Below are 107453 nucleotides of genomic sequence, written 5' to 3' on the forward strand. Positions count from 1 at the left end.
AGGGCTGGGACTGGGACGCCTGGCCTCTTCCAGTGCACACAGAGGGGACACCTCGGGCAGGAGAGAGGAGAGGGGTCCTGGGAGGAGGCCTAATCCTGCAGTTCCCCTCCTGGACCCCCAACTCCATCCCCAACATTAGGGGAGGATGGGCCTCCAGTTAAGCTTCCTGAGGGATGGGCAGGCTTGGGCCCCCCATGCCTTCAAGCACCTCTGGCCTGGGGTGACAGGTGACAGCCCCCCCCAGGCTCAGCTTCCACAGAGGGGGCTGGATTAAGTGTCTCCCGCGCTCCATTGAGCAGAAGCCTCTGGGGAGATGTTTCTGGAGAAAGGAGGCCTCCGAAGGAGAAAGCAGGGAACAACTGAGGAGGGATCAGGGCCTAGGAGGGAGCACTGCTGGCTTAGGAGAAAACAACAATGGTAACAATGGTGACCACCACGGAGCTGCTCACTCCCCGCGCAGCTCGGAGAGGCGAGTGCTACACAGACAGGTTGAGCAACTTGTCTTAGGTGATACAGCCAGTAAGCTGACAGAGCTGGGAGAACAAGAGGTCCCTCTTTGGACCATGGAGGCCAATGCCTTGACTATACAGGTGAGGAGTCAGCTCTCTCCGGGAAGAAGCCCACACAAGGTGCCTACAGTTCCTTCTCCAGAGCTGGGGATGGGGGACAGAGTGTCGGATCAAGGCAGCCACACCGCCTGGCATCTGTGGATCAGCCCTGAGTTGGCTCTCTGAGTTCCAGGGCTTTGTCTGGGCTACTGGAGACAAGAAAGACCCCAGGAGGTTCCCAGGGCCTGGGTGGACTTAACAGTAGCAAGTCAGGCCATTCCCCGAGGGTGCTGGCTTTCCTCTACAGGGGCCAGGAGGGGTGTCACTGGTGAGGAGACAAGACCTAAGCGGTAGAAATGCAGCAGGAGGAATGACTTTGAATATCACAGAAGAAAATATCTAGAGGTGTTTGAACTACACTGCTGGCCAGCAGTCCAAAGGCAAAGAGCTTTCTGCAAAAAGTTATCCATCAAGTCCCTGTGTGTAAAAGACAAAAGTTAGAGACACCCCCAACATTCAACAGCAGCGGAGGGCTTAAATAACTCCTGGTTGCCCACTCAGCCATTCAAAGAGATGGTGACAAGCCCCTCTCAACGTGGAAAAATGCTTATTGTAAAAAGTAAGAGCTAAATGCTATACTGTGATTTTTCTGAGTACAAACATGCTTATTGGAAAGAAACGGGAAAAATAGAAACCTGAGTAAAGTTTTAACAGTGGTGTGGGATGATGGGTGGAGTAGAGTTCAAACACAGTTAAATTATTTTTGAAAGACTATAATGTAAAGATTAACAAACAGTTCAAAAACAAGCGTCATGGCAAAGAGACAAAGCATTGGTTTTCTGGTTACTTGGTAACATCCAAACGACAGGATCCACGGGCCCCAGGCCCTCACAGGGCCAAGGACACCGTAGATGCTCGCCGCCGACAGTGTGTGGCATGACCCCAGCAGGATCAGGAAGTCGAGGTGCAGTCCAAGCCCTGCAGGGAGGCTGGCTGGTGATCACGCAGGACGACGGGCTATGATAACACCGCTTGGGGACAACCTGAACCCGGGTGGATGGAGCACAGAGGATGGGGCCCGGCTGGACTCCTCGCTCACAGGGAGGGGTGCAGGGCCAGCCCTGTTGTGGTCTCTCTTTTTTCTGCGCCTGCTGCGTCTCCTGCCATAGCAGTGAGCGACCTGCACTGGGTGAGACCTAGAGCTGGAACAGGACACCAAGGCCTTGAGAAGCCCTTCCTGGAAGAAAGCGAACATCCCATCTGTGTGCCCCACCCCGAGCGAGCACTGGTGTACCCCAGGTAACATGCGACGCAGCTGGGGTCCCCGGAGCGGGACCCCTTCCCCTTCCTCTCTTTGCTGCATTTTCTCATAGGGAGTGGGGAGCTAAGTCAACCCCGGGAGGGGCCCAGTGGCCGAGAGAATGGCGTGCAGCAGGTGCTGCAGGAGGGAAGGTGCCAGGTAGAGGGGAGAGGAATGGAGGGCCCTCAGAGCTGGATCTAGAAGGGTCCCGGGGGCCCCGGGCTGTGCTCAGACCCCCACTCAGGGAGAGCACTCTGGGCTGGGTGTGCTGCTGGCAGCGGAGGTTCTGAGGGGGCAGGGATGGGTGAGGCCCAAGGTGGCTTCAGACCCCTGAAGGTCCATCCGGTGGGGGGCTACACTTGTCCTGCCCGAACGCTGCGAGCGGGGGCCCCTAGGAGCTGGGACTCTACACCGAGAGGCCGGGGTTTGAATCCCGGCTCTGCTGCCTCCTAGCTCTGTGGCCTTGAGCAAGTTATTTTAACCTCTCTGTGCCTCAGTTTCTCCAAATATAAAATGGCACTAATAAAAGTAATCCCTCTTATTGGGCTGTTTTGAGGATTAAATGAATCAGCATTGCACCAGCACGGGGCAAGGACTGTCAACACTGCCTGTTTGTCCAATAAAAATATAAACTAGTGGCCAGGGCGGCTCACAGGGGACCGGGCCTCCCCACCAGTGACAGTGACAAAGTGGTGGAGCACTCGGCTGCAGAGGTGCCCTCCACCTTGGTGGCAGGGTAGTCGTTGGGCCCCCCTCACCCCCCCAACTTGGCACACAAGGAGCTAGGTGGGCAGAGTTAATGAAAGATCGTAGTTGAGTCCAAATTGTCAACAGACCTCCATTAGTGGCTACAGGAGTATTGGGTGTGGCTCGGGGACTGATAAACACACCAAGGGGCCCCTGGCCAGCCTCCAGTGACGACAAGGCTGATGAGGGAGGCCTCCAGGGGGCAGAAGGGAGGGGCCCGGAATGCAGGCAGTAGGGGGTTGACAGAGACAGCGAGGGCTTGGAGGCCTCAGGAGCAATGAGGGCTTTCTCAGTCACTAGGTCTTTTTGGACTTTATTTCAGCTCAATTCCATTAAATAAACATTTTAAAGCAACGGGATATGCTCAGCCAAATGGGGGACGCAAAGAGAATGAACACAGAACCTTTGTCTCAAGGAGCTCACAGCTGACTTGGAGGAAGAGAACACCATCAATCCCACCACCCACCAGGCACCGGCAGCTCCCACACCAGCACCAGGAACTCTCGGCACCACCTCACACACTTATAACAGCCCCAGGATGGGCACAGAGAAGCTGAGAGGTTAAGCAGGCCAACTAAGGTAACGCAGCTTGTGAAGGGTAGTGGCATCTATGTCTGACTTTGGGGTCTGTGCCCTCAGCAACACATGTATTGTCTCCACTGGAACCTGTGAAAATAAAGGCAGGAACACATGGTATGTGTTAGGGAAGAGCCCCGAGCCTCAGTTTATTCATCTGTGAAATGGGCATAATGACCTCTAGTTTCCTGAGTGACAGGGGATACTGTATGTGACAGGTTCTACTGCTTTTATGGGGGCCCAGAATAGGCAGTAACAGGAGCTGCCCTTGAAGGGTAGAAACCAAGTGCTATGAGGCAGGCAGCAGGGCAGGAGGAACAGCATGAGCAAAAGCCTGGAGGCGGGACATGTAACTGTTCCAGTTTCAAGCGGAGAGGAAGCAGGAGGTTTCAGGGCTGAGATGAGAAGCTGCTCAGCTCCTTTATCTTTCTTCTTCCCTCTGCACCCCTGGGGCAAGTTCTGCTGGCCTCCGTTTGCACTTTCTCCCTTCCAGCTCCTCCTCAGCCCACATAGTCTGGCTTCTGCTCATATCACTCACCGGAAACACTCTTGCCAAGGTCCTCGGTGCCAGCCTATAGCCAGCCCGATGGCCATCCTTGGGTCTTATCTTCCCTCCTCACCGTCCTAGGCATGCTCCTGACCTCCTCCTCGAAACACTATCTCGGGGCTATATCAACATGTAGACATGCACTCTTGGGTTTACTTCCCTCCCTGCTGGACTCTTCCCCTCTGTCTCCTTTGCTGGCTCCATCCCCTGCGCGACCTGGATGTTGCTGTGGCTGGTCCTGGACCTATTTCTCCAACACATTCTCACCAGGAGACTCATCCTTTCTTGAGGCTTACCCACTGCCTCCATGCGGATGTCCAGGCCACAATCTCTAGCTCAGCGTCCGCCCTGAGCACTGGACCCCTGTACCAATCTGCCTGCTGGACACCTTGCCTGCATGTGCTCCAGGCAGTCTGAACTCAAAATGAACCTAGAAGGACTCATTGCATTCCCCCAATTGCTGCTGCCCCTTCTGGTCCCCTCTGCCAGTAGTTGGTGTCACTGATGCAGGTTGCCCAAGTCAGACCCTGGGAGTCATCCCCACAGAGCTCCTGAGATGCCTTCTAGACTGCCCCACTGCACTCTGACCCCGCTGCCAGAGAGGCCCATGTAAAATGCCAAACAGCCCACGTCACCCCATGTTCAGAAGCCTTTAAAGGCTCTCCATTATGTTGGGGATAAGACCTACACTTCACTGCATGCCACTCTTGTCCCAACCTCTTCACTGCAAACCTTCCCACTGTCCCCAGGTCTCATGCTCCAGCCAGACTCAAATCATGGAGCAGATTTACCTTCCTTCACCTTAATCCTCCCAATCCTGACAGTCCCTAGGGCTCAGCTTGAAAGTCACCTCCTCCAGGAAACCTTCCTGCTGCCCCAGGATGAGTTAGGACCCCTCTTCTGTGTTCCCATAGCAGATGTGCACAACTGCTCTTTTCCTATGTCACACTGATGCTTTCTCTCCTCACTCCCACCCTGAGTTCATAGAGTTCGCAAGGAACTGTCCTTGTGCTTTGTTTTTCTAGTGCTGAGAAGTATTTGCTGAAATCAAAGGATCTGGGAAGAGTCTTAGAAACAGACCTTGGGGGTGTTCTTTGAGGGAAATGGGTTACCCTATGTGTAGACACTGAAAGGAAGCAGCTAGAGTATTAACTACAATTCTTAGCCGCCTTCTAATGGGTGACCACGTGACCCAGTTTGGGCCAACAAGGCTTAAGGAAATGTAGCTGAGCGTGCACAGGAGAGATTTGCTTCCCTGATGTGCTTACGGCCCCTTCCTGTTTTCTGTCTTCCACTTCCTCCCTGGAATTAGGAGAGGAGGCTGGCGGTGTAGCAGCCATCTTGTGACGATGAGCCAGCCATAAGTACGGGAGTCACACACTAAGGAATCTTGAAGGGACCTAGGTCATGACCCCTGGACTACCTACTAGTGGCTTCTTATTATGAAAGAAAAATAAATCTCATTGAGGCCCCAACTTCAGCTGGGTCTCCATTACATTTAGCTGCACTCCCCCATAGAAAAGGCAGTTGATGGCAGATAACCATCTGTGGGCATTTCTGAATAGACCTTTCCTTTAAAGAAGATGCTAGTCGTGACAGTGGGCAGAGGCAAGATTAATGGATCAGGACAAGGTGAGGGTTGGAGAGGCTGACCCTGCCTAGGATTCTGTCAGAGGACCACGGCAAGGACTCACTCAAGGTTTGAGGAAGAGGCTCCAGTCATGGCGGCCCTAATGTGACCATGACCTTGGCCTGGGCCTCTCTGGTCTCTGCTTGGTTTCACTTGTGAAATGAGGCTGCTGGAATAGATAGCTTTTCAAAGGGCATAGTGCTGCAAGTCTGGGCTTTGGAGTCAGGAAAGCAGGGTTCAGGTTCCAGCTTCATCGCTTACTAGGTGTATGACTTCCAGTCACTCTTTTTGGTTGACCTCATCATCATCTGTAAAATCCAGATTGTGACAGTGCTGATAACTGTTGGGCTAATGCTGGGGTTCTGTGGCATCGTGCCTGGGGGTGCCAGCAGGATGCCTGGCGCAATCCACCATGGCTGCTACAGCCCAGCGCCCAGCACACATTGAGTGCTCTGTGGGGAAGGCCGTTCTTGTGTTGCAAGTTCTCTAAGACGGCTTACTGGTGACCAGAGTTTCATGCCTACTCTGGATCTGGGGCTGCTGCAGGGCTCTGGAAAGCCTCTCTGATGCCCCTCGATCTGTGGGTGAGTAAAGTGGCCCAAGGCCACCCACTGTCCAATGGCTTTTCCTCTCCAGCACTGTGTGTTGTTGTGCCCAGGGCCCTAGGCCACAGGTAGAAAGGAGAAGCCCCTGGACATCGGACAGCCCAGACCAGGCCCAGAAAGGCATCAGGCCTTGGGTAGAAGTAAGAAACCTACATGGTCCGTCTGTCCTGTGGCCCCTGTCTTAGCCGAATCTTCCTGGGAGTTGAGGGGCATCTTTTTCCTGGGAATAGCTGGGAGTGGGGATGTGAGGGTGGGGGCTTGAAGAGGATGGTTCTGCAGAGAACTACAGAAATTAGGGAGTTAGAAAAATACCCCTAGAACTGGATTCCTTACTGCAGCTGCTCTGGGCAGACCCTTCTTACCCTTCTCGTGAAAGTGTCACCTTCTTTCTCTTTTCTGCACTACCTCTCCTGGTGGAAAAGATCTTGGGGAAAAAAAAAGTAAGCGTCTGTTCTATTCCAGCCCTGAAAAGGAGATCAGTGGGTGCATCCCATTTGTCCACCACCCGCCCCCCCTCCCCTCAACACTCCAGGCCAGGCGCAGCCATGCTGACACTCGACAGCACCTCCAGTTTACCTTGGCTCCCGTCCAGAGAGTCCAGGCCCAGCCCGGGGCGGCCCCCACCTCTCCACCTTTGTTACCAGGCCCCTCTGCAGCGCAAAGAGCAGTTTAAATATAAATCAGTCCTGGACGCAAACAGAGCCTCGGCAAGTCTCAGAGCCATCACCGGAACTGAGAGCCCAGGTTTTCGGCGAGTGCAAACAAGCAGAGACCGACTCCGTAAACCTCCCTGAGCGCGTCGGGAGGGGCGCGGAGGCTCCGCTTCCCTTCACAAGCGTCGGCGCCTCTCCGACCCCCCTGGCTCCCGCTGGCCCCCCCCGGCGACCCTCGCTCCTCCGCCAGTCTCCTCCGGCCCCCGCAGCCCTGCCGATCCCTTCTCGGGGCCCCTGCAGCCTGCGGGCCAGCGGCATTCACCCCGCCCCGTCAGCGCCCCGGGCGCCCCCCCACTCCGCAGCCTCCCGCCCCCTCCCTCAGACCTCCCCCTCCCGGGGCCCGCCACCTCCCGCCCCCTCTCGCCCCCACCCTCCAGCGGGCGGGACCTTCTCCCGGGGCGATCGAGCCTCGCGGGTCCCTGCAGGGCTGCGGGCGCGGAGACAACACCGGCCGGAACGAGGTCAAGCGCAGCTGGCCACCGCGTCACACCTGTCTGAGGGGGCGGCGGCGGGGCGGGGGCTCGCAGCGCCTTTGACACCCGAGGGAAAGAGGGAGGAGGGAGCGCGCGTTTCATCATCGGCGGCGGCGGCGGCCACTTATAAAACTTCTGGGCGCGCACCCTCGCGCTCAGTCTCCTCCGGCCGCGCCGCGTGCCTCCTCCGGCCACCAACGCCGCACCCGCCACCCGCCGGCCGCCCGCCGCAGCCCAGGCGTCCCGGCCCCGCTCGCCCGGCCTCCCACCCCGGGCCCCGCGCTGCAGCCACCATGGGGCTCCTACCCGAGCCCGGCGCGCGCCAGGGCAGCGGCGCCTCTGCGGGCCGAGCCGGCCGCTGTCCCCGCTCTATCTTCAGCAACGTTAAGGTGAGCGGAGAACCCGGGACGTCCTGGCCCGAGCCGCGCCGGGCGCACCTTCGGCGGGGTCCCGGCGTCGGTGCTGCGGGCGCTCGGGAGGCGCTGGGGGGGCGGGCTCCCTCCCTCGCCGTCTATCCGTCGGTGTCGCGCTCCGGGACGCATCCCCGCGGGCCCCGCGCCGCCGGCGAGGGGGCACCTGGCCAGGGAAACGCGTGCTGGGCGTGTGTGCGTGTGTGCATGTGTTTGCGCGAGTATGTGCTCGCGCGCGTGCTCACACGCCCTCGTCAGGGTAGGAAACAGGGCGATGAAAGTACTTGCTATTGGGCCAACTCTATTCAGATAGTCCTGGCACTAGCCGAGGGAATTGTTCTGTTCTTTGAAAAAGAACATCTCCGGGGCACCTTTTTGGGCTCCTGTGGGCAGTTACTTCGTTAAGGAAGTGGGCTTGGAGTTGCCCGTGTCTTGCGCCTGGTAGGGGACAGGCTGGGGTCCCTCTGAGATGAAGATCAGAGCGCATCTCATCCTGGGTGGCTGGCAGAAGGGCTGTTCTCTGCTAGGCTTTCGTCTTCCCCAAGGGCGGCAGCGCGTGAGCTCTGCTACCTGAACGGGCTGCTGCCTGCAATGCTGAGAATTCCCCCGAGGCTGGCAACCAACACTGCAGCTCTTGGACCAGCTTTCCTGGTCCGGAACTGGCCCCAGGAAAGCAGAGGCTTTTGCAGTCTATTCCGTAAAGTCTAGGCAGGTGCCTGGCAAGTTATGGGGAGTAGGTGAAGGGGTGTAGGCAGTAGTGTGGTGAGGACGCTTTCCCCCCCAGGGGGTCAGGAATGCTTTCCACCCCCTCACAGGTCCAAGAGGACTGGAATGGTTGAATCCACACTCGGGCTTTTTTGCCTCTTCTGGCACGGCAGAAGCAACTGAGGAATGCATCTCCTGTGGTGAGGATGTGGGAGGTTGTAAAGCCCAGGTCTCGGCTCCTTGGGGTCAGGGTGGGAATTATGGTGCAGAGAGGTTGTTTCCGGCAATCACACAATCAGATGGGGCTAGGTAATGCCTCCAGTGGCGCAATTAAGGGGAACCCAGAACATACCAATGGAGGATGGGGGTCTCTGTGGGCCAGTTATGTGTGTCCAACAGAAAAGGATCTGGAGGTCACAGTGGAGCCCATCTATGTACTTACTCATATTGTTAGCAGTAGAGCTGGGCTCCCCACTCCTGCTTCTGCTCTTTCCCCACACCACACTAAATAAAGGTTGAATTGATTCCATGGTTGGACATAGAAATTTTGAGATAGTTTAAAATAATCCTCAAATCTCCTCACCTTTGGCCAGACCCTGATGAGAACACTGTGTGTGGTTTTGATTCCATCATTTAAAAGAGTTTAGAGAAGTTTCAGCAGAGAATTGTGGAAAATTTGGGGTTTATAAATTAGGAATTGGGAGGAAAGGGCAGGGGCAACGGTTGGGTGGTCTGAAAAGAGAGAGGCCCAGGAGGGAGCCAGGGTGGGGGCAACTCTCTCTGTTTTCACCACTCTTAGGGTTGGGAGCAGGAGGGACAGCTGACAGCGAGGGTAACCCCAAACGAGATTGATCCATTTAGACCCGCCATGAGTCCCTAAAATAAATGAGTTTATGGCAGCAGTTTCTTTGAAGATCTATAAAAATAAGATAATTTATCACGTGCTGATGATTTAGCCACACGTGCCTGAGGCCTGGACCCAGGCCAACTGGCCTCTGGAAGGCTCATACCAGTTAAGAGTCTTTCTGAACTCTAAAAACCAGATTCCTTTAATCATTGCCTCCGTTGATCCACAGTAATTCTAAGACCAGAGTTAGGAGCAACTTCCACTTAGCTTCACTTAACCGCCTGAAACCAGGTAGGAGATTGAATATCTCAAGGCAAATCTGGGGGCTGGAATTCCATTAGTTAAACTCCCTGAATTCGTTTCTTCCAGGGGGTAGGGCTGGCTTCTGGGGGCTTTGCTATTTGATGAGAGATTTCCTTCTCCCAATGAGAGGTTTGGTGGGTGCCATGCACCCTCCCAGGGGGGTATGGACTGCACATGTCGTGACATGTGTGACATGGGAGGAACACAGGACACCCAACCTGAGGACCCATCATTTTTCTAGGTTCCTCATTGTTGGGACAGACTAACCAATAGGCTTTATGACATTCCTGCAAAACGCCATATACCATATGGTTTAGGGAAAGGGGATGAAGCCAGGGGACTCAGATCCAAGCCCCATGCCATCCCCTTACTAACGAGGTAACACAGGGGAGCACTCCTGAGCCTCGGAGTCCTCATGTGAAAAAAAACTGGGTAATATGAACAATTCCCTCCTCCCGGAGGCAGGGTGGAGGAGGCCTTCGTAAGGATTATGTGGAATGAGGCAGAGGAAATGGCTTTGTAAACCATGCTGGGCTTTCTGGGATTGGCATCACTGTGAGCTCTGTTCTCGCCTCAACAAACAAGACTGTGAATTCGAACGTCATTTAAGGATCGATTATTCCACCAATTACGACTCATTCTATGAGACATAGTTAATAGTTAAGAAAACCTACAGTTAATAATAATATCCAAAAATAGCAATAGTAGCAAACAACAACAGATCTGTCTGAATTTACTGGGAACTATGGAAATATCTTACCCATATGCAGTCCTCATTACAGCTCTGTCAACGGGATGCTGTTACTGTCCCCATTAATGATGAGGAAAACAAGACTTAGTGAGGCTGGTCCTTTGGGCTTGGGTACATAGCCAGAAAGTGTGGAGTGTAGAGGAACCAGGAACGTGAGCCTCCAAGTCAGAACCCCTAACCCCTGAGCGCCCGGCCCGCTCTGTCGCACGGCACTGGTCAGCTCAGCGTTAGCGCGTGGAGATTCCTCAGATGTGCTTGTTCTGAGCGGTCAGGGCTTTCTCCAGGCCCTGGTGACACACACATCCCAGCCGTGACCAGGGGCCACTGCCATGGCTGCAGCACAGATCTGCGTAAGCGCTAACAGGCTCAGACCCTTTCGTTCCTCCTGATCTCATCGCAAGAGCCTGGTGACTCTCAGGCTCAGGGTGAGTTTTTGGTACTTCCTTCTGCAGGAGTCAATACAATCGTATTTAATCTAGAGACAGTCTCAATTGCCTCTGGGTTACAGCATTCTTAAGAACTAGAGGACCTGCTCGCCAGTCGTTGTCAGAGGGAGCAGTTCGGCATCCAGAACTCCAAAGCTCTAAATTAAAAACAGGTTCATTCAACAATTACGGGGCAGGGGTGGGAGAGTTAGTGGGGAGCCTTTTGGCTAACTTATCCTGGCAGCCTCAAAGAGATCAGTTTCTTCTGAAAATGAAACTTTTGGGGCCAAACTGAGGTTGTCTTATAGAAGGAGTGGTCGATTGGTAATTGCTGCCCAAATTTTGGGAACTTAAATGCACCCAGGGCCCCAGTGTAGGGTAATAATGGATATCCAGTCAGTGGGGACGGAAGGCTGGGGAAGAACAGTGGGAAGAAAGGGATAGACAAATCTCACAGCTTGGCCTGGGTGGCTCTGGTGGCCTGTGACCTGTGACCTGGGAGGGAGGCCCCCAGATGAGGGAGAGGTGCTTTGTCCTGGACTGTGTCCATAACGTCCTGAGGCCTCTGACCCCCAATCATGGGGCAGCAGCTTGGGCTTAACTTCTCAGTTTCCAGAGGAAAGTGCTATAGCCCAGCAACCTGCAATCCATGCTTGGGGAGACACTCTGAAGAGAATCCCCTGGGCCAAAGAATTCCTTCATCAACCTGGTGGATTAAGATATGCTCCTCCCTCCCCAGCGTGTATTTCTCTGACATTGGGGACAGCATATATTATGATCTCCAGGGTGTCTGTCCCCTGAGAGACCCACCTTGCCCTGCTTGTGTGTGTGTGTGTGTGTGTGTGTTGGGGAGGCAGTTTTGGGGGATGGTTTGGGGGGTGGGGAGGGAGAACTATGGGAATGGGTGGGGTGGGGGTCAAAGGTCACTTAGACCCTTTCCTCCTGTAACTACGCTCAAAGCCCTTCCTAGCTTTCCTCGTGTCTCCTGGTGATGAATTCGTGACCTGTGCTGCCACAGAACAAGTGGAAGAGGGATTTATTTTGAAATAATTATAGATTCATAGGAAAAACAGTGCTGAGAGGTCCTGTGTTTACCCAGTTCCTCCCAAGGATTTCACCTTACATAATTACAGTGTAATACCAAAAGCAGGAAATTGACATTGCCATGATGTGTGAGTATAGTTCCGGGCCATTCGATCGTGTGTACAGATTCAGGGAGCCGCCACCCCACTGCTTCAAGACAGAACTATCCCATCTCCGCAAAGGTCTCCTTCCGACTCCTATCCCTGATATGTTCTCTAGCGCTGTAATTTTGTCATTTTGAGAACATTATATAAATGGAGTCATGCAATATGTGTGTGACCTTTTGAGACTGGCTTTTTTCATTAAGCATAATGCTCTTGAGATCGACGCAAGCTGTTCCATGTATCAATAGTTTGTTCCTTTTTATTGCTGAGTACTATTCCATGGCATGGATGTATCGTGATTTGTCCAGCCTTTCACCTATTGAAGGACCTTTGGGTTGTTTCCTGTTTGGGGCTATTACAAATAAAGCTGCTATGAACAATCATGTATAGGTTTTTGTGTGGACATAAACTCTCATTTCTCTGGGGTAAATGCCCAGGAGTGCATTTGCTAGGTCATATGGTAGTTGCACGTTGATTTTTAAAAGAAACTGCCAAACTGTTTTCCAGAGTGGCCATAACATTTTACATTTGCCCCAGCAAGGTATGAGAAATTCAGTTTCTCTCCATCCTGGCCAGCATTTGGTGTTGTTACTGCTTTTTATTTTAGCTATCCTTTTTTTTTTTTTAAGAATTCCACCCCTACAGAAAGGCACTGCCCCTGGTGAAAATAAACCAGAGGACCCCATTTTTATGCAACAATAGAATGTAAACACCGGCAGGAACCTCCTCCAGATGAAGAAATGGGCCCAGGAGGGGAGGTGACCTATGCAAGGTCACAGGGAACTGGAAGTAGAGTATTTTAACTATTCGAATTGGTGTGTAGTGAGATCTTATCATGGTCTTAATTTGCATTTCCCTAATGGCTGGTGATGTTGAACATCTTTTCATGTGCTCATTTGCCATGTGTATATGCTCTTCACTGAAATATCTGTTCATATATTTTGTCCATTTTTCTTTTCCTTTCTTTCTTTCTCTCTCTCTCTCTCTCTCTCTCTCTCTTTCTTTCTTCCTTCCTTTCTTTATTATTTTTGGCTGCGTTGGGTCTTTGTTGCTACGCTCAGGCTTTCTCTAGGTGCGGTGAGCTGGGGCTATTCTTCATTGCGGTGCTCAGGCTTCTCCTTGCGATGGCTTCTCTTGTTGTGGAGTACGGGCTCTAGGCACACAGGCTTCAGTAGTTGTGGCATGTGGGCTCAGTTGTTGTGGCTCACGGGCTTAGTTGCTCCATGGCATGTGGGTTCTTCCCGGACCAGGGATCGAACCCATGTCCCCTGCACTGGCAGGCGGATTCTTAACCACTGCGCCACCAGGGAAGTCCCTCCATTTTCTAATTGGATTTTTAAATTGTTGTTTTGAGAGTTCTTTATATAGGTGAGATACAAGTCCTTTGTTGGGCATGTGGTTTGCAAATATTTTCTCCCAGTCTATAGCTTATGTTTTCATCCTCTTAACAGAATCTTTCACAGAGAAAAAGGTCTTGATTGTGATAAAGTCCAATTTATCAATTTTTAATTTTCTCTATCCTGCTTTTAGTGTCATGTCTAAAAACTCTTCACCAAATCCTAACTCCTGAAGGAGAAATCCTCTGTTTTCTTCTAAAAGTTTTATAATTTTACATTTAAATCTATGATCCATTTTGAGTTAATTTTTGTAGAGATGTGAGGTTTAGGTCAAGGTTCATTGTTTTGCCTGTGGTTATGCAATTGTTCCTGCACCATTTGTTGACAAGACTCTCCTTTCTCTATTGAATTGCCTTTGTATCTTTGTTGAAGATCAGTTGGCCATACTTGTGTGGGTCCATTCTGGGTTTTCTATCATGCTTCATTGATGTATGTGTATATCTCTCTGCCAATACCACAATGTCTTGATTACTGTAGCTAAACAGCAAGTCTTGATATCAGGTAAAACTTGATTTTCATTCTGCAATGGAATGATTACCAAACCTTATAACCCATTCAGTTTCTCTTCTACTTTGCCTTTTAAGAAGATTTAAGGACAGATTTAAAGCTTGCTTTTAGTAGGTGGATGGGATCTTACATATTTACATGTTTCCAGCTTTTCTTCTGGCCTTAGCTGAATGGTTGTCTTTTCCCTTGAATTTGATTTTTCAGTCTATGTTCTTAAGCTTTTTCTATTCGTAATGACAGCCTTGCAAGGGAGGTATCAGCATCTCCATTTCATACTTGAAATCGAGGCACATCCAAGACCACATATCCAGTCAATGGCAAAGCAGGAATTCCCACCAGGGTCATCTCACTCCCAGCCCCTTTCTTCCCACGGCCCCAGAATGCCTCTCAGTTCTGGATTCTTTCATCCGTGAACCTTGGGGCCTGAGCTCAGTGATCTCTGAGGTCCTTTCAGGTTCTCAGATTCCCATCTCATGCTAAGTTGCTGATTGAGATGAGACCAGGAGCAGGGCCAGCTGGGTCTGAGCTTTGCCAGGAGACCTGCTCTGAAACCTGGCAAAAGAGGAGGGTGCGGCTGGCCGGGTTGTCTGCGATCAATCCCAGCTCTCTTGGTTTCGTGGACCTTGATTCCCTGGGATGGATTAAGTTTGATCGGGGTGAAGGATGAACCCAAGGCCAGGAGTCTCAGACTACACTGTGCACTGGATGGAGGGGATGGTCCTATCCAGTGAGCAGCCCTCTCCCAGAGCTGTCTTCCCAGCCTCGTTGCCTTGTTGGGTGGAGACGCTGTGGAGGCTGTGGCTTGGGGAGAGGGCACCAGCCAGCGCAGTAACCCCAGGACTTGTGACCTGTGGGACACTCAGTCTGGTCAGCATTGGCACTGACCCCCACAGGGCTGACCGCTGCCTCTATAAATATGGGCAAACGAACCCTTTCTTTATCATTTAGTGTGCACCAAGTCCTGTAGGAACCTGAGAGTCCTGATGACAAGTTTTATTGTGTTTACCCAAACATCAGCCATACCCATTTATGTTCTGAAGGGTGCTCCATCCAACACCCTTGAGAGATGCTGGCCTAGAGCACAGAAGGCCTCAGTTAAAATGCAGAGGGCACCAGGGAGGGTATAGCAAGCTAGTGGTTGTCAATCTGCCCACCAAGATGCCCTGAATTCTAGAAGGGAGTGACCGGTCTCCACAACGGAGCAGGGCAAGGGGATGAAGGGTGGTGTCTGGAAATGTGGTTTAACTAATCATGAATATTACATTTCTGTAGTATTTTATGTTTCATCCTAGAATCAAGTGTATTTTATATTTTCCTCCACAATATATCTACATGCTTCCAAATAATATGTTGTATTTCCCCCCAAATCCTGGAGTAAGACTGATGCTCCAGGAAGCTATGCCATGTCTAGCTCACGTCTCCCAGATGTGACCCCAGCTGGAGTTTGGGAAACAACACAGCAAGCCTCAAGTCAGAATTAGTTTTTCTAACCCAGCCAGCTTGTTGGGCATAGAGGGAACCTAGGAAATGTAAGTGGGACAGGTGTGGGGTGTGAATAGCAGACAGTTCCTGGGCTGAGCCTGTGGGACACCCCAGGAGAGGAGCCGGCTAGAGAACACGGTGAGGCCCCTGCTGGCTTGGGGAAAGGGGACAGTGGCAGAGGGGAGGGGGAGGACGGCAGGCTGCCAGAGCCACACTTGTCCTGCCCGACTGGCTGCCAGAGAGATTTCAGGATGGAATTAAACTGACCACATTCTCAGTCTGTTTTACATGTCCTTCCTGCCTGTGCTCCAGGCCCTTCTGAAATTGTGCTGCTTTGCCTTTAATTCACAGTGCATTTGAGGGAAGTGGTGGGGAGCTGAGTGTGGATGCCGGAGCCTGGGCCTCACTCACTCGTGAGCCTTTACTGCGTGTTTACAGTGGGAGGCTCTTCCCCAGGCTTCGCTGTTTGCACTCAGCTCACGAAGAGACCCCCACGTTTCCAAGAAACAATGGCCTGTAGGGCCCTGCTTCTCAATGTGACCTACTGCCTCCATCTGCGCAGGACCGAGGGGGTTCCTGGGACACAGGACTTTCAGTTTTAAAACTGAAACTGTCTGGGCAGATTGGGATAAGTTGGTCACCCCACTGCCATTTTACAAGAATGGACTTCCACCCACTGACTGTGGGGCAGGGGAGGTGCCCATGGAGAGCCAGGGATGGTGCCCAGCAATGGAAATAAGCCTCAAGGACTCATGGCAGGAAGGAACTGGAGGCTTCCAGGGAGAAACCAAGCGGCAGGGCCCACTTATGCCTCTTGTTTGTACATGGAAGTCCTCCCGCCTGGCCCTGTTGTGATTTGTGCAGCATTTTTAACCTCTTACTGTATAGAATCCATACAAGTAATGATAAAACTGAGCTATAGAAACATGGTGCCCCTCACTTATAGAATTACTGAATTTCAGAATTGTATATCCCCCAGAGTGAAGCTAGCAGAGCCCCCTCTTCCTGGCCACTCTCCTCATTGTTTCTGGTAGAAAGCAGTCTCCCCTCTCCCACAAGTCCCTCTAACTAGGTTGAAACAGAAAGCCACGTGTCCTGGGCTACCCTCCTCTAAAAGCCGGGCCAGGCTCTGAAGGTGGGTGTTGCTGAGGGGCACGTGCGGCCCTCCGACTCTTGTTGTCCCAGATCACAAAGGTTTCCTTGCTGGTTCTGGTTATCGCTCACGAGGGGACCTCAGGCTTTAGGGAGGCTGGTGGGCCCAGGGTTTCCTGGAACCAGAAGAGACCTTCCCATGATGGGGACCCTCCCAGTTTGTTATGCTCTCAGGAGCCCAAGGCCTGCTCCCGCCCCGGCTCTCACACTGTTCCTTCTTATCCCCGTCTTTCTCTCTTCTCACCCCAGCTCTCGCTTCTCCCTCACTTGGGAGCTTTCATGGAGAGTCCAGCAAGAGCCCTGGACAGGTCACTGGGTCCACCCTCCGGCCTCCAGCTGGGCGACATCTCTCTGGAGCAAGTAGACAAGGGGCTCGCTGGGACCAGAGTCCCTGACTTGATCATCAAGGGGCCTGACAGAGACCCTTACGGAGGGCATCCGGCCTAATGCAGCGGGAACGTTCCTGTGGACCCCCGCCTGTGCCCCAGGCTGTAACACCCACATCCCACCCACGCAGACTGGCCGAGCCCAAGCGAGGTAGGACCGGCCTTGTCTAGCAGACTGTCTCCAGCCCTGGACCTTGTCACTGACTTGGAAAGTGAGCCTCAGGGCCTTGTGGCTCCCGCTTCATTTCCACACTGCCCTAGCTGTCAGGAGGCTGCCCTCCTGGGCTCCCTGCCGCGCCAGACTCCTCCCTCCGTGTCCCGGGAAAGCGCAGGCCCACTGAGTCATCATGTGAATTTAATACATAAACACGTACAGTTAACAAGGAGCGGGGACAGGCGTTAGTCAAGCCTGTATTGGTTTACCTTAAAGTCACAAATATTTAGAATTCCCACCCTCAGCACCAACACATTTTTAGCCGCAATTATGATTTTCTGAGCTATCATCACAAAGACGGACACGTTTTATTAGGCCACATCTGTGTGATAAAGCATAAGGGGACGTGTGGATATTTAGTTGTGAACGCAAATGCTTTGTTGGGGGGCACCCATGTGTGCCACATTTAGTGAAATAACAAGGGCAGGTCCTTTCAGAAACGCTCTCTGTGCCACAAGGTGCATGTTGTCCACGTTGTGTAGTGGAGGAAGGTGGCAGGCAGCCTGTGGAAACTGCCACCTCACACAGTGACAGAGCTGCAATTCGGGCACTCTGTCTTAAGACCCTGTCCTCTGTGGCTGCTCTCCATTTCCCACCACAAACCCCAACCAGCCCAGCCAGGGCTCTGCTACTTCCGTCCCCATACTGACAGACACAGCAGGGCTGCTTATTCCTATTTATTGTTTCATTTTCCTGAACCAAATCTGACACTGGTGGCCTGGAACGTCCTTCTTCCTCAGTCTTCCTCTCTTGTGGCACATTGTCTCACTGACAGCACACAAGCGTTGAGACCAGGGACCCCGCGTGGGGTGGGGACAGAGACCAAGTGGCTTAGAAACCCTTCCTGAACAAATAAATGGAAACCCAGTCTGCTGAACAACATTTTATCATGTAACTCATCTGTTCAGAAACTTGTAATGAGGAAAACGACTCGCATAGCTAGTTATTGGCAAGGCAATAAATAAATCATGGGACATCCATCTATGAGATATTTACAAGACACGTTTTAAAGTTTTATTGCGAATAGTTTCAACTTGAGGGAAGGGTTCGTTCTATAATGTTAAGTAGAGGCGGCAGGATGGACAACTGTATGAAGAGATGATCAAGATTTTTAAAAGTCACGAGACTTAAAGAGGGTATACCTAAACAGAGATAGTGCTCTGAGTGGGATCCTATAACTCGTTTTTTCTTCTTTGTGACGTTCTATGTTTTCCATATTTCTACAATAAACATGTCCTGCATTTATAATTAGAAAAAACTACCAATTAAAAGCCCTGAAGTCTGCGGTGACCACCCGGACACCCACCTTTGCCTGGTGCCACGAGATCTGTCGTTGTGGTCTATGAAATGAGACAAAAGGTGGGAGGAGGCTGGTCTCCAGGTCCCTGAGGATGCACCAGAGATGCGGCCAGGAGGGCAGCCAGGGGACGGGGTTGTCTATAAGGACCATTCCTGTGCCCATCACTGTTGTCACTGCGTTTTTACATCTATTATTTCATTTGAGTCTTATGGCTCCTCAGTGATGGAGGTGAAGTCAGATAACAATGCTTTAACGCTTAAATAGAGGCAAAACTATGGAACATTTTCTTTTCTGGGAAGATTGAGAAGTGTTTCTGTCCAGGAAGGCCTCTCTGCTCTTCTGTTGCCCCACTCCCAAGGACTGGCTCAGAGCTTGGGAATCCAGCCCTAAGGGTTGGCCAGACATCTTAGGGGAGTGAGTGTACCTGATCAGCTCCGTGCCATGTAGGAAGAATGGGCCTCAGGGGGAGGTGGTGAGGACAGAGTCTGGGACAGGATCTGCTAAGGGCTGTCTGGGGTCTGGTCCTGAGCCTGGAGTTTTATACTTGGGAGGATGTGGTGACATCCCTGGGTTGGCTTTCACACAGTCATTTTGGTGAGCCTTGAGTCAGTTGGTGACCCACTGTTTGCAAGGCAGGACTCTGCTGATGTCATAAACAGCAGGGGTTTCAGAACTCTGAGGCTAGGAATGGTGTAAGGACAGCTGCCTGAGATGCATTCATTTGTTCATTTATTCATGCAACACGTAACTATTGATCACCTACCATCAACCATTGGAGGTACAGTGATGAACAAAACAGAGTGCGCCATGCCCTCATGAGAGATGTAAACAGTGGGCAGATGCACAAATAGATGCAAAGTTATAAGATGTGTCAAATAAGAGGGGAAAGAACTGAGTTTTGTGAGGGAGGAGAAGGTAGAAACAGAACTGGGTTCTGCTCAATACATCTGAGACTGCAGACTCTGAACTCTAACATGCCACCTTCTTGCTTCTGCTGTTTAGCCTCTGCATGGGGAATACAACCATGAATCAGGCAAGGTCCCTGTCTTCCAAAGGCTCTGGTTAGTTGGGATAAGATGGGTCATAAAGAACTATAGTGAATTGTAGTTTTCATCCATATGACAGGTTTACAAAACATGGGACCCTCCTACTACAAATACCTAGAGTTGCTGCATAAAATAGAACACCATCAAATATTTAAATGCAGAGCTGAACTTGGAAGAAAGAAAGTGAAATCTTCAGGAGCAAGAAATGATGAATGAGTTGGACACCCAAACAATGACTGTACCAGCAGGGGTTGAGGGGAAGCTGTGTGTAAAGAAACCCTCAAGAAACTCCTGTTGCAGATTGGGTATTAGTAATCATACAGGCACCGAAGATGACATGGGGAGCTGGCACGAAGACTCATACATGAAACTGGGTCCCTTGCTGAGAAAGGAACCCGTAAAACTTTGCCCACCACCCTGTTAGAGGTAAGAGGTATATCTCTAACAGGACCTCTGGGTAAAATAATTCCGCTGAGAAATCAAAACACCAAGTCCATGCCACATGGACTTGGAAGCAGAATGTATACTATCCACACGGTATGGGAATCTCTAAGCAAATAAATTAGGATAAGAAATTCATTCCGGGCTGGTGACGATTCTTTGCCATCTGGTAGACACAAGAGCAAAACCACTCTGGAGGGATACTTCTACAGTCCAGACCAACTGGAATCCCCAAGAGAAGACAATGGCCGTGGAAGAGGAGCTTAGGGTAAACAGTTATACAGGAAATGACCCATCATAAGCCACAGGCAGTACATATATTCAGTGAGGAAGATTAGCACCTCAAGATTTTAAGATAATGGAACATTTTGAAAGAGACTATAAAAATACATTGAAATGTTTAAAGAAGTGTAAGAAGAAATAGAAAACACCAGGAAAGAACAAACGCTGTGAAAAAGGAACAGGCAGGGGGCTTCCTTCGGTGGCGCAGTGGTTGAGAATCTGCCTGCCAATGCAGGGGACACGGGTTCGAGCCCTGGTCTGGGAGGATCCCACATGCCGCGGAGCAACTGGGCCCGTGAGCCACAATTGCTGAGCCTGCGTGTCTGGAGCCTGTGCTCCGCAACAAGAGAGGCCGCGATAGTGAGAGGCCCGCGCATCGCGATGAAGAGTGGACCCCACTTGCCGCAACTAGAGAAAGCCCTCGCACAGAAACGAAGACCCAACGCAGCCAAAAATAAATAAATAAATAAAATTAAAAAAAAAAAAAAGAGTCAATTTGTATTTGTAACCTAAAATTAAAAAAAAAAAAAAAAAAAATGGAACAGGCAGATTTGAGAAACAAATGGGAATTCTATACATACAGAAAGTAAAAATTCAGCGAATGGTTAAATAGCAGATTAGGTACAGTGATTGGTTAATTAACAGATTAGATAATTTCCCAATTTGAAGTCCTTAACTTAATGACATCTGCACTAAATGATAATTAGTAAGTGGAAGATAGGGTTGAAGAAGTCACCTGAATGCAGCACAGAGGAATAAAGAAGTAGAAACTGTGACACTTCACAGAGGAGAAACCTGGCAAGCACTGCCTTGGCCAAGTGACCAAGGTTAGCATTATCAGTGATAAGTCATCTTGAAAATATGTACCCTTTAACTAATGTGGTGAGAAGGGCGATTTACCTCTGTGGCCTTCCTCCCCCAAAAAACATAACCCCAGTCTAACCATGAGAAAATCATGGACGAACCCAAACTGGGGAGCGTTCTACAAAATACCTGACCAGTACTTCTCCAAACAAGGAATGTCTGAATGTCTGAGAACTGTCACAGCCAAGAGGAGCCTAAGGAGACCTGGTAACCAAATGTGATATGGTGTCCTGGATGGGATCCTGGGCAGAAAAAGAGAAAAGCTAATGAGATTTGAATAAAGTATAGTTTCGTGAGTAAAAAAACAAAACAAAAACAAAAGAAGTGGAAACTGTAAAAGGCAAGTTAAGAGACATGAAAACAGTAAAAATAAAGTCCAATATAAGTCTGAAATGAGTCCCCAAGAAGAGAAAAGAATGAATAGGTGATAGTCAATACTGAAAAAATGACAGAGAATTTCCAGAATTAATAAGACATATGGTACCTCAAAATAAAAAAGCACAGTAAGTTCTGACAGGAATTTACAAAAAAGTACACCTATACATATCATACTGGAACTGCAGAACAGTAAAGACAGAAAAACTTTAAGAGCTACTAGAGCAACATTATAGATTACGCATAAGACTCAATAATTAGACCAATAACAGTCTTCTCAAAATAAATAGATATACTAGAAAATAATGGAATACGTTTCAATATGCTGAAAGAAAATTACCACCAAATTCAAATGTTATAACTAAATGATAATTCAAGAGGACAAATAGAGATTTTCAAACAAAGGCAGAGAATTTACTAATCGTGAGTCCTACTAAAATAAACTACGAAAGGATGAAATTCATAAAGCAAGAAATCAAACACAGAAAAAGATGATACAGAATGGTAGTAATTATTGATTGTGAATAGACAAAAATAATAATGATTTATGGAGGGCAGAAAAGATGGAAGTAGAATAAGACATACCAATAATATGAAGAATTGGCAGGGAAATTTGGAGTTAAAATCTTAAGTCCTTCAGAGGCAAAGAATATACAAATCAATTTTCACTGCAAAGTAAAGGAGCTGTTACAGTGGAGGATTACTGGACTGAATGTCAATACTATGACATAGTATGAGTGTGTTTCATGTTTGGTAATTGCAATCATTGTTGCTTTTGTTGTGGTCATCCATGTACAATGCTTGGTGTCAGTCGATTTACCTCTTGTAAAAATAAAATACAGTGTGTGTGTGTGGAAAAAAAAAAAAAAAAGTCCTTGGCTTGCTTGGGAGGAGAATGGAATAATTAATTAACTTTAGTCTTTCTTAAGTCAAACATTAAGTTAAAATGTATGGGTAATTATTCAGTGTAAAGACATTGAATGCATACCTTCCAAAGCAGAAGACTGTAAAAAGTAGAAACCTAATCAACCAAAAGAGGGCTGGAAAAGAGGAGAATAAAAGGCAAACAAAAACAAACAAACAAAAAACATTATGGTAAATAGGAGCACAATAAAATGAGGTGGACATAAATCTAGGTTTATCAGAAAATGGAGTACTTTCACCATTTCAAAGCTAGAGACAGACTGCCTAAAAGAGAGAGAGAGAGAGAGAGAATCTAGTTTCATGCTCTTTAAAAGAAAATGTTGAAAATCAAAGGACAAAAGAAGATATATCAGGAAAATACCAACTAAAGAAGGAAGATTTATCTACTTTAATAACAGAAAATAGTGTTTCAGGCAAAAAGAATGACGGATTGTGAGATGTCTGCAATGTCTAAAACTGACTAGGATATGTGGAACCTAGAAAAATGGTACAGATGAACCAGTTTTCAGGGCAGAAATAGAGACACAGCGGTAGAGAACAAATGTATGGACACCAAGGGGGGAAAGTGGCAGGGCGGGGGTGTGGTGGGATGAACTGGGAGATTGGGATTGACATATATACACTAATATGTATAAAATAGATAACTAATAAGAACCTGCTGTATAAAAAATAGATAAAATAAAATTCAAAAAAAATAAAATTAAATTAAACTGACTAGGGACTAATATCTAGACTATACAAAGATCTCCTGCTAACCAACAAGAAAAAGACAAGAAACACAATAGAAAAATGTGTGAAGGATTTGGGCAGGTGGCCTGGAGTGCCAGCTGGCCCCATCTCCTCTCTCCTCTTCTCTTAATTCCCCTCATCATTGTCTTCCATTGTAAACCTCTATCCTCTTCATGGCTGAGTCATGGTCAGCAACCAGCTTACTTGCTGCCCTTCATTTAGTTCCAACCTGAAAAACTACTGGGGCAGGACTCTCATTGGTTCAGCTGGGTCACGTGCCCTGAGGCAAGGTGGGGTCTCTGGAGGCTTCTCATAGTTGAATAGGTACCCTATTCTAAATAAGGGGGAGTGCTGTTCTCAGGAGGGGGGCTGAACAGACAAGACTGTTGAGACTTCCTGTGGAAAGTTGGAGAACAGACCCCAGGAGACGTCAAAAAAGGGGAGGTGTGGTTCTGCCGAGGGAAAAGAAGCGGCCTGAGTGAGGGCATTGAAGTGGGGGAAGATGGGGAGGGTTGATATGAACCAGGGATTGTATTAGTGTACTACTGCTGCTGTAACAAATCACCATAAGCCTAGTGGCTTAAAACAACATGGATTTACTCTCCTACAGTTCTGGAAGACAGAAGACCTAAAATCAAGGTGTTGGTAGGGCTGTGTTCCTTCTGAAGGTTTTAGTGAAGAATCTGTTTCCTTGCCTTTCCTAGTTTCTAGAGGCCACCAACATTCCTCGCCTTTTGGCCCCTTCCTGCATCCTCAAAGTTGGGAGTTCAGCATCTTGAAATCTCTCCTTTTCATCTTTTATTCTGACTCTGACCCTCCTGCCTCCCTCTTATAAGGACCCCTGTGATTACACTGGACTCTTTCAGATAATCCAGGATAACCTCCCTATGCTAAGAATCTTAGTTCAATCATATCAGCCAAGTTCTTCTTGCCATGTAAGGCAACGTATTCACAGGTTCTGATATCAGTACACAGGCATTGGGGAGGCCATTATTTTCTCTACTGTAGGGTTTAATCAAACCAGAGCCAATAGAAGATACAAACACACACACATGTATGTGTGTGTGTGTGTGTGTGTGTGTGTGTGTGTGTGTATATATATGCATTAAGAGATTAATTTCAAGGAATTGGCTTATACAGTTGTGGGGGCTGAATAAGCAAATACAAAATTCACAGGGCAGGCAGTCAGGAAAGGATGATCACAGGCATTGGGCCAAAGCTCTTATTCAGGGGAATCAATCCCTCTCTCTCTCTCTCTCTCTCTCTCTTTTTCTCTCCACCCTGCTTTTAAGGCCTTCTGATTAATTGAATCAGGCCCACCCAGATTATCAGATTATCTAAAATAATCTTCCTTAAAATTATATATTTTAATTACAGCTGCAAACTCCCTTCATAGCCAACACCTAGATTAGTGTTTGATTGAATAACTGGGGACTGTAGCATGGCCAAATTGACAAGTCAAAAGCACTGTCACAGGTCAAAGGGCAGTGACATTCAGGACAAGTATGGGACAGAATGTCCCGCAGGAAGGAGAGGTGAGCACCCCTGGGCAATAGACCTGCAGAAGGAGGGGCGTGGGGGGGGGACCAGAGGGGCTTTGCTGACGTCACTGATGGGAGGAAGCTGTGCTTAGGGGCGAGCTTCCACAAGGAGGCTTGCAATGGGGCATTCCATCCTCTTCTTCCCACAGTTTGAAAATTCCACAATCGGGCTGTGCTTCCCTCCCCTACTCAGAGCAGATGCCCAGCATATCACCAGCGTCTCAATGACCCTTCCTACGCTGCCCACCAGTATTTGTTCTGTGACCTGCTGCTGAGGTCACAGCCCCCTGGGCTGCAGACATGAATCTCCCGCAGTGTTGGAAAGGTGGTTGAGCTCACGTCTGCTCCTCCCAGGGCTGCGGCTGGTAGGCGTCCAGTATTTGCTCAGCTAATCTTTCCCTATCTAAAGATGCTTATTGATGATTTCATTCAGGAGTCTTGAAACCTGCCAGGAGAGAGTCCAGCCAAACAGACCAGGTGTGGAAGATGAAATCACATTCCCTTGTACTTGCTGTCAAGAGCTCCACGCGAGGCAGTTCAAAGGAGTTGGGAGGTGGATGGAAGTTCCTAGTCAGAGCTAATTGTGGGGCGCTCTCGGCCCACATGACAGCGTGGACAGGGCCTCACTGTGCGAGCAGACCCCGTACCCAGATGGGCAGATGGCCAAGGGGAGGGCAGAGACATCAAGGGTGTGTCTCAGTTTTACCTGCATTCCTTTGTAAAGGGTTTACACAGACGTTGGGCCTTGTCTCCAGGAAGGAAGTGCCCAGAAGTAAGGATTTGGGTTAGAGTTTGGGGGACCTACTCGAGTCTGAGGCAGTGGTTCCCAAAGTGTGGTCCCTGTACCAGCAGCCTCAGCGTCACGTGCGAGCTGGTTAGAAATGTGAATTCTTGTGCCCTACCCCAGATCTACTGAATCCAAAGCTGGAGGTGGGGCACGCTGCTTTAACAAACCCTCTAGGCGACTCTGATGCACCCTAAAGGTCGAGAATCTCTGCTCTAAGGCAAGGCACATATCAGAGCACTGATTCACAGGCAGAGGGCACTGAGGTGGCTGTGATATTCTTGTCCCCAAGGTATTCGTTTAAGTGATTGATGGGAAGTAATCGTATTAAACTGAAATGGTCCCCAGGGAGCACGAGTCTCTCCAGTGGAGAGGAACTGATGGGAGGAACTTAGGGGAGCATTCTAGACGGGCCAGTGACGGCCTCCCAGAGCTCCCTGTGGAGAGAGGAAGGGGGGTGGGGTGGAGCAGAGCCTTCTCGGCCTTGAGGAGCACGGCGGCCACACGCTGGACTTCAGAGAATCTCCTGGGGAGCTCAGGGCACACAGGCGTGCTGTACTAGGCTGAGTTCCATTTTGCTCTCTTTTTTCCCACAGGTAGTTTGGAAATGGCAAATGTTCTCGGAGGCCGAGGTCAGGGGCATTGTAACTAATGATATTTATAGCTTAAAGCTTACTGTAGGTAAACAGGGAATTTGAGGAATTGGTTTGCTTTCCCCTTGCTCCCACTCCTGCCCTCATTTCCTGTGTTTAGACTGGCCATTTCACGGCACAGAGAAGACCTTGACAGCCTAACGACCCCTCCCTGCAGCAGTGGAGATCCCTGTGGCCCACTCCCCTGCTCGCTCCCTGGGGCCCTGGGCAGCGGGGGTGGGAGGGAGCAACGGAATGTGTGGGTACCAGGAAAGGATGTTCAGTTGCTTTCATCTAAACGTGGCTTTGTGATGGGAAGGAGGCTAGCATGCCTCACTTGGCCCCCTGCCTTGACCTTTCCGTGTAACAGTTTCCTTTCCTCTCTCAGGCCAAACCTGGGACCTGAGGAAACTTTTCCAAGAAAGGCTTTGGGCATTTTCTGTAGTGCTGACTGAAATCCTCTCCTGTCAGCTGAGGGCTGGATCCCACCCAGTTTCTTCTACCTTCCCCTCTCCAGGCCCCGCAACTGTTTCTCCCTCTTCCCTGCTCCTTGCTGATCTGAAGAGTGGAGTGGGAAGGAAGGCAGACATGGCGGAAGGCAATGGGAACACCTTGGGAGGCACATAGGGAAGTCCAGGAGGTGAGGCCATGGAAGGAGCAGCCCTCAGCCCAGAAAAGTCCAGAAATAAGTTGAAGTGATGGAGAGAGTAGAGCTGGAATAGAGGCTCCTTGGGACAAAGATGTCCCAGGCCACTGTGCTGGCCGGGGGTGACTACAGAAGACCAAGTAGATGCCCTGACCACCCTCATCCTGATGCAGCCTTCAGTGACAAAGCTGCCCACCCCTGGAGAAGGGGACCAGATGGGCAGACTTCTACCCATTTAAAGACTAGGCAAAAGACTGGACTTGGACCAAATCATATTAGAAATCAAATAGCCTCTGTCAGGCGCCAGATCCTTTATCTTTCAAGTCAGAATTCACATGTCCCAGAGAGCCTCATCAAAAGCCCCTTTGTCCTCCTGATTCTTCTGCAAATTTAGCAAGTGAAGTTCTGTTAGGAGATATCCTTGGGGCTCCTTGCAGGCAACCTGTCCATTTTACAGACGGTGACTTGCAGCTGTGTGAAGTCTAACAAGGCATGAGGCTCTGACCTCTGGGAGAAGGAGCAAAAGGTAACAGAGATAATAGGACAAGACATCTTCCCACAACTGCGGTCTTGCTCAAAGAGTGCCAACATAAAGCCCTAGGGGGATTTATTTCAAGACCCCAAATAGTAGCTACTGAGTCACCATTTTAATGTAGTGATTAGTCCTTGGATTCTGTTTGGTCCTGAGGGGATCTTCTCCTTTCTTCTTGGGGTGTGGGGTTAAAGAGCTGTCAGAAGTGAGGGCATCTTTCCCTAGAGGTACCTGCCGGCTAGCCTGAAACCAGGGATGGCTCCCTGGATGTCCACTTGGGTCTTCCCCTGCCCCACAGCCCCCCTCTGCCTCCCACCATTCACCCTGCTCCGCATTGTCTTTTGAGCTCCTTGCTTCCCTTTCCTTGGTCTTCAGATGCCCACTCACCATCCCCCACTTCTCCTTAGTCATCAGGTCATGACCTTCTCCTCTGATGATGTCCCTGCTGACTGCCACCCCCTGACTAGAGGCTTCTTCGCCCTTGTCCCAAGATCTTTCATTGGTCTCCCTGCCTCTACTCTGTTACAGCTTAACCTTTCTAAAAATGTTTGACATGCATTATCCCTGCTCAGAAGTCGTTGGTGATGGCCAGAGAGAGAGAAAATTCTGTGGCTCCTCTCGGGTACCAATCCTCTTACTTGACTTGGTTTTCTGCTCTCACTTAGCCAGAACTTTCTCAGACGAACCAGATCATTTCCTGACCCCTAATCACGCTTGTGTTTTTCTACTCTTCATTTTGCCTCCTGGGCCTGGGATGGCCCCTTTTTTCCATTCCACTTTCTGATGTTCTCCTCGTCCTCAAAGACCTAAGTCCAACCTCACTTTCTCCAGGGACCTCTCCCTCACCCTCGTGTGTCCTGAGCCCCTTTGGCATCTGCCATATTGCCTTGAGAGTAGTTGCCACTACTGTGTACATATACCCCATCTTATTAACAAACTGCCCCAGAGGAGTCTAGCCCTGCTTGGTCTCCCCTGGAATATGCTTGGCCCATAATGATATTCAATAAATATTTGCTTACCACATTACTTCAAATGTTCCTTCTGGGCAAAATTAGCAATAATGTACCCCCTGCCACACACACACACACACACACACACACACAGCCCCCAATAAGATCTGTCAAAGCTGGCAGGCCACGGGAACTGTAAACTGTGCTTGCACCTTTGCCAGAGGGAGGTGCCATTTCAGTCTTCATAGGGAGACACAGCCTCCAGTGAAGGATGTCTTGACTTGTGCATGTTTTGAAGTAAATGAGGGTCTTCGGGAGCGGATGCCCGAATCACTGCTCTGGAATCACGAGTGTGATGGCGTCGGAGAGAGGGGTCCACAGGTCCCTGTGGGGGTATGAGTCAGCAGCGGAGTAGCCTGAATAAGGGACCGGGAAGGCTTCCTGGGGAAGCGATGTTCAAACAGCGCTTGATGGGGGAGTCAGGCCAGCAAGGAGGCAAGGGAAGGGGCAGGAGAATGTTCTAGGCATAGGGCAGCATGCACAAGGAGTTGTAACCTGGATGAAGAGGGCTGAGTTCAAGTTCAGTGTGACGGGGCTGCTGCACAGCCCTGCAAGGCGAGGAGGCCTCTTTCAGGTACACATGTTGCGGGCTCAGGTTTAGAGCAAGTGTGGAAAAGTCAATCAATCTGGAGTTCTGTCTTTCACAAGGTCTAAAAAAATAGGTGGGTAGACATTCTCTGGCCTGTGGAGAAATGCCTGCAGACTGACTCTGCTACCTGGGAGAATTTGCCATCAGCCGAGAAGGCAGAGCACCCTACAGGACAGCTTCGAAGGGAAGGAAGGAAGCAGTCTCAGCTTGTGGAGAGAAGGAAGGCCCCTCCACTCCACACGGGCTTCCTGTAACTACTTGGCTCCCACAGAGGAGAGGTCTGTGTTGGGGGAAAATCCTCATGGAACGTGAGCAGTCAGGCCCCCCCAGGTGTGGATAGAAGGCAGAAGAGCCTGGGAATGAGAGGGGGGCACCCAGGGCAGGGGAGTGGAGCCCAGAGGCAATCAAATCAAGGGTAGGAGAGAGTGAGGCAGGAAATGGGTGACCAGCGCAGGAGGCTACGGCTGTCTTGCTGTTTGTCCACAGAAGACAATGATGGGTAATAGCGGACTTAAGAAAATAGCTGGGTGAATTTGGAGGGACTCGAACAATTGAAAAATAAGGCAACCTGCTTCCTCAGTCAGCTGGAGAGCAGGTGAGCGCAGACTCTCTCCGAAGCTGGAGGAGGAAGGGTGGTGGGGCCGGGAGAGGTGAACCAGGTTTCTAGTAGGGTCAGCTGGGGACATCTGGGCCAGAGGGACAGGATTCTGTCACTGAACTGAGGGAAGAGGACCAAGGGAGTTGCAGGTGTGCCTCTAGTGACTGCCAGAAATCCTTGGCTTTTAGCCACATCACTCCATTCTGTGCCTCCAGTGTTCTGTGTCTCTGTTCCCAAACTTGCTCTTCTTATAAGGACACCCGCCTTTGGATTAAGGCCCAGCCTAATCCAGTATAACCTCACCGTAACTTGATTATATCTGCAAAGGCCCTATTTCCAATTAATATCATATTCACAGCTACCAGGGGTTAGGCCTTTGACATATCTTTTTGGAGGACCCAGTTCAGCCCATAATACCCAACAAAGAGGCTGGGGACAGCACAGGTGACAGGGAATGTCCTTAGCAGAGGCAGAGGGAGTAGGATGGAGAGAGAGGTGAGATCAGTCATGAGGATCATAACGGAGATGCTGGGGGACCACCTGGGGGGTTGGAGGGGAGAGGGGCTTGTGAGAGGGTGAAGTGGAGGCCCACAGGGCATGGTGGCGACAGATATTCTGGTTTCCTTGCCAGAGTCATCTGCAGGAGGTGCAGCCCTTTGGGTCAACATCCTTGGTATTTTGACTGTCACCGGTCAGTGGGGAGCCGGGACCACCAGGTTCCACGCCCCTCCAGGGATCTCCCGGAGGGCAGGTGGTGGGATCTGGATTTGTGCTCAGCACTTAGGGAGGACACGTCATCCTCTTGAGGCATCTGATGGGATAGAGAGGTTTGAATGTTGGACAGTCTTTTCCTCCTGCCACCCTTCCACCTGCCGCCAGAAAAGCAGAGGGACGGCATGCCCACGAAGTGTAGGGATTGTCCTGTGTAGGGACCATCCGCTGGGAACATCTTATCCTGGCTGCCGGGGGCCTCTCCTCTTGGCACGGAGTTTTCAGGGAGCTGCCGTGGCTTTTGCAGTGATGGGGGTGGGGGGTGGGGTCTTGGAAGGAAGCAGGCATCTGTGAGAACAGCCGTGGTTATGAACGTTGGGTCCCCGCAGGCAGAGGACTGCCGGGATGAGCAGGCTGGGGTATGGGAAAGCTTCCAGGCAGGAGAGCGTCGCTGCCACTGACAGCCTATCGCAGGGGAGTCCCCGCCTCTGCGAGCGCAGGCGGCGGCGGGACACGCCTTCTGCGTCCGTGCGGCTCCGGAATGCCGCCGCTTCGGGAGGCGCTCTGACACCAGAGCAGCCAGCGAGAGCGCCAGTGGGACGAGGAGCAGTCCCAGCGTCGTGGCGTCCACGCACGCCTGTGCCTTGGCCTCTCTTGGTGGGCGGCGGGCCCACCCTCGTCTCAGGCGTCTTCTGCCTTTGACTCTGTTACAGGTTCTCGAAGCTGGGTTCCCAGACCTCCACAGTGGCTTTGCTGGGGCTGGACGTGCTGTGGTTTATCAGGAACTCGGCAGCCTCTGAGGGGGTGGGCACAAGCTGCCGGGCAGCGCTTGCCTGGGCGAGGGCTCCTTTCTTGTCCCAGCGGGGCACCCACTGTTCCCGATGGAACCTCAGACTCCCCGCCGGGCAGCCTTGGGGGGACACCCAGACACAACCTCCCTCACTGCTCAGTATGTCTCCAGTCTCTTTCCTCCTAAAAAACCTGGCAGGGCCAAGAGGTGAACACGAGTCCAGGGGTTCATTTCTCCAAATGGAGATGTTTGGGAGCTCTGACGTGCCTCTGGCTCTGGGTGTCACCCTGGTGACGGTGAAAGAATTTACAAGGGTTTGCTAAGTAATTGATTTACCTCCTTGGGAGATAAATGGGCACAGTAGCAGGGGAAAAAAAAGAAAAAAAGACCTATTTCTTCAAGGAATTCATGATCCACATTGATAATTTTACATCCACTTACTTATGGCTTACAGGTGTCTATGTAACCGGTGGTGTCATTCCCTGAAATTCATTCTTTCCCATTGATTTGTTCATCGCCAGATATTTGCTGAGTGGACTGCCTCTTCCTCATAAAGTAGCAGCAGTGCTTCTGTGGTCATTTTCCTCCTCTGCCCAGCTGGCTGGCAACAGCTATGCTCTGTGTGCCAGGATTGCCACAGGGCACCAAACACTTAACGTGGTTGTAACTGCAATCTGGGCTCAGGGCCATGAAGTAACAATGGAGAATGTGTAACAGGAGGGACATTCTTTGCCATCATATAGATAGGTGAGTAGAAGCTAAGCAAGGGAGGGGGTGGGAATGAAGAGCCCCTCCCTCCATAGAGAGAATGGGCCCCACCACCAAAGGCTCTGAGGCAACACATCGTCTCACATGGGCCATGAGTTTCCCAACCAGCTACAAATTTCAACTGCCTGTTACCCCAGACCGAATGTAGGTAGCTTAGTACCCGAGGAGAGACCATAGTGGTGGGAAGCTCAGCGAGGCCGGAGGTGGATGGGAGCTGGAACAGGGAGGGCCCTGTAGGCTGGGGTGTTCTGCTTGATTTTGATCTGAGCTGGTGGGAATCCATTGGGGGGTTTTTTCACAGTGTCATGACAGGCTCTGGTCTCCATCTTCAGAAGATCACGCTGACACACTATATGATTGTATTTCTGTAAAATACAAAACTGACAAACTAACCTGTGCTGCTAGAGGCCAGGAGAGTCGCTACCCCGGGGGGGGGGGGGGGTGACCGAGAGGGCACTAGAGGACGTCTGGGAAGCTGGAAATGTTCTGTTTCTCTGTCTGAGTGCTGGTCCCTCACGTGTCCTCGGCATGTGACATTTTTATCAAGCTGTACCCTTGTGACTTGTGCCTTTTTTTGGTGAATGTTATACTTAAATAAAGTTTCTTAAAAGATCACTCTGGCTGCTGGTTAAAGAATAGATTGGAAGCAGGAAGGAGTGGGCTTGGGGAAAGGGTAGGAACCTGTGGTAGTGGCCAGATGGTGTCTGGACGGGAGGTGGCAGTGGAGGTGGAGATGCGGCGTGGGCTGGAGCCTTGGTTTGGAGGTCGAAGCACCAGGGCGAGAACTGGAACCCAGAGGAGGCAGCGCCGGCTAACGATACTCGATAGTCGTTTGGGGCGTGAATTTCAGATACTGATGACTGGGAGTAAAGTTGAACTGCGTGGGAAGCAGGGGGTTGAGGTGGGAGGTTCACATGGAGACTCCAGCACACCGCCGAGGATGACCTCTGGGGTGGACGAGTAGGACCCCCAGGGTGAGTGTGTGCAGAGATGGGCAAGGGGGCTGAGGACAGAACCTCGGGTGAGGCGGCAGGAAAGAGCTCCCACAAGAATTTCTAAGGAGAAACACTTAGAGAGCCTGCAAGAGCTCGGGGGTGGCGATGACATCACAGATGGTGAGGGGCAACAGGAGTGTCAGATGCCGCAGGACTTGGGTAAAGCCGTCGTTGGAGAGCCCACTGGATTTGGCAGTTAGGTAACCGGCAATCTTGGTGAAAACAACGTCAGTGATGCCTTCTTTGCCCAAACTCTCATGCGCTTGGGCTGCTGGGTGGAGCAGAACGAGGGTGTGACATGGCTTCAGTCCGTTACTACAATTTACCAACTGTGTGACATGAGAACTTTGTAAGCTTCCCTGAATCTCAGTTTCCTCATCCATAAACCAACAGAATCATATTTGCCTCTCAGGGTGGTATGAGGATTCACTTTATGCAGGAGATATTTATTGAACATTTGTTACGTGCCAGATAGGCAGCCAGATGCAGAAGATACAGGGTGACCAACAAACAGGAAGACCGAAGTTAATCTTTAAACAAACAAGATGAGTGAGGAAAATAGCCCCTCAGTGCTTCCCTGTGGCCATGAGCCAGGCTTCTTGGGCAGTGGGGGTCCCTCCTTCCTGGCTGGCTTCCCAGGGATCAGCTCCCAGGGTCCTGGGCTCTTCTGATGCCACGTACCCACACCCCACTTTCTCTCTCTGAAAAACTAAATTCCCCTTCCTTGAGGGCAGGAAGGGAAGAGCTCAATCTGCAAACCCTTCAGGGAGGTGAGGAAAAATATTAACATCCCATCCTGTTACACAAAGAATAGGAAGAATATAAAATAGGTGAAGTTTCTATATTAATACAGTTTGAATGTTCTTTTCCTGCCATGAATGGATTCAAAGCAGTTTCCCTAATGGCTCCTTACTTCACCTAACAAACTGATCTTGTGCCAACTTCCAGAGAAGACAAATGGCACTTGATTTCTGTGAAGGAAAGCTTTTCCGACTTAAAAAAAAAATGTGACTTTGGAAATTTCTGAAGAAGAATTTGGACACATATTTACATAAATGTCAATGATAATTTTGTTTCAAAGTTTCTATTTTTATGGGAAACTTTGAGCACCATGCTTCTAGCTAATCTGATAAATTCATCTAGTCTCATGCGCTTATGTTTCATCTCTTCCAGAATTTTTTTTTCATCTATGATTTCTAAAGCCCACACTGCAGGTCCTGGTCACCTCAGGCGGTCTCTCGCCCTTTGCTCTTTCATCTTCCCTCACAAATGCCACCAGGTCAACCCAGCCATCTGCCTTCTTCATCCCTGGGGCTGAGCTTCAGACACGTACCACCGGGAGAAACAAAGCAAAACAACCACAGCCAAAAGTGTGTGAGGATCACTGGTGTTAGGAGCTAGGAAGCTCGTCCGCCTTGCTTTTCCGTGGCCGTGTCGCTTCCAACAAGGCTGCTGCCGTGGAAATCCATGAGTTTCTTTACATATAGTGCTCATCTTTATACCTCCAAGGGCCCTTAGGACTCGGTCTTATCAAAGGCCTTTCCTAGCTCACAATAACAACAAAAACCACAGAATTATGCGGATTGGGACTTCCATTGTCCAGTTAAATTTTCTCTTACCTAGAGGCCTTCAGGTGAGATTTTTTTCTAAGCTGAGTGGACTAATCTAAAAAATGGCCAAAAGATCCCGGTCTAACCCAATTCCTTGGCGACCTGGCTCCTAGAGGTACTTGGCCAGCCCCACCCCACCCCCCAGGAGTATGAACGGTGGGATAGGCCACTTCAGCACCGTGGTCCTCTGGGCCTGTTGTGGTTTCTGGTGGCCTCCTGGCCTCCACTGAGGCTCCAGTCCTCCCTGGAGCAGCTCCCACAGACCTCAGAGGAGAACCTGCCGGACAGGAAGGTCACGGTGTGGACAGTAGAGGCTGGCTCGGGGGCCCCAGAAAGAACACTTGCACTGAGCAGAGGTACTGTCGGGGCCCTGGCTCAGCTGGCCTCCCTTCCCAGGCAGGATCCTGGTCCCAGCTCTCCAGCCTGGCCACTGCCCTCTTAGGGAACAAGGAAGCTGTGAGGAAAATCTGTGTTTTTCTGTGATTGTTCTGATTTTTATACTTCCAAGAGTCCCCAGGACTGTGTCTTATCAAAGCCTTTTTCTAGTTCATGATAACACGAATGATACTAAAGATACCTTCTATTCCTGCTACTGTGACTACCACCACCTTGGACCCTAGGCTAGCTATTTTGAATCTCTGAACTTTATCTTTTTTCCAGCATTCTTGCTACACAGGAACATACTTGATTTCCTGAATCACTTCTTGAAAGAGACATTCCCCTTTGGGGCCACTGGGCCATGGTTTGGATCCAAACTCACACCCTGCTGAAGGTACAGGAGGGGTGAGGAGGCCGAAGACCTTTACTCCAGGACACACCTTTGCTTTGCTTCCTTCTTCTTTTGGCAGAATGGGGGAAGGAGCCCCTCTCCCCTCCAGCTCTGAGGGGCCTCAGAGGAGCCAACCCACAGACCCTCCTCCCCTTTCAGATGCTGCCTCTCTGAGATCATTGGGAAACAGCCGGGAATCACCGTTTCTGAGTTTCCTTCTCTGTCCCCATTGCATTAGGGCCTCTTGAGCCCTGAGCCTCACCTCCCAGGTCTTACCCATTTGGTGAACTTCCAACCAGGACTGAGCATGGGATATGAGAATAGAGACACTAAAAACATAGAAATATTTAAGTGGCGATGGGGAGACACCCCAAGCAAGCACCACTCTCCAGCCTTCTGTTGGAGACACGCCAACCATTTTGGAAGATTCTAGTCAAATCATGAGGTGTCAGGATGCATGAGTGTCCTGGGGGTGGGGGAGGGAAGGTTGTGGAGAAGGGCCTGGCTACACTTTTTGGTTTGACCACTTAGTCCACTGACAAGTACATACTTCTTTCTTTTCCCATTGAAAAAGTGGGGACAGAATTATTAATTTGTGTACTGGACTCCTCATCAGGAGGTAGATTGGGTTCATAATTCAAGATGGAAGGCTCATCACGTTTGTCTCCCCTCATCTCCAACACTCTCATTAGGATAAGAGCAATGAATTCAAAAATGGTAAAGACCAGTAACAGAAAAAAGAAAGGGAGAGGGATTATGAGTGGATGAAACGGTCCAATGGCTTCAGCAAGATGTAAGTGTTGATGGATGGAACAGAGCGGGGGAGGGCGGACTCTTAAGTGCGTGGGTGGGGCCGGCAGCGGGGGAGCCCCTGGACCTGGGATTCGGCACAGCCATGGGGAGCAGCGCATTCAGAGTGGGCAGGCGTGGCAGAGGGCAGAGACGACACGTGAAGCTGAACCCGAGGGGCTAGTACCGAGCAGCCCTTTACCCCGGGGAAAGCACAGGCGGCCTTCTCTCCATGAACCAAGGGACAGTCAGCTGGTGCGGGTGCGTCCCCAGGGCAGAAGCCCTGCTCCTGGCTCCCAGCTTGCTTGCCACACAGTGAAGTGATTCAATAAGGATGCAAATACTGATAGAACTATTAAAAGTTGGGGGAAATAGGGAGAGGGGTGGGACCTGAATAAGTGAGCTAAATGCTCTTCTATCATGGCACACAGTCAAAAGTGATAAATCAAGAAATTGCAGAACAAGCATATTATTTTGAGATGTGTGGATGTAATCAACAGAAACACGAAAAACAGAGGTGATTGATTGTCCCTGTACTGCAGTACTGGCGGTGGGTTCGAGCTGGGCTCAGGGCTGGCCTTGTCATTCTAAGCCCTTCCATATTACTTAATTTTTTTAAACATGCGCATTGATTCAAAATAAAAGAAAAATATGAAAAAGTGAAAATAAGTGTAAGTGGATTTATGATTGTAGGAGGGATCCCAGCTGACCGTGAAAAAGAGCTTCTGAAAGCCAGTGTGGCTCAAAGCCAGCTGGGTTATCACCATGGCTGGGCAGCTCTGGTGCTGCCCAAGAGACATGTGAGCCTCCAGCTATTCCTGCCTCTGGGCTGCAGTCCACTCCAGCCCAGAGAGGAGGAACCGCATGGACTCTGGGGCCAGATTTTGACCCGTGGAAGCTGGAGGAGCTAAAGCAAGCGGCACTTCGGAGCCTCGGCGCTCACTCAGGAGAACTGCAAGCAGCCCTCAGCGCTCCTCTGAGCCCTCCCTGCACTGCCGGGCAGGGTGAGATGAAGGTTTCCCTGAGCTCTTCTCTTTCATCTCTCTCTCCTTCCCTCCCGTTTCTTCCTTCCTTCCTCCCTCCTCTCCCTTCCGCCCTCCCTCCTCTCCCTTCCTCCCTCCCCTCCTTCCTTCCTTCCGAGGAATAGTTCCATTTAGACTGCTGACATCTGCTGTTTATGGATCTGAGCATTGTTCCAAACTGGGGGTTCACAGCCGATGTCCCAGTCCAGCCCCATCTCATGCTCCTGAATGGCTTTCTTCCCACTCCTGGGCTCCCTAAGTGTATTAAACTATCTCAGAGACATCACATCCTAGCGGACCTAAGGCACCAGCTGAATTTTCTAGAGTTTTGCCTTTATCAGGATGCGTGTGGATGAAATCAGAGTTGGTTGACAGCAGAGCCAGTGGTTAAACAGGTAATAACCCTGTGGGGTCCACATTTCAGAACTTCTCCCAGTGTCCCTGTAACTATTAATTAGCTGCCTCAGATCATAGTTCTTATGTCTAGTTTGGAAAAGAGGGTCATGAACGTGTAGAGCAGAGGAAACCACGGCTAGGCAGGACTTTGATCCTTTCTGAATCATCCTGTGCTGTGAGGGTTTCACTCTTTGTCCTAATGGTTTATCCTTATGGTCTGATTACTTACTTATTTACTTACTTAGAGCTCTGAAGCTTGGCTGGGGCCTGGGGCCCCACTCTGGACCTTCACTTGGCATCTCAGCATCTTTTCAACCTTTCTTAGCTCTCTGGCAAAGGTGGTAAAAAGAGTCCTCATTGTTAAAGAAAGATCTTCATGACCACTCCAATCTCCCTGCTTCCTTCCTCGTCAAACTTCCTCTTCATGTTTGTTAAGATTGGAAAAAGAATAGAGCTGTGAACATGAACAGTTAGAAGTTTTAGAGCTTCCCGCCCGCCACACCCTACAAGAATGTTGTTCCCCCTGCATTAACTTTCCCTTCGAGCTTTCTTCTACAAGATGTGCCTAAAGACATGTATAGTTTTAACACACACATACACACACAGGAAAACCTAGATGTTTACATTAGCACACACACACATAGATATTTACATGGGTTTTGATGGTTTCAAAGTGAACCCCTTAAATAAACAGATCTATTCCAATGACATTGCCCATGCTCATAGTATTTTTTAAAAACTGTTTGCGGAATTCCCTTCAAAGGCTCAGAGCGTTATTTTGAATACCTTCCTGGTTGCAGATCTTTTTAAAACGATCCTTAAATCAACTTTATTAAGGTATGGTTTACATATAATAAAGTGCACAGATTTTAAATGATTGATGAGTTTTGACAAATGCATACACCTGTGTAAATACCACCACAATCAAAATATAAAATATTTCTACCACCCCAGAAAGTCTCTTCAAACATAAATGCAAATCTTTAACTTTTTAATTTGAGTTTAGAAATATCCAAAAATGATTTCGAGCTGAGCCAAGTGAGTAAGTGGGGCAGCTGAGCTGACTAATGATGTTTTGTACCTTGTAAACTTTGTGGCTTGTAGACTGATTAAAAGCAATGCTGAAGGGGAAATTTATGATTGAGGACAGATCATTGGAACAAATCTGCAGTTTCCCGAACGGCTACTCTGATGGATACATATTCTGGAAGAGGGTTCATCAGTTAGACTATTTAAAGACATATTCATTCACTTGACAGTGAATGAGCCCCATTTAAGGACTAGGCATTGTTCCAGACAACGGGGATGTGGCATCTTAAAAACACACATCATTTTTCCTCTGCGGAGTCTGCATTTTGGTGGGGGTAGATGTCCATAAGTGAGAAGTCAAATGCATGATGTAACTTTAGGAAGCAATAAATGCTATGAAAAAGGAAAAAAGTAGAGTGAGGAGACAGAAAATGCTGGTGTGCTATTTTTAGAAAGATAATACAGCCCATGTAATATATCTTTATTTTCTTTTCCTTTTGTGAAGAAATCTCAAGACCCAGATTCTACCATAAGCTACTTTCAAAAGGGACATGGAATCTTGCCCTAAGCTATATTCTGCAGAATGCTAGAATCTGTTTTATATATATACACGGGGTTACATGGCTAAAGAAGCTATGGCGAAAGTTGGGTAAAACAAAGCTAAGAGGGTCTTTACTGAAGGTTTTCTTAGAGGCTTTAATACGCTAATGTGAATTGTAAATATTCGCAAGGGAGGATTATAGCATGCAAAGTTTTCCAAACTTTTTTCTCCTTTCCAATCCTTTCAACTTGGAGCATCTCAAGCAAGTGGTGATCTGCCTAAGACACTGTGGGAAATTCTATCCTAGAGTTTTCATGCCACAGGAGACATGAAAGCAACAGAAAGGTTCAATTATTTGGGCAAGAGGAGGGAGTGGAGGAAGCCTGGGCTTATTACATATCCCTCCAGAATGTGGAGCACTCTCTGTGGGCCAGGCAGGGCGCCAGGCCTTTAAACACAGACTCTCTCGTGCAAGCCTCACAAGGCAGCAGGAACAGGTATTATCACAGCTTCCATTTACTAGTGCGGAAACTGCTGTCAGAAGGTCAAATACGTGGCCGAAGGTCTTGCCATTCCTTACAGTCAGGATGTGAACTTCGGCTTGTTTGACTCCCAAACCCAAACTATCAAATTCCACAACACTATGTTGTCTAAATGGTGGTGGCAGGGGGTGGGTTGCAACCCAATGAGCGCACCTTCCCTTCTCCCACCAATCCACCTGCTTATCCTCATAAGCCCCATGTTCTCGCGGGGGCTGGAGTTCTACGTCCATGCATGGTGTCCTGCATGGTGTCGAGTGTTTGCTGCTCCATGTCATGCTGGCCATGGAGCGGGTACTTGGTAAGTTTGAGCAGCCTGGGTCCTGTCCACATAAGCTCAGTAGGTGGGACCAGATGGCTGTGACCCTGAGCGGCTCAGGCCAGAAAGCTCTGCTGGAATCACCCATCCACTTCTTTCTCTTTACCTGGCATCTCCTGCCGGGGCATCCATAAGGCACCCCGACCTGACAGCACTGCAGTGGCTGAAAGCTGGCGGTGCGGTTGGCTCTTTGGGGGAGTGTGTGGGATGAGGAAGGCACCCGCTGGCTCTAGGTGGAGTCTTCCACTTCATATCTGAAGGGATTTTTGTATTTACGGGAAAAAGCAAAGGCTTATCTTTCAGGAAAAGATCTGAGACAGATTTTTTCCCCACTATCTTCACCTTCCTCTCGTGAGACTGCTAGGAAACTGAGTAGAGATTAGTCACTCCTGTTAATTCATTACTAATTTGGTTAGAGGGAGACCAGTCTTTTCTGAGCTTTATGCTCAGAACCTCGGGTGTTCCAAACCTGAACTCAATGTCCACCCTCTCCATCTACACTCCTCCTCGTGGGCCCCCGTCTCACACACAGCCTTGCCCCGTTCCTGGCCCTCAGGCTGGAAACACTGCCCCTTTTCTTCCACCTGGGATCAGTGACAGCTTTGTCAACTCAACCTCTGCAGGAGCCTCTGATCAGCCCCTGCCCACCTACCCACTGCCCTGGACATTGGTTCAGCCCTCACTGTCTCTCCCCCAGGCTGTTATGACAGCCCTCATCCTCTGCTGGATGTCGCCCTAAATTCCAGCCATGTGCCAAGGCATCAAGATACCTCTTCGCAGAAGTCAGCATCAGGTGCTGGGATTTTCAGAAGCTACCTTGAACTAGACACATGCCTGAGCCCCGTGCTGGGCAAGGGGGCCACCGAAGGGTTATCCAGACAAAGGCGGGGAAGATGATTTTGTGCAGATTGTGAGCAAAGATGCAGACAATGGGTGTGTGCTGTGGGGTAGTGTGACCTTGATGAAGTTTGAAGGACAAGGTGTTCTAGCTCTAGTGCTGCATAACAAAGCAGCCCTAAATTTAGTGCTTAAAACAGTGGCAACATTTAGTTTGCTCACGGATCTGCCATCTGTAGAAGGTTTGGTGGGGATAGCTCACTTTTGCTCCACTTGGCATTGAAGGCTGGAATCCTCTGAAGGCTCTCTCAGTAACATGTCTGGCTGCTGATGCTGGCTGCAGGCTGAAACTTTAACTGGAATTGTTGGCTGGAACACCACCATGTGGACCCCCCGTGAGTAGGGAAGACGGGGCTTCCTTATAGTGTGATGTCTGGGGTCTAAGGGTCCCAAGAGAGAAAGAGCTGGGGGATTCACTATCAACTTTCGGGACTTGGCCCCGGGAGTCACAGAGCATCACTTCTTCCTTCTCTTCCTTAGAAGCAAATACCTAAGATTGGCCCATATTGAAAGGGAGGGAACACAGAGCCCGCTTCTTGATGAACGAATGTCATTGTCCCATTGTTAGAGGTGTATGTGGGACAGGAGATATTAGTGTAGCCATCTTCGTGAAACATGATCTGCCACGGCAGGGTGTGGAGCCAAAGAGGCAGGCAGGGTCTAGGACCTGTAGCATCTTGGATATCACACCATGAGCATTGGTTTTTATCTTGTAGGAAGTGGGGAGCCAGTGAGAGGTATTAATTTGGGAGTAACCTGCTCACATTGGTGTTTGATAAAGCTCTTTCTGGAGTGGTGGGATGGAAGGTTTGAGGGGACGGACAGGAGATCTATGAGAGGCTGTTGAAGGAATCTAGGGGAGAGGGGAGAGGGCCTGAGGCAAGGCATAATCTGGAGATGAAGTGCCGGTCAAATACAAGAGACGCCAAGGTGAAATCACAGGGCTTAGCAGTGGCACCAAATGCCAGGGGGTGAGGAACAGGCATCTAGGAGGATTCCCGGTTTCTGGCTTAGGGAACTGAGTGAAGGTGATGGGGAATGAATGAAAAACTGGAGAGGTTTGTGGGGGAGGACCCTGAGCCCTATTTGGGAAGCGATTAGTCTGAGGGGTCTGAGAATGTCCACGTGGACACGTCCAGCACACAGTGAGATGGACTTGAGTGTAAAAGCTCTGGGGGAAGTTCTGGAGGAGGGTCTGAGATGTGGGCACCACAAATGGGGTTTCCAATGAATGTGTGCAGAAAGGGTGCCGTGTGCAGAGAAGGGGACTACAGACAGAGTTTGGGGGCGCATTAGCCTTTAGGGGACGGTCAGAAGAAGAGGATCTGGCAAAGCATCCAAGACCAAATTGCCTCTGTCCTGGATGTGGCAGGCACTGTGGGCTTAGTGTCAGGCACTTGAGATGCCTGCCGTGGACCGGTTCTGGGCCTGCCTCTCACACAATGGAGCAGCCATGGCCAGTTCCCGCCCTCGCAGGCCCTTGGTTTCCCCAACTCTGGGGCGCTAGGATTCCCCCTCTCTCCCTCTCTGGACTTCTGTTTCCCCATTTGTAAGAGAGACTAGATCATTTTCCAGGGTACCTTTATCACAGAAAATTAAGAATTCTAGTATATGAAATGAAGCAAAGCGGAGCCTCCCTAGGGGGGCAGGGGTGGAGGGCTGCCCCTGACTCCAGGTGGACCCGCTTCCTTCTGCCACTGATGAGGAGTGAGGAGGCCCCGCGGGCTCCGGGGTCGGGGGGCAGCAGTTCGGACAGGTGTCTGCTTTCGTGGCGTGATGACCTCCTTAGATTTGGATGCACGGGCAGGCAGCTAGGGCTGCACCCTGGCCCCACAAAGGCCCTGCCTTGACAGGTAGGAGAGGGGAAGTCAGCTGTGATCCCACAGCCTGGAGCGGGGCCCCTGTGGAGGGGCTGGCTTGGCTTTACAAGGAAACGGAAATGAAGGTGGAGCCCCAGTTGCTCTCCTGAGATGCCAGCCCTTCAATTAAGGGAAGAGCTTTGGCAGACTACGAAACATAATGGCACCCCACCCTTCCCTGGAGGAAGAGTGAATGTCCAGAAGGGGCAATTCCAGGGAGCTCAGGATGTGGGGCTCTGGGCTCTGAGCTCTGAGCCTGCTCTCAGCCCAACAGCCGAGGACCCAGGAGAGCTCGGCCTGCAGCCGACTCCAGATACCACAAGCCCTCTCCACCCTCCCCATCAACCACATTTACTTGTCACATTTACTCATACCCACAGGACAAGGCATATGGGGCAGGGTGGGATGCCTTCCCCAGGCCCTCGTCATCCACTCAGGAGAGGAGCCAGCACAATCGCAAACACCCCATATAAGAGGTGGTAACAAGCTTGGCTAGTGTTTCCATTCAAATGGGCTAGTATGAAAGCCCATCCCGGAGCCTCACTGGGGTATGAGAGGTGGGCCTGGGAGGATGGGTGTTGATGGAGGGAGGGGAATGGAGGGCAGGTCAAGAGGAGCGGGAGCAGTGTGACCCCTGGCTTGTTTGTGCCCCTGGGAGTGACATGAATGTGGCCCTCAGCCCTCACAGGACACAGGAGGGAGGGCAGAGCTGTCAGAGAACAATTCCAGGTGCTGAATGCCCTGGGCCATGGCTGATGAGTTAGGCCTTTCCCTCAGGGATGCTTCTCCAACCCTGTGGTTTTCCTGCCATTGATGATAATGTGACAAGAATGGCAGGAATGATGGGAATGGTTCACATGTGTTGACTAAGGCTATGGGTGAAACTGGTCTGAGGATGATGACATTTCACCCTAGGACCACCTGATGGAGAAAGTGTTCCCAACTGACAGCGGAGCAGGGCCAGGCTGCTGGGCCTCTGTGCCTCAGAATGGAGGGCCAAGGTGGGTGGTCAGGGCTCACCGTCCAGAGGCCTCACCGTCCAGGTCTCCTCCCCAGGTGTTCGTGCTGTGCCATGGCCTGCTGCAGCTCTGCCAGCTCCTGTACAGCGCCTACTTCAAGAGCAGCCTCACCACCATTGAGAAGCGCTTTGGCCTCTCCAGTTCTTCCTCAGGTCTCATTTCCAGCTTGAATGAGGTAAGCAGGATGCTCTAGTCCATCAGATCCCACTTGGGCACCACCCTGATCACGGGATCTGGGAGGGGGCTCGGGAGGAGCAGAAGAACGGGGCGGGGGGTGCGGGGTTGGACCCGTGGGGGATGGAGACAGCCAGCTACATTTCCCAAGGCTGCCCTGCACCAGGCACTGAGCTGAGAGCCTCTGGAGGCACCTGACCTCCTCACAGCAGCCCTGCGAGCAGGTGCTCTGCTCCTCCCCGCTGACAGCTGAGGGCACCAGGGCTCAGGTAGGGCAGCAGCTTGTGCCAGGTGTGCAGGGCTGCTGCCTCCAAACTGTGTGCCTCTAATTGAGTTCTGTGACCACCCACGAGGTTATGTGGCCTCTGCTCATCCCCAGTCCAGGGGAAGATGAGCCCCAGGCACGCAGCTAGGGAAGCAGCCCCAGGCTGGCAGCTCCTGTCTTAGGAGGGCAACAGGAGCCAGAGCTGCTCAGTGGCCCTGGCTCCCAGGCAAGGTCAGAGGTCTATGACCTCCCAGCCACATGGAGTTTACACTGTCCCTCACTGATGGCACATCAAAGTTAGAGGAAGATAGGGTGGGCCAAGAGGCCAGGGTGAGAGGTCAGAGGGCAGGGTCAGCTAGGAGTCACTGGAAGCCAGGGAGAAAGGGGCAGGGGAGGCAGCAAGCCCCTGCACCGTGGCTGCAGCATCGTCGGCTCCAGGTGAGGAGATGGGCCCCTGGGCCTGGCTCCTGTCTTTTCTTTCCACAAGGCCCACTGTTCTGGGATGGAGGCCATGGCCTCCCCCTCCCAGGAGCCCAGACGCAATTAGATCTTCCCTTGACATAGTGAAATTCAGGCCAACAACCGACCCAGTAGAGTCTGGGCTCCCCAGACAGCTTCTGGGATGGGCTGAAAAGAAGGTGGGAAGCGTTACAACGTCCCCCAACCCCCACCTTCCAGTCTCCCCATCCCACAACCTGCTCCCTGCTGGAAACGCCCCTTTACCCTTGACTCCTGCGCCCTCCACGGTCCACACAGCAGTGCCCCTCAGGAGCCCACCCCGCTACGCCTGTGCCAGATCCCTCTGCAGTCCTCGGAGGAGGGCTCTCTTCACAGTCACGTCTTCCAGACAGGAAGCTTGCGGCAGAAAGCCTACCCCCATCCCAGTGGCCGCACGTGTGCGTTGTGCGGCCAGGATGGGAGCCCAGGTCTGTCTGACGGTCGCCACGCACTCCTCCTCACCATGGACTGTTCCTCCACCCTGTGACATGCACGTACTTGCACACGTACAGCCCTGAGGCCATCAGTCATGCCTGCTGGCCTCATGGGCCTCAAACCCCCTCCTCTGAACCCCCAGGCCCACGTGGATGCCTTCACTGCTTTCTGGATGTGTGTCTGTGTCCGTGTGTTTTAATGTGTGTGTGTATACACGTGCATACGTATGCCTCTGTCTACCTGATTGTGCCTCTGTGTTTAGAGCTTACTGATGATGCCCAGTGACAGGGGTCTTCCCTCCATGTAGGCTGTGCTCTCCTACAGGACAGGGACCTGGCACCCCTCACACAGAATGCACCCTTCTACATGTTGGCCTGTGACTTTGATAATGCTTCTGGCACATGTTGTCTTCACTCACGAAGGACACAAGAAAATCAAATCTCTGACATTTGTGTCATCACAGTCCTATCCCGTGATCCTGGCAGACATCACTAATCAACTGCAGTCTTCTTTTCTGCTGAGTCCAGACTCTGAATCCTTCTCAACACAGTGTTCTAGGCACCTCTACTAATCAATATCAGAGCTGGTGTGTAGGCTAATCCTCTCTTCCACCACGGCTCGGATGATAGTTGAATCTATGATCTTCGATGGTTAAATTTTCATTCTTATTTTTCCCATTCTTGGAACAAAGATGTGGGCCCAGGAACAACTGGATTTTTCAAGGGGCAGGGAGTAGCTAGCTGGGACATGAGGCAGAGTCTGCGACAGGAGGCTGATTAGGCAAATAAGGGGCAAAATATTTCCCCAGGTTATAGTTCAATAAAAAATGAAAATAATTCACCCATTAAATTTTCTCTTTTCTAAACTTAGATGAGCTCTTCAACAATCAGGTTTTAGAACATGCCTATGGGCATGGTTTGAGGCAAATATCATAAGAAAGTTAATTCCTTGAACCTAACAATCTTGTGTGTGTGCTTAGTGGGAAAATGTGTTTGTGTGTATATCTGTTTCTCTGTGTGTCTCAGTATCTGTGTGTGTCTGTGTGTATGACTATGTGTGTGTATCTGTGATCTGAGACTGTGTGTGTATCCGTGTGTCTGTCTGTCTGTATTTGTTTATCTGTGTGCGTCTGTGTGTGTAATTGTGTGTGTGTGTGTGTGTGTGTCTGTGTATCTCTGTGTGTGTTGAGGGGGAGTGGATGGGTGAGTGTGGAGAAGAAGAGGAGCTCAGCCAAAGGGCTTTTCTACAATCCCGTTGATTCTGACCGAAGCGTTTAGAAACAGACTGAGTAAGAAAGTAAGAGTCTTACCGGAAGAGCAGAGAGCAGCCAAATCAGAGGGGGCTTCATGTTCAAGCTCGAGGCTCCCAGCTTTTGGGGTGGGCAGTAAGGGACTGGCCTGGCTTCTTGAGCAGAGCCAGGCCCGGGTGCACAGTCTCGTGAAGACGAACCCTCTGGAAGAGGTGCCTGGTAGACACTTGAGGTGGGGGACAGTGTATCCCGAAGTCAGATGGCTGGGTGGCTGTCACAGCCAGGCCTGAGCGGCTAGGGGAGAAGAGGACCCCGGCAATGCTGCAAAGGAAGAAAAGGCAGGATTTGGAAGCTGCTTGAGCGCAGGATTGAAGGCACCGCAGACCGCAAGGCGGCTGCTATCAGAAGCCTGAGGGGTGTGAGAAAAGAACCAGGCCTGGTGGAGGGGAAGGTGAGCCCATCTGGACGCCTGGAGTGTGCAGCCAGCTTCCAGGGGACGGGAGTCTTCACGCTGCACCCAGTCTCGCTGGGGTCCAGAGGGTGAGCAGAAGGGGAGACCAGGGCTGGGTGTAACAGGCCAGCGGCAGGAGGAGGGCTTGGCTGGCACGGAAGACGTTGGGCATCCAGCCCGGTGAAGCAGCAGCTTCCCTGGCCCACCCACGGCCAGGGCTGAGCAGACGCAGTCAGCCACCCTTAATGCCCCCCGTCAGTTTGCCCTGGGCCCCTTCGGTTTGAGGCATGGGCAGGGATGTGTTACAAATGGGCTGTGTGATAACCTTCAGATGCTCTAACACGAAGTCCACAGAGCTGTTTTAGGGGCCAGTTCCGGGCCGAGGGGCCGAGGCCTGGGCTGCAGAGGCCCTGTTCTCCTCAGCTAGAACAGCTTCTTCTTTTTTTTTTAATATTAGGGAAAATAAATTTTTTCAAAGGAAAGCCACAGCTGAAGGAAAATTTGGGAACCAAGGTCTTAAGCCAGCATCAGCCATAACAGCTGTAGAGGCCCAGCTTCCCTCCTAGGAGTCAGCCCAGGCCCTGGGGGGAGCGCAGGAAGGGCCGCTCCAGGTGGGCGGGGCGGGTCACCCCCCAATCCTTCCTCCCTGGGTCCCTTTGGGGCCCTCTCCCATCCCTCTCCCAGACCTTTTCAAGTCAGCCTCAGTTAGCTTAGCTGATATGGTCTGACATTTACAATCATTTCATGCAAAATGATGGGGAAACAAAAAGGGAATGAAATCTAGGAAGCATAAGAATAAAGCTTTGTTTCCAGGTGCTTGTTTCAGAATGTCCTAGAACCACGTCTTTCCCGATCAGACTAGGCTGCCTCCTCACCCACCTTCACATCCTCTTTCTCCGTGTGTCATAAACCATTCTTACTCTTGGCCACACAGAAGGGGCCTCCTGGGCAATTGTGTCCTCTTCTTGAAAAAACCTACCATTTGCACCAGCTATGTGTCAGACACCATTCTAGGTGCTGGGGAGACAGGGATGAACAGACAGACAAAAATCTCTGCTCATATATCATTCTAATGATAAATATGACATTTATTTATAGAAATAAATAAAACACGGTGGATCAGAGTAAATGCTATGAAGAAAAATAAAATCGTGGAGAGGCATGGTGGTTACATTTTAAATAACTCTTTATTCTTTAAATTATATTTAAATTATAAATATATTTCAATATATTATAATTTATTTCTGTTAATTTTTACAAATATAAGTTATATTTAAATAACTCCTTTTTAATTAAGATATTATTGATATTTAACTTTATATTTGTTTTCCAGGTGTATGACATAATGGTTCGAGATACGTATATATTGCAAAACCATCACCACAATGTCTAGCTAACAACCAGTACCTCACATAGTTCAAGTTTTTTTCTTGTGATGAGAACTTGCAAGCTCTATTCTCTTAGCAACTTTCAAATATACAGTACAGGGTTATTAACTATAGTCGCCATGCTGTACGTGACATCCCAAGACCTGTTTATTTTATAACTGGAAGTGTGTACTTTTGACGCCCTTCACCCATTTCACCCACCCCACCCCCTTCTTTTTCAGAGAAGGCCTTAATGAGAAGGTTCAACCTGAGCAGAGATCTAAAGTAGGGCTCTTTGAGAAGGGAGCCCCCCGCAGACGTGTAAGATGAAGGAGCAGCCAGTGCCAAGGCCCTGTGTTCACAGAGCAGCAGGAGGCAGAGTGGCTGGGGTGGAGGAAGGGAGGGGGACGGGAGGGGAGCTGGGCAAGCAGTGATGGGGAAGGGGCAGGCTCCTCAGGGCTTCGGGGGCTCTGGGAACGACTTTGTTTTTGTTACCATATCGGATTTGGGCAGAGGGAACACGGTCTGACATTTCAGCAGGACCACTCTGGCTGCTAGGAGGAGAATAGAGGGCTCTGAGGCAAGAGTGGCGGTGGGTGGAAGGCAAAGCTCAGACAGGGTGCCATGGTGGCTGAGACCAGGTGGTAGTGGTGGAGGTGGTGAGAAGTGGTTGGCTTCTGAGGGGCCATTGAAGGCCCGGCCAATGGGATTTGCTGATGGTTGGATGTCGGTGTGAAAGGGCAGTCGAGGACCATGCGCAGATGTTTTGCTTGAGCCGCTCATAGGATGAGGTGCCGTCTACTGAGAGGAGGAGGACCGGGGAGGGGGTCACCAGGTTTTGGGTGGAAGATGAGGAATGAGCTCTGGGACGTGCAGGGCCTGTGGGAATCAGAAGCGCATACAGAACAAGGAAAGCCGTGGGACTGGCTGAGCTCCCCAAGACAAGAGCAGAGGTATGGGGACTGAGCTCTGAGAGTTGAGAGATCAGGGAGGCGAAGAGGAACCAGCCAAGAAGACTGAGAAGGAGCAGCCAGGGGCAGCAAACTAGGAGAACATGGTGTCACGGAAACTTAGTGAAAGGAGTGTTTCAGGAAGGCAGAAACGGTCAACTGAATCAAATGGTGCTGAGAGATCAGGTGAGAAGAGAATTGAGAATTGGCCAGCGGACTTGGCAGTGAGGAGGTCATTGACAATCTTGGCAAGAGCCACATACCGAGACTCTGGTCCCTATTTCCTGAGACAGGGACACCTGCTTTAACAGCCGGAAGGAGACTGTGGTGTGGACAGGGCAGGGGCTATGAGTGCTGACATCCAGGGCTTGTCTGGTTCAGGTGAACTTACCTTCTGGGGCAGAGGACCATCTCTTTGGATGGAGTCGAGGTCAGAAGATCTGCCAGCACCCCTGTTACCATTTAAGACCCTGCTCCCCAAGCTGGGGCCTTCGGTTCCCCTCTTTGGCTCTGGGTGGGGCTCAGAGAGCACGCTTTCCAGGGAGCACCAGGAACATGAGTTACTGGTGTTTCCACCTGGGAAGGGACTTAGGGAGCCCTAGTCCTCATCCCTCATTCACAGAGGTGGAAGCCAACCCAGGGAGGGCCAGAGCCGATTAGGAGCAGAGCTGCTGGGGCAGAAACTCACTTCTCCAAGGGGCAGTAGACCACTGTAGTTAAGACGGGGCACTTTAAATTCAGGCAGTCCTTGTTTGAGCCACCTCCTGACCTCATGGACATGGCAAGTTACTTAATATTCTGAGCCCCAATCGTGTTGTCTGCAAAAATGAGACTTGTTGCATGATGAAATGAGATAGTGAAGGTTGCTTGGTGGTTATTCTGACTATGAAGTCAGAGTCCTTAGGGAGTTTAGTTAGGGAACATGTACTGTTCCTAGGAGCCAGCCAGAATAGGAAGCTTTCTTGAATTTGGCCCCAAAAGCTTTGGTCCTAATGGTTGAGCTTCCCATGGTCTCTAGATACTTCTCTTGGTCTGGTCTAGAAGGCTGAGGCTGGGAAGGGTTTCTGACAACAGGGGAAAGCTGAAACTGCATGCTTGGCCCTCCCGGCAAAGCTGGCACCACAGCTCTGCTTGGGCCCTTGGGTGACACCAGGCAGCTTCTTGCCTCTCTGCTGTGACAGTCAGGTCCACTCTGTGGGTGGGTGAGAACAGAGCCTCTGGTCTCACTTGGCTCCTCTGCTCTCTCTGCAGATCAGCAACGCCATCCTCATCATCTTTGTCAGCTACTTTGGCAGCCGGGTGCACCGTCCGCGGCTGATCGGCATGGGGGGTCTCCTCCTGGCTTCGGGTGCCTTTGTCCTCACCCTCCCACACTTCCTCTCAGAACCTTACCAATACACCGTGACCAGCATGGGTAAGTGGCCTCCCACTCTTGCTTCAAGGGGATGAGGGTACATGATTCTGTAGGTTCTGACTTTCAGATACGCTCTGGGGAGAAAAGCCGAGGAAACTTTCTGGTGGGAGAGGACAGCATAGCCCAGAGTGGTATCCATTGCCCCAGAAGCACCCCAACCAACATTGTGAGATACCCACTCAATCCTCCTGTGCTTTTGGTGGGATCCTGGGATGTTTGGATGCCGACCATCCTCTCCCATCTTCCATGTTATTGTTGACTATATTTTAGCTCTGCCTGTCTTTACCCTCCTTCCAGTGGTCATTATTAATATAGTTGTTATTTATAAATATTTCAGTACTTATTTATATTTACCCACAAGATTACTGGTTTCTTTGCTCACCATTGCTTCTTGCATTTCACCCACCCTTGTTGATTTAACTTCCTTTTTCCTGAAGTACATCCTTTAACATTATTTTCAAATAGTTTTTCAAATCTGTCTGCCCCACTTTCATGGTTTCTTGGTATTTCCTTATGATTTCTATTTTCATTTTAGTTTCTTCAACTATTTTAGATGTATTTATTTTATAGTCCTTTTTGGATTGTTTTATTAGTGCAAATTTTGAGATTGCTAATCCTCCCACATTCTGTGTCTGCTTGCTTTTGTTTATGGTGGAGTGTTTCCTTTATGTTCTGTAATATTTGATGGTGCGGTCATTGGCAGTGGGATTTTTTTTTTCCCCTGTGGAAATTTTGTGTGGTCTGGGTAGGAAATAGCCCCAAGGGTGGTTTTGTATTTGCATTTACTTGGCACCCTGGGAACATCACTGCTTTGGAGCTAATTTTATGGTAATGTATTGGCGGGGGATCAATTTGCACTTGTTTTAAGGGATATGGTATGTGGCAGTGGTTTTGTGAGGAGCAGCAAGTGAGAGGCCCAGTCCCTAAATGCTTATTCTCGGTCTGCTGTATTGGAGTTGAAGATGTCTGAGGATAGACGGGCCACCTGGGGATGCGCTGAGGGGATAACTGATTCCTGTTTGCTTAAATACCAGGCTTGTTTTTAGTCATATATGCAGATCGGGTCCGAGAGAGGAGTCACTTAGAATGCCAAACGGGAATGCTTTATAGGCTGTGAGACCTACAGTGGGGAGGTGGGTGGCTGGAATGGAAAAAGAATGGAGCAGGAACAGCGATGTGTAATGATGAAATGTTTGTTGGGTTGGGAATCTTTTCCCCACCTCCCTGGTAATCACCAGTGAACTGATCACTGGTGATTACCATAAATTCACTGTGGCCTTGGATCTATTTGGACTATTTAAGCCTGAGTCTTGCTTCAAGTAGGCCCAGGAGGAAGACAGACCCAAGCTTAGGGGTCTAAGCTCTTTCTCCCCCTCGGTCGAGACAAGGGGTCTGAGGCCAGCTCTGAAGGAGAGTCAGGAGTTGCTGGCCACGTCAGAGAGCCATGTGCCAAGCCTGCTCCAGACACATGGTCCCTGCCCTTCCCTGTCCGCATGAAGACTGGGCTAATGAAATCAGCAAGGGAACCTGGGGTGCTGGGGCCAGGCTTCGGGGAGGGCATCCTGCCAGGCACCGCACACCATGGCCTGCGTAGCCCGGGGGCTGGCTCCCCCAGCCTGGGCCGAATACCAAGGGCATTTACATCACACAGAGCAGCCACCACAGAGAGTGGCCGGAGACCTGCGGGCCTCTGAAAGCAATCACTCTGCTCCTTGTTAGGGATGGGCGGGCGTCTTGGGTCCTTTCCACCACCGTCCTCCCTGCTCTGAGGCAAACTCTCTGCCTCAGTGCTCTTAGCCCACCTCCACTGAGAGAGGAAAGACGGGGACTGTGAGAGGGACCACAGCTTGCCTGTCAGCCTGCAGGGAGGAATCGCTGTCCAGGAGGGTGAGCTTCCTTGCTTTTTTGTTTGTGTAAATTCTATTTGCAACAATAGGACACAGTCTCCTTCACGCTGGCTGGGATCAGAGCAGCAGCTGCAAGTGCTCAGGGCTGGGCTACCTTCAGGGCATCTTCCCAGTGCCAGTACAGCGGGGGCATGTGCTGTGCTAATATGTGCAAACAAAAATATTCATAAGATCTCACTTCATGGGAAAAGTTTGAAATACGACTCTTCCTTCAAATGTATTCCTATGGGAACTTCAGTTTTAAATTATGCAGGGCCATCAGGCACACACAAATTTCACTAAACGCACCACCCTGAATGATGTCATGAATCTGGACGGTCCGGGGTCTGAAGCTGGGCTTTGAAACCCCCTAACAGCATGGCCTTGGGCCACTTCCTCCACAGCTGAGTCTCAGTTCCTACCTGTATAAAATGGACCCTCCCTCGCAGGGCTGCGAGGGCTGAAGGATGCATGCTCTGAATTTAGCCAAGGGGCTGGCACATGTATTAACCATTAAACAGTGGCTTTTATAACAAGCGGTGCTGGGGACAGTATATGTAATATGCTGGGTAAGTAGAGTCCCAAATGAGGAAGCGCCTGCTTCCTCTGGAGAGTCTGACAGCTCACAGCCAATGGGCTGGGCGTCCTGTGGGCACTTGAAGGCAGCTTCTCCCTGGTCCTCACCGTACAGCTGTCCTCTGCTATAGCCGGAGCGGGGCCCCTCCCTTGGCATAGTCCTTGATGCACCTTTATATGTGAGGCCATAGGATTTCTCTTGGTTGAAGCTTAGGCTGCTGTTCTGCTCTATTCCCAGACTCTTAAGTTGGAGCCACCTGGTATGCTGGGTAGAGAGAGCATAGACATTCAAATCCCAGCTCAGCCATTTAGTTGCTAAGTCTGCTTAGGCAAGCTGCTGTTCATCTTTCTGAACCTCAGTTTCTTCATCTGTAAAATGGGAACAATAATACCTCCACTTTCAGTGTGTTCTGAGGGCAAAATTAAAACTACATAGTATAGATAAAGTGCTTGGTCCGTGTTAGCTGTTCAGCACATTTCTCTTTGCCTGCCCTTGATGTGGTATTTGAAATCTCTTCCTCATGAGCAATGACCCCCAGACCTATTATCATGTGTTGACTGCTGACTCTTTCCCCTTGGAGCAAAGCTGCTCCAGAAATGAACATGGGAAATGGAAAGTAACTCTGTGTTTCAGGGAAAAAAATTAAAGAGGAGCTGAACATTGTGGGAATCACAGAGACCTTTAACAGCTCATGGCTAATTTTAAAAAGGCCATGCAGACATTTATGAATGTTTAGATTTGCTAAATGTCAGTGGGGTCCGGAAATACGCCTGGCGCCTTTAGAGAAAAGCCTAGCCACCAAGCCAAAGCCTCTAAGACCACTTCTGGAAGGCTCAGAGCGGTTTGGATAGGTGGGAAACAGGCCAACCCGAGACCAGTTCTCCTGGGAGACAAGAGAAGGGTCTTCGGAAACAAGTGTCTGGTAGGAGTAGGTGTAACCTGTGAGAGGTCCTGAGCCAAGTCTAGAGGGAAGTCGGCCCCACCTAGACAATGGATGCACGCAGGAGGGGCTTCCTGTGGGAGGAGCAGGGCGGGGGGAGTTGTATTTTTGGAGCAGTCAAAAAAAGAAAGGGAAGAGTGGCTTTCTAGTCCTCTGCTCATGAAGTTGCCAGTCCCTCACGCATGCTGGTTCATCAGAGGCGTCCCTGGGCAGGAGGGTGGTGGGCAGACCCGGGGACGGGAGCCTCGGGCTCCTGAGTGACTGCGCCCCTTCCTCGGCGGAGGACACGCCGGCCTGGAGCAGAACCCCAGTGCCACGCAGGGTCCTTCCACTGGGGGAGCCGCTCACGGCCCCTGAGCTCAGGGCAGTTCAGGGGGGAGCACCCGGCCGTGGTGCCAGAACTGTGGGGGAAGGGAGTGTGTCTGCGGGGTAAGCGTGAGTCTGTGAGGGAGGCGTTCCTCTGTGAGGAGGTGGCCCGCAGTGGAGGGAGGGGTGGAAGGTGTGGGGTCTGCATGGGTGTGGAGGTGGAGGCGGGGATGGACCAGGTGGGCAGCAGGGCCGCTGTTAGGGTGGAGGTGCCTAGGGAGGCGGGGGGAGCACGTGTGTGCTGGGGCAGAGAGTGGGTGGACGGTCGGAGCGGGAGGTGCACAGCCCGGCCAGCTGGATCTGTTTAACCTGAAAAGTGGGGGAAAGCAGCAGTGGGGGCGAGTCACAAAACACATGGGTGTTATCAAGTCAACTGAGAGGGAAACAGACCTGAACGGATGAGCACAGCTAAGCTAACGAGACCTGATGTGGAACACATTTTCAACGCACAGTATAGGAAAGAAGAGAAACGCGTGTGGAGAAATGACAGAAGACACCAGGCCGCTGTGTTGCGTGTCAGGGGGAAGGCCGGGGAAGGAGCTGGGGCCGCGGAGAACGGGCATCTCCAAGGCACGGCCCCAGCGGCTGACCTGAGAGCGTTTGCCTCTGTCAGGCTCTCTTAACGTCTGTTTCGTGGGAGAGTCACGACCCCCCCTGGCTGGCCTGGAGGCGGGATCCCTTGTTCTTCTCCAGCCCTGGCCCCAGGAGAGACCTGAGTGTGACCCCCCCTCCCCTGGAGGCTTGTTCCTCACTTCCCTTGCTCAGGAGTGAGGCTGGGGCCTGCAGGCCTGCTCCGTGTCTGGTGCGGAGGGGAGGGACACCTAGGGGCCAGGCTGCGTCCTGCGTCCTGCTCCTCTGGGGAGAGCGGCGTCCCGGGGACCCCTGGCGGACTGTGTGTCTTGGGCCCACCCAAGGCAGCGGGCAGGGTCTCCTGGGGAGAGTCAGCAGCCAGGATGGAAAAGGAAGGCTGGTTACAATTCCAGTGGCTATGGTTGCCCCAGGAAAACTGTCAGGGAGTCGGGGATAGCCCCACAGAAGCAGGGTGCCAGCCCCTGTTCCCTGGGGCACTGTGGTTTGAAGAAGCCATTGATGCCTCCTGCTTGAGGCCTTGGGCCCCCAAGGACCCCCAGAGGACACAGGGAGCAGCTTCTGCTCTTCTTGCCACACTCGAGGCTGCTGTGCCCAGACACCTCCTGTGGCCCAAAGGCTTGACTAGGGAACCAGCAGGCACATTCGGGCAGCGAGCGACCCACACCACGAGGCAGGAAACCAGCAGAAGCAGTTTCTTTCTCTCAGGAACAAAAGGACTTTTGAGGATTCAGAGCTTGGATTGGCCACCGTCAGGGGATGTGAGGCTCAGAGATCTCAAGGGGGAAACGGCAAAGAGAAGTCAGGTATTTGGAGGCGGGGAGGTCATGGAAGTGGAGCCCCGTGGTGGGATTCGTGCCCTTGTAGAAGAGGCCAAGGAGCTGTCTGGCTCTCTTTCGGCCCCGTGAGGGTGCAGCGGGAAGCCAGCAGTCTGGCTCTCACCAGAACCCCACCATGATGGCACCCCGATTTTGGACTTCCTGCCTCCAGAACTTTGAGAAGTAATTCCGCTGTGTGTAAGCCTCCCAGGCTATGATTCTTTGGTACAGCAGCCGCAGCTGACTCCAGAAGATTCAGTCCCTTTGGCTGGAGCCCCTCCTTGTAGCCTGGGATCTCATCTTGAATTTTCAGCCTTTGAACTGTCTTATTTGCCATTGCCACCGGCTTCGCACCATTCATGTCCTTCACAAATCTGTCAGCTGTTCTCAGCTGTCCCCAGGTCCGGGGCAGTGGTGCTGCGTGGTGTCTCCCAGGTCACACTGGCCCATCTGCGCCTCCACTGGGCACGCTTTGAGCAGTTCTCCCTGGAGGACTCAGCCACGTGTCCACCTCTGGTCTGGATATCTGTCAGAATATCATGACAGGCTTTGTCAAAAGGCTTCCTCCACTCAAGTAACACCGTGTTATGGCTTCCTGCCAGTCTGGGAGCCCCATTAACAAAGGAAATGAGCTTGGTTTGGCATGACTGGCTCTTGATGAACTCATGTTGGCTCAGCTAATCCCTTTTTTTTTTTTCCCCCTTCAAATTGCTCCTCATCAGCCTGTTAATAAATCTGTGAACAATAAGTTCTGCTTCACTCCCAACTGGGGGTGCAAATTAAGCGCACATTCTCTTTGAATACTAAAATTAAATGGCTCTGAGCCGCCATCCTGTTGCCTCGGGTGTGTCTTGCTTCCCTCCTATCCACTAAGAAACAGTGTTGATGATGAGCTGAGCTGGGTGATGCCTCTTTCCGAGGCCTGGTGGCGGTTCCTCGGGCGGGCGCGTGTGCGGGGCAGGGGGGTAGGGTGGGGCTGGGGCAAGCCCCTTGCCAGCAGCATGGTGCCCAGCCTGTCACACTGCGCACAGTGGACCTGCCCTCTCATGCCCAGCTCACTGGTCCCATGGCCTCCTCAATACAAGTAGGCATTTCCCCATGACCCCTCTAGTGCCAGGGTGGCGGTGCGGAAGGGGCGTCCAGCCTCAGTCTCCGTCTCGGAAACTCAGTCTTGAGAGCAGAGCAGGGGAACCCTCTTCTTCCACTCACCTAAGCTCACTCTTTTCCTGCATGGATGTGAATCCTTGCAAGCAACCCACTTGCCCTCAACCCCTCTATTACATCCATCCGTTGCTAGTGACCAGCGCTGATCTTACTTGTCTCTAAGTTTCTGGATCCAGTCCCCAAGTCCTTAAAAACCTGGGCAATAATGCCTGTCTCCAGGGTTCTGCCATCTCCCTCATCTGTTTAAATTTCTCCGTTTCTGGCCTATTTGGATGAATATGGATCTTACTGTGTGATCACTGTATCCCAGGTTATGACATTGTTATTCATTTTCATCTGAATAAGAATGTTACAAGGTAGGTATGATTATCTGTGTCTGTTTTGGAGATGAAGAGACTAAGATTCTGAGAGTTCCCTGACCAGTAAGCAGCAGAGCCAAGATTTGAACCCGGTCTGCCTGACTTCAAAATATGAGTTCCTTGCACTGCTCCACCATGTGACCCAGGCTGTCAACCCCCAGCTAGTGCAGAAGAATATGTTCTCCTGGTTTCCCAAAATAAAAGTCAGAATGCACGTGCCCATAGAAATCATTTTCTAAGTGGAGGCTTAGTCTAGTTGGAAGAGAACACATGTTATCACAGGGGCATGATGGACTGACAAGGCTTTGTGAACTCCATGGGGACCCAATCACTTCTGATATGCAAACAAGTCACTTTATAAATGACTTTGAGATCTCAATCATGAGTAAGTTCGGGACAGCCTGTTCCAGGCCTGCCGGTGGGCGTTGCCAGAGTTTCGGGAAGAACTGTTGAATGGCCGAATTTAAGAGGATGAGGAAATAGGTCTTTCAGAGTGGAACATTCTGAATGAGGTTCCAGGAGTTTGCTGATAGCTCGAGGCTTGGCATTTTGGCCACGCTTCCAGAAAACTCTCCAGAAGCACTGCTGCTTTTCTCTATTGTTCTCTTATGGGTTGCTTCTGAGGTCTTGCTAACCTCCTCCTCATTTGGCCCTACTCACTCGCAAACGGTGCCCCCTTCCGAGCAGGGAGGTAATGGGTGGCTCTCAAGGTGCTGCCCTCTTGTTTCCTGGCACAGTTCTCTCTTTACCAGACGACAGGAAGGACTACTCAAAGGAAAGCCCACTCGCCACAGCCTTCCTACGTTGCTCAACCCTTCTAGGGTCCTGTCTTGGCCCCAGCGCTGGGTCTTTGTGCAGAGACCTCTTATTAGACCCTTGACAGCCCGCTGGCCTCAGCCTGGCCGCACTTGGAACGTGTGTCCTTGAACAATGGAGAGGCCAGACCTTAGTCTGCCCAGCTCCACCCGTCTCTGTGGGTCCCATTCCAGGGAGGTAGCCCTTCCTGCCACTGCGTTCCCACTTTCCCAACCCACGGAGGGGTTCAGAAATTAGAGCTGAAATTCTGCATACGTAAATTGTGGGATGAGTCAGAGGGTTGACTGGTGTGCATCTGGGCTGGTGGTGGGGAAGCTGGAGGAGGGGAGAGGTCCCTACTTGTTTCTAGTTAGCCCTGTGAAAACTGGCACGGCTAGACCTCTGGTGTCTTGTGGGAAGAATGTGCTCTGATAAACTTGAGCCTTCCAGAAGTGGGCCTCAGGGAAGATGAGAAACAGACTGACAGCCAGTTGGAACATACCCCCTCCCTCCCTTACCCAGGCCCCGCAAGGCAGAGGCGGGTGGCCCCCGAGTCCGTGGTAGCTGGAAGAAGCAGGCGTTTCTCTGACCATATCACAGGATCTGATGGTGGGCAGGTGGGAGGAGGAGGGCAGTGAGCTTCTGTAAGTCCAAGGAGAGAACTGGGTGTGGGACGTTTGCTGGAACGCCTGAGGAACGGGGAGGGGTTGCTCTCTCTTCTTCACGTGGCCCGAGCTCTTCTGCTCCAGGGAGGAGAGGGGTGGGGTGGGCTGCAGAAAGCTGAGCCCCACAGCTCTGCCAGTGGGTCCTGATACAGGTCTTTTCACTCCATCACTGTCTTCTTCTTTTTAAGAGAAGAGCCTAATGTTCTAAACTCTAGAAGACTCTGTCCTCACCAGAGTGAGCTGGCCACGACCATCACCACAGGGAGGCCCAGGCGTGAGTTCCTGGAAAGCTCAGACCTTGTCTCTGACAAACACCTTCACCAGCAGCGGGTCCTACCCACTGCCGCACCCCGCCTCCAGGACGGAGAGCAAGCTGCTGCTTCCCAGGTGGAGGAACTGATCTTTCCCTTTTGCTTGTGTCACAGCCTGGTCTGGGGTGGATTTGGCCCCATTTAGGGCAGGCATAAGGAAAAGAGAGTTTGTTGGGAGATCTTGAATCAATTTGGAATGTAGAATAGCCCAAGAGGATCTCAGTAGACTTGGATTTAATTTGGGGCCAATTGATTATCTTTTAAAGTACACATTTTAAAAAATTTATTTATTTTAATTTATTTATTTTTGGCCACGTTGGGTCTTCGTTGCTGCACGCGGGCTTTCTCTAGTTGTGGCAAGTGGGGAGCTAGTCTTCATTGTGGCACGCGGGCTTCTCATTGCGGTGGCTTCTCTTGTTCGGAAGCATGGGCTCTAGGCGTGCGGGCTTCAGCAGTTGGGGCACGCGGGCTCAGTAGTTGTGGCTTGCGGGCTCTAGAGCACAGGTTCAGTAGTTGTGGCACGTGGGCTCAGTAATTGTGGCTCGCGGGGTCTAGAGCACAGGCTCAGTAGTTGTGGCATGTGGGCTCAGTAGCTGTGGCTCACAGGGTCTAGAGCACAGGCTCAGTAGTTGTGGCACGTGGGCTCAGTAGTTGTGGCTCGTGGGCTCTAGAGCGCAGGCTCAGTAGTTTTGGCACACGGGCTTAGTTGCTCTGTGGCATGTGGGATCTTCCCGGACCAGGGCTGAAACCCGTGTCCCCAGCATTGGCAGGCGGATTCTTAAACACTGCGCCACCAGGGAAGTCCCCAAATACACATTTTTAATAAAGGCAGTTAGTTTCTGACATGTAATGTGACATTCTAAAAGTTAATGATAACAGTTAAAAGATCCCCAGAGAATTTTGCCTCCTGGACACTTCATTAGGTGAAATTTCATGAGGATTTTTGTGGCATTGGTGCACCATGCAACACGCCATGTAAAGACTTAATAAGCCAGTCAACATTTTTACAATCTTTGATGACCGCTAAATGGCACACAAAAAATAATTTTGCCGGCAACAATGTTCTAATAAATGTGACTTTAGTAAAATTATAAGAATCAGCAAAATCAAGAACTAGAACTCTGAAAAGAAAGACTTATTCTCTGGCCCTTTGTTGCCGAGGCTCCTGCTTCCCTACAGCCAGCCTGGCCTTGTGTACCTGACACACCCGCTGTGGGCTGAGCACCCCCCGTGCTCGCAGCCGTGGAGTGGACCAGCGCTCCCTGCCTGCCTCTCAGGCAACACGCAGCTTCACCTATTTTACCACCGAAGTAGCTCTTGGCTGGGTCAGTTCCGCTCTTTACACACGGGCCTTGAAAACTGGCTAATCCCTCCAGTGTGTTAGATGTACTGTCCCCCTCCTGATCGTCACCCTCTGGGTTCTCCTTAGGATGTAATCCAGGCCCCTTTGCGGGACACGGCAGCCCTCCAGGAGCAGCTGGGCCTCACCCTGGCGGTGTCTGCATACTGACCCCGCTGAACCTCTGAGCTCTCCCCTCCTCACCACGGCTTTTCTGTCTCCTCCTGCTGATTCTTCTCAGCTCAGAGGCTATTGTCTCTGAGAATCCTTCCCAAACCCTCTCCCCAACAGCACTGGGCTTGGTGCCTCCCCACGTGCTCTCTGGTACGCTGTGGATACCAGGCTGTATTTTTTATTGTGGTAAAATATATATAACATAAAATTTGCCATTTAAACGTGTGCAATTCAGGGCATTAAGTACTTTCACACTGTTGTACAGCCATTGTCACCATCCATCTCCAGAGCTTTTTCATCTTTCCCAGTGGAAACTGTGCCCCTTAAACACTAACTCCCTCTTCCCCCTTCCCCCAGCCCCTGCCTGGCGACCACCATTCTGCTTTCTGTCTCTATGAATTTGTCTATTCTAGGTTCCTCATATAAATGGAATCATGCAATGGTTGTACTTTTGTGTCTGACTTGTTTGTTAGCATAATATCTTCAAGGTTCATTCATTTTGTATGTAGCATGTGTATTAAGCCTTCCTTTTTAAGGCTCAATGATATTCCATTGCATGTGTATATCACGTTATGTTTATCCATTCATCTGATGGACATTTGGGTTGTTTCCACCTTTTGGCTATTGTGAATACTCTGGCTATGAACACCAGTGTACAAATATCTGTTCAAGTCCCGGCTTTGAATTCTTTTGGGTAAATACCCAGGAGTGTACATGCTGGATAATATGGTAGTTCTATGTTTAATTTTTTTTGAAGAACTTCCATGCCGTTTTCCACAGTGGCTGCACTATTTTACATTCTTACCAGCAACGCACAAGGGTTCTAATTTCTCTACATCTTACCCAACACTTGTTTTCTGTTTTTTGAAGGGTATGAAATGGTATCTCACTGTGGTTTTGATTTGACCAATATTTTGGCAATGTTGCGGTTGCTTCTTTCATGATGTGTGTACCACAGCAGACAGAAGGCTTTGGAAGGTGTGTCCAGGTGTCTTTTCAGGTCTTAGCATCCCAGCTTTTCCCTGTGAGGCAGGCATTGTCCATGGGAGCTGACGGGCCTGGGTGTAGTCCTTCAGTGGCTGCACTGGGAGCAGGGGCCAATTCTTTGCACCACTTTCCCAGTGTGGTCGTTTGCCTTTGGGTTATCTTTACACCACCCTTGCACTTAAGGGAGACCTGGCCCTGCCACCCCATAGCCGACAAGACAACGTGTGACAGGGAGCTGCTGTCACACCTAGACAGAGACAGGCAGCTCAGCCAAGCACATTTGCAAGTGACAGTAGCCCACAGTTTTAGGGAACTCCAAACTTTGCTCATTTCCTCTTATAAAATCTACTCGAAATTTGTTTGAATCTTCTGAAAAGAAATGCCCATTTGAGAACTTGCCCATTTGAGCAGCTTTTTAATTTACGAGCCCTTTAGATGTGTGTCACCTCAGTCAAAGTTGGTGGAGGGAGGTGAGCAGGGCGTGCGGCCAACTGTTTGAGTGACCGTACAGCCGCACCTGGCCAGTCGGTAGCACGGATCAGAGGGTGGCCAGGGCCAGGCAGCCGGCTCCGCCCTCATTCCTGAACCTGCCCATATGGTCTTGAGAAGGGTAGTGGGGTCTTTTTCTAAAGACTAGCACAACGCACAGCGTGTAAACGCTCACCTGCTGAGGTGTCCGTGCGGCTGCCGCACTGAGGGCACGGAGTGAGCTGTGAGCCTGGCCCTCGGCTACCGCCCACCCTCTGCAGTGCATGGCCCCTTCCCCGGAATCCTCTGAGGGCTTTCAAAGTCAAGGTCACTGACGTGAGGAATCAGATCCAGGACTAGAACCCAGGTCCCAGGCCCCCAGCCCAGCCGCTCCAACATCTATGGTCCTTGCCTGCCCACAGCCACCTGGGCCTCCCCCTGGGGATGGGCGTGAGTGTGCCAGCACCACAGCCCCGTCTCTGAATGTTGGACACGGGGCAGTGTTGGTGGGAGGGTTCCTGAGTGTGGTGAGGAGTGGGCTCTTCCTCAGCAGGAACATTTCACAGCTTTGTGCTTCCAGACTAAAGTGACGATCCTGAGAATCAGGCCCTTGCAGCATCACTGAGGCACACCAGCCTTCCTACAAAGGGGCAGGCACAGCCATCAGCCATGCTGACTGACCAGCGGGTCCAGTTTTTCATGCCTGCTCCCCTTTCTGGAACCATAGCCTTCTAGCCCTTTAATGACCCATAGGGACTCTCCCTATCCAGCCACCTTATGGTCTCTGCCTAAAGGGAAACTGAGGCTCAGAGAGGTTCAGAAACTTGCTCAAGATCACACAGCTACCTAGGGCTAAAACCAATTTTTCTTTCTTTAAAAAAAAAAATGCCTTTATAGAGATATGATTGACATATAAAAAGCTGTACATAGTAACGTATAAAACTTAATGAATTTGAGGATGAGTATACCCATGAAACCATCACCACCATCAAAGCCACAGACATATCCATCACGTCCCAAAGTTTCCTCCTGCCCCTTTATTACTGTGTGTGTGTGTGTGTGTGTGTGTGTGTGTGTGTGTAAGAACACTTAAGTTCTACCCTCTTAGTAAATTTTGAGTATACAGTGCAGTATTGTTATCTATAGGCGCTATGCTGTCTAGTAGATCTCCAGAACTTATCTGACATAACTGAAACTTTATACCCTTGACCATCACCTCCCCATTTCCCCCTCCCCCAAGCCCCTGGCGATCACCATTCTACTCTCTGCTTCTTTGTGTTTGACTGTTTTAGATTCCACATATAAGTGAGATCATACAGTATTTGTCTTTCTGTGTCTGGCTTATTTCACCAAAGCCAATTTCTTGACTCTTTATACCATGTGTTTGTTTCGTCTCTTTGTCTCGGATTTCAGCAAAACTCCCAGCAGCCAGCCCCTTTCCAGGATACCTCTACCTGAGAGGAAGTTCCCAGCCACTTACAGAGGTCAAAGGGCTCATGTGTTTGAATGTAACTAGGGATGGGTAGAGGAATCTCCCCAGGCCTGGCTCCTCCATCCCTGAAAAATGTGTGTTGTGTCTTTTCAAAGCTGCCATTTCAGATTTGATTTCATTAAGGACTTTGAGTCAGGCACACATGGGTTCAAATACCAGCTCTGCCCCAGAGCAACCACTTATGTGGGCCAATAACCCCTGTGAGCAGGACAAAATGTACGTCACAGCCTTGGCAGTGTCTGCCTGTGCAGTAAATAGAAGCTTAAAAATTCTGGCGCTGGAACTTGGATCTCTACAGTAAAGCGTGTAAGTCAGAGAAAGGCCCAATACACAAGCAAGGAGAGGCGTCAGGGAAGGTGGGGTGGGCAGAGAAACTCGGCCCTAGTGTGATGGGCCTGCCTTTTGCAGGCCTAGGGCAATGGCTGTGGAACAAAGAAATAAGAAGCGGGAGAGACATTGTTAAATTTTGGCTATATATTTTTATGAAAAAATTATTTTTAATTTAAAAGCTTTTACTGTTGCTTTATTTCAAAAGTATCTTGTGTTCATTATAGAAAAATTAGAAAGTACACTGAGGCAAGCACACACACACACAAAGATCACCACAATCCCATCACCCTGAGAGAACCATGGTCTTCCAGAGTTTTTCTCTGCATATTCCATTAGGCTGCATACATTTTATAAATTAAGGATCATATTCTTCTCCAAACTACTAGTTATTTTTTGAATCTACAAGATGTTACAGCTGTCTTTGCATGTAAGTAAGGCTACCTCCCCACTCTAATTCTAAGAGGCGCCTCCTATTTACCCATGTGGTTAGACCACTCTCTATCCGAACCCTGAATTGAAAGGTGGGACAATGGGTGTGGAGTGGGAGGAGGAAGGTACAGAGGGACACTCACAAAAATCTGGGGCTGGCCGTTGGCCTGGGTGCCCACAGCTCCCCTGCACACAGCTGGGGTCAGGTCTGGATGACCTTGACCAGACAGGCGTCTTGGCCCCCTTTGCCAAGGGGCCCCCTGATCGATGGGGGAGCCCCCTAGGCCAGTGGTGTTTAAACATGTCCTACACAGGCACTAGTGTAGAGGACAGGAGATGCTGGGGCCAGGCTGGACAAGCATGTGTGTCTGCGGGAGGTGAGGGGACGATGAGGAGGGCAGACCCCTCCCCAGCCCCACCGTCCAGAGGAGCCCTGAGCTCAACAGCACTGGGCAGAGTCCAGTGTGATGGACAGATCTCGTCCACGGCCCTCGCTTTTCCTCTCTGTGGGACTCTGAGGCCCACCCAGCTCAGAGCTCTGCCGTCTCTGGGAGGACCACAGATGAGAGTGGAACGGAACTCCAGGGAGCGGGATCAGGGACGTTAGCAGTTTCCATTGGCTTCTACAAGGCTGGGAAAGAAGGCATCTCATGGAAAGGAGCCCTCAGGAGACCTCAAGGCCTCAGGGAGCTGACAGCGCTCTTTGTTTCGTGTGGGCCAAATTGGAAACAGTGGCATGGGAGTGGCCGTCCAGCCTGGCCAGGTCCCCAGAGCCACAGGCACTGGTGCCCACAGGCCACACTGCGGCCTCTGGGGCCCTCACAGAAGGTGCAGCCTCGCCCCCCATCTGTAACAGGAGGGTTTAAACCAGACGGTCTCAAAGTCCCTTCAGCTTCCCAGGTTCTTGATCCTTGGGAGCTGCCAGGTTGGGTAAGCACGTTCAATGCCTTGGACAACAGGGCTCTCTAGCGTGACCCAATGCCGGGTTCATCCAGGAGTGAGGGCTCTGGGAGTCATGACCCCTGGCGAGCATCCCCGGCTGGGGGTGACACCATCTTCTGTGGGACAGAATGACCTCTGTCCTGCTGAAGTGAACCACACCTTGGGGGCCCGAGCCTGAGGCTGCGCACAGGGGCACTGAAGGCCGACAAGCCTGGGTTCCTCTTTCCCAGGGAGGAAGGTACTGATCCCTCCATGCCCAGCCCCCTCCTGTACCCAGAGAGGAGAAGGAATGGATCCCCAGGAGACGAGGATGGCTCTCACACCTGACAAGGGCCACGCCGCCTCAGGGCAGGGAGCCCACCCTCTCCCCTCCTCTCACGTTTGTTTCTAGAGCCGCTCCCAGAAGGCCTGGGAGAAAGGCCGGGTCTGGAGGCCAGCTGATGCGGCCAGGACTCCAGGGTGGGGGTGACTGGCGCCCCCTGTCTCATTGCAGGGAACAGCAGCCGCCTCCATACTGAGCTCTGTCAGAAACACTGGCAGGGCCTGCCCCCCAGCAAGTGCCACAGCAGCACCCAGGACTCCCGGAAGGAGACCAGCAGCATGTGGGGTCTGATGGTGGTGGCCCAGCTGCTGGCAGGCATCGGCACGGTGCCCATCCAGCCGTTCGGGATCTCCTACGTGGACGACTTCTCGGAGCCCAACAACTCGCCCCTGTACATCTGTGAGTCGGGCTTGAAGAGGGCTGTGGGATGGGGGCGGATCCTGACGTGGCCCAGCCAATGCGTACAGCTGTCTGGGGATCTGACACACCTGGTTTGAGTCCCGGCCCAGGCCCCAGCTCCTCACCTGCAGGATGGGGCCCACAGTCTCTGTGCACTGGGGACGTGGGAGTACCTGAGGTGATGTATGTGAGCCCTTGGTCCCAGGGCAGGCACCGGGCAGCTCCTCGACCAGCAGTAGCTACTGCGTCTGTCGAGTCTGGGCACAGGCTGGGCACACATGTTCTCTGAGCCACCCACTTAGGGAAAAGTTTGGCCTCAAAGAAGCATATGCAAAGCAGATACCACATGACCATCTGACTGACCAAGTCCTTCCCTTAGAACAAGCCACACTGAGCATCCTCAGGGCCCACGGCCCAGACCAGACAGACCACACCCACAGGCTCTGTGGCCCACAAGCTCCCCCAGGGCTGCCACTGCCACACTGTACCTGCAAGGAGATTTGCCCACCAACACGCACCTGGGCCAGCATCTGTAAATGCCAAGGAGGCCGCTTCTCTCCGGGCAAGCGGATCTCTCTGGCATCTGGCTGGAGGAGAAACAGCTTGGTTCCGCACATCTCAGGATCTTGAGTGGCTCCAGCCGTGCCTATAGTAAATGCCACAGGTGTGGACTTGTCAGGGACAGGGGACAGATGGGGTTATGTCTCAGGAACCCCTCAGCAAGCGAAAGAGCCCGGGGCTGCCACCCTCTCAATCCCTCTCAGCCTCCTTTCCTCCTCCCCTTTCCAGCCATCTTATTTGCCATCTCTGTATTCGGACCGGCTTTCGGGTACCTGCTGGGCTCGGTCATGCTGCAGATCTTTGTGGACTACGGCAGGGTGGACACAGGTGAGTGTGTGCCAGGACCACAACCCCCAGCCAATCAGGACAAGGATGAAGCTTGAACTTTAAATGCTCACGGCCCCCTTGCCACCCACTCCCTCCCTCCCTCCTGCAGTCAGCAGACAGCGTGGGCCTCCTCTCTCCAGGGCCCGGGGTGGGGGTGGGCAAGGGGGATGCGCTGATGAAGAAAACACACTTTCTGCCCTAAGAAATCACACTTTCTGCAGCGGGAAACCTTGAGACCTAGGGCAGGGCCTCAGGTGTTGCCACCACAGCTGCCTGTCTTGGTGGTGGTATTAAAAAGAGCTCTATGATTCTTTGATTCTAAGATGGTTTTGATTGTTTAAGAAAATATTGATAAGAGCTCTTTTGGGGAAAAGAAGAAGAACTACATAGAATACACACATGGGTTATGACTCCCATCCAGAGGGGTGTAACATCGTGTTTAACCATGTGGGCACAGGTAGCAGAGAACCTGTGTCTAATCCTGGTTCCGCCTCCTCTACTGGCTGAGTGATCTTGGGCAAGTATCTTCATCCTTTCTGTGCCTCAGTTTCCTCATCTGTAAAATGGGGCTAATGATAGTGAAATAGAGATGTTGCAGTGTTTAGAACATGCCTGATATATATTGAGGTTGACAGGAGTGAGCTCTTTAAAAAGTGACCTGGATGAAGCCACTGTGTATCTTAGGATGAGAAAGTACAATCCATAGACAGGAGCACACGTACTGAGTTAACCGTTCAGGGAGCCGACCCCAGGATGGACCCTGCAAGGGCATATGGCTATTGTGAGGTTGCCTTACACACCACAGCCTCCCACAAGGCAGGGAAGATTGCCACTGTCACAGAGGGATAGACAAAGTGCTTTGACAGTTCCAAGGCAGAAAGAGTGCTCCTCCATGAGGTGATGAGGGAGGGCCTCCCAGGGAGGTGAGGTCTGCATCCCATGTGGGTGGAATTACACAGGTGGTGATGGGAGAGGTCTTCCCAGTGGAGGAAACCATCCGGACAGAGCCAAGGGGGGCAACGCGTGGGGCGTGTGTGGGTGATATGTAAGTTCCCACAGGCCAGATGTGGCTGGAAGGCAGGTCCAAGCCAGACCTTCAGGAATAACACCCCCCCACCCGCCAGTGCCCAGCACCCAGATCAGAACCTGCCTGTCCCACAAAGAATGTGGGCAGGCCTTAACCCAGTCCTGCTGCCAGAGCCCGTAGACTCCTGTCCCTGGGGCTGTCTGACCGCAATGTCGGCTGCTCAGGGTCATCCACCTGTACTTCAAATGAAAGGGCAAAGCTAGCGGAGCTGTCTGCTCAGGGTCAAGCCATCTTTGCCCTTCACTGGCACTTCCTGAGTTGGGTCCTGGCTCTTCGTTGCCCAAAGAGACTAGCAACTGAGCTCCCAGGGCACCAGGGACAGTGCCCAGGACAGAGTTGGGCTGAGGGCTGTTCTGCTATCTTCTCCCTCCCTCCGTGCCCATGTAGTTTCTTTACAAAGGGAAGCACAGTGGCAGACCCTTAGACGTGGATGGGAGACTACAAAGAAGAAAGCATCTCCTTCAGAGGCCTGGTGGCCTACTCTGTTGGTGGTTGTTTTTTTGAGCACCTAAGGATTATGAGGCCTCCTTTCTTAGGGATCAGTAAAGTTGGGAGGCAGTAGCATCCAGTGATTAAGAGTGCAGGCTTGGAAACCACGAATACATGCATGGGTTTGAAAACTGACCAATGAAATGGCGCTTGCAGGCCAAAGTTAACCTCACTGATCCTCCCAGTGGCCTCCGTTCTCTGAGAAGACCAGAGTGGCCTAGAGAGAGAATGCCGTCTGGACGAAGATGCTAGCTCACAGCTTACCTCTTCTCCATCGTGGGAAGAAAGTTCCCCCGATCAGTAAGGTGAGATCATGCATTCATCCAACAAACACTTGTGTCCTTTGTTTTCTCTTCAGCTGCAGTTAACTTGAGCCCCGGAGACCCCCGATGGATAGGAGCCTGGTGGCTGGGCCTGCTCATTTCCTCAGCCTGCCTAGTTGTTACCTCTTTTCCCTTTTTTTTCTTTCCTCGAGCAATGCCCAGAGGAATGGAGGTAAGCGTCTGAGAACCCACAATTCTACTGATTATAAGAGTTTCATAAAAGTAGGTAGAGGTAGAAAATAAACAAAGCTGAGAAGTTGCAGCAAGTTAAGTAAATTCTGGGTGAAATCTAAACAAGTTTCATGATACAGCACCTCTGAGAGACTTTGGGAGGTGAGAGTGCTTGTGAATTTCAAAAAGATGGTATCTCATCAGTGTTCCCTTTACTGTGTTAGCATCTCAGAGATTAGGAGGGCTCCAGGGAATGTAGTCTGGGGAAACACTGAGTTCATCTAAAGTGGGATAAAGAATTAAGAGCCAATAAAAGCTGAATATGTGCCCTGGAGCAGTTGACTTTTGCATGTAATAGGGCTGGTCATGTCTAATCCTAAAGGACTGAGTAAGAAGGGGGTTCCTCGTGCTGCAGAGCGTGAGGGTGGGCTGCGAGTGGAGCACACTTTGAGCCAACTGCCCTGCCCTGCATCTTCCAGTCATATCTGTTGGGGAAAGAAATCAGGGAAGGATGAGAATGGAAAACAAGAGGGAGAAGTCTGGGTGGGGGCCTTGACCTTAGGCTGAAGGGTCTAAAACTTGTTCTGATCCCATGAAATCCTGAGTGACTGGTGCCCACTCAGGTGACAACATGGCAGCTGGGTCAAGGTTGAGGTTGGAGAGTTGGGAAGGAATGAAGGCTGGAGATCTGATGAGGCCGGTGTAGAGATGGGGGATGCAGCTGAGGACGGAGGCCATGGCTGCCGGACAGCTGAGGCAAGGGCAGGGGGAGATGTCCTTGGAGGGGGTGCTGAGAAGGACTCAGCAGTGAGCTGAGAGGGGCAAAAATTTGTGCCGAGGTTCAGAGCCAGAGGCAGAGCTGGACGTCTGGCAATGAGGTGTGTGAGATCTAGGCCCAGCTTGCGGGAGGGGAGAGGGTAGAGGGGCCTCCGCTTGCCTTGAGGAAGAATTTCAGAGGTTGGCAGCACATCGGGGTGGTTTTGGGGGGAGGCAAACCTGAATCCAGCTCTGCTACTGGTAAACTAGCTGAGGGATCCTAGGCAAGTTTCCTTGCTCCTAAGTCTCCTCTGCTTTAAAATACTGGCGATAGAGTCCCTATCTTGGGAGGAGGTTGTGAGGAACGGGACATTGCATGCAGAGCGCTGGGTGCGGTGCCCACCATGGAGAAAGCACTAAATGAATGGGCGCTCCTAGGCCTGCTGATGAGTCCCCTGGGGGATCCTAATGGTGTCAGAGCTCAGGGGCCTTGCGTCTGTGTGGTGGTTCAGAGCTGGGGGCCTCAGGCTGCAGCTAACAAGTTCGGAAGCAGAAGGCGAGTTCACTGAGGAGGTTTGCCCAGGAAGTGCAGGCTAAGAGCCAGGTCAGAGCCTTGAACAGGACCCAGCTTTGGGCCCAGAAGAAAGAAGGGACTCCATAGAGGAGATTGAAAGAGAGAGCTGGAGAACAGAGGTCATTCTAGACCAGAGCGTCTCAGAAGCCCGCAGCCCCTGGAATCTGAGGACAGGGAAGAAGTGTAGCCATGACAGACAGACAAGGGGTGAGATCCACTCGGATGCCTTTTGGCATCAGCCAACAGTTAGATACGAAATAGTATGCCCAGGTATGAAATAATATCTTGGGAGGCCCTGGCATGGACGCGTCCTGGTCGGTGGCCAAGCACCGGTCTCACTGACACGCAGGGGGTGATGGCTTTGGACGCCCTCCCACACACATGCGGGGTGGCTGACCACTGCCCAGCCCTGAGCCACTAAGACCAGAAGGATCAAGGGCCCAGGGAAGGTGGCTGCAGGGCACCTGGGTCATTAACCCTCACCCCCTTCGCCGCCTTCAGAGGACGCCCACCATAGCGGATGAGGCAAGGAAGATGGAAGAGGCCAAGTCAAGAAGCTCCCTGGTGGATTTCATTAAACGTAACTGAGTGACCCGGCAGCCCTGGGAGGGCTGGCTCGGGGTGGGGGCGGCCCGGGGTAGCCCAGCCCATGTGGCGTTAGGTGTGGTGAGGGGCACCAAGAGCAGGTGGTCTAAAACTGGCCAACCCCTCCCGAGGGGCTCTGCCAGGGGCCCTGGTGACCGCTGCTGTGCACATGGCAGGAGACCCAAACTCAGACAGAGGCAGCGCCACCCGCACCGCCTGGCCCATGCTCTCCTCTCCCCTCCCTGCCCATGGGTGCAGCCATCATGTACAGTCACCCTCCGCCTGACTCCTTCCAGGCCTGTCCTCCTTTCATTCAGCCCATGTGCGTGTTGAGTGGAGTCCGAGTGGCTGTGTGCCCCCAACAGGCCACTGAACGGCTCAGGGCCTGGATTCTGCCCTGAGGAAGAGAGAGGAGCTGCCTGGGGGGGAGGAAGGGCAGTGGCCAGGGTCACGGACCCTGTGACCACTGCCCGGAGGCCCGGTCCTGACAGCAGTCTGTTGGCAGGGTTCCCCCGCATCTTCCTGAGGCTCCTGATGAACCCGCTCTTCATGCTGGTGGTCCTGGCCCAGTGCACCTTCTCCTCCGTCATTGCCGGCCTCTCCACCTTCCTCAACAAGTTCCTGGAGAAGCAGTACGGCGCCTCCGCGGCCTACGCCAACTTCCTCATCGGTGAGTCTCCCGGGTGCCGCCGCGGCTGGGCCCTCCCGCCACCCTCCCAGGGCCGGGAGCCCCCAGACCGGACACAGGCAGGAGCCAGAGGGTTCTTGCCCGAGAGAAAGAATTTTAAGGACATTCTTCCAGGTTGGCAATCTAGACCGCTCTTGGCAGATTTCTTAGGCCCCTATCATTCCAGACAGGAGTGGGCGGAGGCTGGGGGATGACTTCCTCCCCGCCAGAGGGGCTGAAAGCCTGACTGCCTCCCAAAGGCCCTGACATCATTAGGGGCGACAAAGGAAAGAGAGAGGATTGAACTGGGAGCTGGGCAAGATGCCTCTGGGTTTTTTCCTTCTTCTCCAATGACTTGAAGACATTCACCTGGATAAGGAGTATGGGGCCCAGTGATTCTCCGTCCCCGCTGCACTTTAGGCTCCCCTGGAGAGCTTTAAGACATACAGGACGCCCAGGCCCCACCCTCGATCAATGAAAGCAGAATGTCCAGCATCCAGCATCGGTGTTTTTTGCAGCTGAGGGTGAGAAACACTGATGTGGTCCCACCAAGTACCCAAGGGAATTATGGGGCCCAATTCACAGGTGAGCTTGACCATGTGGAAGTGGCAAGGTGGTCAGGGCGTGACCCCTGACCTCCTGTGTGGCTCTTGGCTGTGACTTCACGCCTCTAGCCTTTGGCCTCTGACTAGCACATCAGGCAGGGGGCACCACCAGTGCCTTGCTAACCCCATGTGGTCATAGTTCAAGGACGGGCCAGGTAATGAAAGGCACTTAATAAGTGCACATTCAACCCACATCCCTCTGGCTGCAAGGGCCCCACTTCTTTCTTTATTCTTGGCACAGGCAGGGCAGTCTGCCATGTCAAGATAACTCTGCAGTAAATGCTCAATTAATGTCGTTTATTACTATTGCAATTAATCATATTGAATGTCGCTTCAGGAAGCCATGCCCCCTTCTCTGTGGTCCAGCTCAGTGTGCGGCCCACACACACTGTGAGGCCTGTGCACCCAGACCAGCTTCTCTCCGTCTGTAGGTGCTGTGAACCTCCCTGCTGCGGCCTTGGGGATGCTATTTGGAGGAATCCTCATGAAGCGTTTTGTTTTCTCTCTGCAAACCATTCCCCGCGTGGCTGCCATCATCATCACCATCTCCATGATCCTCTGTGCCCCTCTGTTCTTCATGGGCTGCTCCACCCCAGTCGTGGCAGAGGTCAACCCCCGCAGGTAGTGGGAATGAGGCTGGGGCCAGAGCCTGTCAGTGGCTGCCACACGTCTTCCTTTCTGCTTCTTCAACTGTCCTCTCTCCTTTTCCCTTGTTGATCTAATCTCTTATGTGGCAACTGAGAAAATCAGATCTTGAATAGTGTGCTCAATTATGAGAAGAAATCAGAGGGTCCTAGTGGGTCACCAGCAATCAGGGTTAGGGTTCTGTTTTTTAAGAAGCACCAAAAACTAATTAGTTTGGTTTCAGGATGAATCTGTAGTGCTGTTGAGCCTCAGGAACCAGGAAATAGCTACCTTTAGCATCCACTCTGTACCGGCTAAAATTACAGAGTCTTATTGAGCGTAGATGAAAGATGAGAGAAAGAAAGAAAGATGAGAGACGGAGACCTGCAAAGATCTGGGAAAGAACAAGGAAAGTGATGGCAGGCTTGAAAAATTAGGGCAGGTGAGGAAGAGGGCAGGTAAAGTATACCTGTCGGTTTGCATAAAGCAACATGGTTTTAAGTTCTAAGTCTGGCTTCATGTTCAGAAAGGGCTTTGAGGCCCATGAGGGAGTGTGCTGAGCAAGGAGCAGTTACTTTTTTCCTGGGAGCCACCTTTCAACAGCTCTTCTTTAAGATTTTGCCCGGTGAGGTTGCAATACTTGGAGATGCCATACTTTTCAGCCTTGGTGTTTTCTCTTTCTCTTTGAAAGAAACTCTCCTGTCTCTGGTGGATATGAGGGAAGGGAGTGTCACTCAGGATGTCACTCACCCCCCACCCCCTGGTTTGTACTGGTCTTCTGGCTGTGGATTGAGAGAGACCGAGAAGGTTTTTATTTGGAGTTTAGCACGGGGCTTTGTCATCAGACCAGGTCCTAGCTCTGGCACTGTTCTATACTGGCTGGGGAAAGTTACTTAACTTATCTAATCTTCAGGTTCCTCATCCACAAAAGGAGCACCACTAATTCTAGACTTACTGTGATGGCGCATGAAAAGCCCTCGGGCACAGTGCCTGGAGCATGAGAGATGCCCATTAACTAGGATTAGTATAATTACTTTAGCAAAGCTCTGAACTGTGGTTTATCAGCCCCAACCTGGACCCTCCCCTAAGAAGAGCAGGAATATCAGATATGGTAAGACTGGTGAGATTCAGCCAGTGAAATCCCTTGGTTGGAGCTCAGGGGAATGGAGTGACCTGGGTGACGGCTACGTAGACCCAGAGACGGGAGCCATCTAGACCCTGGATTGCCTCAAGGGGCCTCAGCCCGAGCTCAGATGAAAGAGAAGGGAAGGGAAATTATTGCCTGTGACTTTCCCATAGCATCTGCCATCTCTCTCCTCAGAGTCCTGACTGGTTGGCTGTCTCGACCCCTTCTGAAGTGGGGGATTTGCCAACCAGGCATTTCCAACGACTAGTAGTTTGGGCTCCTACTAGCAGAAGCAGTAGAGGTGCCGTGAGCACCGGCCAATTTCACTGTTGGCTCCAACAGACATAATTCAGATCCCTGGGTGGCACTGGCCCAAGACAAACAGAGACGCACAGGCACACTAACCAGGCGGGGAACTCACGCTGGGCTGGAGTGGAGAGGTTTTCCTTTGGTCTTGCTTTGTTTGATTCCCATTTCCTGTTTTGCTGGCAGCACATCAAGTTCTATACATCCACAGCCTCCCGCCTGCCGCAGGGACTGCTCGTGCCCAGATTCCGCCTTCCACCCGGTCTGTGGAGACGATGGGGTTGAGTACCTCTCCCCTTGCCATGCTGGCTGCGGTGAAGTCAACTTCAGCTCTATAGTCTCCAAGCAACCGGTAAGGGCCGGAGGGGCCCCGGGCCACTGCCGAGTGTGTGCCCCTGCAGCCGGCTCCTCCACTCGGGATGGGCAGGGCCCCACCCCTCTCATTCCCAGCACCCTGGCCTCTGGGCCACACCCACCCTCTCTCCACCTCCCCTTCCCTAGGGTCATGACCAGATGCCTACAGCCTAAAGTCAATTAAAGATGGGCCGATGTCCAACAAATTCACATTCCTGAGGCCTAACAATGCTCAGAGCAGAAACAAGCCAGAGCACTCCTTCAGCTGAGGCCTGCCAGTCTCACCCTGACGGATCCTAATGGGCCTGTCTGCGTCCTGGCAGTGTTGCAAAGCCACATGGACTGGCCCAGATAAATCGAGGGCAGAGGGCCTCTGTCATGTGCACCTGGAAGCTTAGAGCCGGAAGTAGTGATAGAGGGCATTTGGTTCAATCCCTCTCGACACTCAGCTATGGCCACACAACTGGCTTGAAGTCTGCAGCTATTTAGGGGCAGATCTGAGACTAGAACTCAGGGTGCTGCCTCAGCCTGGGGCATGTCTGTGCAAGGCCAGGTATCTCCCAGCCACAGCCTCCCACTCAGGTAGCCCACACTCACCAGGCTAACTTGGTGAGGGCCTGGCCAGCCCTCAGAGCAGTACGGCTCCCAGCCTCCCAGGATCAGACAGCAGCAAACCAAGTCCAGTCATCTGTGTGGTTATTCAGCAAACACTTAGTGAACAACAGACACAGCCACGGGTGCTGAGTATTCAGGGGGGAACCCATCAGCCCAGGTCCCTGCCCTCATGAGTTTGTATTCTACCAAATAAATGCACAAGGGAGTTTTAGAAAGTAACGCATGCCATGAAGAGACTTAATGGGACAGAGAATGCCTGGGGGCCTCCCTGAGGAGGTGACATTAGAACTGAACCACCAGAAGAAGAAAACGCTATGAAGACCTGGGAGTGAAGCGAACAGAATGCAACTGCAAGGCCCCAGGGCATGAATTAGCTGGCACAGGAGAAAAGAGAGAAGGCCAGGGCTGCCACTGATTGAGGAGAAGTGTCACACCCTGCTCGGCCAGGGAGCAGGCAGGGGTCAGGTTAGGATTTGGATGTTCTTTTTCCTAAGAGCGCTGGGAAGTCTTTACAGTTCCCCTGAGGATGCCCTAAGGAGAGGATGCATCTTATTCCTTTAAGCCTGTGTGGAGGGCACAGGCAAGGCTAGACCCATTTACCATCCTCCCCTGAGAGGACAGGACAAGGCTGCTTCCACAGCCAGCTCTGCGGGCAGAGGAGTGTGGTTCTCAGGCAGCAGGAGGACAAAGAACTTGGGCAAGATGCTCTCTCAGTTGCTTTCTAGTCGGAGGAGCCTGTGGTGGCTTCTGTGGTTTTCTTATCTTTATTTACTTATCTCTGACTCATCTATTTCCAGAAATAATCTTGACAGGTTTCCAATAACAGCACAAGCACATCAAGACCAAAATCCATTAGCATAAAATCAAGAAAAAATAGCAAATTATAAGGAAAAGTATCTATGTTTAAAAAAATCCAGACTGAGGGAGGTAGCAGCAACACTGCATATAACTTAATTATGAGCTTCCTAGTAGCCAAAGTAAAAAGGGTACATAGTTCCAATGCCTAGTAGAAGGAAGCATACCAGCTCATTAGTTCTAATCTTGACCCTATAACTACTTTGACACTTACAGTAATTGGACCATAGGCTGGTCTATCAGACAATGTGAGAGAAAAGGTGAAGGCCACCTGACAGGCAGTGGCCACCAAGGAGAGCTGTACAACAGTGTTGAGCCGTACGGATTCGCAGACTTGAGACAGAGACCTTTGCAGACAGGAAGAATTCCTCTCAGGCAGAAAGTACAGTAGATTCCTCTGGGTTCCCACTGCTATCTCCTCCTATTTTTATCTTCCTTTAACGTCCCTGCAGTAAACACACAAACAGCCAAAACAGCAACCCACAAAACCACTGCTGCTCCAGAGGAGGGCCCTCCCAGGCCCCGGTCCCCACTGGGTGGGCCGTGCCTGGCAGTGGAATCCTACATATCCCGACATGGGTGTAACTGCGGGAAGAGCCCAGCCCACGCTGGACAACTGGTTTTGGTGAAGATGGTTTCTGTTGCCCAAATAGTGGTCAGAGGCAGGATCCATGGGGCACTTGAAACCCCCACCTGGTCTCCTGTCCAGCCTCTGCATCCAGCATCACCAGCTCCCCAGGGAGGGCAGAGGAGCGAGAGCTGGAGCAGGCGTTTAAAGTATGCGGAGTCGAAATAATAACAGCAGGTTTCCCCCATTCCCCTCCCTCTCCTTCCAAGACCTACTTGAACTGCAGCTGCGTGAGAGGAGGATCCGCTTCAGCAAAGACGGGCCCATGCCCCATCCCCTGCGCCCACTTCCTGCTCCCGGCCATCTTCCTCATCTCCTTTGTGGCGCTCATAGCCTGCATCTCCCACAACCCTCTCTACATGATGGTGCTGCGGTGAGTGTGCCTCTCCGTCCCCACGCTTCCCTCACTTCGTGCCCAGCTGCCCCCTTCTCAGCTCTCCTGCCTTTCGTGCCCCTCAGAGTCCTTGGACGTTCTTGGGGTGATTCAGGGAGATAATGCTGGTGCGCCAGTGGCGGAGGCTTCTGTGCCGGGCCTGTTGGGAGTCCCTAGCTGCAGCCTCACTCCGTGTCTCACGGGGTCCCTGTGCCTCCATCCCGCACAGGGACCTGACGGCTGAGCCACGTGACCAAGCCAGGCTGCCTGACCGCACGCCTGTAGATCCACTTATCTTCAAGTCCTAAAAGAACTGAGAGGACGGAGGAGAATTCAGTTGGATACATAAAATCGGGGAAGGAAAATGAGGAAAGTTCCAGAGACAGAATGAGGGCCACGGAAAGGATGGAAATGAGAAAAGCGCAGTGTGCTAGGAGCCAGGTCAGAAGGGAAGGGCCAGCCAGGTGGGAGGGGAGGACAGAGGTATCCTTTTACAGCATCACTGAGGTGCCCCTGAGGTGTGGACAGGGAATGACCTCCCTTCACCTCACCCTCGGCGAAGGAGAAAATAAGGTTTCAACCAAGTGGGCATAATTCACCCCTTGCCTGCCTCCCTCGTGTCCTCATCCGTCTGGCAAGCAGAGAGGGAAAAACACAGGATCTGGAAGCCCGGGGGCCAGGGTCAAAGGCCCACTTCTGCCATGTACTGGCTGAAAGTCCTTGGGTGTTGCCCACCTCACCAAGTCTCAGTTTCCTCGCGGATGAAAGGGGATTAATGATATTGACCTCCAAGGATTGGTGTCAGGGTTATATGGTAAATTGCTTTGTAAATACAAGGTGCTCTGCATATTGGTTAATGATCACTATTAACCAAATTATTGTTATTGCTATTACTATTATCAGCTAGCTAGGTGGCAATGACCTAGTTTCCCCAGAAGACTAGGAGATGAGGAAGGGTCTGGGATTTTACCTTATTTACAAGTTAGTTTGCAAACTACCAAGCTCCTGTTTCTGTTACTCTTCCACAAGGATGCTGGCAGAGGCTGGGAGACTCCTGGGTCAAAGCCAAAGGACTTGGCTGCTCACAGCACAGCAAGCAGTGTGAACCTCATGTTGCCTCATTTATCCATGCCCCCCAAGTCCTGCTGGGTGACGTGGAGGGGCTCAGGTGTATGTTTCACCTGCAGTGGGTGTAGGTCACAGCTAAGGAACACTGAGCTTGGGAGAGCCGCTGCTTATATAGACCAAGCCTGCTGCTGGTCTAGAAGATTTTACCTCATGCCTCAAGGTTGCTCGTTGCAGCCACAACCCTGGGAAATGGCCCACGAAGCGAACAGTCAGGACCTCGCCTTCTTAGCATACGCCGCAAGACTGTGTAGGGATGCCTCCCAACACCACCCTCTCCTCCGCTGCTCCCCATCCGTGCATTCCAAGTACCCGTGCTTTCACCCAAGGCCCCTGAGTGGGCTTCCCTTCTTGCACCCCAAGTCAGATGGACCATGGTGGACCCAGTGATCCTGAGAAAGGGGTGTGGGTGGCCATGACGAGGAGAGGGAATAGGAAAAGGAAGTCCCTGAGCAGCGGAGAAGGGCATCCCTGTTAGATCACCTCCCACAGGACTGTCAAGCCCCAGGGATGGGGAAGTAGTGGAGGCAAAGCACCATTTCAACCACAGGGTGGGCTTTTCTAGAAAATCTCTGGTCAGGGGCTGGAGTGAAATTGGAGAAGAGGCCCCAGTATCCCAAAATGATTTAAAGATAAATCCCACTGGGAAAGATGAAAGAATGGATGCTGTGAGGTATGGAGAAGGTGAGGCTTAAAGATGGCATTGTAGGCGACCCAAACCTTATTTGTGTCAGTCGTGGCCTCCAGCCAGGCATGGAAACACAGGCTGGGAGTGAAGGTTTGCCGAAAATGTATCAGGAAAGAGAGGTCAGAGAGCCAGTGTTAATTCGGGGCTGAAGGGGCAGAGAGTACAAGGAACTCAAAATCTCTGTCAGAAGCCAAATTGGGGTTCCCAAGTCCCATTTAGCTGAGAATCCAAGGGAGTCTGCCCAGGGATAAGGACCAAGACACGGAAGCATCTATTATGGGTTGGACCACTGAAGGGATCTATGGGCAATAAAGGGAGTGTCCATGAGATTGAGATTTGAGGCACTTCCCACTTGGGGGATCCTAGTGGGTGCCTCCCCGCTGCTTCACCCCAGTGGGTATTCTGAGAAGCTGAAAGAAGGTCCCTTTCCAGTTTGCTAGCAGAACTATGGAGGTAAAACAAGAGATGTTTGCAGAGATCTGGGGATTACTTCTGAGTTCCCTCCCTTGCTGGCCCCTCAGCCCCCGAATGCTTTCCCCCAGCCAGCTGCCACTCAGGAGTGTGTGCACTCAGGGCACAGGGAAGCCTGTGGCCCAGCTGGCCCGCCCCTGGCTCCCCACCTCGTGGAAGGGCGTGTCCTCCCTCTGCTCCATGCCCAGCAGGGATGACAGGGCCTGGCAGGACCTCCCACAGACAGCCTCCCTCCTCTCTCGCTGAACCTCCTTCCTCAGCCAAGCACTTTTCTCCTCTTGAGGGAAGAAGGGTGGGGGCAGGACTGGCTGCATAATTTGCAGGACCCAGTGCAAAATGGAAATGCAAGGCTCCTGGTTCCAAAATTATTAAGAATTTCAAGCCAGCCACAGCAGAGCACAAAAGCAAACACGGGACCTTTCTGAGGGTGGGGCCCTGTGAGGCCACACAGGACGCATGCCCACGAAGCCGGCCCAAAGTAGAGGATTCTTTTAATTGCACACAGGAGCCGAAAGCCCAGGGGCACTAATTACACTTTGTATCAGGGCTGTCTTCTATTGCTGTAAACACCACGGGAGCTGTTCAGACCTGCAGCCATAAACACAGCCTTCAGTATCCTCTCCGCTCCCAGATGCTCTGCCCTTTGCTTCTTGAAGGGGGCTCTGGGCAGCCCAGAAAATCACAGAGACCAGTGGTTCTCAAACCTGAGTGTGCACAGAATCTCTTGGAGGGCTTCTTACAACACAGATCACTGGGCCCCATCCCCAGAGTGTCTGACTCTTCTTCTGAGGCAAGGCCTGAGAATCTGCCTTTCTAGTAAGTTCCCAGGGTGATGCTGCTGGTCCAGTGACCATGCTTTGAGGACCACTGAGAGGAGCAACAGGAGCTCGGGGCCCAGGTGAACCCAGTCAGGCCACGTGAGGGCAGGTTCCAATGTGCCCTGAGGCTGGCTGCCCCAGTGGAGGGAAGGCACAGCCCTGAGTCCTCCCACGGCTGATTTCCTGTTTGCCTTTTCAGCGTGGTGAACCAGGAGGAAAAGTCATTTGCCATCGGAGTACAGTTCTTGCTGATGCGTCTGCTGGGTAAGTGTCAGAGATGCCCCCTTCCTCGTGGCCCTAGATGAAGGGGACTCAGAGGGCTGTGGGGTGCAGGGTGGGGACGGGGAAAGCCCCATCTCATCTCTGTCGTAAAGAGAAGCTGTACACAGTCAACACAACAGTAAATGCCAAATTCCATATGGGCGGTTTCCCCATCACTTGAGGTTAGGAAAGATTCCATCTATGGCATTAACACCAAATGAAATTACGTAAGAAAAAGGAAAAGTGGGTGCAGCTGAGAATGCCTAATAGAACATTGAAGGCAGGTATTTTTTCATCTCTCTCCAAGAATTCTCTGTAGAAACAAAACCTCGTGCTCCTGTCCCAACCAGAACAGCAGCAGAGCCCAGCCCTGGCTTCCTTTCCATTTGACAAAATCCACTCCTCCTACCTCTATTCGGCAAAGTGGGGCCCCCTGCCGGCCAACCCTGCCTGCTCTCGAGCAGCCCAGAGCCCAGGAGGAAGGGAACTGCGCCCAGAGATCAGGACTGGCTACAGGAGGACGAGCTGCCTGCAGGCATCAGGGAACAGCCAGCTTGCCCTACAGGTCCTTTCCCAGACTGCTCACGCTGGACTGTCCCTTCTGGACACCTCCAGGCACGAGATAAACACAGGGCACTAATATGGAGACCCTTGCAGTGAAGGTACACTAAGTAAAGGGACCGATTCCAGGACAGATTTACACTGAGTAAAGGGACCAGATAAAAGGACAGATTTATTGAAGACCCGGGGGCATGCACTGCAGCGGGGAATACGGTGACTGCAGTGGAGGGACTTCATTTGTGATCAAGGTGCCCTTTCTGACCTTAAACGCTGAAATCCCTGCAGAGCCCATGGTGCTTTATTACCCGGGAGTCTGATCTGCACGTCACCCCGTAGCAGCTTCCATGATCACGCTGGGGTGTGTGGGTAATGTCTCTCCTGGGCCTGCTGAGCAGGGGGCCCTCTCCGACCAAATCTGGGTGAGGTGTGGGATGATGAGAAGTGAACCAGTTTTTTCGGTGGGATTTCTCAGTCTCTGGCCACTTGCTCCTCTCGCCCCAGAAGCCCCCCTTCAGACTCTGCTCCTCTGGCCTATATTATAAGCATAAAGGACACAGGACACTGGGATCTATCCTGTCCTGGTGGCAGAGGTATGGTCGTCACCACAGTGCCTTTCCATTTATAATTTATCATTTATAACTTGCTCTGAAACCTCCACTGGGAAGGAAACCTTACATTCCGCCCAGCCCAACAGCAGCCAGGATGGGCTCTGGAGAGCCCTGCCCTGCTTCTTCCAGCCACCGTGGAAACAGCCCCTCTCCTGAGGCTCAAAGCACCTGCTGCCTTTGTTATTTCATTTGAGCTCAGATAATTCAATGTGGCCACCACAGGTAGAAAACGCAGGCTGGAGGGATCCATTCATCACCTGAGAAGGCAGTTCCACCCTGGGTAGAAACAAGGACTTGGCAAGTTTCAAATTACCCACTGGGACTTGGTTGAAAATTTTTCTGGACTTTATTTCTATTCAGGGAACATCATTCAGGAAGGTCAGTCCTTGTGTCCAGTTTCCATCCCCTGTTCACCTGGAGATTTGGGAGCCAGCAGGTCTGAATAGAGAGGCTGGTTCTTGAAGGTTCCCACCTCTGGGCAGAGCCACAAGCAGAAGACTGCCTTTTTCTTTTCTCCAGAAGCAGCTTCCCACAGGGCGCAAAACAGAGTCTGAGAGGCAGTTCAGAGTGGTTCTGAGAATGGGGTGGCCTGGCCCAGATGTGGATCCAGCCAAGCCCTTCCCCAGTCCAGTGACTGCCTAGAACTGTAGCTAAGGATGCGGGGCTCATCCGAATATTCAGCAGCCGTAGGGCGTGGCCCCTGCTGGACCAGTTCTCACCACTCAGCTGTGGGGAAGTTCAGGGGGCCTGGGAGGTTCTGAGCAGCCAGGGTGTTGGGGGTCTGCTGGGGGTGTTGTCTAAGCCAGCAGGGCAGCTTCGTGTAGTGGAAGAATGTGGGATCTGAACCTCCAAAAACTAGGGTGCAAAGTCCAGCCCTAACCCCACTTGCCTATGCAAAGGTGAGCCAGCCAAGCCCACCTTCCCTCCCGTTAAAATGAGGACACCCACCCACCTCCGGGCTGCTGTGAGGACCCGAGGAGTTGGTGTCCTCAAGAGCCTCCTGCCACCCAGTGGAGCCTAGCAATCCCAAGTGTGGGAACTATGGTATCTGTCTGAGCAGGCCCACGGTGACATCTGTGACTCACTCTGCCCTGGAAGGATGGCTCAGGCCCCTTTTCTCTTCTAAGCCTCTGGTGAAAGAGTAATTCAGGCTTCACGGAAAGCTCTTCTGCTTTCCAAAGTCACTGTGGTTCCCAGGGTGGGGCAGAGCCGTGCTCATGCCCGTGAGCCGTGCAGGGGCACTTGGGGGCTAGCTCCCCACCCTGCCGGGCGCCTCTGCTGGCAGCTGCACGTGACCTGAGCTCTCTGAACTCTCTTCCCACTGACGCCAGCCTGGCTGCCATCTCCAGCCCTCTACGGCCTCACCATCGACTACTCCTGCATCCGCTGGGGCGCGCAGTGCTCTGGAAGGCGAGGGGCCTGCATCTACTATGACAACGACGCTCTCCGAGACAGGTGAGGACCCGCACGACGTGCCAGGCCCCAGGCCCAAGCAGAGGCCGTCATCTGCTCCGGTGGCAACTGTGAGGCTCTCAGGCCTCTGAGGGAGAGGGCAGGAGGGGGGCTGCCTTGGGCAGGGAGCGGGGCCACCGGTGACCGGCATTTCAGGGCTCACAGAGAGCCGTCCAAGACTCAGGGGCTGCTCTCATGTGGCCCCCATTCTGCGGTCCCCACTGGCCCTCGGCGGATGGGAACAGCAGCAGAAAGAGGTTTTTCAAAGGGAGAGGCCGTGGCTGTGGGATGATGATGCCAGGCCAGCCTCCCACTGCTCAGAAGGAGGTGGCCCATCACGGCTCCTGGCAGAGGCCAAGGGCAGGCGGCACCCAGCTGCAGCACCACTGAGTTCGGCACCTCTTCCAGCCACCTCACCTGCTGCCTCATCCCACAGACAGAAACAGCAGGGAGAGTGGGCTTCAGGGGGCTGGACGGGATCTGGAAATGGTGTGGGAGGGGCATAGAAGGCCTGGAGAGGGGCAGACCAAGAGGGCAGCGGGAAGGTGCCCCCTCCTGGCTGTGCTGGGCAGCAGGACCCTCCAGGCGGCTGGGTCTGCAGTGTTTCTCTGGCCCTCCAGGGGGCGCCAGGGCAGGGACGAGGAGCACTGGACTGGGAGTCCCACATCTACTCCCTGGGAGGCTTGTGGTCTTGGGGATAAAAGGAATGAGGAGAGTGGCCCCACCTGGGTGGGCCCGGATCCTTCCCTGAGTGGTGAGGACACATGGCCCGGGCCACTGGGATGCTGGCCACAGAGCCTCCACACCCCTCACGGGTCCTGTCTCCTGCCCCCCAGGTACCTGGGCCTGCAGGTGGGCTACAAGGCTCTGGGCACGCTGCTGCTCCTCTACGTCAGCTGGCGGGTGAAGAAAAGCAAGGAGTACAACGTGCAGGAGAAGGCCGCCAGCCTCATCTGACAGGCGACCTCGCCGCCGCCCTGCTCCCGAGAGCGGCCCCTGTCCCACACCTGCCCACATTTACTAACGTTAACACGGCATCTCCTTTTCGTTTCTTAAATAAGAAAGAAAACCCCACCACCATTTGCCTTCCCTGTCCCCTCCTCCCAGAGCACCCCAGGGTCCCTTGGGGCCGCTGTGCACCTGGGCGGGGGGGGGGGGCACAGAGCTGGAGGGCTGGGTCTTCCCTAGCCCCTTGGGAGGGGCCCCCAGAGGCCCAGGCTCATCCTGCACAGTAGGGATGCTCACTGAGGCAGCTCTGCCCCCCCAGCCCCGTAGTGGGTGGTTTCCCAGGCGGAGAGACCTCTGGGTATCTGCCCAGAGGAAGAAGGGAAGGCTGAGCTCTTACTGGCCAGAACCAGGCTAGGGGAGGGGGAGGCTGGCTGCAGCCCCCTCTGCGTCCGGGTTCAGCACCAGCACAGAACCCAGGAGGGGCCGGCTCCCTTCCCCTCAGATCCTCGCTTCCTGCCCCGAGAGGCCACTTTGGAAGCTGCCCCGTTGGGAAGTACGGCCAGCTGGTCCCCTCTCAGTTACCCACGCTCAGGCGCCAGAGCTGGGACTGACACCCAAGGATGGGCCATCCAAATGCCGTTCACGTTAACTCTAGGCCCTTCCGTACACGGGTCTGTGCATGTTTATCTCTGTCTTTCTGGGGGTATATCTCGAACTAAGAATGCCACGCTGTGGTGAAGACCTGCGGCCGGCTGTGGATAGTCGTGATGCCCAGGCCCCACTCCACGGTGTGAGGACAGGGCTCGTCATCTCAGAGTGGCGGGAAGAACCCCTCCCCCACAAGCCTCCCCAGGCGCACATGAGGTGATTCACACGGGCTCCCTCGTCTGGACTTTAGCCTGTGTGTCGCGGAGTAAAGAGAGGCCGTCGGGGATGTCCGCAAAACAGGTGATGACGCCCGGGGAATGTCAAAAGCTGCCAGGCTGCTCGGCCATCTGCAGCCCACAAAGTAGAGGCCCGAGAGGTCGACTGTCCTGGTCCTGAACACGCTCATCAGCATTTTCTCAGCCTCTTCTCACCGCCTCCAGAGGGGTGGGCACCTTCTCCGGACTTGGGCCGAGAGGCGCTGCTGCTGTGGGTGCAGGTTCAGAGTCAGAAGCCAGCAAGGGAGGCCTTTCATCCACAAGTACTTTATTTATTGGAGACCGGCTTTGTGCAAGGCGGCGCTGGTGCATGGTTCTCCCTGAGCTTCCCCGCCCTCCATCTACACTAAGGCCTCCTCCCAGAGTGGGCTCACTGGGCAGGGCTGGGGCTGCACAAGCAAGAACCCGGAGATTGTCAACAAGACCTTGACCGTCCACGCCCCATCGGACTGAGCCCGCTCCTGGCCTTTACCAAACAGGGAGCTGACTCGCCATGTCCTCTGGAGCAGCTGGACGTTGGTCGTGGCCACATGCAGATCTCTTGAGTGCCACTGCTCTTGGAAGACCCTTCCAGAAGCCACCTCCAGAAAGGCCTCATATGGTGGAATGTCAACAGCCACACTGCCATGGGACCGAAGTCTTTGTGAAAGCCACTGTCACAGACAGCCTGATTCCGAAGCCACCAGCTCTATTTCCACAGATCTCACTCTGGAAGGGAGGCTCCATGCAGCCTCAGGGGCCAGTTTTGGACCTTAAATCGTCCTGCTTGGAAAATGATTCCCTGCCACTAACCCTGGTCCTTCTTGCTGCCATTTAACCAAATTCTGAAGGCACTACCTTCAGCTGAGCTCATGAAGAATGAATGCCAACCTTCAGATTCTGGAAGATGGTTGCCCTCCCAAGCCTTTTTTCTATTATGATATTGCTATTAATATATTATAATTCTGCTGTTGATATAATTTGGTCATGAATTTGTACTGTCATGTGTATCTGCTAGAGAGCAGAAAGAACCTATACCTTCTGGCCAGAGGAGTTGCCCCTGCCCCAACCCTTGGGGGCCCAAGGCCATGGGGATGGGAGGTGATGCCACTCTAACCCATCGTCCTGGTACACAGCAGCAGCAGGTGCCTCTTGTCCCTTCAGTGAAGCTCTGCAGGTGACTGTCAAGACCCCACAGTGCTGGGCTCTCAGGAGCCCTGATCCCTGCCCTTGAGTTTATATGCAGAAGTGGGGTTGGACACGGACAGCTAAGTCCATGACACCAAAGAGAACTAATATCATAATCATCACCGATCACTTGGTCACAGCCAGTACGACTGGCCCACAGCAAACCTGCCAGCTGGGACTATAATGGTGTCACCTTCATTTCACTTCTGGTGCAAAGCTTAACAGGCTTCCTTGAGTGTTGGACTCTCATAGAGTGTGTTGTTAAAATGCAGATTCCCAGCCCTCTCCACCCAGCCCCAGAGGCCCTTTATATGGGGCTGAAGGGGGCCTGGGAGCAGCATTTTTAACTGGCCCCTCATGTGAGGCTGGTGTGGCTTGTTGTCAGACCCTGGGTGGTGGGTCATCAGAGCCTCAAGGATGCCCACTTACGCTTAGACCACTGAGAGACGGACCCACACTGGGCCTGTGGTCAGCTCAAAGGTGATGGGAGGAGGAAAAGGCTCCAATCAGGGGCTAGTGGACATAGAAAACAATGCAAGAGCCCACATTTATATTGGGTTCTACCAGTCCTAAGAGTGGAACTCTCCCTCTACAAGCTTGAGAGTGCAAAATGTGTCACTGTCATTTCTTCATATTGGTTGTGTCTGACTTCAGGCCCTCATGTTGCTGACTGGCTGGAAATTCAACCTCAACCAGCCTTGAGTTTGGCTCTCAGAGCCATCTGCACGTCCTTGCGTCCTGCCACTGTGGGTCTTTGGTCCCTTCCCAGTCTGAGGCCCCCTAGAAGCCCTGCTTCTTCCCTGAGCCTGGAAACCCTGAAGAGACCAGATCCCAAGACTAGGGTCCTGTGTACCCCCAGTGATGCTCCCCGTCCCCACATCCAGTCCTAGGAAGCCCGCCCCTCTGCTCCACTCCCTCTCCCAGCCCCTCAGGGGCTGAACGAAAAAGCCAGGAAAGGAAGCGTATGCAGGAACCTTTTTTATCCCATCCTTCCTTGAGCCTTCTTGGCACAGGAGAGGGAAAATGCAGTGAGAATTAAATGCCGTATCTCATAAATTATCCTTTGGCCCACAGCCCTTTGGGGTGATCCTTACCATAGCCCCATGTTGGAGGCCAGACTGGTCTTAAGGCTCCATTTGAAGATGAGGAATCTGAAACCAAGGAAGTGACCATGTAGTCAACTTTATGTAAATAATAACAGGCTGTCCAGCCCTCTCTGTCTGCTCCAGCTCCCCTACTGAGTCAGTTTGTTCCCTCGGAAGTTCACTAGCCCATGGGATGGAGGTGGGGGAATCTCCTGAGGGCCAAGCATGGTAGGTAACGGAGGTGGAGAGAACCAGGTAACATTTCACTTACCCACCTTCTATTCAAGTAATAAGAACGTTACAACTGTTCATTAACCAGGGCCGCGTCAGCCCTATAGCACCAGGAGTTAAAGGAGAGTCACGGAGAAAAGACACAAAGAGGAAAAGGCTTTCAAGAGAAAAGGCCTTGAGAGAGCTGCACACAGACAGACCTTCAAGGAGACACACCCACCTGGTGACGGGTTAGCAGGGTCTCGCTTAGGAAACAAAGCCACGTTGTGATTTTCTCCAACTGCGTTCAAAGATGAAGAGATACAGTTAATCTGGGGGCTGAATCCAGTCACTATCAAATTAATATTAAAATATTATATTACAGATTCCCAGAGAGATTGACAGGGGCTGTGTGTGTGGTGTGTGTGTGTGTGTGTGTGTGTGTGCGCGTGTGTGTGTGTGAGAGAGAGAGAGAGACAGAGAGCAAGTAAGAGAGAAAGAAAATATAACAAAAACAAAAACTTTGTGAATCCAAGAAAGAAATACTATCTTTTACAACCACAAGAACGAAATACCTGGGAGAAATGTCCATCTCCTGCCAACAGCACAGAATTCATTATAACCTTTAATCAGAGATTAAATATGTAAACAGGTGGTGGGCAAGCCCTTCGCAAATTGTAAGTGAGAGAAAGTTTTTCTCCCAAGATACACCCTGCCCACTCACCCACTCATCCGCTCTCCACCCCACCCCTGCAGTGTCATTGCCGTGCCACACAGGGGTCACCACAGCTTGCTGAAGCCCCTGGTCCCAGGCACCTGCTACAGCTTGATGACAATAACAGTAACTAAAATGTGCACAGATCTTTACAGTTCACAAAGCCATCCATTCATTTAACAAACTCCTTTAACTGGAAACTCAGTCAGGATAGGCTTCGCTGCACTGGGTAACAAACTTCACCAATCTGTCACGTGACACAACAGGAGTTTACGTCTTAGTCCACTGTGGGTCTGGGTGACTCTCAGGGCAGTGGCCTCCAAGCGGTGGCTCAGTACGTCCATTTCATAACACACTGCCATGATGGATAAGGCAGGGCCAGGCAGTCCTCGAAGGTCTTGCACTGGTAAGTAAGCGTTTTGGCCCAGAAGTAACATGCTTCACCTCTGCTCCCAGCCCCTTGGCCAGAACTAGTCGGTGTCCCTGCTTAACTGCCACAGGGATGGGGAAAGATAATCCTTCTGTGAGCTCAGAAGAGACAGAAAGCAGATATGGACAAGCGCTAGGCTCCTCCACCACTGGGGTGAACCTGGATGGACGTAGATGCTCACTGAGACACTTAAGTCAAGTGCATCAGGTGTTGGGGGAGGGGGTACAGCAAAAAGAAGTTCTCCAAAGGAGGCAGCATCAGTACTGGGTCCGCAAAGGTGAGGAGATGATTTCCAGGCAAAGCTGAGCCCGTAGGCAGTTTGCCGAGGAACGGGGAGGTGGGCAGGAAGGTTGGCTCAGAGGAAGCAGATGGAGTATTGGCAGAGGGAGATGCGGGGTCAGGGAAGGGTTCTCCTGAGATGGGAGAAACTTTCTGGGGCAAATGGCCAAAGGAACGGGGAGGCTGAGGAGCCAGAGAGAAGGGCTCTGAGGAGGAAGAGGGGGTGAGCCAATCCTCTGTGGAGGAATCTCACCCAGAGCTTCCACCAGCCCTGAAAGGCCAGTATGACTAGTTCTATCCTACAAATGGAGAAAACGAGGCCCTCCCAGTTGTAACTTGTGTCTTCATTTATTCACTTAGTACCTGATGTAGATGAGGACAAAAGATGATACACACATGATCCCTAACCTCCAAGGTCACATAATTAGAAGCAAGAATTAGGTACAAGTGCTGAGAGCTCATTCGGCTGAGAGATCAGAGTAGGGGCTTGATCCATCCTTGCAGGATGGGCTGGATTTCAAGAGACCCCAAGGTGCAGGAAAAGACATTCCAGGCAGAGATCAGGAAGCAGGAAAACCTGTGGGAGTTCTGAGAACTCACTGGACACAGGGTTTATGAAGGAGAGCAGGGGTCATCTCTGGAGAAGCAGTCGTGTCTGGGCTTAGCGGTTCCTGGAGGGTTTTGAGGGCGGCCAGGAGTGGTGGGGCCTCCTGGTCCTGGCTCCTGAGTCAGTGCCCACCTCTTCCCACTTGGGCCTGGAAGGAGGGCCTCAGAGCCCCAGCCAACCCATCCCAGGAAGGTCCTTCTAGCTCAGGTCCCCTCCAGGACTCTGTCTACACTGGGAAGGGGCTCCTGAGTGGGCCCTGCCGTCCCTCAGGGAGCGGTCCTCTCGGTACCCCCAGCCCACACCAGCACACCTGGCATGCTCCCAGGAAGCCCCCACGTCTTGTGCTTGGAGGAACCACCCATTTGCATCCTCCCTCTTGGCCAGAGCTCCAAGGCTGCCCCAGCCCAGGGTGGGGTGGAAGCTACTCTATCCCCTCTATTCCCCTCTCACCTCCTCTCTCTCCCCACTTGAGCCTGTTGGAACCCCAGACTTGGAGCTGGGAGTCAGAAACTCTGAGTCTCAGGGCAGAACGGGGCAGGTAATTTAAAGGGGGCATCCATCCAGGCCTTCAGTGTGTTGCTACCCACTTCTCCTTGCTCTGTGGTCTATCAGCGTGCATCCCCTTCTACAGACACCAGCTCCATAAACTTGACCTCAGAGATCCCAGACGAGGCCCAACATTTGTTTAAACCTCGGCCCTCATTACACCTCACTACCACCAGCTTACGGAAGAGGAAGCAGCGGGTTCGGATGAGTTCTCCCTTGGGTCCCCCACTGCGAAAGACCGAGGCAGGTTTCGCGCTATTCCCGTCTGGCTCCTTGACGCCAGCCTCCTCTCCATTTACACCGAGATTCCAGAAGGGCTCCTGCAGCCCAGCGTTTCAATAGATCAGGTGTGTTGAGCGCCCAGACTCTGTCCTAAGAGCTTCACATACGTTTGCACCTTTAATCGTCACCACAAGCCCAGTGAGATGCAATTATCCTGCCGTTTCCCATGAGGAACCTGAGGCACAGCGGACTGTGGTCCGGGGCCCTTTTCTCTCATTTCCACCGAAGGTGGCGCGGGGCAGGCGCTGGTGTCTGCAGAGCCGCGCCTCGCGGGCGCAATGGGAGCCAGGCCGAGGGGCAGGCGGCCACCAGGGGGCGCCGCCCGCCGCGCCGGGCCCGGAGGTGAGACGCCGGGCACCACGCCCCGCCCGCCGGAGGGGCGCGGGGGAGACCGGCTCTGCGTCCCCGCCGCGCGCGTCCGGGGGCCCCCCGCCGCCCAGCCCCGCGCGCCTCCCGCAGCCCAGCGTCCCCGCCCCGGCGCCCTGGGGCCCGCCGGGCTCCTCTCGCCCACCCCACTTCCGCATCCTGGCCACCCCGGGACCGCCCGGGGTCTCAGCCCGCCGGCGCCTGCCCTTGGCGTGTCCTTGAGAAGACTTCCCTCCCCCGCCGCGCGATAAAGCGCCATTTAGTCTGTTTATCTGTATTTTCAGTACGAAAGTGCAGTAAACACATTCAAGAATGAGGAAGGTAGACAAAAGGGTGCCAGGAAGCACCGAGAGGGCCCGCAGGCACACGTCTTCCCCCACGCTCTCCGACGTGTCGTGGGCAGGGCGGTCACCCCAGCCCGCCTTGTGGGGTCACAGCCTCCCCGCAGCGCCGCCGCCTGGGAACCATCGTTCTGTGGCTGCAGGGCGCTCAGGTATCCTCCCATCCCTCCTTAACTCCTTCTCGGAGCACCTCCTGGGGTCTGGCCCTGAGACAGAAGCGGGCACCAGAGAGAAAGCTATGTCCGATTCAGGCCCTGTCCATCTCGGGGAGTGTCCAATTGCCCATCCTGTCTCAGGCTCGGGCATCAGGCAAGTGCCGAGCACCAGGCTTGTGGCGATGAACAAGACAAATAGAAGCCGTTCCCCGGTGGAAGACAGACGTAATCAAGAAGGCACACAAATTGTGTGGTTGAGATTGGCTAATAATTCCAGTTGCAATAGTGCCATGGAGGAGAAGTGCAGACAGCTGCCTGCATCGGAATGCAGGGCGAAGGGGGGTATGTGGTGGTATCACAAAGGTGAGAGAGGCCAGTTCCCTAGTGGATTAGGGATCAGGAGTAGGGGAGGTGAACTCCAGCTGAATCTTGAAGGATGGGAGCAAGTTTGTGGAGCGGGGGCCTTAGAATGAAGGTGTTCTGGGCGGGGGGAACTACAGGCTTGGAGACTCACAGGGGAGAAGCTTGTGGTATGTTTGCCTGGAGGGGGGTCGGGGGTGGGTAGCACAGTTACAAGTTGCTGGAGGCGGAGTGTAGCCGGGAAGCAGGCTCCAGAGGGAAGGTGTGCCACGTACCGTCTCCACCTCCTTTAGTAACTGGATGCTGCCTGTGGGTAATGGGAAGCCACCGACACGCTTTTAAGAGGCAAGATGCAACCAGATTTCTGGGTTTAAAAGGCCGCTGGGGCTGCATTGTACTTGGGAAAGGGAGCCGGGCTGGCAAAAGTAGGTTCTCAGGAAGGAGGCCTCCTTCCTGTCTTGGTGGCTGCTGGGGGCACTGCTGCTAGAGCAGGTCAGAGCTGAGAATCCCCAGCAGGTCCAGAGCCGAGGGTGGGACCAGCGAGCAGCAGGAGCCTCCCAGGGGCCCACAGGCTCCCGGAGGCCAGGCTGAGCTGCCCAGAGTGTGAGGGTTCGCGTGAGACCTGCTGGAGCGGGTCCCTGCACCAGAATGTGCCTTGTTAAAAAACAGATGTTGGGAACTGGCTGTCTCTGGGCCCAACACATGGGGTCTAATTGGCCCACTTGACATTTATGTTTTTAAATTAGCTGCAATCATTGGGAGAGTTTGAATCTCAGGGGTTTTTTCTTGGAAAAACCCTGGGCCAGTACTCAAGTCCTACAACAAGGAACTGGAGCTGAGTAGAGACCACCCTTTCAGGTGGTCCCTGTATTCTTAGGGTTGCTGAGGTCCCCACATCACATGCTTAGCCCCTGTGGGTATATAAATTTTCACACATACCTACACCCCTAAAGCTTCAAGCTAAGCCACCAGAAATCCGGGTGAATGTTGGAAAGGGTCAGTCCAGAAGCAAAGGACTGTGTTTGAGAAATAACCGCCAGATAGATGACTGCCTGCTAGAAGCTGTGAGAGACAGTGGTGACTGCAGGTGGCTGATTTGGGCCTGCTGGAGAATGAAGTCCAAGCAGAACTCCCATCTTTCTCCCCAGACCTCCTTTCACTGACTTTCCCATCTCACTTAACAGCACTCTAGTCTCCTAGTGATTAGACCAAAACCTCGGAGACAATAGAAAATAAGCTTTAAAAAAAAAAATCAACTTTTTTGACATATAATTTGCATACAACAAAAAGCACTAATTTTAAGCCTAATTACTGTTCAGTGAGTTTTGAATCCAGATATAGAATGTTTCCATGACCTCCAGAAAATTTTCTGATACCCCTTTGCAGTCAGTACTACACTTACCTCCCTACCCCATCCTCTCACCTCATTCAACCACCACTGATATGCTTTATTTCTACAGATAACTTTACTTGTTCCAGAATTTCATATAGATGAGATCACACAATACATAGTCTTCAGTGTCAGGCTTCTTTTGCTTAGATTCATTCATGTGGTTGTGTATACGTACAAGTTCATTCATTTTTGTTGCTGGTTAGTATTCCGTTGGATGAGTATACCATAATTTATCCATTCACCTGGGCATTTAGGTTGTTTACAATTTTTTTTACTTCTATGAATAAAACTGCTATGAACATTTATGCACACATCTTTTTATGGATCTATGTTTTCAGTTCCCTTGGGGAAAAACCTAGGAGTAAAAATTTGTAGATCAAGGGGTATGTGTATGTGTAACTTCATAAGAAACTGCCTGTTTCCAAAGTTGAAATAGAAGTGGAAGACCTCAGTAATGATCACTTATGTAGAGTACAAGTAGCACTAACTATTAAAAAGATTGATAAATTGAACTACATGAAAATTAAATACTTCTTTTCAGCAAAAACACCATTAAAAGAGTGACACAGCAAGCCACAGAGAAGAAAAAGAGATTTCCAACTTATATAATAAGTAAAACACTTGTATCCAGAATCTGTACATAAAATTCCTATACATGTAAACAAGAAAAACATACACCCAACAGAGAAATGGGCAAAGTACTTGTATACTTACTTCCCAAAAGAGGATATCCAAATGCCAACAAATATACTAAAATGTACTTAATATCATTAGTCATTCAGGATATAAAAATTAAAACTACAAAATGATTCTACTATATCCCCACCAGAATGGCCACAGTTAAAAAGACCGATGATACTAAGTGTTGGCAAGAATAGGAATGCTCATACGTGGCTGGTGGGGGTGTAAATTGGTGTAATCATTTTGAAAGCATTTTGGCATTTTCTACTGAAGCTGAACACATTGCATATCATCTGACCCAGAAATCCCACTCCTATGCATATACCCACAGAAATACACTGCTTGTGTGCAAGAGACACCGGCAAGATGTTTCATAACAACATCATTCATAATAGCCCCACCTGGAAACTGCACCATACACATACACGAGCACATACATATACAATACATACAGCAATGGATATAGTAACCACAGCATCATGGATGGATCTTACAAACATTTCGTTGAGTGAAAAGCTGAAACCCAATAGAATTCATACCCTGGGCTTCCAGAACCACTCAAATGAAACTGCATGTTGTAAGTCAGAAAAGTGGTTACGTTTGGGAAGAAAGGAAGGCTTAGTAACTGGGAAGGGCATGAGGACGCCTGCTGTGATTGTAGCAATGTTCTACTTCTTGAACTACTGGTGGGTACATTGTTTTGTGATAATTCATTGAACCATACAGTTATGCTTTATGTGCTTCTGGGTATCATAGTTCACAGTATAAAGAGTCAAAATGACATGCATGCATCTCTTTTGGGCACCATTGTAATTGCACCATTGCCCCAGGGATGAAACACAGAATCGTCCTTAAAGTAAAACTCACACCTAAGATTTGATTTTACAAGGTTTTACTTAATTAAGGGTTTTGAGTAAATTTTAGATTAAAATCAACACTTGTGATTTTATTATAAAGTAACATGTTACTCTCTTTTTAAATAAATGGTCTTTGTATTGAAGTGCCTCAAATAGAAAGCATTTCCAATTGTAAATGTTTCACCAATTTACCTTTATATTTATGATTTTTTAAAATGAGGGCCAATATTATCATGTTATAAGGCACCACCTGCCCTGCAACTTATTTTAGACAGAGATGGCTTCAAGCCAAAAGTCTGATTTGTTTTAACTTAGTAGAATAAAGAAGTGACTTTTTTATTCCCCACTTCCTCAGTCTGCACTGTCTGACAGGGGAAAAAACATTATGTGAAAAAAATAGGATTATCAGTTTTAACATTCAGCATAAATTATAATAAATTTTAATATTTATTGTTCAAAATTCATCTGGATCTTAAAATGTTCTAATTAATAGCTTTTTACCCCAAAATATCTGCATACATTTGTTCTGTCTTGTCAGAGCACAATATTTACTTTTTAAATGGGAGCTTAATTGTTAATACATAGTTTAATTTTATACTCACAAGCTACCTATTTCAAGAACAAAGTTTTTGAGATAGCCTCATCCACCAGAGGGCAGACAGCAGAAGCAAGAAGAACTACAATCCTGCAGCCTGTGGGAAAAAAACCACATTCACAGAAAGATAGACAAGATGAAAAGGCAGAGGGCTATGTACCAGATGAAGGAACAAGATAAAATCCCAGAAAAACAACTAAATGAAATGGAGATACGCAATCTTCCAGAAAAAGAATTCAGAATAATGATAGTGAAGATGATCCAGGACTTCAGAAAAAGAATGGAGGCAAAGATAGAGAAGATGCAAGAAATGTTTAACAAAGATCTAGAAGAATTAAAGAACAAACAAACAGAGATGAACAACACAATAACTGAAATGAAAAATACACTAGAAGGAATCAATAGCAGAATAACTGAGGCAGAAGAACGGATAAGTGACCTGGAAGACAGAATGGTGGAATTCACTGCTGTGGAACAGAATAAAGAAAAAAAAATGAAAAGAAATGAAGACAGCCTAAGAGACCTCTGGGACAACATTAAATGCAACAACATTCACATTATAAGGGTTCCAGAAGGAGAACAGAGAGAAGAAGGACCCGAGAAAATATTTGAAGAGATTATAGTTGAAAATATCTCTAAAATGCGAAAGGAAATAGCCACCCAAGTCCAGGAAGCACAGAGAGTTACATACAGGATAAACCCAAGGGGAAACACTCCGAGACACATAGTAATCAAATTGGCAAAAATTAAAGACAAAGAAAAATTATTGAAAGCAGCCAGGGAAAAATGACAAATAACATAGAAGGGAATACCCATAAGGTTAACAGCTGATTTCTCAGCAAAAACTCTACAAGCCAGAAGGGAGTGGCATGATATACTTAAAGTGATGAAAGGGAAGAACCTACAACCAAGATTACTCTACCCAACAAGGATCTCATTCAGATTCGATGGAGAAATCAAAAGCTTTACAGACAAGCAAAAGCTAAGAGAATTCAGCACCACCAAACCAGCTCTACAACAAATGCTAAAGGAACTTCTCTAAGTGGGAAACACAAGAGAAGAAAAGGACCTACAAAAACAAACCCAAAACAATTAAGAAAATGATAACAGGAACATACATATCAATAATTACCTTAAACGTGAATGGATTAAATGCTCCAACCAAAAGACACAGGCTTCCTGAATGGATACAAAAACAAGACCCATATATATGCTGTCTACAAGAGACCCACTTCAGACCTAGGGACACATACAGACTGAAAGTGAGGGGATGGAAAAAGATATTCCATGGAAATGGAAATCAAAAGAGAGCTGGAGTAGCAATACTCATATCAGATAAAATAGACTTTAAAATAAAGAATGTTACAAGAGACAAGGAAGGACACTGTGTAATGATCAAGGGATCAATCCAAAAAGAAGATATAACAATTATAAATATATATGCACCCAACCTAGGAGCACCTCAATACATAAGGCAACTGCTAACAGCTCTAAAAGAGGAAATCGACAGTAACACAATAATAGTGGGGGACTTTAATACCTCACTTACACCAATGGACAGATCATCAAAACAGAAAATTAATAAGGAAACACAAGCTTTAAATGACACAATAGATCAGATAGATTTCATTGATATATATAGGACATTCCATACAAAAACAGCAGATTACACTTTCTTCTCAAGTGCGCATCTCCAGGATAGATCACATCTTGGGTCACAAATCAAGCCTCAGTAAATTTAAGAAAATTGAAATCATATCGAGCATCTTTTCTGACCACAACACTATGAAATTAGAGATCAATTACAGGGAAAAACAATGTAAGAAACACAAACACATGGAGGCTAAACAATATGTTACTAAATAACCAAGATATCACTGAAGAAATCAAAGAGGAAATCAAAAAATACCTAGAGACAAATGACAATGAAAACACGATGATCCAAAACCTATGGGGTGTAGCAAAAGCAGTTCTAAGAAGGAAGTTTACAGCTATAAAAGCCTACCTCAAGAAACAAGAAAAACCTCAAATAAACAATCTAACGTTGCACCTAAAGGAACTAGAGAAAGAAGAACAAACAAAACCCAAAGTTAGCAGAAGGAAAGAAATCATGAACATCAGAGCAGAAATAAATGAAATAGAAACAAAGAAAACAATAGCAACGATCAATAAAACTAAAAGCTGGTTCTTTGAGAAGATAAAATTGATAAGCCATTAGCCAGAATCATCAAGAAAAAGAGGGAGAGGACTCAAATCAATAAAATTAGAAATGAAAAAGGAGAAGTTACAACAGACACTGGAGAAATACAAAGCATCCTAAGAGACTACTACAAGCAACTCTATGCCAATAAAATGGACGACCTGGAAGAAATGGACAAATTCTTAGAAAGGTATAACCTTCCGAGACTGAACCAGGAAGAAATAGAAAATATGAACAGACCAATCACAAGCACTGAAATTGAAACTGTGATTAAAAATCTTCTAACAAGCAAAAGTTCAGGACCAGATGGCTTCACAGGTGAATTCTATCAAACATTTAGAGAAGAGCTAACAGCCATCCTTCTCAGACTCTTCCAAAAACATTGCAGAGGAAGGAAAACTCCCAAACTCATTCTATGAGACCACCATCACCTTGACACCAAAACCAGACAAAGATACTACAAAAAAAGAAAATTACAGACCAATATCACTGATGAATATAGATGCAAAAATCCTCAACAAAATAGTAGCAAACAGAATCCAGCAACACATTAAAAGGATCATACACCATGATCAAGTGGGATTTATCTCAGGGATGCAAGGATTCTTCAGTATACGTAAATCAATCAATGTGATACACCATATTAACATATTGAAGAAGAAAAACCATGTGATCATCTCAATAGATGCAGAAAAAGCTTTTGACAAAATTTAACACCAATTTATGATAAAATCTCTCCAGAAAGTGGGCATAGAGGGAACCTACTTCAACATAATAAAGGCCATATATGACAAACCCACTGGAAACATCATTCTCAATGGTGAAAAACTGAAAGCATTTCCTCTAAGATCGGGAACAAGACAAGGATGTCCCCTCTCACCACCATTATTCAACATAGTTTTGGAAGTCCTAGCCACGGCAATCAGAGAAGAAAAAGAAATAAAAGGAATACAAATTGCAAAGAAGAAGTAAAACTGTCACTGTTTGCAGATGACATGATACTATACATAGAGAATCCTAAAGATGCCACCAGAAAACTACTAGAGCTAATCAATGAATTTGGTAAAGTTGTAGGATACAAAATTAATGCACAGAAATCTCTTGCATTCCTATACACTAAGGATGAAAAATCTGAAAGAGAAATTAAGGAAGCACTCCCATTTACCAGTGCAACAAAAAGAATAAAATACCTAGAAATAAACCTACCTAGGGAGACAAAAGACCTTTATGCAGAAAACTACAAGACACTGATGAAAGAAATTAAAGTTGATACCAACAGATGGAGAGGTATACCATGTTCTTGGATTGGAAGAATCAACATTGTGAAAATGACTATACTATCCAAAGCAATCTACAGATTCAATGCAATCCCTATCAAATTACCAATGGCATTTTTTACAGAACTAGAACAAAAAAATCTTAAAATTTGTATGGAGACACAAAAGACCCAGAATAGCCAAAACAGTCTTGAGGGAAAAAAAAGGAGCTGGAGGAATCAAACTCCCTGACTTCAGACTATACTACAAAGCTACAGTAATCAAGACAATATGGTACTGGCACAAAAACAGAAATATAGATCAATGGAACAGGATAGAAAACCCAGAGAGAAACCCACGCACCTATGGTCAACTAATCTATGACAAAGGAGACAAGGATATACAATGGAGAAAAGACAGTCTCTTCAATAAATGGTGCTGGGGAAACTGGACAGCTACATGTAAAAGAATGAAATTAGAACACTCCCTAACACCATACACAAAAATAAACTCAAAATGGATTAGAGACCTAAATGTACATTTGGACACTATAAAACTCTTAGAGGAAAACATAGGAAGAACACTCTTTGACATAAATCACAGCAAGATCTTTTCTTTTTTGACCCACCTCCTAGAGTAATGAAAATAAAAATAAAAAAATACAAATGGGACCTAATTAAACTTAAAGGCTTTTGCACAACAAAGGAAACCATAAACAAAAGGAAAAGACAACCCCCAGAATGGGAGAAAATATTTGCAAATGAATCAACGGACAAAGGATTAATCTCCAAAATATATAAACAGCTCATGAGACTCAATATTAGAAAAACAAACAACCCAATCCAAAAATGGGCAGAAGACCTAAATAGACATTTCTCCAAAGAAGACATACAGATGGCCAAGAAGCACATGAAAAGCTGCTCAACATCACTAATTATTAGAGAAATGCAAGTCAAAACTACAATAAGGTATCACCTCACACCAGTTAGAATGGGCATCATCAGAAAATCTACAAACAACAAATGTTGGAGAGGGTGTGGAGAAAAGGGAACCCTCTTGCACTGTTGGTGGGAATGTAAATTGATACAGCCACTATGAAGAACAGTATGGAGGTTCCTTAAAGAACTAAAAATAGAATTACCATATGACCCAGCCATCCCACTAGTGGGCATATACCCAGAGAAAACCATAATTCAAAAAGACACATGCACCCCAATGTTCATTGAAGCGCTATTTACAATAGCCAGGTCATGGAAGCAACCTAAATGCCCATCGACAGACGAATGGATAAAGAAGATGTGGTACATATATACAATGGAATATTACTCAGCCTTAAAAAGGAACGAAATTGGGTCATTTGTGGAGATGTGAGTGGATCTAGAGACTATCATACAGAGTGAAGTAAGTCAGAAAGAGAAGAACAAATATCATATATTAACGCATATATGTGGAACCTAGAAAATGGTACAGATGAACCGGTTTGCGGAGCAGAAAATGAGACACAGATGTAGAGAACAACTGTATGGACACCAAGGGGGGAGAGTGGCCGGGTGTGGGGGGATTGGTGTGATGAATTGGGAGATTGGGATTGACATATGGACACTAATATGTATAAAATGGATAACTAATAAGAAAATAAATAAGTAAACATTAAAAAAAATTCAAATATTAAAAAAAAAGAACAAAGCTTTCGTTTTTTTATAAAGTCCAGTCCTCTATCCATGAATTTTCTTCACTCATTTAATATGCTTACACACATTTTAGAATTTAAAAATCACACTCTTTCACTGGACTTTGTGTGAGATTGCAAAGATGGGCCCCCTCAGGCCACAGGGACACATGGAGGGCAGGGGGACGGAACAAAACGTTCATGGCAATGAGTCAGGAATCTACAAATCACTGTACTGTCTATCTGAATACCACTGAATCTTATTCCACGTCTTTGGATGGATAACCTCATATGACCATGATTCTTTTTTTAAGAAATTTATTTATTTTATTTATTTTTGGCTGCCTTGGGTCTTCGTTGCTGCATGCAGGCTTTCTCCAGTTGCCACGAGCGGGGGCTACTCTTCGTTGCGCTGCACGGGCTTCTCATTGTTGCGGAGCACAGGCTCTAGGCACAGGGCCTCAGTAGTTGTGGCTCACAGGCTCTAGAGTGCAGGCTCAGTAGTGTGGCACACAGGCTTAGGTGCTCCATGGCATGTGAGATCTTCCCAGACCAGGGATCAAACCCGTGTCCCCTGCATTGGCAGGCAGCTTCTTAACCACTGCACCGCCAAGGAAGTCCATGAGCATGATTCTTATGTGTTGATTGGGAATCTGTGGAGACACACCCTCCTATCTCCTCCCACCTCACTGCACTGGGATGTTCGTGGGGCACATAATTCACACTTTAAAAAGGAACAGAGCTATAATCATGGTGCAACCAGAGAGCACAAGGAGACCCTCGCAACCTGCACAGTGCTGCCAGGAATTCGACAAGTTTGGGGATTTCTTGGGGTGCAAAGCAGAGGGCACACATCCAGAGAGGGGCTACATATCCTGACACACACACACAGCAAGCATCCCCTTTTAGTTCTGGCTCACAAATTGTGGACCCCATTGTTTCAACGTGAATGATGCTGCCCCAGAATACCCCAAGGGCGGTTAGGGAAAGGAAAGAGACACATGTGGTCAGAACTGACTCCTGTGGAAACAAGCCCTAGTGCGGCCATTTCTGGATCAATACACCCCTTTCTGCCTTCCTGTCCTTACCCAGGCTTCCAAAGAGCAAACACTCAGACCACCAGCGTGGGTGTCTTCTCTGACTGAAGCTTTATCCTCTCCCTGCAGAGAGGCCTCAGGCAGAGAGGCCGTTGGGCGCCAGGGGAGCACTGAGGAGAGCCGGGCCTCTGCCTTGGTCTGGGGCAGAGATGGAAACCTCCCAGGTCCGGGTTTCACAATTCAGATCAGAGTAAATTCACACATTCACAGCTTTCAGATGGAAACCTTAATTTATACAGTGTGAAGAGTAAAACTTTGCTAGCTGTTTCTCAATCTTATGACTTGTGGTAGGCTAAAAGGTGGCTCCAAACATACCTCCTCGCCCTAATCCCCGGAGCCTGTGATGCTTACTTTGTATGGCAAAGACTTTGCAGCTGTAATTTAGGATTTTAACATGGGTAGATAATTCTGGATTACCTGGGTGGACCCTAATACAATCACAAGTGTCCTTCTAAGAGAGAGGAAGAGGAAGATTACACACAGAAGAGGAGAAGGCAATGGACCACGGAGGCAGAAACTGGGCTGCAGAGGCCACAAGACAAGGGATGCTGGCAGCCACCAGAAGCTGGAAGAGGCAAGGAACAGATTCTCCCCTACAGCCTCCGGAGGGACCGCTGCCCTACCGAAGTCTTAATTTCAGCCCAGTGATCCTCGTTCTGGACTCTAGATTTGTCAGAATAAATTTCTCTTATTCTCTGTTGGTTAGAACGAATTCTGACCAAATTTGTGGTCATTTGTTACAGCAGCCAAAGGAAGTTAGTACACCACGTCTCAGGCAGAACCCTAAATTTTTAAAGAAAACTTCCTCTTGTCAGTTTCTAAAATTTTGGTTTTCAACCCAGTTGGCTGGGAGGCAGGCAGGCATTTCCTTTCTATATATGACTTAGTGGTCACAAAGCATAATCAGCTTGCTCTTAGCCTTGAGCTGGCAGGGGGTTTGCTGTGAATCCTGCCCCCGACTCCCCACGACTCCATGACTGTCATAAAAGAGACTCTGTTTTATTTAAAAGTGAATATGCATATATTTTTTAGAAAAGAAAGCTTAAGCTTTCTTATTCTCCAGAGACTCTACTTAGTTTATATGCTCTCAGATTAGTTATAACAGGGTCAGAGGGCACACAGTCAAGGATTACTTTTCAAGGGTTGTGAGCAAATTTCTTTTCCTACCACAAATACAGTTTGCAGTAATTTTTTATAACAAGTATCTTAATAACAACACTTTTCTCTAACAAGCGTACAAAATAAAGCGAGTATGGCAGTTTCTATGTCCTGAGATTAAGGGTTGCATTCCAGATAGAATTAACAGTAAGCCTAGAGCTAGAAGGTTACAGAGCACACCTACAAATAAATTACTTCAGGTAATGATGAAAATATCTGAATAAGCAGAGAATTAATTTTTTTAAAATTTTCTCTTTCATATGAGGTAAAACCAGTATGAGTTTTGTAGAAAGAATGCATACTTATTATAAATTATTCAAGCACTGTGTAGAGGTTAAAGAAATTCAAATGCCACTACTCATAAATAATTAGTATTTACATTAGGAGGGTATCATTCTAGTCATCGTTTCATGTATGTGTTCCAGAAAAGCTAAATAGATATACTGAAATATTTTATCACTTCTCGGTTTTTTGGCTAAGATCAAGTGTATATATATTGAAATATTTTGATAAATATGTGATTTTTAATATGTTATATGTAATGTTATTGTATTTCAGTTCATTTGTAGTTAAAACCTGAAAAAAATCAAAAGGTACATGAAACAATGATAAAATTTCAAATAAATATTCATTCGCTTCAAGAGAGTTTTGTAAAAGTAAAAGATCCTTCTATAATTACAAAAAGAGAGTTTGGAGGGAAAAAACACATTGATATGAGGGTAATCATTTTTACTTTCCATACTTCAGTGTAGGCATTATCATTGGACTCCCTGATATGAAAGATGAGAACACCAGATCCAGAGCCTTCCTTCCCCTCCCTCACATTGTCACATATTGTGATATTAATATGTTTACATAAATCATATTTATATTTTAGTTTGTAACTGCAATTTGTAAAATGTTTTGTATTACTACTATTTCATAGTTAAATGTTTCCAAATCTTAACACAGCTTCTCCGCTCCTGAAATCTTCATTTTGATTTACAGACATTTTACTTCAAGTAAGACCTTAACCCCTCTCTGATATTTATTTCTTGAATGTTTTTATCCTTGGAAGTATTTATTTTCAATAATACTTCCCCTTAAATTTTTCAGTTATGGCTTACTTTTTCTTGAATATTTAAAATTTTCCCAAGGCTTACAGAAATTAAAGGATTTTACCCTATGTCACACAGCTAGGATGTAAAGTCAAGATGAAAACACAGGCCTGATTTCAAAGTTCACCCTTTTGTCATCCTTCCATTATCCACTGCCCTCATCCACTTACACACTCGCTCATTATCCATCATTCCCACCTATGTAGCTCTGACTCTATCCATCTGTTATCCCCTTCCATCCATCAAACATCCACCTACCTACTTTGTCATCCCTCCGTTCACGCACATGATGCAGACTTACATGCATGTATATGTAGCCATTTATCCACCCCCTATTTTGTCTGTCAGTCCACCCACCACCCTTCCATTCATCTGTCTCTCCATTTACCTACATTCATTTACTCCAATATCCACCCTTGTACATAGATCCATACATAATTACACCCACTCTTCCAGACAGTCTTCTATTCAGCTATTCACCCACAAAGCCACCCATTCAAAAATTAGTCCATTCCATCTCCCATGGATCCTTTTATCCTTTCTATTAATTCATCTACTCATCCAGCCAGTTTTTCAATTTATCCAATCACTGATAACTCTGAAATCTAGACCTTCCAATAAATGAGTGGTATTCCTCTAAGATTCTCTTGTGATCTCATTCCATTTCCCATCATCAAGAGAAGACCACATACATATATACAATGGAATATTACTCAGCCATAAAAAGGAACGAAATTGGGTCATTTGTAGAGACGTGGATGGACCTAGAGACTGTCATACAGAGTGAAGTAAGTCAGAAAGAGAAAAACAAATGTCGTATATTAACGCATATATGTGGAATCTAGAAAAATGGTACAGGTGAACCGGTTTGCAAGGCAGAAATAGAGACAGATGTAGAGAACAAACATATGGACACCAAAGGGGGAAAGCGGGGGCGGGGGTGGTGGTGTGATGAATTGGGAGATTGGGATTGACATATGTACATTAATACATACAAAATAGATAATAAGAACCTGCTGTATAAAAAAAAAAAGAAAAAAAATTGAACAACGACAAAAAAAGAGAGAAGACCACAGCATTCCATGAGAGCAATAAGGAGGTCTGTGAGTTCACACCCTAATCATCTCTCAGCCATATGAAAATTCTTACAACAGAGACTGTGGATCTTATGGCTCTAAGCATGGAGCCCTCTGTTAACAATCTCCCCAATAACTGAAACTTCTGATCTTCTCACAATAACCAATCCCCTCTTTATTGAAGGGTCATCAGCAAAGATGACAGCCGCAGACCATGATGCAGAAATTTTGCCCATATTTGGATTGCTTTAGACCTCCTCCAACATTGGCCTGATATTTTTGTTGTGGGCAAACCTTTCAAGAAACCACCCACTGATCAGCTCTCTGGCCATCCAACCAGTATTGAACGTGACCTGCCAATTTACACATAGTTTTAACATCTACTCCCACCCCACCCTATGTAGGTTAAGCAGCCTGGAAGCCTCACTTCAATGGACCGCAATAAGAACTTGATGGGAGAGAAGCTCAGTTTCTCACTCAGATGCATGATTCATAGCTAGAATGACTGGATAAAGGCGATTTACGAAAAACACACATCACAACAAATCAAAAGGAAATAGCGTAGAAATAAAAATAAATGTTAAAGACTCTCTTGCAGAGTAATTTGCAAAGTAGAGATAAGGAAACTCTAATCAAACCTAAAGTTGAAAAAGAAAAGGAGAAGGAGGAAGAAGGAGGAAAAAGAAGAGAACGTTAATTATGATGATAAGGAATTCAAGGAAGAGAAAGGGAGGTACAAGATAGTGAACTAGCCCTGTCTTCTGGTTGCCTCCCCCAAAAAATCAATGACAGAGAAATTACAGAAGTGAGATGGAGAAACTAATATGAACACTGTGACTAACCCCTGGGAGACTAAGCTGGGTGACTAATGTGAAACGTTAGTAGCAGTCTGAGGCGGGGGTGGCAGGTACACAGGTGGGAAGAAAGGGTGGTGGAGAGATGTTATGTTCTGTTTGTTCCTCGCCGCTGTATTTCCCGGAGGATGGCTGGAGCCTCTGTCACGGGAGAAAAGGAATGAGCGGCAGCAGCTTGGCTGCTCGGGGTGCCAGGCTCATAGCAGAGCCAGGCCCCTCTGGGGTTCCGATGGAGCACATGCAGGCTGCCCAGATGCCCAGACATCTGCTCTTCCATCCCAGTCTCCTCCAGACCCTCATGGATGGCACATGATGGTTTCAAGGACAGTAGGTGATCCCACTCATGAGACCATTCTAAAGATTTTGTCTTCTATCAGTGCTGCTTTTTTCAAAGAATCTAGGAGTCCCTGACTAGAGAGATTTCTCTGTGACACAAAAGCAAGAAGGCGGTTGAGTAGCAGTTCTGGAGTACCCAGGGCTCTCCACCTTAGGGTCATCCCCACTCCACCCTTCATACTCACTGGGAGAGACACAAACAGACCTCCATCGTATCCCTTACTCATTATCTGATTGGACAGCTGATAACCACAAGGGACACGGGAGTTCACAAGCCAAAACCAGGAGAGACTTGAGGATTAAAACCACTATAAAAGATACACAACAAACTGGACACAATGTATACAGATCAACTGTGTAAAATAAGTATAGCAAATGTAGCAAATATATTCAAAGGTATAAGGGAGAATATCTGTAAAAGGAAGAAGGAACAAGAAGCAATTTTTTTCAAACCCCATGCCTCTTCTGATAGAAGATTAGGTGATTCATTCCGGACACCAAGAAAAACTAGGCACAGTTTTTAAAAATATATTTGAAGATATTGGAGAGAGAACAAAGTAGCAAAGATGTAGTGGGCCTAGATTTTGGAGAAAATGGGAATCCAGGAAGGTGTGCCCAACATCTGGACTACTTCTGACCCAGAAGCATTTACTAATTCTGGACAAGTCAGCCGAGAGTCTGGGAGGTGTACTAGTCAGGCTCAAAGGAATGGGGTAGATAGCTGGAGTCTAGGACTCACTGAAGAAGAGAGACTCATGTTGGGATGAGAACCCGAAGAAGTGCAGCCTAGTCGTCAGTTTGGACTGCAAGGAGACCAGCTCTCACAGAGACTTCAGTCCAGCTCCAAAGCATTTCAGTTTCTGAAACCGGATTAAGTGAATACCGTTTGCTAGGATTCCCTAGTGCCTGGCATAAACAAATGTAAATCCTCTTTAAAGAAAGATAACACCTTCCTAGGCATCAAGGAAAAGCAAATTAAAGCTACTGTGAGAAATCACTACCTATCCACCAGAATGTCTAAAATTAAAAGACTGACAATATTAAGTGTAAGCAAGGATGTGAAACACTGGAACTCTCATATATCACTGCTGCTTGGTACAACTCCTTTGGAAAGCTGGAAGTATACACTGAATCTGAAAATAGACATACTCTATGATTTAGCAATTCCACACTTAGGTATATGCCCAGAAGAAATATATGTGTACATCTGGCACATATATTCATCAAAAAACACATCTAAGAATTTTCATAACAGCAATATTTGTAATAACCAAGCACTGGAAACAACTGAAATGTCCCTCTACAATAGATGGATAAATAAACTGATATATTCACACCGTGGAACACTATACAACCTCAAAAATGGATCAACTACTACTACATGCAACACCATGGGTGACTCTCACAAACCCAATATTTAATGAAAGAAACCAGATATGCAAGAGTACATATTGTTTGGGACTTCCCTGGTGGTCCAGTGGTAAGACTCCACGCTCCCAATGCAGGGGGCCCAGGTTCAATCCCTGCTCAGGGAGCTAGATCCCACATGCATGCCACAACTAAGAGTCCACATGTTGCAACTAAGAGTCCACATGCCTCAACTAAGAAGTCCACATGCTACAACTAAAGATCCCACATGCTGCAATGAAGATCCCGCGTGCTGCAACTAAGACCCAGCACAGCCAAAACAAATAAATAAATAATAAATAAATATAAAAAAAAGAGTACATATTGTTTGACTCCACTTATACAAAGTTTAAATATGGGCAAAACCAGTCTTTGCTGAAATATCTGAATAGTTCTTTCCTTTGTGGGAACAGAGCAATGCCTGGGAAGGGGCATGACGGAGGCTTCTGGGATGCTGGCAATATTCCTCTTCTTTTTTTTTTAAATTGAAGTATAGTTAATTTACAATGTTATGTTAGTTTGAAGTGTTCAGCAAAGTGATTCAGTTATACATATATATATATAATATTCCTATTCTTGATCTGAGTTGTGGTTAGATAGATATGTTCACTCTGCAAAAATTCATTAAGCTGTACACTTGTGATTTGTTGACTTTTAGGCATGCATGATATATTTCAATAAAAGTTTACATTAAAATATGTAGGTAGAAAGGTAGAGCAAACATACTTTTCCCTATTCCTCCTGCTAAATACAATTGAATACTCCAGATACTATGTACAAAACAAACATAAGAAAACTCTAAAAGGTGGAGAGAAGAAGGCAGACCAGCTTTGGACCTTAGGGCCTGAGGAATGACACAGTGATGATGATAAAAGGGTTTTCCTTTTACCTCTTATGTTCTGGACTTGGAGCTGAAGAAGCTAGTGACTAAAAAACACCACTGAGCAC

At 50.0% G+C, this 107453-nt stretch overlaps 1 protein-coding gene and 1 long non-coding RNA gene across 2 annotated transcripts; one reads left to right on the top strand and one right to left on the bottom strand.

Moving 5' to 3' along the window:
• Positions 1–3167: 3167 nt before the first annotated feature.
• LOC309629123 lies at positions 3168–7562 on the bottom strand. Its single transcript, XR_014244856.1, has 6 exons — positions 7446–7562; positions 7054–7196; positions 6530–6603; positions 6316–6377; positions 5413–6236; positions 3168–3261 (listed from the first exon to the last, which is right to left on the bottom strand). It is a non-coding gene; the product is annotated as an uncharacterized lncRNA (long non-coding RNA).
• Positions 7213–85245, top strand: SLCO2A1 (solute carrier organic anion transporter family member 2A1). The gene is made up of 14 exons (XM_082392722.1): positions 7213–7528; positions 43289–43426; positions 49892–50054; positions 65178–65405; positions 66195–66293; positions 68228–68364; positions 70195–70273; positions 70784–70948; positions 71982–72171; positions 73793–73958; positions 76268–76431; positions 79733–79797; positions 82295–82418; positions 83252–85245. Exons 1-14 carry the CDS (start codon positions 7433–7435, stop codon positions 83370–83372), a joined length of 1935 nt encoding a protein of 644 aa, XP_082248848.1. The 5' UTR covers positions 7213–7432; the 3' UTR covers positions 83373–85245.
• Positions 85246–107453: the final 22208 nt, after the last annotated feature.

Source organism: Balaenoptera borealis (genome assembly GCF_965194805.1).
Source record: "Balaenoptera borealis genome assembly, chromosome: 5".
NCBI classification, from domain to species: Eukaryota; Metazoa; Chordata; class Mammalia; order Artiodactyla; family Balaenopteridae; genus Balaenoptera; species Balaenoptera borealis.

What these genes read in the sequence shown, in the direction of transcription:
- SLCO2A1 (XM_082392722.1), top strand. Translation starts at nt 7,433, where the DNA reads ATGGGGCTCCTACCCGAGCCCGGCGCGCGCCAGGGCAGCGGCGCCTCT. An exon ending in CTATAGTCTCCAAGCAACCG is followed by an intron (nt 73,959 to 76,267) that starts GTAAGGGCCGGA and finishes TCTCCTTCCAAG; the next exon opens with ACCTACTTGAACTGCAGCTG. An exon ending in CTCTACATGATGGTGCTGCG is followed by an intron (nt 76,432 to 79,732) that starts GTGAGTGTGCCT and finishes TTGCCTTTTCAG; the next exon opens with CGTGGTGAACCAGGAGGAAA.